The sequence below is a fragment of the Labrus mixtus genome, chromosome 12 (genome assembly GCF_963584025.1).
Source record: "Labrus mixtus chromosome 12, fLabMix1.1, whole genome shotgun sequence".
NCBI lineage: Eukaryota > Metazoa > Chordata > Actinopteri > Labriformes > Labridae > Labrus > Labrus mixtus.
The window spans coordinates 22,865,297-23,008,726 of record NC_083623.1 but is presented as its reverse complement, the minus strand read 5'-3'; the positions used below and the strand labels follow the sequence as shown (position 1 = coordinate 23,008,726).

General features: G+C 39.6%; 11 protein-coding genes across 13 annotated transcripts; 6 read left to right on the top strand and 5 right to left on the bottom strand.

Moving 5' to 3' along the window:
• Window positions 1-6,830: 6,830 nt before the first annotated feature.
• On the top strand, window positions 6,831-18,031 carry LOC132985304 (uncharacterized protein C14orf132-like). The gene is made up of 2 exons (XM_061052629.1): window positions 6,831-7,028; window positions 16,532-18,031. The coding sequence occupies exons 1-2, from the start codon at window positions 7,002-7,004 to the stop codon at window positions 16,760-16,762; spliced, it is 258 nt and encodes an 85-aa protein (XP_060908612.1). The 5' UTR covers window positions 6,831-7,001; the 3' UTR covers window positions 16,763-18,031.
• Window positions 18,032-28,196: 10,165 nt separating this feature from the next.
• On the top strand, window positions 28,197-30,566 carry si:dkey-63b1.1 (B2 bradykinin receptor). Its single transcript, XM_061052628.1, has 2 exons — window positions 28,197-28,451; window positions 29,265-30,566. Exon 2 carries the CDS (start codon window positions 29,271-29,273, stop codon window positions 30,363-30,365), a length of 1,095 nt encoding a protein of 364 aa, XP_060908611.1. The 5' UTR covers window positions 28,197-28,451; window positions 29,265-29,270; the 3' UTR covers window positions 30,366-30,566.
• Window positions 30,567-31,747: 1,181 nt separating this feature from the next.
• Window positions 31,748-74,725, top strand: LOC132985302 (zinc finger protein 501-like). Of its 3 annotated transcripts, XM_061052626.1 has the most exons (4): window positions 31,748-32,047; window positions 35,233-35,436; window positions 60,386-61,156; window positions 61,388-61,646. In XM_061052626.1, the coding sequence occupies exons 1-4, from the start codon at window positions 31,894-31,896 to the stop codon at window positions 61,636-61,638; spliced, it is 1,380 nt and encodes a 459-aa protein (XP_060908609.1). In that variant the 5' UTR covers window positions 31,748-31,893; the 3' UTR covers window positions 61,639-61,646. The 3 variants fall into 3 exon arrangements, with proteins under 3 accessions (XP_060908609.1, XP_060908610.1, XP_060908608.1); XM_061052627.1 differs by lacking the exons at window positions 60,386-61,156; window positions 61,388-61,646 and adding an exon at window positions 72,849-74,725 and having other exon boundaries at window positions 35,233-36,270; XM_061052625.1 differs by lacking the exons at window positions 60,386-61,156; window positions 61,388-61,646 and having other exon boundaries at window positions 35,233-38,251.
• On the top strand, window positions 39,226-52,103 carry LOC132985300 (zinc finger protein 420-like). The gene is made up of 2 exons (XM_061052622.1): window positions 39,226-39,641; window positions 47,178-52,103. The coding sequence occupies exons 1-2, from the start codon at window positions 39,488-39,490 to the stop codon at window positions 50,027-50,029; spliced, it is 3,006 nt and encodes a 1,001-aa protein (XP_060908605.1). The 5' UTR covers window positions 39,226-39,487; the 3' UTR covers window positions 50,030-52,103.
• LOC132985301 (zinc finger protein 678-like) lies at window positions 65,156-74,310 on the top strand. The gene is made up of 2 exons (XM_061052624.1): window positions 65,156-65,403; window positions 70,057-74,310. Exons 1-2 carry the CDS (start codon window positions 65,250-65,252, stop codon window positions 72,621-72,623), a joined length of 2,721 nt encoding a protein of 906 aa, XP_060908607.1. The 5' UTR covers window positions 65,156-65,249; the 3' UTR covers window positions 72,624-74,310.
• Window positions 74,726-80,446: 5,721 nt separating the features above from the next.
• adgrf3b (adhesion G protein-coupled receptor F3b) lies at window positions 80,447-104,334 on the top strand. Its single transcript, XM_061052753.1, has 17 exons — window positions 80,447-80,557; window positions 82,191-82,267; window positions 83,296-83,532; window positions 87,010-87,162; window positions 87,251-87,312; window positions 88,456-88,514; window positions 89,726-89,850; window positions 91,883-92,113; window positions 93,428-93,658; window positions 95,005-95,139; window positions 95,304-95,503; window positions 97,842-98,030; window positions 99,412-100,719; window positions 101,208-101,249; window positions 102,036-102,065; window positions 102,150-102,226; window positions 103,289-104,334. Exons 1-16 carry the CDS (start codon window positions 80,538-80,540, stop codon window positions 102,216-102,218), a joined length of 3,168 nt encoding a protein of 1,055 aa, XP_060908736.1. The 5' UTR covers window positions 80,447-80,537; the 3' UTR covers window positions 102,219-102,226; window positions 103,289-104,334.
• Window positions 104,320-114,180, bottom strand: mep1a.2 (meprin A, alpha (PABA peptide hydrolase), tandem duplicate 2). The gene is made up of 14 exons (XM_061052633.1): window positions 114,032-114,180; window positions 113,923-113,947; window positions 113,784-113,837; window positions 113,651-113,688; window positions 113,499-113,574; window positions 113,301-113,418; window positions 112,924-113,099; window positions 112,238-112,459; window positions 110,779-110,925; window positions 109,411-109,626; window positions 108,749-109,195; window positions 106,483-106,656; window positions 106,185-106,389; window positions 104,320-104,880 (listed from the first exon to the last, which is right to left on the bottom strand). The coding sequence occupies exons 1-14, from the start codon at window positions 114,092-114,094 to the stop codon at window positions 104,730-104,732; spliced, it is 2,112 nt and encodes a 703-aa protein (XP_060908616.1). The 5' UTR covers window positions 114,095-114,180; the 3' UTR covers window positions 104,320-104,729.
• Window positions 114,181-115,462: 1,282 nt separating this feature from the next.
• Window positions 115,463-121,697, bottom strand: mep1a.1 (meprin A, alpha (PABA peptide hydrolase), tandem duplicate 1; the record flags this gene model as incomplete). Its single annotated transcript, XM_061052634.1, has 14 exons — window positions 115,463-115,677; window positions 115,774-115,860; window positions 115,967-116,140; window positions 117,006-117,470; window positions 118,279-118,494; window positions 118,613-118,759; window positions 118,915-119,136; window positions 119,331-119,506; window positions 120,622-120,739; window positions 120,903-120,978; window positions 121,213-121,253; window positions 121,364-121,408; window positions 121,493-121,517; window positions 121,608-121,697. Coding segments are annotated over 13 exons (1,845 nt in total), but the record flags the coding sequence as incomplete, so codon positions are not given.
• A 2,329-nt stretch (window positions 121,698-124,026) lies between these two features.
• Window positions 124,027-126,469, bottom strand: LOC132985310 (protein FAM177A1). Its single transcript, XM_061052637.1, has 6 exons — window positions 126,102-126,469; window positions 125,901-125,969; window positions 125,586-125,699; window positions 124,865-124,919; window positions 124,666-124,760; window positions 124,027-124,503 (listed from the first exon to the last, which is right to left on the bottom strand). Exons 2-6 carry the CDS (start codon window positions 125,919-125,921, stop codon window positions 124,321-124,323), a joined length of 468 nt encoding a protein of 155 aa, XP_060908620.1. The 5' UTR covers window positions 125,922-125,969; window positions 126,102-126,469; the 3' UTR covers window positions 124,027-124,320.
• Window positions 126,470-127,213: 744 nt separating this feature from the next.
• brox (BRO1 domain and CAAX motif containing) lies at window positions 127,214-138,583 on the bottom strand. The gene is made up of 13 exons (XM_061052636.1): window positions 138,469-138,583; window positions 137,576-137,677; window positions 137,273-137,379; window positions 136,665-136,761; window positions 135,091-135,186; window positions 134,906-134,978; window positions 133,427-133,532; window positions 132,976-133,065; window positions 131,459-131,544; window positions 131,257-131,338; window positions 130,124-130,274; window positions 129,243-129,402; window positions 127,214-129,154 (listed from the first exon to the last, which is right to left on the bottom strand). Exons 2-13 carry the CDS (start codon window positions 137,674-137,676, stop codon window positions 129,071-129,073), a joined length of 1,233 nt encoding a protein of 410 aa, XP_060908619.1. The 5' UTR covers window position 137,677; window positions 138,469-138,583; the 3' UTR covers window positions 127,214-129,070.
• Window positions 138,584-139,727: 1,144 nt separating this feature from the next.
• Window positions 139,728-142,886, bottom strand: si:ch73-91k6.2 (alpha-1,6-mannosyl-glycoprotein 2-beta-N-acetylglucosaminyltransferase). Its single transcript, XM_061052621.1, has 2 exons — window positions 142,738-142,886; window positions 139,728-142,616 (listed from the first exon to the last, which is right to left on the bottom strand). Exon 2 carries the CDS (start codon window positions 142,416-142,418, stop codon window positions 141,159-141,161), a length of 1,260 nt encoding a protein of 419 aa, XP_060908604.1. The 5' UTR covers window positions 142,419-142,616; window positions 142,738-142,886; the 3' UTR covers window positions 139,728-141,158.
• Between the last annotated feature and the right edge of the window lie 544 nt (window positions 142,887-143,430).

The window sequence follows — 143,430 nt, the reverse complement described above, 5'->3', positions numbered from 1 at the left end:
TCAAACATCATCTATGGCCAAATTTCAGAATTGGTCTGTGGCGGGACTTGAACCAGTGACCCTCCGATTCCCAACCCAAGTCCGTACAGACTGAGCTACTGCCACCCAGAGACAGTTTGCAAAACAAATGGAACGCTCTGAAAAAAAACACTGGCCCCTGCGCTTTTTCTCTGGGCAGCTGCAAACGCTCTCTCCTCATTGGTAACGATTGAAAAACGATGCTGGCACTCCGAAAAAGCGCTAGGTGGACACACTTTCTGTCGGGATGTCATGTGGCGTTCCAGATGTTCTTGATTCCACACATCTGGTGGGCTTTAGGAGTTGCACTGCTGCAGGAGGAAAGTCTAAAAACGTATGGACATCTTTATGTATTTCTCATGTGTCTGGGTCAATAATGCTGCTGATTGAGAAGTGAAGGGCAATAAATTCCCAAAATGAGTTTGGGTAGGTGAGTGCTAATTAGCTTACATTAGCTAGTTTACATTTGCTAAAGATAGTGTCAACTGTCAGTCAGTGTTCTGGGGCAGTAATGTTAGTTAAAGGCAGTAATATTTCGATCAAGTTAAAGGCTTTATATGTGATTTTTTGATCCAGCAGATGTCGCCCTTGAGCACCAGCATGAAACCAAAACAACTTGCGCTGCATTGTTGTGTTAGCATGCTAATGCTAGCGATCTTTAATTAGCTCGTATCTTCAAACTGCATGTAAATTTACCTGAAATGAGCGTGATCTGAACGCTTACATGACATTCAATTAAGCAGTGAGTACAGTATGTTATTCTTCTTTTCTCTAGTCCCTCAATTAAACAACTTTTATACATGAGGGGAGGAGTCTGCCGGCCGTCCCGACGATGTAAACAAAGTGAAGCTACGGCTAGGAAAGCTCGGAAAGCATTACAGACAGTGGGACTCGGGTGTTACACCCATTGTAGACAGTCATGACTCACAGAGTTATTTTCAGAGGATATACTTGATTTCTATTACATTAAAGTGTGAAGAATCGCATATAAAGCCTTTAACAAAATATTTGAAGTCAGGATTAGGAGAAGTCTGTTCTGTTGTTCCCTCACAGGAATCTCCTCTGCGTTTTCTTTCTCTGACCACATTCTACTTGTCTCCTCGTCGGTTAGTGCAGTGAAGATACCGTCCAGAGCAGATATTATAGACTCAAGGAATGAATTGAAGACTGCACGTCTCAGTCCACTGGATGATTGACGGTGTATCACTGATGTATAGAACATGATCTCACCCACGGCTCGGGCACAACAGAGAGAAATGTTTTATGTGCGTTTCTCCCTGAGACTGCTGTCTGCTTCTTAATACTCTCCATGTGATTTATTGCTCCTTCACCCGCGCCACACGTCTTTTAATGGCAAACTTTTACATAACAATAACCAGCTAAGGGGGAGCGTGATGACAGCGAGGAGGAGGAGGAGAAAGAAGGGGATAAACACTAGTCTAAGTCAGGGCTGCTGATCCAATTTGGATGCAAATGCACGGAGACGTTTTCCTGCTCGGGTCGTCCATTTATACTGCTTTATGCAAATCTAACAATTAGGCTGCTTATCCCGACAGGAAGAGCGGTTCTGAAACAACAGAAGATAATGGATCCTATCAGAGGAAGGTCTCACAGGGGACAGGGGAATTCAGATGAAGCTACCTCAATCCCCGGAAATGATGAGGTTTATAAATCAGTGTGTGGAGGCGTGATTGAGACAAAACCAAGAATACAAAGCCCTCGAAAAGATCTGTCTTTGTGTTTGTGTTTAACTTGATGACTCATAAACATGTATATATACTGTATGCATAAAAAAACGGAAAATATAGCATTATATGTTTGTGTAAGATTTTGTTAAATCCTCATCCACGGTTGCACTGGAAATCTGGTCTCACTGTCCGTGCAGCGGATCAACTCTCTCTCTCTGTTTCTCTCCCTCTCTCGTCCTTTTTGTACACTGTAGCCAAATTTTACTGAATAGGTTTAAAAACACAGCGCACTGTCTTGTGCTTTTTTTTTTCAAGGCGGGAATGTTTGTGTCTGTCACTGATTGTCGCAGCGTTGATGTTAAAGAAAGAATGTGCAACTTTTTGTTCTAGTGGATGTTGCCCTTGAGCACCAGCATGAAAACAAAAACAAACAGTTTTTTGGTGACACCAGGGGCCCGTTTCTGAAAGAAGGTTCAACAAACCCTCAGTCTAACCCTGAGCTCTAAGTTGATTTACTCTCAGATGGGAAACTCTGAGTTTTTGGTTCCAGATCAGCAGATTTCAATTAGTTATATCAACTCTGAGTAGGTCCACTCGGTGTTCAGCGCGTGCACTACAACGATAAAAAGCCAACATGAATGGAGCCCCGATTCTACGATTCACCATGGCAACAGGTGACAAAAAAGAGATCCTCCCACTTTAACCATTTCGAAATATAGCATATCTTCATGCGGACATATGGCGAATATGAACAGGTTTTAAGAAGGAAAAAAAGGAACACTGCTGCAGCGGTAAAGGAGAGAGAAGTGGTGTAAGAGAAAACAGCTGCTCGCGTCAGCACGTACAGTCTATTAATTTAATATTTAATCATAATTATAATATTGAAGGTCAAAACTGGTGGAATGGTAGGCTATTAAACCTATACAATTTATTTTCATTAAGATGCAACCCAGCAGAAGAAAAGCGACTTTAAAACAGCTCAAAATGAAATATAAGAACATAATAGGCTCATATAGATTTATAGTTAACTTCATTTAGAATCTATTTGAATGTGCATTAACTTTATCCCCAACAATATGATTCACACACATAGGCTAAATGTCCTCTCACCTTTATCCCGTTTAGTTTATTAATTAATTAGGCCTAAATGAACATCTCCTGACGTTAATGTAGGCTCTAATTCCCTGCGGAGTAATGCAGTCCCTTCATACGAGGCTCGACTAAAAGATGCCATGTTCGATAAAATAGTTTGTTTTTATACGCTGTAGTAGCCTAATGCCTCCCTAACATGTCATATTAAAACAACCTGAATTGTTATTCAGACAGCAAGTGAATCTTCACTAACACAGCGTGAATGAAAGAATGAGGAAAGGAAACAACGTTTCTGGCTCTGAAAGAGGGAGGAGACCGAGAGAAACTCGGGCTTCATTGAAGAAAAACTGCTCCCGACCAGGTTAGGTTCACAGACTCAGTTACCATAGTAACTGACTCAGAGGTAAAGTTACCTCTCCCTCTGAAACGGGCTGGAGTTACCCCTCTTTCTCGGGTTTGAGTGACCTCCTCTTCACTCAAAAGGATAACCCAGAGTTTCCCTCATTTCAGGGTTAACTGACTCAGAGTTTACACAAAACCTTCTTTCAGAAACGGGTTCCTGCACTATTCTGAAAACCTCCGCTCTCCTCCAGCGACAGACCTCCAACCCCTCTCCACTCGAGTTTGCATGAAGGACTTATCAATTAGAACGCATCATAATTAAGCACCATTAAGTGGCGGAAAAAAATGTGCTTGACTCAAGCTGCAGTAGCCTGTGTCCTGCATTGTTGTGTTAGCAGGCTAATGTTAACGCTCTTTAGTTAACTTATAGCTTCATATTGCACATAAATTTACACAGAATGACCGTGATTTAAAGACACTTAAACGATGAAATAATACTAATATAGCCACCTTGGCTCAAATTAGTTACTCTACTTTAGCAAACATTTCCATTTCTTATAAAGCTCTTTCAGCCTGAAATATCCTCCAGAAAGAGCTCAAATAAGGCACTCTAATATCTCTTAACAAACTAAACAGTGTCATAAACATGTTGTTTTGTCAAAAAATGAATTTAATGGGGCGCTGGTGGCGCAGTGGTTAGGGCCTGCGCCCCATGTATGGAGGCTGTGGTCGGGTTGAAATCCGACCTGTGGCTCCTTTCCCGCATGTCATTCCCTACTCTCTCTCTCTCTCTCTCTCTCCCTGATTTGGCTTCCACCTTGTCCAGGACACTCTGGGAGCAGAGATTTTTAATGTCACTGGGGCTTCCTGGTAAAATAAAGTTTATAAATAAAATAAGGTAAGGTGGTCATAGCTGTCCACACTGGCTCGATTTTCTACTCGATGATATCTTGCAGCACTAACAGAAGTAGGAGGAAAACAAATAAGTGAGGGGCAGTATCGTAATCGGGGATATCAAGTAGCTTGAAGACACATCAGCAAGAAAAGATCCATCAAATGTGACAGCGGTGTCTGCAGGATCGAGCTCTGACAGCTCATCACAGATTATTCCTCAGAGACGGCAGCCTGGTTCTGACGTCTGCTGGCTGCAGCAGGTTTGGAGCTCCACTCAGGAAAACACACATCACACGGCAGGATGTAGGGAAATTGCCAAGGAATGTCCGAATGGTTCTTCTCTGTGATTGTGAATTGTTTTTTTTAGTGATTTTTTAATTTTCTATTTTAATATTTCCATGTACCATCTACCAAGCCCTGTTTCAACCATGCGGTATACGGTTCGGTACGGTTCGGTATGCATTTATTTCACTGTTCAAAGTTGGGAATGGTAACAAAATAAACTGATCTGTACCGTCCTACTTTTTTGCTACCCTTCTGTTGGGGTGCCAAGTGTACCAATCCGACCCTAAAGGGTGGAGCTAGACACACTGCAGTCCGTTGATTGGTCGTAAGAATCTCCACTTCCTGTGTGACTGCAGTTATAAAGGATAAACCACCACAAATCATGCCATGTTTAAATATTCTATGGATTTTGAGAGAGTAATTTCAAAGCTGTTGTGTTTTTTTATGAAAAAGAAAATGTCAACTGGGAGTCATGACAGTCCATATTTTCACAAACAGAACTCAGGAGTCTGCCATACTTGTTGTAGCTGTTGACTGTAAGCGTAATGCACATGTGCAAAATGTTGCCAATTTCAGAGGAACTGATTATTTCCATATTACAATGATGAGACGGTGTTGTTTTCAGAAGCGTTTTCAGGAACACAAAACTCTGTTGTCCAACCGCCAAAATTTGATAAAAGCCTAATTCTGACTTTCAATTTCTGTTATTTTCTGTCTGGTCTTTTGTGAAGCACTTTAAGCTACATGTTTTCATGTATGAAAGGTGCTTATAAATAAAGCTTAGTTGAGTTGAGACTGGGTAAAATTAAACAAAAAAACAAGTCTTGATTAATTGCATCTCCTAACCTCTGGTCATATATTCATGCATTAGTTGGTGTGTGTGTGTGCAGATATGTGTGTGTCCCATCAGTGTGTAGACGTTTAAAGCTGCGTGGGATTCTGAAAATAGGCTGCTGTACATTAAAGATTTACCCGTTCAACAAACGATCATTCATCACACTGACTCTTGTACGTTTAACAGCAGCTGGTCTGAGAGCGTCTGAACACAGAGGACTTAATGGATTATCTCTGTATGTGAAATACATGCCCTTATTACAATACAGCACATATGATCCCCAGCACTGGTCTGCTTCAATATGCATGACAGATATGGATCATTAGAAGAAAATCCAATTACACAGCCATAACTATGCTGTCTAAATGACTAAAGCATTTCTCTATTCATTTACATGACTATTAACAATCCTTTACTCACTTTATTACCCTCTTGTTGTTGTTTATTTGTCATGAACGAAGGGGGACATTTAAAACAGGCTGCACTCTGTCACCAGAATGACACTCAGGTTTGTTGTTGAGCTAGTTTACACATAAAAGAACTCAGTCTGTAAGTCTTTAGAAAAACACAGAAAATACATTTACTCAAAAGTTCCTGGTTAGGACAAAGCGTTCAAGCAGTTAGAAGTCATTTGGTTCTTTCTAATGAAGATCAAAAAATTTAATCCCATCAAGGAAACGACCATCAACTTCAAATCTTTATCTGAGAGGACATACTTTCTGTAATGTACGTTAAGTAAGTGAGTCATTTTCTAGAGAACTAAACTTATCACTGAAAAACTAGCGTTGTTATCCTGTGATAACTAGAAAGATAAGTCTAGATCTCAAGAAAACAACAAAAATGTACAATTTGTAAAAGTACAAATGGATGTACAAGCCACTAAGGGCTTCGGTAGATTTACCACTTACCACTTTAATATGGTGGCCTTGGAGGTCAGCTGCACAATTTTTTTTTAATGATTGCAAAAAACATTTCACCATAGACCAAAAACATTTCCCTTACCGCAAAAAAATTCCACTTCTGCAAATAATGTTTTACCGTCTGCAACAAATATTTCAGACTCCAGAAAGGCTAACTAAAGCTTACAACTTTTACACTGTAAAATGTTTTTTTGCTCAAGTTAAACGTTTATTTGCCTTAAGTGAAATGTTTCATACAATATTATTTACAGTGTTTTGAAATGTATCTGCATTTCATTAAATATTTCGGCATTTCTTAAAATGTTTAAAATTATATTTGTACAGTTGACCTTCAGGGCCACCGTATTTTTACAAGCAATCCAGGCCAGATTGTTGCTTTTAATATATTTAAATAAAATGTTTAGCTGGAATTATCAGCAGACTTGTAATGGGCTTAATGAGACTTTTTTTTTTTTTGACTGGAAATGAGACAAATACACTTTGTCTGATTTGAGTTTTTTCTGTTTACAGCGAATCTAAAAATGTTAATGTTTAGATTCTCTCGATTAAAAGCTTTGATATTACCCTCTGCAGTTAAGTTGTTTTTTTTCTGCACAGGAAGCTGGTGTAAAGCTATATAAAGATAAACTACGCACTATAAAAATGTTGAATTAAAATGATCCTCTCTCCTGGTACTCTGTGGGCTGTCACGCCCCCTCATCCACACACCCCTCCCTCCCGTCTCTCCGGTGAACGTTCCTGTCTCTCCCCCCACACACACACAAACACTGTCACACTCTGTCTTCATGTTGTTCCACATGTTGAAGACGATGCATCGTGTCACCTCCGGCCGGAGCTTCTCTCCTCCTCAGCGGAAGTAGGACGACTGTCGACGCTGTTTCAGGAGGACCAGACGCCGGATTACTGTCATCAACATCCCCAGCCACCATGGACCTCTCCTTCATGGCAGCGCAGGTAAATCCCCACCTTCATATGTGATATTTATTTGTACCTGTAAAGAGAATCGAAACCCAATACACAGGAAAAGTGCAAGACTTTATAAAGTCGTTAAAATAATTTGTAGCACTACATTTTTAATTTATATTGAGCTCAGTTTACTGTCTCCACACTGTCCGACAAGTTTACATTTCAACTCCATCCTGAGCTGAACGGAGGTCTCTTTTTATTTAATTAAGCAGCTATAATTAAACACGACGTGCCTCATTCATGTCTGAGCTGCACTACCTTCTAGTTAATGTTGTCATAAGAAATGTACATCCCAAACAAAATACCCTTTTTAAATTTGACGCATGACTTAAAATTACGTCATTTTTATCACTAGTTTTGTTGTAATGACCACTTGCTGCTTTGGTGATATGTATTCATTGCATGGCTCTGGGTTTGTGATTGGACATAATTGAGCACAAATGAATTAAAGAATTTTGAGTCATGTAGCCATAAGTGAAAAATAATTTTAAAAAGTAAAAGATCAGGTCTTTATCGAGGGGCTGTCTTCATTAAAAGGCTTCAAGGTTAAAGAGATGCTCAGCTTACCTTCTGCAGTTGAAATTAAAGGCAGAATGGGATACATTTTACGTATAAATACAGCATCAAGTATATCCTGTGTAAATGTCTCTCTGAGTAATGACTACCTAAAATAAGTGAGAAGCGTGAGTCCGTCAGCTGTATTTGTGTCACAGCCGTGTTAACATCATGTTTACATGGACGGGACGGCCTTGTGTATAAAGCTGTTTTAGTTAAAGACTAGAGAAAAGAAGAATAACATACTCACTGTTAATTTGGATTTCACGTAAGTGTCTTTAAATCAGGGTCATTCTGTGTCAATTTATGTTCAATATGAAGCTACATGAGTTAAAGTGTAACACGACAATGCAGGACACAGGCAATTGTAGCTCGAGCAAAGCGTGCGTTCTAATTCATAACTCCTTTGTGGGAATGCGAGTGGAGAGGGGTTGGAGGTGTGTTGCTGGAGGAGAGCAGAGGCTTCAGAATAGTGGAGGTGTGGCCAAACAGCAGTTTGTTTTGGTTTCATGCTGGTGCTCAAGGTGGACATCTACTGGATCAAAAAGTCGCACATTCTTCCATTAAGCTAAGATTTAGTCTGCATTTATCTGCTATCATGCCAGACATGAGCCGTCTCTACGTGTGCACTCCTGAAAATGTGTATAGAATTTCAGGAGGACGGACCCAAATATTCTCCTGATCTGGTTGTTCACACATGCACCTCAAAGCGCGTGACTCATATGGGATGGGGCCGGGGATCTCAGGCAAGACATGCCGTAAGGGAAACACGTGGAAGTGGCAGACCAAACAGCAATTACGAATATTTTCCTTCTCATCAATGCTATTTGTAGTTGGACAGAATCCCAATATCAACGAACGAGCAGAGAAGATGTAGAGAACAGAAAATGTGCATAGAGTTGGTACTGATCACGTGCAGATAGTCTAGGGTCGTGCACCGATCGCATGGAATAAACCTCACCACCCCCTTTCGTCTCAAGCTAGGTGAATTCTCCTGATTATATCCTGCTGTGTTCACACATGCAGCTCACCCCTAAAACTTCTGGAGTTTTATGCAAGTGTGAAAGCACAAATTGTTATGCAGGGGTGGAGCTAGCAGCGCTCCCGTTTAAAATGCAGGGCAGAAGAAGCCTGTCTGTATATATTCAATGTAAACTGTGATCACTTCACTCATTCATAGTTTTTTTTTCATGTGATGTCGCACACTTCAGGCTTCCTGCTGCTGCACACTGCGGAGAAGTTATCAGTCTCCGTGTCTACTGTCTACCTACTTGTTGAAAACATTCCGTTGTTCATGTGACGCACAAGGAGAAAAGCCCGGGTTGTTGCTTCCAAAGAATTTAATCACAGAAAGAAAACGCATAGAGAAGATTTGTGATGAAAGCTGTTAGACGCTCGGCTGTTCCTGTGAGGGAACAACAGAACAGACCTCTCCTCATCCTGACATCAAATATGGTGTTATCTTGATCAAAATATTTCTTTCTTAAACTGACATCACGGGCTGACAGTGGCAGCTTTCAATGATTCTGATGCATCAGGTAACGTTAACTGGCTAATTTTTTAAAATCAAATTAGCACTCGCCTATGCTTTGATGATGAACTTCTTGCCCTTCACTTCCCAAACTGCAGCATTATTGAACCAGACACATAAAAAAATACATAGATGTCTGTACTTTTATAGCCTTTCATCCTGCAGCGGTGTAAGGGGAAGGATTCTCCTCTAACTTTGAGTAAACACCAATGAAGGGAAGTTCTGGGGAGGACTTTGCTGTTTTTAGAGAATTAAATAGTGTCAGTGTGCTGTATAAGACTCACAAGTGCCCAAAACTCTCAGTTTCTGTGGTTACCAGGTGACGTAAACGTGAAGAGATGGAATATTAAAAGGAGTGTTCAATGATGGACACCACACTCTGAAACTCCTTTTGCCTTCCTTGCCTTTCACATGACTGAAAGCTATGAATATGCAGGATGACCTTCCTGTCATTGACGTGATAACTGCTGACCTTTGCTGCTTGTTGTGTTTTTATTGGTTGGTTTGTTGTTTTAAAAGTCTGATCTCCATACTGGATAACGCTGATGTTCTAAAGTTGGTAGTTTGCAGTCTGGAAGTAGCAACAGTAGAAAACCCAACATGAATAGGGTTTTCTTATTTGCTCATTATTAGGCTTTGTTAATAATATAACATATTTGCTTTACCATAATGTTTTTGCTCACAGCTGTTTTTAATTGTTTGTGGTTTGTTTTTGTTACTTTCACAATTCCTTGGTTTTCTTTTTACAAAGCACTCGAGTTTAACTTAAAGTAACGGCCGTTTAGGTTGTTTTTGATTTTATTCTTTGTGACAAAAATCCTCTGCAGCCAGCTAGAATAACTCATCCATCTCCCCTGATCTCAGGTTCCTGGTGCTGCTGCTGTATGACCCTCTGAGATTTGTATTCATTGCAGGACTCTGGGTTTGTTGTGTTGTAAAATAATTGACCACAAATTAGTTGAAGAATATGCATCATGTAAGTGTGCAATATCAGCAGCAGCACAATAAGAGTTTGACCTGGAGACCGTCTTCATTACAGGGCTTCAAGGTTAAAGAGGAGGCTCCGTTAATAACGCTATCTTCTGCCAGTTATTTCTCTGCAAACACTTTTATTAATGATAGCCCTGTGACCAATCTCCTCACATTAAGCAGGCTGAAGTGACATGCAGGTCTCACCTTAAGAGCTGAGCAGGAAAATAAACTAGATACAGAGTCATAGAATATATTTTTCAGGGTTACATTGCAGGCATTACAGCCTGTCCCACTCCTGCAGGCAGGCGTAAACAGTCTGTGTTACCTTTTTCACACGTGCACATATCTCCAAAAAAAGATGCATTTTAAAACGCAAGCATCTTAATTTATCCAGATTTTTTTCCAGACAGGCCCTTAGTAAAATTCCCAGTAGAAGTCTGGGGGTGAGCCGATGTGCGATCATTGTGCACATTACAAAGCAGCTTCATACTCTTTTCTGATCGCCGGCATTTTCGCTTAAAAATCAGTACATCAGACCAATCACACCTACTATTTCTGTCTTCAGGTGTTTGGAGCATATGCGAAAGAGAAAGTCAGGAAGATATCAGCACCTGGTTGTACTGACATTGTTTAGAAATGTTCTAAAAAAGATGTGAAAAGTGCTGAAAGTGCTCTGCTGCTTTTACACCTGACGAGCAGGCCCCAAATAAATTGCCTGATAATTGATAAACAATATTCTTTAGATAAATACAATAATGATACTATTAAAGCAACTATCAGTAACTTTTCCACCTCAAAATAGACGTTCAACCTCGAGCTAATAGAACAGCAACTTTCAACAAACAGAAAGGTGTCTGTCTCGTGTCCACAGAGCGCCCTGGTCGCTTGTTTTCAGCACTATGTAACTTAAGCAGCGAGCTGAGGTCATCTCATGGGAATTGCGTACGGATTTACATGAGAGTCAGGATTGTTTCTGGTTTTTCTATCCAGGGAAGACTAGTTAATTTAACTTACCTGGTTCGTGTTTCCACCTTGCTTCTTCTCCCACTGGATATGTGGGAAAGAGAGAAGCCAATATTTTACGTCTTACAAGCTCTATTGGCTGAAAACAAACAATGCCTGTCACCACCTAAAGTATATAATATCTCATTCTGTGGAAACACAATGACTCAGTAGCTGATTTGTTAGCTATTAGCCATGGGGATAGACTATGGCTCTGATAATAAGCCTTTGCCAACCCCCCAAAAACAGGATGGCAGTGGCAGAAAAGCTATGCCTCATTAGGCCGTGTCTTCAAAATGGCGGCTGATGAATCCATTTGTGAGCTCGGAGTGGTTCTGTCCTCTATAAATATACTTAATGTGTGCAGCTCTTACTGTGTGTTGTGTCTGACACTGAAGAGCGTTGGAAAAACACTACCTGAAGAGTGCTTTCTTCAATTTTTTAAATACTTTAAATCACTGGGTCTGTTTGTTATGCAGAGGAGGAGATCTTTGGCATAAAAAACAGGAATTCCTCATAAGGAACATTAACTTCCTGTAAATCTGACGTGAGATAAAAAAACATAAAACTCCCTTTTGTATAAGCTTTGAGGTATTCCCACTCTTGTCACTGTCTCTCTCTCTGCCCACAAGCCTGCAGCTCTGACAGGCTGGACGTGGTCTTGTCAGTATTTATGGGTTTCGGCCTCTGTTCATACATGAGCTGTAACCCAACTGTGTCTGAGCGCTGTTAAGAACACAATCTATCCTCCCCTAAGCCCATTGTGAGCAGGGAACAGAGGCTGAGATGTGAGGCGGCAATTACAAGGCGCTGTCAGAGCTGCTGAAGCTGACGGTCCTCCAGCAGTGTGTTTGTGCTGGGTGTTTAATGATAGTTTGTGGAAGGATTTTGTCCTCAGTTCTTCTCCAGCCGAGACAAAATGAGCTCTAATCTCCAGCAAAATTGCTCTTTGAAATAAATGTTTTGTGATGAGATCAGACAGAGGATGAATGCTTTGATATTTTTCAGATGCTTTGGTTGCTATGGCCTTGATTACTATCCTCTATTGTAGCGTGTGCTTTATCTGTATTATCATGTTTTTAAAGGCTTCCCCAGTTTTTTATTACATTTGCTTTGTTTTTTTCTTTTAATCACTTGGAAGGTTTTTTGGCACTTTCTCTGCAGCGTCGTGCCTTCTTGGCACAACGATTTATCAAAGACACTTCATACATTTCAATTACATCCTTTAATAATTGAATTTGTTTCCACCAAGTTTAATGTACCCAGACCACAGTTTACATCCAGATGAGACCAAACATTTGTGCAAAAAGTGCAATAACAGATCATGTTCCCAACAATGATATTGTGTATCATCATTCAGCAGCACGAAAGCAACCACCTTTTTTTCTTCTTCTTCAGATCACTCCATCTTGTCTGATCACCAATGCATCAGGTTAAAAACTTGTAAGAAAGGTGCAGGTGTCATCACTGTCACTGTTCTTTAGGCTGCCAATCACATTGTGCCAGCGTCTGCACTTTTTTTAAAGGACATTGTTAATTTGCAGTTGGCTACTGAACTGTAAGTTTTTCCGGTTTTGCTTTTGTGTGTTTTTGACAAATAAATGATATTTCTTCATCTGTAATTGAGTCCATAACAATAAGGTCTCTTACTTTCTGTTTGTTTATGATCTTTATTCACAAACTGTTTGGTATCTCTCCTGGAGTATTTTGAAAGTGTATGAAGCCTCTATCATGCTGGTAGTATAGCGCCAAGTCGGACTGCCCTACATTCAGTTTTTCCAAACAAATAAAAAAATCAGGTGGGCCTGATCTCAGAGATCTATCAACACCTGCTGACTATCTGACTCTCTTACAGATCCATTTCCTCATGTGTGGGCCCCGCAGGCGACACGCATAGGAACAAATAAACAACACAGTGCACTCAAACCCCCCCCCCCCCCCCATGACCATCATCCAACACCAGACTAATTTGTTGCCCATAGCAACATCATCATATGGGACATCTGCTCAGTTAAAGGCTCTCAGAGCCCATATGTATGAGACCATCAAGAGACAGACAGAGAGCTTTTTTTAGCACTGAGGATGTCTGTAATTTCCTGCAATTTCCCAGTATGGAGAAGTCATTCCATTATTTTTCTTTTACACTTTTCAAATAATCTTTAGCATTCAACTTTGTCACACAGAAAGAGAAGACAGGTTGTGTGCTTCACAGTACAGGGTATGGTAAAATGAACGAGTCGTTTTATCGTTTTAGTTTACTCTATCGATATGTGATTTACAAGGACAACTACGCTAAGGACTTAAAAGAATGCTATTGGATCAGACAAGTATGGCCCAAGAGCTTAAATGCATCTGTAATCAAATCCACACATGACTGACTGCAAAGCCCAATGTTCATATTGTTATATGTTCATATAAATTAACAGGCAGGTTTAACCATCACTGAGACGTTACCACATATACAAATTCTTACCGTTATTTCTCTTTTTGGAAAATCATAAAATATGTTTTTAATTCACTTGCATTCCTCTGTCTGGCTCTCTCTCGCTGACACTTAACCGCAATACATTTTACGTCACTCACTCACTCAGTGCTGTAGCTAACCATTGACCATCCGATCATGCACGCTCAAGCACACAAACACAGAGACCTGACAGAGATGTACACTCATTTCGACCGGCTGTTATGTTACATAGACTTGTGTTATATCCAGGGCTATAATCAAAATATTGTCTTGAGCCCCGGTAAAACAAACTGGCGATGCGGCCGCATGCTAGTTGAGATAGATTTGGAAGGCTCCTAACTTACAGAGAATACCTTGAAGATCGACAAAGAAAGAGACAACTTCCTGGTGTAAGATGTATTTATTTATTTACATGTAAATATATTTAACTGAGACCTAACTTGGGTTAGATGACTTTCTGTACCCGGTAAAACTGGTAAACGCGAGATATCGACGACTCAGATAACGGTACAGCCTAACGTTGTGTCTCAATCTGTATTATATCTGCAGGGATGCACATTGCACACTCTGCTGTTTGATTGTTGCTTTCCCATCAGCCGTGGAACAGATCATGATATGTACTTGCTGGGCAATAGTCTAACATCAAAATGGGCTGAAGGCTGCTGTGTGAACTAGTGCTAGCAAAGTTACATACTGCAGTTAACAGGCAATCAGGCCATGTTGTTTACATGAGAGACGCCATTCTCCCCGTTTAAAGTTATTGTGCTGTTAGATCAACTTTAAAACAACTATTTTAAGTTTTTTTTTTTTTTGCTTTAAAGGGGGGTCAACCACTAAGTCAAATCTAGGACACAAGGAGATACTTTTTTCTTTAGTGATTAAAAGGTACAAACATTTTTAAACACTCCAGTAAGTGTCTTCAGTCAGCAGCTATGAAATGAATGCTCTGGCTTCAAAGTAATCCTTGGTAGGAAATGCTTGTTTGTTTTTGGAACTGACAGGCTCCTCTGTTTCGGCCTGTGTTCACTGAGGGACTGAGATGAATAATTTAGACTGACTTTAAGGTTTAATAGTGTGGCAGTGACCGGTGTGTGTTCATGAATCGTAATGGCCCTCATTGAAACTCATTTAATGCTGCTGATGAAAGAAACAAGCGACTGAATGAAAATGGAAGTGCTCTGAAGTCTTCAAGGTGACAATAAGCAAACAGCACTGAGGCTCTTTCATGAACGAGTCAGGAGCTTTCTTCACTTTTAGAACATGAAGTTTCAACGTGTGGCACATTTCAAATCTATGATGAAAACTGTAATAAAAGCTCAGTTAAAAAGATGAAGGAAAGATAAGATGCTGAATGTAAATATTAAAAAAAACATTTAACTACTCATGGATTACTACATACAAATAAACAGCTGACACAGAATAGAAGATTATCAATCAATGATAATTTAATTATGTCTTTATTTTTAAACTCAAAAATCATTGAGAGCATCGCCCTCATTTACAATGACGTCGAGCATGATAAACAATGAAAAATAACAAACATACATATGTACACGTACATATATAAGTATATGCATATACTGTATACATACACACATATATATCCACATCGTAGATAAACAAAATCAGTTAAAAACCAACAAAGAGATAATAAGAAGTCAATTAAAACATGTGCAATCAGAAGTAAAGGAGTTAATAATTAAAGATCTAAATGGCCATAAGAGACCAGTGCATTGATTTTTAAAGTGCTTTGTAGCAAATTCCAAGCTGATGGTGCAAAAAAGCCAAAAGCAGATCTTCCAAGCTCAGAATGAGCTCTAGGAACCTGCAGTGTAAGCCAGTCATTTGATTGTGTAAAATGCACTCCAGAAGACCCGACTAACATGGATGAAATGTAAGGAGGCAGCATCCCAATCAGCAATCATAAGTTTCACCTCACAGAGAGAGAGGACCAACCAACATTTTTATACAGGATGCAGTGATGGGTGCTGTAAGCATCACCTGTAATAAATCTAATAGCAGAATGGAAAACTGCATCAAGTGGTTTTAAAGTTGCTGCCCAAGCGTTCCTGTACAATGTGTCACCATAATCTAACACGGATAAAAAAGTTGCGTCAACCAGAGTTTTTCTGCAGTGCAGGGGAAAGCAGGATTTATTCCGGTAAAATAATTAAAATTAAAATAATTATGTGATAGCAGGTCACTTAAATGCTTGTAAAACATCAAGGTTTGTCATCATAAAAGGGAATAAGAAAAGGATAATGTATAGTGAGCAGGATGTTATCACTGAATGGAACCCTAACAGGAAGCTATACATTACATCGCTTATCACACTGCTGCTTTGGAAATTATTTTATGGATTTAAAAAGTGATTAATGGCTTCCGCTGAACAAATAGAGTGCGAGTACTTAAACCATGATGAATGACCATTTTAGCACATCCGGTTACACTTTCACAAAGTTTGTCTGTGACATTTAAACATCATCCCGCAGAACATGGAAACTCATATATGGTTGGAAGCTTAATCCAAAAACCTATGGTAAAAACCCATAGGCTTTTTGTCGATGGAACAGGCGGGATGCTGACTTCCGGGTTGGCCTACAAAAATAAGTCATCCGAGCAGTACTCTGTCGTCCCCTGAAAACCCTAGTTACAGCTGTTATAGTCACAGTTAACTCTATAGCCTTATCATATAAGCTAACCTTGCTGTTATTACTTACATTACAAAGAACATTTACACCAATGGAGGGAAGAGGAACTATTTTTGATTGTCAGCTTCATTTTTCTGCAGATGTTTTTAGAGATAAATAAATCATCACCCCTTTTTGTATTTTTACTTCAGAGCAGACATTTTGTATTATATACGTATATGACTAACAATCATTAACCAATCTGTTGAAGAATTTAAGTTCTTATGGGAACAGTGGTGGTTTAAACTGCTTTGTCCTTTGTTTTTTGTCCCCATAGATCCCGATGATGACTGGTGCCTTCATGGACTCATCTCACCACGATGACTACAGCACCGACCACTCTTTGTTCAACTCGTCTGCCAGCGTCCACGCAGCCTCCATGGCAGCTCACAGCCAGCCAGAGGAACCCCAGCCCATGTCCAGGGACGCCATCTGGCTCTGGATCGCCATCACTGCCACCATTGGAAACATAGTGGTTGTGGGCGTAGTGTACGCCTTCACATTCTGAGTGTAACTGCTCTGAGGCGAGCGTTTGAATGAGCGTGGGCTGTAGCTTCTGAACGGCAATGAGCTGTTGAATGCAGTCTCTGCTGAACAGATGACTCATCAAATGGAGCTTCCTCACTTCGGTTAAATTACCCTGCAGTCATCAAAGCACTCAAGTCATAATGAACTGCCAGGGTAGCGTGGAGAGTGGAAAAAGTTTATACCGAATCTATCTCAGAGGAAATAGAGGCACCAACGGCAGACATAATGTACAAATGTCTATTTTCCTCTGAGTTTATGTTTTTCTCCCTGTAATGGTCTATATTTACATGTACAAAATGTTAGTGTGTGGCTTCTTGCAAGAACAGGGTTGTGTGTGTGTGTGTGTGTGTGTGTGTGTGTGTGTGTGTGTGTGTGTGTTCTCAACTACCTATCAAACAGTGGACCTCAGCGTTGTTTCACACTCATTAACGGGGACCATCAAGCCAACAGGGGACATTTGGAGGTTCCATCATTACAAGCACACAGGGGAGGTCCACACTTTGAATCGTGCTTAAAAATATATTAAAAACACTGGTGATGTTTAAAACACAGGTGGGGGACCAGTCCCACTTGGTCAGTTTAAAATGAATGTCTTCTGTTGGTACCGTAGGAAAGTACGTGTGTGTTTGTCTTACTAATAACGTTCTGAAACAGTGTTCAGCGGATAGGGAAAAGAGTAGAGAGGCCTTTATGTTTGTATTCTTCCATCTGAAAAGTTTTTATTCTGAAACCACCGATTGAAACCCAAGTTTTACTTTTGTAAAACTTTTGTAAAAATTTTGAAATGTGTTTTGTGTTTAACTGTTGGCGTTGTTTACATCTCTGTTGTAAATTATTAGAAGAAGAATTTTCTCATCTTTATTGTACAGTAGTCAAGGCTTAACCCTCATTGCCCATTAAAACCAGCCTTCACTGCGTTTATTAAAGAAATACACTATATATTTCTTCAGTTGTGGTGATTTCACAGACCTTGTTAAAAAGGAATATTTGATGAAATTAAGCAAAGCTCTCCAATTGAATTATTCATTGAGCCCTTGATGAAAAGCATAGGGATTGAAAATATAAAAAGGTGTATATGTAGGAGTGAACCAACAGCCTCCACTCTTGTATGGGCCATACTTAACCTTAATTTGTTCCTTTTTTTAACAATCGTGGCTGTTAATTGCTTTGCCTTTGAATAGTCAACAGTTTTTGAATCCGAAGTCGTTTTCTGATAATTTCATAAACTGTCAGTTATCAGTCTGTCATACTAAGAAAAGTAACAGTCTTGTTAAACTTCAGTAATATCATAGTATATTCATATAGCTGCTATATATTTGTACATTTCTTTGTGCAATTTAAAGACCAACATGCATACACTTCTAATTCTGAAATTGATATTTAACTTATTTATTTACTTGTTTATTTATCTGATTAAACATGCAAATGAAAACCGTCTTGATTGTATCTTTACCCCCGTCTCTCTCCTCCAAAATCTGTGTTTGCTCTGCAGATAAACTGCTTCCTAAGCTGAATAAGCTGTAATGGGCTGTGGGTTTAAAGTTGCCTGTTGCCATAGCAATGCATCTCCCCGCTCTCATACTCATTTCCCCACAGCGGCACACCTGCTTTATGTCTCATCGCCACATCGTCTACAAACCACAACACACACACACACACACACTCAGCTAATGACACCAGAACACACAGAGGGAATTTAAGGAGGAATCCTAAAAGAGGACATAATATGTGCATGTAAGCTCCAGTTATGAAGATCAAAATTTAAAGGAAATGTGTAAAGAATGGGGCTGAAATAAACATAGTAATAGTGTTCCCGTTTGCTTACAAAGATAAGTTAACTCCTGCTAAATCTTTTCAGCTTGTTCTATTTATTTAAAGCATTAGACACTTTTAAAGAGAATTTAAAGAGAGCAAAGAGGCAAACATGTTGCCATGAAGCAAGGTCAAGCCTCCAGGATAATTATTTGAAAATTATTATCAACTGTAAGCCCCAACTCCAGTCCGTTTGATCATAGGCTAAAAGTTTTTTGGGTTTGTGTTTCTGGCAAAATTATGTAAATGCAAATATTTTGGTTAAAAAATACATAACCCAAAGACTGATGTTGCAGAATTAGGCCCAAGATCTTGGTTCATTTCAATACATCCCAAAAAAAGACACACAAAACAGAAGACAAGAAAATGTTAAAAACAGAATAACATAAACCTACTTGTTGTTTATTTATTTCAATTTGAGCCTAAAATGTCTCTAAATTTTACTTTGAGCTATTTTCAGCTCCTTAAATCAAGAATTTGTATAAGGATCAGAACTAGGAATTTTCTACTATCTATCAGCCTTTTTACACAACTCGTCAAGGCAGGAATGTAACGTCACATCTGAAGTGAAAAACATACATTGGCCTAAAGATGGGCTTAGGTTGTTTCATCACTGAGTCACTAGTGGAGGCAGAGCTATAAAAGAGAGAGGCAGAGGAGAAACAGAAAGACAAAGGCTTTGCCTTCCTTTGGTCTTACCTGTCTGAACTGCCTCCAGAAGTTCCCGTGGCAGTTCTCCACTGCCCGCCTCTTGGCCATCTCCCTCTGTGGCCCTGTCTCTCCAGTCCTTTGAGCCGCTCCATCTGCTGGTGAACCCATGAGCGGCTCCACCCGGCAGACAAAGTCCACCACCTGAGGTCTGATGTGATTAAAACAAAGAAGTTTGTGATCTCACTTTCAGAGGGACGTCATTAAATATCTTCACACAATATCTATCAATGATTTAATGATCATAAGGACTTATGAAACACTCTCAATTGGATTTTGATGCCTCTTTATGACATACATAAAAGCATGAGGTACAAGACTGATTGTTTCTCTAAAGTTATTTTTCTTATTTACTGAAGACTGAAGACTCACGGTTTGCAGAGCATCACTAAGTTTACCCTCCTGTTACCTACAAATTTACTAACATCTTTTATCCTTGGGGTCAATTTGACCACAGCAATTTAAACCTCCAGAAAATGATTATAATTAAACTATATGTTTGTTTGGTGACTACCTAAACAGCCCTTTAAATAAAACAACCAAAGATTATAGGGGGGTTAAGAGTCATGCAGGTGGAGATGTTTATTTAAAGAATACAATATAGACAACACGTGCAAGACACAATCAGTAAAGAGACATTTTACTTGGTGCACGAATCACTAAATTCCACACAAAGTTGTAGTTGCTGATTTCATTCTCTGTCTTGTATCGAGACATGCCTCCCTCTGGCCTTAACAGAACCTCTAACCTGTTTCCATGTGTCTCCATCCATCACTGAAACTAGCTGTCCCTTTGCAGCGATGGCTATCTCTCTCTGAGGTCTCATGATTCATGCGAACACTGAGGATTGTCCAGACAGTCTGATAGCTTTGATAAATATTCTCCCTGCAGAGCACACAGCAAAGCAGACAGCAGACACTCCATTAGGTGTGATGCTGAGCAGAGAGGAGAATAGAATGTCTGTGTTTCCTGATGCAGCATGGCCGAGCACAGACAGTGCAGTCTGAAATCAATTAATTAGTCCATCATTATCTGCTCGCTCTGTAACTCCTAATCCTGTTCATTGTCCCAAACACACAGTTTAATGGCCTAATAATAGTAATAATAATAACAATTTGTGTAGTAAACAATGCAGTGCAATACTGTGAAACCAAATGTCTTAATCATGCTGTTTAGTTTATATCTTCACTTCTAGATTATTAGGTATAATTGAAAAGTAAGTGTTGATCATACTTTTTTTTTTGTTTAATTTGGGCCCGAGCACCAACCTCGGAGTGAGGACCCTATTGAACTTCAGGGAATTCTTATTCTTCTTCCCTTTCTTCCTTTTCTACCAGAACAAACCTGAAAACTTATCAGAATGTGCACGTGATGATGCAGCAGTTCATTAATTAAGCTAATTATCTTATAGAAGAGTGTTTTATTACACATCATTTTATTACATGTTATGTGGCAGATGGTTGATGGTTTTTACTAAAGGTGTTTTAGTCCATTCATCTTGGTAACTTTGTGAATGTACCATTTAAATCTGTCTACCATCTAAGAGTAACTTTTCTAGGTGTGAGTAGCTGTAACAATATCTATGTAAAACATGTCATAGCAGCAGTTATATTTGGATTGGATCCAACTGTCTGTTGTAAGCAAAGGTTTGCTAAACCTGAAAAGTATATGTCTGACATTTACGAGTCAAGCTGCTGTCTTCTTTCTTGCCTTATAGAGATATATCCAAGTGGACAAGAATTTGTAGGATGTACCTTCTAGCAGAATATAAGCAAGTCTGATAACATAGAAACGTTGTCAGTACTTTGTCAGTCCATGATTGTTAATGATTGTGTTTTATTGCACTGTTGTCTGATTAAACAGTAAAATAATCCACAGTCTGTTTTGCAATTTCATCACTGAATTTATACAGCAGAAACAACCGCCACCTAACAATATGTAAAACCGAAACAATATTAAGATTTCCTGATCTTTTTTTTTTTTTCAAACTGTGCACTCTTACCAAGGTGGACACCACAAAGGTTGAGTGCAGGCCTATATTTGATTTCCATGTTTGATTGTCCTATGTATTTGTATATGTAGAAATAAAAAATGTTGATCACAAAAAAAAGATTTCCTGATCATGGTATCTTTATCAGCACCGCAAGATTGAAGTGTCCCCAAGCTCTCCTTCAGAAGGGACACGCTAAATGCAGAGCAGCTGGAGAGTTTGAAGAGCAGCTGTCTTGAGCTGTCCTCTGAACATACGATACAGTGCAGGAGGAGACAATTCAAGCCCTGCAGAGAAAGTTGGAGCACCTCCAAATGCAAGAGGAGAACTAAAGATTGAGGGCTGATGATGGAGCAGGAGATGAAGGTCCTACGGAAAGAGGCTATGCTTAAGGGCTTACAGAACCACCTGCAAGAACATACCAGTAAGTGTCTTGAGCTGTCCTCCAAACTAACAGCAAAAGAGGAGGCCGCTGGAGGAGAAAAATGGAAGTGCTCCGAAATTAAATGTGGCACCAGTTGTTGAGGGATGGCAGCCTGGATATAGAACTGAAGAAAGTCAGGCAACAATCATGCGACCTGGAGGAGATCTCTCTGTGGAGGAAGCTCAAGAAGTCCTCACTTCAACATACCTCTGATCAATTCAAGCAGCGGAAGAAGCCCATGCTGCAGATGTGACAGATGTTACATAAATAAATACCAGCTCGAAAACAAAAAGATTTTTGGATCAGTGCCTATCCCACATGAGGGCCAGACATGAGGAATAAACAATGAGAGGAAAACGATGTATTGTCATCATGCACTTTGAGGAATAAGGCAAAATGTTTAGAATAAAGTGGAAATGTCAAGAACAAATTTTAAATTTCATGTAATTGTATTTCAACTTAATTTTCAAAATGTTGACTTTATTTCCGACATTTCAACTTTATTAATTAAAAGTATTCAGAACTCCTGACTGAGTCAAAGTAACCGATATTGTGAAAAGTCCAAGTGTTTTTGTTGTTCTCTGAAACTGATGATTTTTTTGTTTTTTCATTGAAAATGAAAGTTCAACATTTTTACAAAGAGTTGCGTAAAAATACTAATTTATGTGAAACTTAAATATAAACAAAAATAAAATAAAACTAGTTTATCGGAAGAAATCTACCCTTAAAATATAGTTTTTATGAAAAGTAACATTGAAGGGCTTTTGACTCTGTGGAAGACATTGTTAGAGTCTTGTCCATGCTGTGGCTGGACGTGTGTAAATGAGTAAAACATTGCAGCCATGGTAGCTGTGTGATTCCTGTCAGAGGTGTGTAAAGAGGAGGCTGTGGTTTCCAGAAACAGTGAATGTGCTGAAAGAGGCGTTCCTCCTTATCTAACAGCAGGAAGTCCTTATATGGTTGCAGGGAAAGTATACACAGAGCAACTACATCATGACGCAGAGAAAAGGGGAGGGGAGAGAGAACTCTGGGTCTGCAGTGAACTATCTTACATAATGTGATCCGGAAAAGTTCAAATTTGGAAGGATCTCACTTTTTTTACTCAGCAGATGTGATGACAGCTCCTTCTGCACTGCTGCTTTCTTATTTTGTATATTAAAGCTTTTGAAAGTTTGTGAACTCAGAATCTGTTTATACTCAGGAGTTACATGATCCAAGGCAGTTCCATGCCACATGGAGGGGAGAGGGAGGTGTTAATGATGCACTTAAAAGAAGTCCAGCTATTTTTAAACCTGGGCCTTGTTTTTTACCCTGGTGGTTTATTTTAGGGTCTTAATGACTAAATGGGCTGTAAAGGACGCAGGCAAAAGCACAAATCTAGGGGTGACCACATCACATATCGTCGAATTCTCAATGGTTCGTTTGTGAGAGCCTCAGTCGACTGCCAGCCTCCTAACCGAGCACAAGGATATTTCTCATCCAGCTATATGGGGTTGTTTAATGTCTAATTTACATAAACCTGCCTGTTTTCTAATTCTTGGATCAAAGGCTATCTTGGTATAAATATCAGAATCAGGTTTTATTGCCAAGTACATTTACACATACAAGGAATTTGACATGGTGTATTGGTGCTAAACAATTAACAAGGAAATAAAGCAGAACTAGCAACAACTTAAATAATACAGTATAAGAAGCTATTACAATATATAAAATAGAATTAAAAAATTTAAAACATAAAATAAAAAGAACTAGGGCTGGGAAACGATTAAAAGCTTTAATCGCGTTAATCACATGAGTTCCTGTGATTAATCACGATTAATCGCATTGTTATACGCAAAATCCAATAATGAATTCAAAAGTAGTGTATAGCGCACTTTTATTGTAAATGTACTTCTCAACTTAAACAATGTAATCAAAGCAAATAAATACAAAACTAAAGCGTATTGCATTGGTTGCAGTCTGGACGCAGAGTGGTGTGGGTCTCCTCTCTGCTCTCTGACTGCAGCTGGGTCTGCTGCGCGAGGCTACACTGACAGCCTGTGAGTGCTTTTGGAAGGGGGAGGGGCTTACGGCAGCACCTGCTGCTCGTTGAGGACAGTAACTGCAGAGCAATACGTGCTTTCACGTTAGTTTCTTACACCAAAAAAGTCTCCAATAACACCAGAAAAAGTCGCTAGATTTGTCACTAGTAGCTGTTGACAAAGAAAGTCGCCAAGGGGGTTTGGAAAGTCGCCAGATTTAGCGAGAAAGTCGCCAAGTTGGCAACACTGTTTCCTCTTTCCTGTGAGCACCGCAGCAGTAAGCAACATACTAGGCTCACTCACGATGGAATTTTATAAAATAAAAGCCAGTGAGCAACAGACTTTTACAATAAGAAAATAAATAATAAAAACTGCGTTAATGCGAGATAAAATAATTGTCGGCGATAATTAATTAATGAGCGAAAATAACGCGTTAACGTGCCCAGCCCTAAAAAAAACACAAAATGTACCAAAGTTGGAATGTAGGAGCTGTGCAGTCGACAATGAGAAAAACTCTTACAGTGTATATAAATCTGCTCACAGAGTGCATGTAAAGAAAATACATTTTATGTTATTTATATCACCTTGTTAATACTTGTAATGCAGTTCTGAAAACCGCTCATACTTTAAATCAATGTCCTTAGTGCTAAGTATTGATTGAAGCAGCATAATCATGTTTAGAGAATTTCATTGGCTACAAGAAATGTCAGTCAGATTGATACTCTAAGTTTCTGACAAAATTACACAAAGGATTCCTAGATTATTGAGAATGTAACCAGGCTCTGCCATTACTCCTCTTTTTCACTTTTATTTTGAACTATAATGATGTAACATTGAAGTCATGTTTTATGATTATACTTTGTTGTTGAAGCACAGAAGGTACAGTGTGAAAATAGCGGACGCTATTAATCTTAGGGTGTTGGGGAAAAATCAATTTGTGTCAGAAATCGCAATTATTAATTTAAGATTCTGAATCGATTTAAAACATCCATAAATAGATTTTTATTTCAAACAATCTTTCTTCCGCCAGTTTGAGCACACCAAACTCTCTGCTGGCCCTTTCTTCTCTGCACCATCTCATCTTCTGACAAAGAAAAACAAAGCAAGATCCAACATCTGTTTGAAAAGACCTTCCCCCTACAGCACACACATACATAAAGGCTTTAGATGTATGATGAATATTAAGCTGCTGCGGAATCAATATGAATGTCTTAAGGCGTAATAACGACATCCTGCCACTGTTACTTTCTTCCTCCCATGCAGGCAACAATCCTGTCTGGAAGTAGTAATGTGAAAGGGGAAAAAGTTAGAGTAAGATTGGAAAGAAAGGCTCTGCTTGTAACGCGCTGGCTTGTAAAGGTGACCAAGCTAACGTCTAAACACGGCACACACAGCTGGGACCAAGAGCTGATTCTGTTTTTGTTCCATTGTTTTTTCAACGTCTTGTAGTTTCCCACCCGATGCAGGTCCGCAACTTTGTTTGAATTGGCGCGCAATCAACCATCAGCCAACCACAAAGGTCAGATCCTTCAAAGGCTGGGGAAAGAAAGACGCATTTGAAGGAGCCTTCAAAATGAGACAATTTCCAACGGGCCACTGTGACGCTATTGGTCTTGAAATGCACCTTTGTAGGATGCAGCCCGTAAATCAGGACACAGTGTGTGACTTTAAATATCCCGAGACACCATGTGCTGTGTTTCTCTCAGCGTACAGTCTGACCCTGCCGTGCTTCATCGTACAGCAGGTATGATGCTGAGACAGAGAGGTGGTCTGGTCCGCCCAGATAATCAGGTTGAGGAGCAGAAACATTCCTCCGGTAATGATCAGAGAAGACATAAAACAGACGTGTTGTAATTCTGCTTCTGCTTCATAATGTGTCGTCAGCAGTGAGTCAGAGAGTAGAGTAAGATAACACAAGGGCTGCTCACACGTCTGTAAAATAAAGCAGACAACTGGGCATGAATGTTCTACTCTAATAATATAATGTCTGAAATCATTGTTATCATTATTGTATGCATCATTTTTGTTGTTTTTAAACCAGTGCAAAGACTATTAGCTTATGTGCATGGGGCACACAACATAACCGCTAGGCCATCCGGCACCACTTTGTTTGTTTGTTTTAAAGTAGCAATATGTAACTCTGACAGGTAGCATTTAAGAAGGGTACTGGGGTTCAAATTCAAAACATTGGAGGGAGCTGTCTCACCCCGCCCCCTCCTATCGAGAGTCAAGACACACGCAACTGAAGTTTCAGTGTTTAGCTACCTCCAAGTCGGTCTTGAAACCTTCTGCGTTCTAACCTCTCTCCATTTGTCAAGAGAATCTCCAATATTTATCGTAGTTTCAGAGGCTTTTTAGATCCAGTAGAGTCAGTTATATCTGAACCAGTTCGCTTGCCCACTTCCATCGGCAAACCAAGCTGGGTCCTAAATCGCCAGATGGTGCCTTAAAACCGCCTATCTTCTCTGGTCAAAACTAGGACATATCAGCCAGCACTTCAGCATAGCATGTTTCCTTAATGTCTGATGATATAGTAAGGTCATTTTAAGATTTAATTCAGTAGATATCTTTTCCTATAAACTTAGCCCTGACAAACCGACAGGTCAAGGAAGCAGAACACCAGAAAGTCGTGTGTCCCATGGGGTAAAATAATTCATTTTGTCAATGTATTCTGGTGGTTTGAAGAGTGATCCTGTTAGTTAGTGTGTATGCATGCTGGAATATTTGTATTTGCATTAGCCATGTGCAATAAAAACCTTCATGTTACCATCGGTAAAACAAAAGTCAAAGTTCAGTCTGCCTGTGGTTTTGTTTTATGTGTTGTCTCTGTGTGGGACTCCCTGGGGATCATTGCACAAAACTGCTACAGGAAATGACTGTGGATCATTAAGCATTTACATCCCCCCTCATGTGCACAGACAGACCTGTTCATTTTCAAATATTAGATGTGCATGAAAAATGACGTCATCCCTGATAGGAGAGTAAACAGAGTCTGTTTCTGCTGTAGATTATTTTTCCCATGTCCCCTGAATATCACTTTGTTTGTAAAAGTGAAGATCGTATTCTTTAAACCTTCATACAGTAATAGTATTGCTCCTTATTTTAGTTTAATCAGGATAATATTGTAATTGTTATGTAAACTGTTTTAAAATAATGTTTGAAGGTAGTTTGCATTAAGTACCTAAACCTTATTTTAAAACAAATATTAAAATCTGAGGAAAACGAAGCCAGTTCATTGTTCGTGATAATTATTGGACTTAAATCCATTAAATATGACTTCATGGGTCACATAACACACCATATTACTGTGTGCTTACATTACACATTGAACACTAAAGGACACTGTTCTTTGGTACAAACCTTCTTGGCCATAAACCTGATTCTGATATTGACAGGTATAAAACAAAAAACATTCTCTACACTAGAATCAGAGGTTTATTATGTACTTACATGGCACACTTTTATTTGTTTTTCCAAACATTTTAAGATACTGCCCCTCACAAAATAAATGATTTGTATCAAACAGTTATTGTACATTTAATTTGTTTTAAATGACCTTTATTTATCAAATATCATCCAGAAAAAAACAGCGGCTGCATTCAAAACGCGTTTCCTTAACTGTAGGATGTTTCTAATGTTTAGCCACATAATGCCCATAAACAACTGAATGTCTCAAAGATTTGTAAGAGGTTAAAAGGTGGGTGGTGTAATATTCCTGCTGCAGACCTGATACATACAACAGGTTCCTCTTCTTACAGACGTGGAACAGAACTGTAAATATCTGAACTTACTGGGAAAAGACAAGAATGTCTGAATAGGGACTTCCTGGCTCTGACCATGACAGTCCGAGTCTTTGTTTTATTTTTCTGCTGCGGTTCTTAGCTTCAAGTGTTATTCTGTGAGCATACTTAGTGAGACAGTTTATTTCTGAGCGTGTCTACTCACACTTTCAGTGTTTTTTTTCAGCTAAACTGAGGCCTTCTATGGTGTCCACTGCTGTCTGAGGTCAGGAAAGAGAGCCCAGCCCTAAAAAATATTTGTTGTAACTGTGTTCTTTTTTTGCTTATATCTTGTAATAAGATGTTTGTCTGAAGAAGTCAGATGGGTGTGGCTTATATAAAGTTTAATGAGATGTTTTGACCAAGAATTAGGCATAGAACTTTCAAAGATTTTTGTTTTTGCAGTGATTCAAACGCACAGTATCAAGTGTGGAAATCAGTGATTCAGAGGAGGAAAATGAATTCATACCAGGAATTCCCAATTTTTTTCAATCCAATGTGTCTTCTTGTTGGATTTCTTTGAACCTGTTTCTCTGCCAGGAAATGTTTTCTCCCAGCACACGTAATCCATTTAAATGCTGCTCTGTTTCAAACATCTGGCAGCTAACACAAAACCCCACCATTCTTTAGTTTAGATTTTAGCATAGTTGTGTCTGAATCGACATCCAGAGCTCTGTTTAGTCGCTGACTCAGGGACGAAGAGTTACACTGCTGGACAGTGAATATCATTTTTTCGAGCGTGCTCAGTATATGTGGGAGGAATCAGATGGAAGGTATGAGTGACGACACAGTGATGATCTCTGGGTCTGCACGTATAAAAGTGAGCGCTCTCCCCCAGTGCTCGCTGTAGCTGCGGAGACATCACCATGACGGTTATCTGCTGGGAGCGAACATGAAGAACATCTGGAATCGAAGAGCAGAGCAGCACTGAAAAGGTGAGAGCTTTGAAAGATTGAAAATAAAGTTTATCTCTGAGCAGTTTCTGACCTTTTATCATTGCCAGGATCTTAGGAATACAAGGACAATTTACATCTGCTGTGGACGTGTTTACATTTCTCAATGAAGTATAGTCAATCTACAGAGTGTAGCGTGGTACTGTAAGAACATTTCAGGTGTTGGAGTCGAGAAAAAACGAATGAGTAGAAAAAAAAAGAGTTAAGTTCACACCACTTATTGCCAAAGATGTGTAGAGACAGGATGGATGTCTGCAGAGCCAGTCTGGGATGGGATCGGTTTCTCCTGAATAATGAGTCATTTTCTTATTTCAACATGATTCACAATATCGAGTACTGAATGCATTATGCAAGAGCATCACTCAGTGAGAATGTTTGCTGGGAAAATGTATAAAAGTCTGTGTCTGTTGATCACTTCGTTTGACACCTACCCCACGGCTGAGGTTTCAGGCCTTAAAAATCACTATTCTGAAATTAAAATTCAGTTTTGTTGCCGATGGTCTCATTTGCTTTTGTTGCTCATGAAGAGTATTAAGTTAATTATGTTTCATCACCAGCTATAAACTCCTCACAGGAGCTTTAAATCACCAGAGTCAGACAAGTCCTGAACAGCCAAAGGATGTTACCAATGTTCCAATACTGAAACATTGCAAACAATATCAGTGCATTCCAGACAGTATGCAGGAGTTTCCCTGCAACTTTTTAAAATGAAAAACAAGCAAATTGTTTGATTTTTTACTAATATTGTATCGAAGTTTAAACTCTGGTAACGTGAGAACCTTATGTCATCCACAGCTTCTCATGATGTTGAATGCATCCGACTGGCTGGTCCCAAGCGTGGACCCTGAGCTGGACCCCTGCAGTAACTACACGGCGGCCTGGCTGTGGCTGTCCTCCCTGCAGCCTACCTACATGGCTCTGATCAGCGTGGTGGGGTTTGTGGGCAATGGCCTGGTTCTCTGCGTGTTCTGCCTGCAAAGGAAACCCTGCAGCGTGGCCGACGTGTACTTGGGGAACCTTGCGGCGGCTGACCTGGTCATGATGTCCTGCCTCCCCTTCTGGGCTGTCACCATCGCTCGTGGCTACCAGTGGGAGTTTGGCGAGGTCCTCTGTAAGTTTGTCAACGTGGCGATCTCCATGAACTACATTTGCAGCGTTCTCTTCCTCGTGTTGGTCTGCGTGGACCGATACTTGGCTATGGTGAAGCCAATGAGCTGCAGCCGTCTGAGGAGAGTCTCCTGGGCCAAGCGTATCTGTGTGGGGATCTGGAGTCTGGGCTTCCTCTTGACTCTCCCCACAATGCTCTTTCGCACAGTAACATTTGTGGAAGATGCAAATGTGCACGCCTGCATTCTGGACTACCCCCACCCTGCATGGAGGCTGCATCACAACATCACCAGGAACCTGCTGGGCTTCCTCATACCCGTACTGGTGGTGACTTACTGCACTCGTCACATTGTGGCGGCCCTGAGCAACCGCGGAGCAGGAGTACTCCCCAGGGTCAGGGCGGAGAGGAAGGCCACAGACCTGGTGCTGGCCGTGTGGGTCGTCTTCCTCTTGTGCTGGACGCCTCACCAGGTGATGCGATTTCTTGACACGATCGATTACTTCCAGTTGACCCCTGGATGTCTCTGGGGTCACATCCTGGACATTGGCATACAGCTGTCCACGTACCTTGCGTACAGCAACAGTGCTATTAACCCCTTCCTGTTTGTAATCGTCGGGAAGCAATTCAGGAGACGAGCAGGAGAGGTGTTTGGAAAAACTTTGAATCCCTGGTCAAAAGAATCCACCTATCTGACTGTGAGCTTCGCCTCAGTGAACAGGCTGAATGAAAAACAGCGAATCAGTATTGAAACACTCGACAAATCTGTGCTGAGACAAACTTTATCTTGACATAGAACTGTGGGGACTCTGTGGAAACTGTGATTCAAACTTTAAACTGTGATTATTTAATGAGAGGTCTAGAATAGTTTCTTCCTGCAGTGATAAACTCTAAAGCCTCCAGAAAAACAAAATGCAAAAGACATCATCCGACTGTGAAATTCAAGATTCGATGAACATGATATTAAAAGTAAAAGATTACTGTCAATCCGAGGTAAACATGTTATTGTTTCTTTAAAAGTCCCGATGTTGCACTCACACTGCACACTTGATGTCATATACACAGAAAGATGGCGGCACGGTCAGATGCAGCGGCCCAGCGCTCCATTGTTTTTCTGATGTGATTTTAATGTTTGTCTTTACTTTATAATTTTTACTCTCTGTCTGTATGTGCTGCCTCTGACAAGAACTGCTGAAACTTTTTTTGTTGTTTTTATAGCAATGACAATAAAGATCTGTCTATTCCATTAAAGTCTGTGAAGGTTCAGGCTTCATTGTAAAAAAAACAGAAAGAAAAAGGTTTTTGATATGAATATTAGATGATTATTTGGTGATGACTAATGAAATATGGAATATAACTCTAATCAAAACAATAAAATAGAGTGTATCCCTCCCGGTCTAAATCACTAACAATTCATCTATTGGTATGATAATAGCTTATTTTCATGATCAGTTAATAATGCAAATTATTAAAGTCTAAGAGAGTCCGAGTGTGTCAGTGAACACGTTTTACATTAATGTCAATATGCTGAAATATTTGAACAGGTAGTCCTTCTCTTCCAAATTCCCAAGTGTTATTTCCTCAAGTTTTATAGAGGTAGAAAATAAAAACTGTAGTCTTGATTCAAATCCAGAGGGAGGTGGTAATGCAGCTTCTTCGATGTGAACCAACTCTGACATGCACTTAAGTCATGCAAGCAGGGAGTGAAGAGTAAGACTGTTGTTTCACTCACTCACTACCCTTCAATCAGGTGAGTCTGTTTGATTGCTGAGCTGTGAAATATAGGATCAGGACCAAGAGGATTTGGAATGGGTCAGAGCAATGATTGATTTACTTGAGATACATCCTGGTTTGAGAGAGCTCTACCTACTGGTTATTAACTTCAGAAACCCTTACAGATGTTAAAGTAATCATCAGCTGTCCAACGCTTCATGCATTTTTATCTTGTGTGCACAATATAATTATCTGTACCTAAGCGCACAAGATATGAACGTGAGTGCACAATACATTTTTTATTTTTTACTTTTCGGGATTTAGGGACTATTTCCAACCTATCGGCAGAGCTTTCATCAAATGTCTTCACTCAACTGACCTGTGCCTAAAATTATGAGCGAGACCACAAACTTAACCTGCAGAGGGCAGCATTCCACTTCTCAGTGTACAGGCTGCCGGAATTATATTAGTAGAAGAAGAAGACTAGGCTACAGTACGTTATAATGTGTGGCTGTGCTAACAGTGGGGTAGAATAGTGTTGGAAAAATGGTCAGCGTTTAGTTGAGTTCTCTCTCTCAAAACTCAAGTCTCTTGGATGTGTGTAAGATGTCCGGGTTTCAGGATGTTACAGATTCATCAGGACGACGGCTGAGAGACCTGTCAGGACAAACATCAACATGTGGATACGAAGAGGAGATCCACCACCAAAGAAAACTGCTGGATGTGATTTTAACACCTGAAATCAAGCTGCAGAGAACAGGTTAGGTTTTCTTTCTACTGCTGGAAACGTGTTTGCTGTTCATGTTTCAGGGAGCCGAGCCTTTAACTAACCTACATAGACACACACAGCTCAGTGTTAGCCACAAGCTAGCTGCTGCTGCTAAGTCATATCTGATGGAGTTTCACAATATCAATGAAGTTAGTACCTTCACTTTTACAGATTTGATGGAATAATAGTTACTGGACGGTAACTATTTTCGATTCCAATGTCATTATTGATTCTGCTTATCGTTCAAAATCTTTATCGAGTCCCTTATTGATTCAGTAAAACTGTAACAGGTTCTCTGTGTCAACAACACACATTTTATTGTGGGTCTCTGCACACTGAACAACACAGGTATCTTCTCTGTAGCTGTTAATCTATCTCCTGTACCAAATCAGTAATTCTTGTGAAAAAAAAAGAAGCAAGAACCGATTATGTCTCCAGCATTAGAGAACTCCCTATGAGATGGAGTGGATGATGCCTGAAGAGCTGATAGCAGGGGCAGTAGTGTCCCTTTCCTGTCATCACATGAGAGCAGGGTTAGCTGATGCAGAGATTGGAGGTAGACCAAAGTACAACTGGACCTCAAGCTCCACTGTCTCCCTGATGGACTGGCTGGTCTGCTGCTGCATTTGCAGGTGTAATCTCAAGTGAAATGGACCTCAACTAAACATTCATTTCATATCTTAATCCAATGCCATGCACATGATACGTTTAGAATTTACTGCAAAATGTTTGTTTTTCCGTTTGTGACAGTGATTTGATATGATCATCACGATTCACAATGATCTGAGTTTACATCTTCCACCTCCCTCTTTTTTTCCTCTTCTTCATCAAACTGTGGCCGACACTGTGTCTCCTCTTGCTCTGATGGTTTAAGAAGTGACTGACCTTAAGTTTGAGTCATATCTAAATGAGGAGTGGAAAAGTTGTATTATAAAAATGATCAAAACCATGATGAAAATCTGTAATTTGATTTGTGATCCGTAATGCTCTGTATGTTACCTGATAACAAACAGCTGCACATGAGGAACAACCTGCCGTCTGTTAAAAACATACAGATCATTTCTACTGGCAAAATGCTTTCATGTTAAATAGTTTATTCATTATTTGTTTTTACTGATAATCTGATAATGAACTCTGTATTTTATAAACACTGAGACTTTATGATGCTTCAGGAACACTAAAAGTAAATGTATTAGGTTATTAAACTCCACTAATGTTGATAAGTTTCATTGAAGCCAAACTCGCCGAAGGGTCCAAACAATGAGTGATGAGTGATAATCCATAATGTGTCTGTCAGTCCAAAGTCTTTTTAGGAAGGATGCACTCATGTTTCCTCGATCATGGCTCCTCAGAGTTGTTTCCTCGCTTTTCTGTGCTCATGTAAGAGACTTGAAACGTCCTTCAACATGGCGGCACTTAGCGACTTTTGGTTCAAGCGCGGAGTGAGGAAACAAAAGTTACGAGACATGAGAAGCACCCCAAGATGCTGCAGCGCAGACCTCCCCAACCGACTGCCGCCTGAAAATGGCAGTTGAAGCCAAAACCCCTAATTGCATGTGCCATGAGACCCAAGGGAAGGGTGTAAACCATAGCTTGATCACTTCTGCAAATGGCATCACAGATCCTGTGTAACTGGACTGAGCAAACAATGGGACCCTGTTGCCTGTACTAAATAATATCGACAGGTGGTCTTTCTCGAGTTTGTGGTTTGGTCCATGTAACAGCTATGAGGTGGAGGGAGTAATCACCCTCAACCTAAATGAGGAAGCCATGACCTTGTGTCAAAGGACATATAAGGTTATAAGAACCTTCATCCCCATCCTCATTGACAGAGGAAACAGAAGGACCTCAGAAGTCACAGAGGTCCCCAGCCCTCTGCAGACGTCTTGATCCAAATCTGCCTGTTACAAGGGTTTCAAAGGGGAACCCGTAAGGCCAACGAACGCCTACAGGTCTTCCTGATTAGCCATTGAGCCAATGACAAGTGGACCACTTGCCCTGTGGACACTAGTAAGGAAATGTTTTATCAGCAGGTAGCTGAAAGGTACAGTAGAGCATACTGGTCAGGCTTGGATGTCGCAGTAAAGGTCCCAGGGTCCAGAGACCACTACTGGCATCAACCCAGGTCGGTCACTCACTCCCCTTAAACTGCCAGACGATGAGGCTCTGCCAAGATCTGGCATGACTAAATGGCGCCCCCTGCTTGTGTCAGCGTCAACAGCAGGTCAGGGATCAGTCCATTATTGAGTAAAAGACACCCGCGCCATGTCAGAGAATCAACTGGCTCTGACTGCAAAACAATGGTTGAAAGTCATGGTGCTCTTACCCTTACCCTCTTACGCCACCATGAGCTTGGGGGAGGGGCTCTAAAGACAAATGCGAGGTCACATTGGTGAGTGAAAGCATCCACCTCCAATGGGAATGCATCAATCACTCTCAGGGAAAGCCAAAGGGGGTAAGCTGTATTCTCCCTTCTCCTAAAAAAGGTTGGTCAATGGCAATCTTGTTCAGGCTATGGGTCCTCACATCCCATTTCCTGATAAGGCACACTGCTCCATTCTGTTGTCTGACCTGACCTTCACAAACTTGCAGTGGCTGATGTAATACAAATACCAAATGAAGCCTGCGGAGAAGAGCAGACGACGTGTCCAGTAATGTCCCCGTCCATTTTGTCGCTGATGGTGGGTGGGCGCAGCACACAGTTGCATGCTATGTGTAAGAACTAGAACTTAAAGATAACTAGAGTATTCAGTATAACTTTCGCTTTGGAGCATTCAGCTCTAGGCTGGGGTCTCATTTATAAATGTGTGAGCTCAAAACAGGGCCTCAAACTGGGGTAAGCCACGTCCCCAGAAAAGTCAAAGATATATAAAAACATACCAGATGGTAAAATGTGGCCATGGGTAAATGAACTTTGACCCAGGGGAAAATGGCAACGCAATTTCCACTTGAAATGCCATATAGAAAGAAAAACATGGTAGTCTATCGGCCAAACACTGGCATCGATATTCTGTGCATCCCTCAGAATAATAATTATTACTTCCATTCTCTACAAGACTTTTGTCTGTTGATTTGTGGTTCATCTGTGGAGACAACATTTTTGTCTTTCTTAATTGTTCAACAAGTTTTCAAATTTGCTTAAACATATAATAGTTGTTTTTTACTGTTTCCTGCAGATGCCCATCAACTGTTGGTGAGTAAAGAAGAGCTTCCCCTTGAGCAGCAGAAATGGGGCCCCAGTCTGGACCAGGAGGACACTAAGCCCCCACAAATTAAAGTGGAACAAGAGGGACTGTGGAGCAGTGAGGAGGGGGAGCAGCCTCAAGGACTCAAGGGGGCGTATGCCAGCGAGTTCCCCTTCACTGCTGTCTTTGTGAAGAGTGAAGATGATGAAATGAAACCTCAGTCCTCTGAACTGATGGAAACAGGAGCTGATGGAGGAGCCTGGGGAGGAGCAGAACCAGCCAGCCAGTCAGATCCAGAGAGCCATATACAACCAGAGACTGAGGTCAAGATTAAAGACTCGTCTGAAGCTGAGACTGAAGATAGTGATGATTGGGAGGAGACAACAGAAAATCAGTCAGGTTTAAAAACTGTAGAGAACATTAACATTAAGAGACTGGATATTGATAAGAAATCACATACCTGCTCTGAGTGTCATAAAACATTCAAAACAAGGCAGGAACTGACCAGACATATTAGGACTCACACAGGAGAGAGACCCTTCAGCTGCTTATTTTGTAGTAAAAGATTTACCCAGCAAGGAAGTCTAACCACACACATCTTAATTCACACGGGGGAGAGACCCTTTAGCTGCTCTGAGTGCAGCAAAACATTTAAAACTAAACAGTTCTTGACAACACACAGAAGACTTCACACAGGAGAGAAACCATTCAGCTGCTCTGTTTGTAGTCAAAGATTTAATATAAAGGGAAATCTTACCAATCACATGAGAATTCACACCGGAGAGAGACCCTTCAGCTGCTCTGACTGTGGTAAAAGATTTAACCGAAAAGGAAGTCTGGCCACACACATGTTTGTTCACACATCAGATAAACCCTTCAGCTGCTCTTTTTGCAGTAAACGATTTAGCCAAAAGTCTGGCTTTAATCTCCACATGGCACATCACAGAGGGGAGAGACCTTATGGCTGCAGTGTTTGTGACCAAAGATTCTTTTGGCCTTGTCAGTTAAAAAGACACAAGTGTGGGGTGGGTCAGGCTTCAGAGAATGGAGAGGCAGAAACAGGAACTGATGGAGAGGACTGTGGAGGAGCAGAACCTGCCAGGAACTCAGGTCCAGAGAGACATTTACAACCAGGGACTGAAGGCAAAACTGAAAATGATACTTGTGATTTGAAAGAGGCAAGAGAACGTCAGTTTAGTTTAAACTCAAACAAAAAGAAAAAGAAACCAACTATTGACAAGAAATTGCATTGTTGCTCTAAGTGTGACAAAACATTCAAAAGGAAATGGGATCTGACCAGACACATTAGAATTCACACAGGAGAGAAACCCTTTAGCTGCTCTGTTTGCAGCAAAAGATTTAACCAAACGGGGCACCTGACCGAACACATGAGTATCCACGCAGAAGAGAAACCTTTCAGTTGCTCTATGTGTAAAAAAATATTTTCCCAAAGGTGTAATCTGATACATCACATGGCAATACACAGAGGGGAGAAACGTGTCCGCTGCTCAGACTGTGGAAAAAGATTTAACCATAAAGGACATCCACCTGCTCAAACGATTACAGGAGAGAAAGCCTTGAGCTGCTCGAAGTGTGTAAAAAAGATTTGAGAAAAGGGACATCTGACCTTGTGACACATGTTAGTGTGCACTGCAGAGAAACTGATTGGTTGCTCCTGCAGTGCATCACACACATGGCACGTTACAGAGTGGAGGAAGTCTTCCTCCGGGCTGTTTGTGACCAAATGTTTGCTTGGTCTTCTCAATCAAATGGACACAACTGTGCAGGCTTTAGGTCTTCATCAAAACCAAATTTGAAGAGAAAAGGAGCTGGAGCTGGTGGAGAGGACTGTGGAGGAATCGAACCAGCCTGTAACTCGGATGAGGAGAAAAGGCTCTTCTGAAGCTGAGACTGAAGGATTGGAAGGAGAACAGGGTACACCAATCAGGTTTAAACTCTGTGAAAAAATATTGAAAAGATACTGAAGACAGATCAGAAATCACACGGCTGCTTTGACAATATAAAACAAGACCGGACCGGACTCACATTAGACTTCACATGGTGACGATGTTTGTAAGGAGACCAGAGAGCATCAGTGAGGTTTAAACTCTGGCAAATGATGAAGTTGCTGTTAGTGATATTAGTGTTACATTGGTCTGAAAACAGTCAGCTGCCCTAAATAGCAATACTGTCAGTACTGTCAGTATTTACACAAGAGGCGGTGTTTGTGTCATTTACACTACTTCAAAATAGAGATACTCCGTTAATATTTTTCCTTCCTGATGCCCGATACATGATTGGTAACGAAAACTATGAACTTTCACAGACATAGTTTCATGGTTGGGTCCACTCAAGTTTTCAGAAACTTTTATCATAGAGGTCTCTTGATATGTTTAAGAAGTTCTATAAGACCACCACAGATTATTTATGTTACTAAAGGTATATTTGTTGTGAAACTTTAAATACTAAGTAACTTAGGGCACACTAACACCAGGCAAAGTAAAATACTTTACTGACTTTTTTGGCTTATTTTGAGTTTTCTTCAGATACAGCCAGCACACTCCGGGATTTCTCGATAATAGAAGGCTGTCCATGTTGTGTACCCGTTCTTGTTGTGCTCGTGAATGAACTGCCAGGGCCAAGAAAGTGTACTGTTGAGTGAGCACGGATTGTAGCACTCACTCTAGTCAAAGGAACTGGACTTCAGGGTTGAAGCGTGCTTTGGCACGGTATGGACTGCCTAGCGTGAGTGCATCCTTAGATTCTTTTTATGTTCTAAACAGAATTAAGCAGGGGCACAAGGCTCTGTCTGCTCTAAGGTTGTCAGAATTAGATTTGCAGCTATTAACTCAAATAATGATAACACTGTCACTGAATGGATCAGATAAAACTCGTTAAAGAAAACTGTAAACAGTTGGTTTACATTTAACTCTAAAATGTGTCTTTACTCAGTCAACCACAATTAAAAGTCAAGTGATCATGAAATCAAATAAAATGTATGTTGATTATTTACTGGCCTGGCTTGTGTATTTGTGTGCTGCATGAACCATTGTCTCATTGCACTGACACTGACACTGTCTGATGGCGATGTCACCTGTCCCTATGTATCTTTTATTTTTATTATAGGTAAACATTTAGTTCAGACGAATTTAAATTAAAATCACCCAAAACCAGAATTTCAGAAGTACTGAACGGAGAAAACATTTCTGTTAATTGATTGACTGCATTTTTTTACATTCATTTTTTACATGAGATTTGAATTTTTAGAGCAACACATTCAAATGAGTGAGGTCTAGAGACAGTATTTAAAACAGTAGCAGATATAAAGTCCTTTACATAACCACGCCACCCCCTCGTCCCTCTCTGTCTTTTCTGTACAAGTCGTAATTATTTATTGCAACTTCAGAATCATGGGTTCTCTGTTTAAGCCACGTTTCTGACAGCACAAGGATATCTGGGTCAGTTTGTGATAAAAGAGTTTTCAGGTGGTCTAATGTAAACTGAGTGCAAAGACTCCTAATATTTAAATGCGTAAAACCTAGGCTGGTTCATGACTTAAAAAGTCTGTGGGTTAAATAAAACTAGTGTGCCCTCCCCAAATTGTAGGAGGGCACACTAGCAGATGGCAATGGCTTTGGTTTAATTAGAACTAAATTATCATGGTTACAAAAACTTGTGCTGGGGAGGAGCTGGCGGTGCTTCCGGACACTGGTGATAAGTACAGGGATGTTAAATACTGGAGCAGAGAGTAGTGATTAGGGCTCACTGAGAATCTAAATCCTGTCTAGTTTTAGTAGAAGTGGCTTCAAACACCAATAGATGGAGCTAGAGAGCCTTCTGGACGATGTCAGTGGTAAAGAGAGAGAGTTCCGGTCAGGATCCTGTATAGTGTCCAGGTGTGCCGCAGGGTTCATTTGTCATGTGCATCTGCCTTGACGATTTGTGTGGATGCCATCTCTATCAAAAAAAAAAAGATGACACAAGGTTGGCAGGCAGAATTTAAAGTATATGTAAATGACATGGTGCTACACATTCTTGGTCAATAGGTGGCGGTATGCACATTTAAGTTGTTTGCGATCCGCCACAAAACAGAAGGAAGAAGAAGAAGGCCCTCTCCCTCGGCTCTGCCACTGTTAGCTTGTGTGGCTGTGCTAAATGTGCAGGTGATCAGGGTAATGTTAGCAACGACGTCTGGTGAAGAGTGTTTCGTGGAGTTTTCCTTCTTGGACACCTGGATGTGTGTAAGATGTCCGGGTTTCAGGATGTTACAGATTCATCAGGACGACGGCTGAGAGACCTGTCAGGACAAACATCAACATGTGGATACGAAGAGGAGATCCACCGCCAAAGAAAACTGCTGGATGTGATTTTAACACCTGAAATCAAGCTGCAGAGAACAGGTTAGGTTTTCTTTCTACTGCTGGAAACGTGTTTGCTGTTCATGTTTCAGGGAGCCGAGCCTTTAGCTAACCTTCATAGACACAGCTCATTGTTAGCCACAAGCTAGCTGCTGCTGCTAAGACAATCAGATGTAGCTTCACATTAGGAAAATCAGTGCTAAAACAACAAGTTTGATACAGATTTGGGATCAGATGATTGAAATTATTTTAATCAGAATCTTAATAAACCTTTCCCATGAAATGTGTTTTAATCTGCTTGTTAAAAATTTTGAGAGTATGCAAGTAATTATTCACAAAAAACCACCAGTGTTACTTGCTGCAGGACGCTCATGTTGCTGTGTGATTTAATCTGTGTTTTCTTCATCACATTTTAAATCTGAGCAGTTTCATATGAAACAAAAAAAACTCATGAGTGATTTCTGATTGCTTAATCAAAGACTTAAACCTAAGTCACAAACCGTACAGAGCAGCCAAACACCAAATAGATGAGATCACAACAACGAGATGATTTCAGTGCTTATATTGCAACGAAGGTTTTCTAATGTAAAATAATTTTTTTAGTAGATACACAGTTGAATTTCATTTCATTTCAATTTTTCTGTACACTCTTCAGATGTATTAAACTTTTTTACGTCAGGGTGTTATTAATAGGTTACCAAGACTTGTTGCTCTGCACCGGGTCACACAGAGAGGAAGAGAGGGCTTGTTTCTAAAGCAGCCCGTAAAATGTAACAATGATGACTAGAGGTGGGAAGAAGAATCAATTGATGTAAAAATCCAGATTTTTATCTTCTGAGATTTTAAATAGATTCATATTCCAAACATCTTTTTTTTTTGGCTAATCAGAAACTCCCTGCTAAGTGCTATAGCTAGCTCTTTAACTCAGTAGAATGTCAAATGGAGCAACAAGAAATTCAGCCAATCTCACAGATGACTGGAGTAGATCCTGAAGTATGTACTAATTCAAAAATAGACTTTGAATCCATGGATGCAGAATCGTTCAGAATCAAAAATAGATTCTCAATCAAATCGTGAGACACTGAAAGATAAAAATCTTTGTGGAGTAAAATGCACTTCTCTTTCTTCTTCTCCTCAATTGTGTTGCTTATATTTATCGAACACTGACATCTCCTCTCTGCTGAGCGCTCCGGTGTCCCACTCTCACACTGAGGGGAGGGGGTGACACACGGGCAGGACTCTCTCATGTTCATCATGATTGTAGCGGAGGTGAGGGCTTTTTAAGAAGTGGGGAAAGAGGGTCTAAACTTGTGAGTCTACATTTTTTTTTTTTTTATCAGAATCAACAATGTAAAAAAGAAGCCTGCTGTTATTAATGGAGTAGTCGGCACACGGAAAATCTGCTAAGAGGCTGACAGGAAAAAGTCGAGGTAAAGTTGGGAGTGAAATATTCAGCTGTTTGCGTTCGCACATTCACCCTGGGAAGTTTTCAGGAGTGAAAGTGTTGTGCAAGTGTGAAAGTAACATAACAGGCCTACATGCCTGAGGTTGGATGTAAACACCCACCAAGTGAGGAAAATCTCCTGCAGTGAGTGGAAAGGTTTACAGTTTATGAAGAGAGTCTCTAATTTAGGACTGCATGACTTCTTCAGCACTGTGACACCTATACACTAACCTTCATACACGTAGAAGGAGGCTCCAGATCCCCTCGTCTTCCCTCAAAGCTCCTTTGTGCAGCCCCCTTAGTAAAGCTAGGAGCCCAGTAGGTGTAGTGATCTGTCAGGTATGTAGTATTTACTGAGCCAGGTTTCCAGTTAAACCCAGGGCAGTGAATCTGCAGAAGTCCATATTATTCCTGTTGAGGAGAAGCAGTTTGTCCATCTTGTTCACCAAAGAGAGGACATCGGCCTTGTGGATGGACAGGAGTACAGTCTACAATCCACACTGCCTCAGTTTAACGAGTGCTGCTGCTCGCTTCCTCCACATACAGAGCTGTCACCCCTCCAAAGAAAAACTCTCCGTAAACACTTAAATTAAAGCAGAAGATAAAGTTTCACCAGAGGACAGTCTGGTGCTCAAAAGTTCCTGTCCGGTAAATGCAACCAGACAAGTTAGCAAAACAAATGGTGTTTGCTGTTTTGCAGCGTTTCCACTGGATGTATTTTAGAAACTTAAAATAAATAAATAAACCTAAACAATCTATTTGTATTCATACATTTAGTTGAAGACTGAACCAAAGCAACCAGTTACCACATTTAAACACACCTCTGACAGATGCTGACCTGTTCTTGTGTTTACATTTTTGAAAGAAGTCAACTCTGGTGATATTAATACAGTGAAGTCTGTCTTACAGACTTGGACTCTGTGCGCCCTCTGCTGGACATTTTCAGGTTCCTAACATGTTGAATATTTGGACGGTTGATTGGAGAATAATCAGAGACGCTCCGATGTATCAGTTGGACATCAGTATTGGCCGATACTTTGGATGTAACGATAATGGTCCTAATGAGTTTAGCCGATTTCATGCCGATCAGACTCACACACATGAGCCGTTACATGCCCTGCGCACAGCGACACAAAACAAACGGACTAGCCTATGACTTTGCAGGAAATATTACAGATTAATATAGATAATTAACGGATATGATAAAAAAAACTTGTTGCAACCGCGTTCACTGAGGCAGAGAGAGACAGAGGCAGACAGGTGAGAGTCTGTTAGTGATCATTTCTTCAGGTGTGGGAGAATTCAGCTGAACAGAGTGAAGCAGTAAACGTCTCTATTTCTATCATTTGATTCATTAATGAGAGAGATTCAAAACCTAAAGGGATAAAGCTTTTAAATAATGACTGTTTGAAACTTTCTAGAATTTTAAAATTAAATGCAGAGAATTCAGTTAATATTGAATTTGTTTTACTTTACATATAGAAACTGCCACCATATAAATTAGGGCATACACATAAAGGAAAATACAGGAAATAAGGGGTTTGATTTGAGTGAGAATGAGAGATGGTCATGTGACCTGTTGCAGTTTCAAAGATTTGTTTTGTAACAAACCGTTCCTTAACAGTGAGTGTTTTATCATGAACAAAAAAATTAATTTAAATCCAAGAACATTTTCAGAAATTGTCCGCTTTTGCAGTCCATAATAGAGATTTAAAGACAGAAAATCGGTATCGGCCAAAATCTGCAGGTCAGAACAGGTAAAAATCACAAATAGGAATCTGCCAGAAAAATTGCAATTGGTGCATCTCTATGTAGCGATACACTTTTCTCACGATATGATGCGTATCATGAATAATGTCTGTAAGATTTTAGATTTTTGATTCACTTTATACGGGCACTACACGGTGATAATAGGTTGTATTGGTTAAATTGTCGGGTGATATATTCAGGTTATCCTGGGTCGCTGGTAAACAGTGCTCTTATACACAATATAGCAGTAGGAAATATATCAAGTCAAATAGAAATATGACTAAAGTAAGAGGCTTCATTTAAATCTGGACTTCTATAAACTGTCACCAAGTACTTTGGAATCGAGGTAGACTTATTAATGTGTGGTCGTTTAATTTCTGCAGAGCATGAGTGTGTCTATGTGTGTTTCTCTGTCCTGATCATTGTCTCTGCCCGTTTGTTCCTGCCCAGGGCGAGTCTTTGTCTTTGACCCAATCCCTCTGACTGACGCACATCCTTTAGGGAGGTAGATCGTCGGTGGGCGAGCTAATGGGAGCGAGCATTGCAGCGCTCTGAGCATGTCTTAACAGAAACAGTCCATTTGTGCTTTAACATATGCGCTATCAGAGTAGTTCACAACTACAGCACTATCCTCTTCATAGATCATAGATCCTCGCTTTTTCTGCCTTTTTTAAAAGTTTTTTTTCGTCTAAATAGGAAATGTTTTACAGCTATGATATCAGACAGTAGAAACAGCGTCAGTGGTCAGCATCATTTGATGTCCACTGACAGGAATGACCTTTCTGTAGTGCATTGTGTTGGAATCAAGGGGGAAATACCTCTGACTCCTCACTAGCACCATTACCCCATCCATTTGATTTACCGGAGACCTCAGGTTGACCGTGGTTAGATAAAGTAGGGGAGATAACTCCTCTTCACAAGTCTCTGTTGTCTCTCCCAAGCTTTCTTCCTTTGCAACCTTTTTCCTCCTCTACATCTGCTGGGTGTCCTTCTCCATAGTTATTTACAAACATGGCTGTAACTAGCTATGAGGACAGCAAAGAATATTACCAATCAATGTATAAAGCGCTAGATGGCTTTTACTTTGAAAATACTTTACAGAAACGCTACACAGTCACAGACCCGCTACACTGCCTCTGTTTTTCTCGCTGTGCTTAACAAGCACCCACCGCCTTCTTGTGGAAGAGAGAGAGAGATGTCCACTGTTATGACTCGTTGAATGAATCCTTTTCAGTTTATGTTATTCTAATCTCCCCACAGTAGGCTCACGTGTTGTGATACAGGACAAAGTGAAACGGGAGGATTGATGTTATTCACGTAGCACCCGGAGGTTCAGTTAGGAAAAATATAAAGCTTCTCTCTCTCTCTCTCTCTCTCTCTCTCTGCCAAGTGCGATAGTCGTCAAACTGTCCTGACCCCTCTTAAAACAAAAAACATCAACCTAGAAAAACTATAACAATAAGATCAATGTGTGGCCATGTTTCAGAGAAATTTCATTTAATTTGATTACATTCTGGATCATCATATGTTGGTTTTTCATTTTCATATTGTGTCTCATTCTTACAAGAGCATCAACAAAAGAAAATAACGTCATACTAAATGATATGCCAGCTTAACATATAGGCTACTTGTAAAAATAAACTTTGCAGGGCTGAAATGGTGCAGAAACAACTGTCCAGGCCACATGTTTATAAAAGTATTCAATGAATGCATTCATTATTGTGTAAAATACACAAAAAGGACAAAATTAGAATCATAAAGTTAATCAAAGAAGGCCTTCATTGTTGTTTCATCTATTTTTGGCTGTGCATATAGATTTTTGCAGAAACTTTCAAATGACTGATGTCTGTGTTTTAATTTGCAGTGAATTGAGTTTGTTTTGGGATTCTTTATTTTCTAAACTGTTCCACTTGTTTTTTGTTCATTTGTTAGCAAGTAGTTTCATTGATTGTCCTCATAGTGTCTTTGTTTCAAAAAGATCAGTTTTCTTTTTGAGTAGATTTCATGTAACTCTTTATTTCTCTTGTCAATTTCTATTTAAATTATGAGGTTTCATGAGTTTTCATGTGTAATCTCCACATTTTTAAATTCTTTGTAGGTGAACCACGTTTTCTTTTCTTTTCTTTTTCAGATTGGAACAGTAACCTATAATCTTCCCTCTCAGAACAGCTTTGCATGCGTCCAAAAGTATCAGAGGGGACACTTCCCCATTATCGTTTTCTTCAAGATAACTTGTAATATCCTCCCTTATATATCTCATTTGATTTAAGCCCCTGTGTTTAACCTCCAAAAAGTGTTCTTTTTTTCAGCATTAAGTACTTTATTAAGTCATTAAGTCAATAAATCTGAAATAAGTAAATAAAAAAATTTCCATACAGATCCTGGAGGAGCATAGACATTCATAAAGTAACTGGAGCCCCCTGCAGGTATCCCCTGATCAGTACAAATCTACTGTCAGTATCCTTCTTCTGAAAAGTGCATTGAAAGTTGAGATTGTTAGAAATCCATGTAGCTAGCCTCTCTGAGAGGCTTTACAGCAGGAGGAAGAATACAGGTTATATCTCCATCTGTTACGTTTGTCATGTTCCAGGTTTGTTAAATGAGTCTCCTGGAGGAGAGCTACGTCTACACCTTCCCTTTTTAACTCAGCCATTACTTTGCTCCTCTTAATTGGATTTCCCAGAACATTTACATTATAAGTGATTCTTTTAATTGACTTGATACTTTCATTGAATATATGCACAAGTATGTTTATAACCTCCATACAATTTTATCACCCCATGTGCCACATGGCACAGTAGCATAACAGATCAAAACGAAATAACAATAATAACAATATGTAGCTACAATTACAAAAATAAGAACAATGTAGAAACAGGGAACTTTGACTTCCAACATGAAGGCCTCTATTGTGGCCGTGTAGTGAGAGTCTAGAGGGAAAGTCTCTTCCTCCTGACAATGAAAGAGGGCCCTCTTCAGCTTTTAAGCTGATGTGTAGGTCCAGAACATTTGTCCATTATGTCCAACTAAAAGTGTCCCAACCCCTATGCAAACTTTCCTATTCCTTTGATATTATATTCTAATAATCTTGGTAACATGTATGGGGAGTGGGTTTTATAATATAATATAACTTAAAACACGTACCTCATCTTTGATGAAGAGAAAAGGAGATATATTACATCTTTGTAGGCTGTATTTATGTCATAGTGACAGTTTGACCACGAGGGATCATGACGGGGTTCAGGCGGGGGGTTTGGGGCCAAGAGCCTGGTGCGCTCTTTCCACATTTAACACTGCGGAAGCTGGGAACTCTAAGCCTTTTATTAGCTAATCTTCCACGAAAGATACCATTGAAATTGCTCCTTCTTCCACTCACTCCATATATTCTGATATTGTCACACAGCATGCGCCCCTCCAAATCGGTCAGTTTGGCTCCTGTTTTTATCTGAAGCTTTACCAGCTCCTACAGCACACCCTCAGGGACTGGATTTGGGTCTCGGCTGCGTTTAGTTGCTGACTTGAGTCCTTTCTGAATTTTCTCACTTCTTTCAAGATTAGGCTTAAGTTAACTCTTCCAGTCTGCTCCTGCTGCATGTTGTCCTCCACGTTAGCATTATTAGCTTGTGGCACCTGACCGTCATGCTCTATACTTAGAACAAAACTCTATTTTCCCGTTACAGGCATTTACCTATCCCCCGTTTAATCAACTTTTGATTTAGCTCGTCTTCGAGGTACTTTGAGTAAATTTGGGCAACTTTTAATTAATAATGCCAGGCACTTGTCGCTCTACGCTGCCATCGTGATGCCAGCCAGACCGTAAATCTGTACCGATTTTTAATTGTAGTGTGAGGTCCCATTACATCCCTTGTCAGTACTTGTCCTGTTTACAGACATAGGCCTTACAAATAATGCTCCATGCACTGATGTGAGTAGCTGATGTGTATCTGTTTGGCGGGTTCCGGTGACTTTTCAAGTGGAGAATCAAGGCTCATTTAAAACACAGACAAAAATAATTATGAAGTAAAACAGTGGTATCTGAATAATCTATTGGCTAAATTGTTACTTTGAATATTTGTATCAACCTTGATTTTAACATTCGGTGCCTCCCCAAGAATAATGACACCTCCTCCACTCCTTTGCAAAACTGCTAAATGTTGATCAATGGTTAATTTCTTCCATGTAATTGAAAAAAACTGTTGATCCTTCTTTAGCTGGTGGAAGTATGGAAGGAAATGTAATCATTGTTATCACTATACAAAGATTAATTGGTACACATGAGATTCATATTGGCATTCAACCCATTTTTGAGATTGTCATTAAAGTACACCTAAACATTGAGTGGCGGATTTAACATCTGTTTGATTTTTGTTTACTATTTCCTGCAGATGCCCAGCAGCTATTGGTTAGTAAAGAAGAGCTTCCCCCTGAGCAGCCGGAGTGGAACCCCAGTCTGGACCAGGAGGACACTAAGCCACCACAAATTAAAGAGGAACAGGAGGAACTGTGGAGCAGTAGAGAGGGAGAGCAGCTTCAAGGACTGGAGCAGGTTGATACCGCTGATTTCCCCTTTAACCTTGTCATTGTAAAGAGTGAAGATGATGAAGAGAAACCTCAGTCCTCACAGCTTCACCAGAGACAAACTGAACACATGGAAACAGGAGCTGATGGAGAGGACTGTGGAGGAGCAGAACCAGATAGGTACTCGGATGCAGAAAGACATTTACCCCCAGAGACTGAGGTCGAGACTGAAGTCTCTTCTGAACCTGAGACTGATGACAGTTGTGATTGGAAGGAGACCAGAGAACATCAGTCTGGTCTAAACTCAGTGGAAACCATTAAGAAAAAGAGACCAAAGACTGATAAAAAATCACATAGCTACTCTGAGCACTCTAAAACATTAAAAAATATAAAGTGTCTTACCGGACACACAGGAATTTACACAGGAGAGAAACCATTCAGCTGCTCCGATTGTGGTAAAATGTTTAATCAGAAATGGAATCTGACCCAACACATGTTTGTACACACAGGAGAGAAACCCTTCAGCTGCTCTGTTTGTCGTAAACAATTTAACCAAAAGTCTAATTTGACACATCACATGGCACGTCACTCTGAAAAGAAACTGTACAGCTGCAGTGTTTGTGAAAGAGGATTCTGTTGGCCCTATGAGTTGAAAAGACACAAGTGTGTTGGAAGTCAGGCATCAGTGTTTCATCAAAACCAAACTGATGAGAAAAGAGTTGAAGAAACAGGAGCAGATGGAGAGGACTGTGGAAGATCAGAACAAGCCCCGGACTCAGATAATCCAGAGAGACATTTACAACCAGAGACTGAGATCAAGACTGATGACTCTTCTGAAGCTGAGACTGAAGACGACGTTGATGATTGGAAGACTAGAGAAAAAAACTTGGGTATAGATGGTGTAAAAATCATTACAAATAAGAGACTCAAGATTGATAAGAAATCAAATAGCTGCTCTGACTGTGGTAAAACATTAAAAAATATACATGATCTTGCCCAACACATGATAATCCACAAAGAACAGAAACTATTGGGCTGCTCTGTTTGTAGTAAAAAATTTCACCGAAGATGGCAACTGACTGAACACATGTTGGTTCACACAAAAGAGAAACCTTTCAGCTGCTCTGTTTGCAGTAGAAGATTTAACCATAAGTCAACTCTGAAACTTCACATGGCACGTCACACAGGAGTGAAACCAATCAGCTGCAGTTTTTGCGACCAAAGATTCTTTTGGCCCTCTCAGTTAAAAAAACACAATTGTGTTGGGGGCGAAAATTGGAAGGCAACCAGGGAACATCAATCAAGTTTAAACTCTGAAGAAACCATAAAGGATCATAGATCAAGGAGTGATCAGAAATCCCATGACTGCTCTGAGTGTACTAAGACATTCAGAAAAAGATGTGATCTGACTAGACACATGAGAATTCACAGAGGAGAGAAACCCTTCAGTTGCTCTGACTGTGGTAGAAAATTTAACCAAAAAGGAAATCTAACCACACATATGCAACTTCACACAGGAGAGAAACCTTTCAGCTGCTCCTTTTGCAGTAAAAGATTCAACCAAAAAGAAAGCCTGCTCAGACATATGTTAGTTCACACAGGGGAGAAACCGTTCAGCTGCTCTGATTGTGGTGAAAGTTTTCGCCTCAAAGTAAGTCTGGCCCAACACATGTTTGTTCACACGGGAGAGAAACCCTTCTGCTGCTCTGAATGCGGTAAAGGATTTATGCGAAAGTCTAATCTGACAATTCACATGGCACAGCACACAGGCGAGAAACCCTTCTGCTGCTCTGAGTGTGGTAAGAGATTTAAACATAAAACTAGTCAAAAGATTCACATGGCACATCACAGAGGAGAGAAACCCTTTGGCTGCTCTGTTTGTGACCAAAGATTCTCTTGGCCCAAACAGTTAAAAAGACACAAATGTGTTGGAGGTCAGGTTTCACAGCTTCATTCAGACCAAACTGAGGGGATAGAAAGGGAAGAAACAGGAGCTGATGGAGAGGACTGTGGAATAGCAGAACCAGCCGGGAGCACAGTTCCAGAGAAACATTTACAAACAGTGATTCAGGTCAAGATTGAAGACTCTTATGAACCTGAGACTCAAGACAGAGAGGAGTATTGGACGGAGAGCAGAGAACATCTGTCAGGTTTATTCCCTGTGGAAAACTTTAAAAATAAGGAACCAGAGAGTGATAAGAAATCGCATTGCTGCTCTGTATGCGGTAAAGCGTTTAAACAGAAAAATAATCTTACCAGACACCTTAGAATTCACACAGGTGATAGACCATTCAGCTGCTCAGTTTGCAATAAAAGATTTTATCACAAACAGCATGTGACGACACACATGTTCATCCACACTGGAGAGAAACCCTTCAGCTGCTCTCTTTGCACTGAAAAATTTTCCCGAAAAGACAGTTTATCTGCACATATGTTTGTCCACTCAGGAGAGAAACCCTTTAGCTGCTCTGTTTGCAGTAAAGGTTTTAACCGAAAGTTTAGTCTAAAAATTCACATGGCATGTCACAGAGGGGAGGAACACTTCAGCTGCTCTTGGTGTGGCACAAGATTCAACGATAAAGTAAATCTGACTAAGCATATGTTAATTCACACTGGAGAGAAACCCGTCAGCCTCTCTGATTGTGGTAACTCAGATCCAGAGACACATTTACAACAAGAGATTGAGGTCAAGACTGAAGACTCTTTTGAAATAGACTGAAGACAGTGATGATGATTGGAAGGTGACGTTCAAACTCTTAGAAATGATGAAGTCCTTGTCAGGGATTGTGAGATGTCTGAGGACATTTCTGGTTAGTGTGGTCATCAAAAAACATTACAATTGACAATGGACTTTACCAGACCCGGTTTGAGAACAGCAGAGACTTACAGTATATGCAGCATCTTTCTCTCTTTGTTAGGGAGGAAAGGCTGCTAACAACAGGGCTTTCAGCTCATACATTTAAAGGCAGTAGAACTCTGTTCTTCTTACCCAGGAAGGCAAGCAAATAAAACTTTTACATCAGGAGGACTGATGCATGTGAGTCTGATCTGCCTGTGTTTGGACATTAAGAAATACTCATCAATATGTTTTGAAATGTAATCACACACACACATGGACATTATAGTAATGACAGTAAGCAGAAGAAACTGTAGGCAGGCGCTGAAACCCGCTGTAACACTTTCATACAAAGTCTTCATTGCTTAGAGAAATAAATATCACTGCATGAGACACAACAAGAGCTTTTCACTCATTTTGAACATCAACGTTGCTCCAAGAAAGACCTGGGGTCTCATTTATAAAACAGTGCGTAGGATCCATACTAAAAATGTACGTGCACCAAAGACCTGGAAATGGCATGTGCACAAAATACTTAAGATTTATAAAACTGTTCGTACACACACCTTCACGCAATGTTCCCTTTATAATTCACGATCCACCTGGAAATGTGCGCACGTAGATAAACCCCATGTTCCGCCCTCTACACGCCCACATTCAACCATAAACGGTCAATGCAAAGCAGCTCGTGAATGAAAATCCAAACAAACCGTGGGGGCAGATCAAAGGTTTTCCAGCGCTGGATCGCGGTGAAACCCGGAAGTTTAGACAAAGAAAATAAATTTTCTGAGCCAGAAATGGAGGAGCTTGTGAATGAAGTGAAGGTTAGAAAGCACTTATAGGTCGTTTGTTTCAGCAGGAGGATCACAAACTGAAGAAAAATCTGAGAATGACACCACGTATTCACGCTGTCCTCCTACAGCGCCAAAACATCCAGCGTTCATCATTACGCACGATCTGCAATATTTATGTTTACGAGACCCACACTGATTTCTTCATATATTGTCAGAGGTCATGTCAGTCAGCAGTCTCCCTCACTCATAATATTATTAATCAAAAGTTTGATCAACAAACAAAAACTTTTAGTTCTTGGCCACATTTTTTCGTGGGAAACTCCGTCTGCTCTGTGACTAATTATGAGGATATATAGGTCAAATCATCGTGTCAGAGATGCCCCGACTTAATGTCCACACTTGAATTATTTACAAAATAAATACATTCAGGTGATGAAGATGTGCTGAGTAACGAGAAGGTGAAATGTGTGAAGCCACTGCCATGTCTCTGTGCGCTCTATGCGTCTTGCAGCTCTTTATTAAAACTAAAAACCACACTTGATGATAAATGCACGATATTCAAAGATATTAATGAAAACTGGTGGCGGCAGTGCTATCGTTTTTGTACTAGTTTAATTCTGATTTCTACATACTTGAAGTTATTGAAAACGGCTCACTACATGTGCGCGGATAAAACGACGTCCGGTTTGAATGATTATATTATGACGTGGATCTGTCAGTAAAGTCTGACATTAAGTGAAATAAAATGTGTAAGAGGCATCAATATAGGTTACATTCTGCAGGTACTCAATGGTTCTAAATGAAACCCCTGGGCTAGACTGGATCACAGCTGTGAGTCTCAATCTTTCTAGTGGACTAGATAGTTACTGTAAGTCCTAGTACATTTAATACAGTCTGTAAATCTCAGCTGTGGAGAATTGTCTCTCCATGGGAAACTTTAATAAAAAAGTTTAGGCTAAGTGTTTCAATGTGTGAGCTCAGTAAAGTTAAAGTTATAGTCAGTTTTGATAGCATGTGAACACATAATATTAATAATACTAACTTTATTTGTATAGCACAAAACAAGGGTATACAAAGTGCTTTGACATATGAACAAAGCATAAGAACACAAACAACAACAAAACACAACAACAACAAAGGAACCCTCGAGTGAGACACCCAACCAACAACAAGAAAAACCGGACCAACACCAGAACCCCAGACATCATCAGAATAACAGCAACTCATAGTAACTCAGGCAACTTAGAGTGAGACCAAGAGGACCGAGGGTGTAAGACGAGATTGAAACATTGAACATCTAACATTGATAATAAACATTGTACTTGTATAATCTGTCTGTAAAACTAATTCTTGAATAAAAACAGTTCCTGAGAACTACACATAATCTCTTTTTTTTCTTCTTCCTTTGATTGTTGATCTTAGGAAACTTTTTTTGTCAGCTTCTGGTTCCACACAGGATAAATCCTTCCTCTCCCTGGGTGAATCATTTTATCAGCATTCTCCCTTGGTCGCTGCGGAGTGGTCTCCTTCTTAAACAAAGTCAATTGAATCTTAGTGTTTTGTTCTTTTAGAGGTCTTAAAAAGATCAGTGGGAGTAAGCAGGTGTCCTTGAGGATTGTTGGGAAGCTGGTACGACTGGGCCTCTCGGAGAAGAGATAACTTCTCTGTTGCTAAGTAACGTGACATACTGTATGTTTTCTGTATTGTGCTTAAACACTGACACTTTTCTTTGGGAGCTCCTCTCTCACAGCTCTGTGTTGTGTGAGATTCTGTGCACTGCTTGAGTAAAGAGATGCTGACTTCAAAATCTTCATTGGAGTATGGTGTTGTTTTTTCACCCACAACAGGGCTCAAACAATAAACACAACTTACATTAAAAACACAGTGCAGTACAGACATTAAAAGAGGACTATTAAAAAAAGAGCTTCTAAAAAGGGGGGGGGGTCTATTTGACTTTGTTCAGAATGGTTATTGCAGAGTGAATGAAGGATTTTTTTGTAGATGTTTTTCCGGGCAGAGGGACTTTGTAGCGTCTGCCTGATAGCAGTAAATAGAAGGAGAGGTGGAGGGGTGAGAGGGTTGGCTCTCCTGATCACAGAGCGGTTATACAGATCAGAGAGGGTAGTTTGTGGGGAACCGATGAGTTTGCTGGCCTGATTAACTATTTTTTTTTAATTATTTATCCTTTATTTTAGCAGGGAGGACCCACTGAGACCAAGGTCTCTTTTCCAGGGGTGCCCTGCAGCAATACAAAAATAGAAACAGCACAAATATAAACATATTAACAGTTAACAATAATAGCATCTAGACACTGAAACACATATTCACACATGTAAACCATGTCCATTTAAACTATGCGGGAGAGTTTGGTTTTGTGTTTGGTGGTGAGGGAGTTTTACCAGGATGAAATGTTAAAAGTGAGGGTGGCAGTAGCTCAGTCTATATGGACTTGGGTTGAGAATCAGGGGGTCACCGGTTCAAGTCCCGGCACGGACCAAGTCCAGAAATTGGTCTGGTAGCTGGAGAGGTACCATTCCACTTCCTTGAGCAAGGCACCAAACCCCAAAACTACTCTGGAGCGCTTGCTGTGGGCAACCTTCACTCTGAGACCTCTCCATTCATGCATGTCCATAGGATCTTGTTTGTGCATGTGTGTGTATTTCGCCCTATGATTATGTAGCATGTTCATTAATCAGAGAGTAAAACTGAATTTCCCCTTGCGGGATTAATAAAGGATAAATTATATTATATTATGAATGTGTTTGCTGACATGAAAAGTCCTCAGTTTCCTCATCAGGTGGAGTCTCTGTTGTGCTTTTTTGTACACAGAGTCAGCATGCTGTGAAAACGAAAGACAGATATTTAGAAGAAAAAACCTGCTCTACAAGCTGACCCTGGATTGTGAGCGGTTGGAAGAGAGGTGATGGTGATTTTCCTCTGCCCCCCACAGCACAACTCCTTAGTCTTTGTGATGTTGAGCTCCAGTGAGTCTTCCCCAATTGTCTGGACCAGGTTGTTGACTGCCTGCTGGTATTGAGTCAAGGCAGTGGTGTCGGTCAGTTGCGCAACCAGGGCCATGTCATCTGCATATTTGAAAAAGTGTCATTCCTTCACTGCTGCAGGAGATGTTGTTTGTGTAAACCGAGAAGCGAATGGGAGATAAAACACAACCCTGGTGTTTAAAACCAATTTACTGGAATTAAAACCATTTAAAAACACCTGTTGTGGTCTTTCATGTAAAAAACGTTTAATCCATAAAACCAGTGTGGGGTGGACATGAAGGTCCCACAGGCGGTGCAACAGAGTGTCTGTGTGTACAGTATTAAAAGCAGAGAAGAAATCCATGAATAAAATCCTAGTGTGGGGATGTGCAGAGTCCAGGGGTTTGGTGACAGTGTCTAAAAGTGTGAGACTTCCTCACTCCACGTTCTGCTTTATAGGCAAATTGTAAGGGATCAAGTTTGTTCGACACCATTTTAGACAGATGGTCACACACTACTCTCTCCATACATTTACACAGCACAGAGGTCAGGGCCACCGGTCTGTAGTCCTCAAGGTCCCTAGCATGTGTCTTTTAGGGGATCGGGATTATGGTGGATTCCTTCCACAAAGTTGTTTTTTAAGACCTTAACAGTTTTACAACACTGAATATTGTATACATTAGATTCTCTGTAGATTCTCAGCAGACGTTATGCTCCAGGCTGCCTCAAATGAAGACCATTTCAACCCAGACCAGCTCTGCTCAGAGCCTGACCGTCTTTATCCAAACCAACCCTACACCTGATCCACCTGAAGCACACCACCCTTACTCAACAGTCTCCATCCTCCATAAACAGCCCTTAGCCTAACCTTCCACCACAGGGCTCCGTCCTCCTTTGAGTCTGAACCACAGAACTCAGATCCTCCACTGAGCCCTCACCTGCTCAGAGAAGCAGTAGGGCAGAAATCATCCTCCTCATTGAATCTGACAGGAACATTTCTGGATGAGCAGTCTCTGTTCCAGAGACACAGGGTGGAGAAGATCTGGTGTCCAAACACTACAAAAAAGCCCTGTAGATGCTGACAGTGTGAGGCTGACAGTGTGAGGGTGAGCTGGGATCACCCAATCATTTTATCATCACCACCACCAACGACCGAGGAGGTCACGTCAGGAGAGATTGGTAGACCAACTCAGGACAGTGATCAAAAAAGCCTCCTTTACTTTCCCAATCAGCAGGATCTTTATTTGCACCCTGCTGCAGAGAAGAGAACCACACCAGCATCACCAGGGACTGTGCACTGAAGCCCAACATGTTCCTGTCCCACCACCAGACACTACACCTGGGCTGCTTGTAAGACCACGTACAGCACACCTGTACCAGTCCCCACCCTGGCCCAGACCCTAAAGGACATCAGAATCAGCTTTATTGACCAGGTATGCTTACACACACAAGGAATTTAACTTTGGTGAACTGTGCTCTCTTATGCACAAGTATAACATTAAATATCAACAATAAACACGATAAGAAAAGACTAAATCAGAAACAGTGCGGTGGTGAGTAGTGCAAATGAAGCTGAAGTAACATGGTGATAAAAAAAATGCAGTTATGTGACAGATGGGTTCATTTACCTGAGGTAGAGTATTCAGTATTTACATTAAAAGTGTATGTAGATTAATCATTTTAATTTAATAATATATAGGCCTACATACGTATACATTCACAGTGACGGTATGTTTCAGAGTTATTTCACAGCGACAGATCTGACACTGTGATTGTTTAGCATGTTTTTTAACGTGGTCCTAATCCTCCGTCGTACACACGGGGGCGGAAGGTGCGGAATGGCAACTTTTTTTTTATGCTGATCGCCTTCAAAAGCCAACGAAGGAGAATTGCCAGCCAGCAGTTTCTGGAAAAGCACAGTGACCATGTGCGTCAGTGCTATCCACCGTGGTAGGTTATCAGAGTAAAGTAAGACAAGACGGCAGTTTGAGTTTTTCTTCTGTCACTCTTGGATGTGTGTAAGATGTCCGGGTTTCAAGACCTTAAAGAGTTATTCAGACGGCGGCTGATCGCTGCTGTTACCAGAGACCTGTCGGGACAAACAACATGTGGGTACGAAGAGGAGATCCAGTACCAAAGAAAACTGCGGAGTGTGATGTTGACACCTGAAATCAAGCTGCAGAGAACAGGTAGAGTAGTGACTCATTTTTATCAAACCCAATATTGTTTAGAAAAGTCACGTGAGGCATGAATGTGGAAGCTTTCGGGCGCGTGCTTAGCTCGAAGAAATGAACACAGTCCATTGATGTTGTGATTTGGATATTTCAATCCATTCATTTTTAAACACTTCTTATCAGTAAAGGACAATATGACGAACCACTAAAACAAACAAATCCGCTTTGGATGCGTTAACTCCGACAGGCTGACACGGTAGAAAAACGGTTTGCCTCCATTCAATCACCTGTCCCACCTCACCTGGGGCCTCATCATGTATAAACGGTGCGTGCGCACTAAAATGTTGACTACGCTGTGTTTCACACACACGTCGGGATGTATAAAAATCAGCGTGACGTGAGAATGTGCGGACCATCCCGCAAACTCTTAGTTCAGTTTGTTTAACTCGCCAGATGAGCCATAATACATTTGCCACTCAATTTACTGAACTATTTTCATGAAGTGGGGTAAATTCAAACATATTTTTTATAGTTTGAGCAACAAAAACACATCTAAACGAACAGATGTCACGCCTTAACCACTGTGCCAAAACCAAAATCGCTATTTTTGAGACATGGGAGATGTTAACACACATCAGGGACTGGACAGTTACCGAGGCGCACAGATGTTCATGACACAAAGGAAACGAGGCGCACTCCCACCTCCTGTGCAAGCATGTAGCGCGCTGCGCTGGCACCGGAACCTAACAGAGCCAAACGCAGCTGTATAGCACCATTAGGATACAGAGAATGTGAAACAATGCCGGATGTTGTTGAGGCAAACATATCTCCTCATTATTTAACAAGGTCATTTAATGTGTCACTTATTCCACCAGGATATATTCGCTGCATATATCTTTCCTCATATTTACAATCAGTCTCTGTGATTCCAGCACAGCGTTAGAGAGCACGCGACCTGACTGGCGCCCCTCTGCATGTTGAAGCCCGGGGTGCAGTGGATTCGTGCGCCTCCGGGAGCGCACGGTCAGCTGCTTTGGAGACGCTGGCCTCAGGTCTAGCGTCTGATCCTCGAGAAAAGAACACCTAATAAAATGTGTTTTGTGTCCTCCACCTCAGTCACAAGCACCTTAATTTCACAGTCAGCGAAATCCCTCTGTTTACATCGTTATTTGGCCCATAGTTTGCAGCATGTGGCGTATTTATAGTAATTTGCATTATTAATGGGAGGAGACAAGGCGGGCCAAATGTGCCACAAAGCAGCTGCGCTCAGTTTCACGTTAATTGGGATGGAAGGAAAGGTGCGCACTGTTTTATACATGTAGACATTTCTGTACTTAAGTATGCCGTCTTTCAGTATGGAAGCTGCGCAGTCTTTTATACATGAGGCCCCTGGAGCCTTGTTTTAACCACAGCATCCGCCCAGGCTACACCAGTAGAGGGCCAACACACACAACCGTGAGGAGAAATACCATGACACAAAACAACCACATCATTTGGCTCCAACAGGTAGAGTTTGTGTCTACTGCTGGAAACTGTTTCCTGCTCATGTTTCATGGACCAGAGTCTTTAGCTAACCTTCATTTACGCACATATCTCAGTGTTAGCCGCAGCTAGCTGCTGCGAAGTCATTGAGTTTACTGAACTGAAAGTAACTTTGGTTGCTGATGTGGGATGATTATATCTGATGGAGCTTCACATTATCAGTGAAAATCAGTTATGACAATACATTTAACTTTACAGATTTAATGAACTTTAACATAACTAGAGTATTAGGTTTTAACCTTAAGTTTAGTCATAAAGCAGCATTCATACAAAAAGTAATTCAAAGACTTAAAAACAGCATGAAAATAAATAATGATACTAAGTTAAAACAAGATATTTAAGTACAAAATATTTCTAACCAAGAATAATACTAAATAAATGAAAAAGAGGCCCCCTTCTTTGTATCATATGTGATAGGAGAGTTTCTGAGACCTCTATCTTATCAACATGACCAAGACTTTCCTTAAAAACCTGTCAGGTATATGACCTGATACATGCATTCTGCCCTCTAGTGGATTATCATTTCACTGCAGGCAGTGTAAGGGCTTTTTTTTTACCTTTTCAAAATGGCCGCTGTCATGAAATCATCCACACACTTTTAACAGGAAAATCTTTTTGCAAATTTTCAAGAAGTTACGGTAAGAATAATATTTATATTGTTATATATATAATAATTTATTATTTATATTATAGTTAAATCGTGTTAAAAGTGTGCAGGTATATAAGGTGCTTTAACCCTGAACAGTTATGTCACATGTTTTGTAATGTAATCTACATTATGCCTACCACAATACCAACACACATTATTTTGATGATTTAATTAATGACTGAAATACCATCTTACAATATATTTTGGGAATTTTCACAATAACAATTCCACTGAAATCATTGCTAAAAACGCTCGATGTATCAAATTCGATACAAAAAAAACCCAAAATTATATGGCAAAAAATAAATAAATGGGATTTTGTTACAAGGTTTAATAAACATCTCAGTTTTAAAATATTTGAATTTTCGGTCTATTTTTTTTTTAAATGTGTCAGGCTTTACAGGGTTCATCATTATATTGTCATTAAGATAGATATTATAATGTGCTGTTTATCCATAATCCGTAAAATCAAACTCGCCTAAATGATGTGTTCTATCCAAACCATGTCAGGTTGCCTGTATAACAATGAATAGTCATACTCCGGCTGGACGTGTTGTTTATTTTAGAGCAACATGATACAACAGCGGCATGACTCCTAGTTATAGAATGGACATATCCCAAGTCCTGACATTCAATGTGTGGCTCTACTACAGAAGTCACAGATGGCCAAAATACACATCTCCTCACCTCTTAGAATGAAGTTAACACAGAGGAATACTTTTTTCACCATTTATAACATTCAAAATGTCAAGCAATATTCATGACTATTAAACAAATAACTCACCCCTTCATTTAAACACTTTCCCTTTTTAGGTGTAATGGTCTTACCTATGTCTTATTTTGTATATATAACTCTTAACTTAGGGTCGAGGAGGGACTCTTCTCTTTACTCCGCCCTGCTGATTTGGGTTGGTCACTGATCCCCTTAGGGGGGATAAAGGGGAAAGCTTCCTGGGGCCCAGTCGCAATAAACATGGTCCATCCTAATGTTAAAGATATAATATGTAGATTCTGCCACCAGGGGGCTCTCAATCAATACTACAATAACAAAAGGTGACATAAGCTTGTATATCTTTGCCGATGTGAAACGCCAAAATCTGTTATGTCTTTCCACCGGGGCCCTGTCTTGTCACATGGGGTACCATGGGAAAAGGACTCCGCTAATGTTACCTGCTTTTTAGCGGGGGTTTTAGGACTGTTTCTGTCTTCTGCTTACTGGGCCACACACTTCTCCCACTCGGCTGCATGTCTCTGTTTGATGCTGGAACAAAATTTGTCGTGCTCGGACGCTGCAAAATCAAACCACTTCCAGACGGTACATCTAAAGACATTTACATTGACGTAGTATGAAACCCATAAGGCTTTGTCCAACACTGTGGCCATGATATTTTATTGTTTTCCATGAAAAAGGAAATACTTCTTTGAGAACCTTGAAATACTTGTACAGTCACCAAAACTGAGCATGAGCCAGGTGGAGATAATACATGATTGATAAGGTCCTTGTTGGTGGATGTGGATAATGGTGCCACCTTAAGGTTAGAAGATTTGAGATATTGTGTGTTGGTTATAAATGGATGGTTATAAATTGGTGCAGAAAAAATAATCAGAATGCAAGGGAAAAAAAAGGTTTGATGCTTAACATTTACTGGAGACCCCAGGAGACAACAAGTAACTATTTAATGCCGTTCACAAACAGGTTGTTGCTGAAGAAAAAGAAGTGCTTTGATTAAGTCACATGGCAATTAAATTGTTCGATGGGGATTTCCTCCTTTTTGTCCTTCTCTGATCACATACCTGATGAAGATAACGTTTCTATTGTCCTTAAGTATTAAGATTTGCATTAACATTCATGATGGTTTTCTTAAACATCTGTTTAATTTTTGTTTTGACTGTGTCCTGCAGACATCCAGCAGCTATTGGTTAGTGAAGAAAAGCTTCCCCCTGAGCAGCATGAGTGGAACCCCAGTCTGGACCAAGAGGACGCTAAGCCCCCACAAATTAAAAAAGAACAGGAGGAACTGTGGAGCAGTCGATCGGGAGAGCAGCTTCAAGGACTGGAGGAGGCTGATACCACCAAGTTCCCCTTCACCCCTGTCGAGGTGAAGATGAAGAGACACCTCAGTCCTCACAGTGTAATCAGAGAGGTTTACAACCAGAGACCGAGATAAAGACTGAAGACTCTTCTGAACCACAAGCTGATACAAGTGATTCTTGGAAAGAGAGTCGAGAACATCAGTCAGACTCAAACACTGAGGAAAAAATAAAAAAGAGACTGACGACTGACAAGAAATCATATAGGTGCTCTGAGTGTGGTAAAATATTCAAAAAGAAACAGGATTTGATCCAACACATTATAATGCACAAAGTTGAGAAACCCTTCAGCTGCTCTGAGTGTGGTAAACCTTTCAAGCACAAAGGGCATATGACAGCACACATGAGAGTTCACACTGGAGAGAAACCATTCAGCTGCTCCGTGTGTGGTAAATCATTTAAAACTAAACCAGATGTTGGCAGACACATGAGAATTCACACAGGAGAGAAACCCTTCAGCTGCTCTGTTTGCAATAAACGATTTAACCGCAGAGATACTGTATTGAAACATGTGTTGGTTCACACAGGAGAGAAACCATTCAGCTGCTCAAAGTGCAGTAGAAGATTTACTCAAAAAGTTCATCTGATTTCTCACATGGCAATTCACACAGGAGAGAAACCCTTCAGTTGCTCTGAGTGCAGCAAAAGATTTAGTCATGGGCATAAGCTGGCACGTCACATGGCACATCACCATGGCGAGAAACCCTACAGCTGCTCTATTTGCTGTAAAATGTTTATCGATGAGTCTTCACTGAACATGCACATGGTACGTCACAGTGGTGAGAAATGCTTCAGCTGCTCTTTTTGCTGTAAACAATTTTTCACAAAAAGCCATGTAACCAGACACATGTCGGTTAATCAAGAGAAACCCTTCAGCTGCTCTATATGTTGTAAAACATTTAGCCAACAGTCTTTACTGACACGTCATATGGAGCGTCATGAATGCTTTGAGTGTGGTAAAACATTCAAATTAAAAAATGATCTCTTCCAACACATGAGAATACACACAGGAGAGAAACCCTTTAGCTGCTCTTTTTGCTGTAAAATATTTAACCACAAAGGACATCTGAACCAACACTTAAGAATTCACACTGAGAAACCTTTCAGCTGCTCTGAGTGCAATAAAAGATTTAGAGGAAAGTCAGACCTGACACGTCACATGGCTAAGCACACAGTGGAGAAACTCTACAACTGCTCTCTGTGTAACCAAATATTTAGTTTGTCTAGCCAGTTAAAAAAACACACAAAAAAGTGTGTTTGAGGTCCGGCTTCAGAAACTGAGGAGAAAAGAGAGGCAAAAACAGAAGCTGACGAGGAGGAGGAGGAGAACAAGCCAGGAAGTCTGATCCAGAGAGATATATACAAGCAGAGACTGAGGTCAAGACAGAAGATTCTTCTGAACTAGAGACTTTAAGTTCTAAGAAAGCGTTTAGATAGGTAGTAAAGAAACAACACCTATTGCTTATACTTTACAAGCTTAGACTAATTTAGTGTTTGTTAGACCCATGGGATTGTTTGATATTGTCACACAATCATCATGACAAAAGTTTTTTCTTTGGTATCAGACCATTGACTGGGGTACTTGATGATACTGAATGTTTTTGTTTATTATCGATAAATTAGTTTTCATGTTTTGTAAGTCAACTCAATTGTCATAGCTTTTTACTTATCCAGTCAACATTAAAGAATGCAAAAGGACTAAATGATACTTTGACAATTTGTCTAGCTGATGTTATTGTTTTGTAATACTTGATATTATTTCTGATACAGTAATAATAAAATAGAAGACACAAATGTATTTTAAGTGTCATGGAGATTTTGTAACGTTGTCTTCTGGCTGCAGGATGCTTATAATGCCTGACCCAAGAAATAATGGACAGAAAATTCAAATTTTTTGAATCTGAAGTCTTAATTTGGCCCTTTAACAAAATGCTAAAATAATTTGCATATATGTTTTTTTGTTTGTATCATATTTGATACATCGGGCATTACACAAGAACTTTACTCCTTGGCCATCTGTAACATCTGAATCATTATCTTCTCAAACAGCTGCCTTTTTCAATCATTTTATTTTATTTTGCAATGTGGTCCTCAGGCAGTAGATGAAACTCAGGCAATAACAATTACAAAACACCCTTTTTCTTGACTGTCTGTAACATCTGCATCTTTTATTTTTTATTAACTGCAACCTTTTTTCTATCTCTTTTCCTTTTATTATGCCAAGTGGTAAGTGAGACTGTCCTCTATGTTGCTCAAATTGCTATCGAATTGCCATCTAAAACATAGGTTTATCAATTAGCTCTTTAAGATCTAATGGGGCCTGCACATTAAGAGCTTTATAGTTCAGTGAGCAAGGGGTAAGGCAACTCATTCTGTCAAATAATGTGAATAATTCGGGTAGGTAAATAAGCGCAATCTGTCAGGTTGGGTAGCTCATTCTGAAAGGCAGTGTAGCTCACACTGTTGGAGGTAGCTCAGTTTATCGGGTTGAAAAGTAAGGGATCTCAGTTTGTCGGGGGGAGACCTCATTCTTTCAGGAAAACTGGCACAATATGTCGGATAAGGTCGCTCATTCTGTGAAAAGTAGCTAATTGTTTTGCAGTTGAGGTAGCTCATTCATACAGGAAAGTTAGCACAACTTGTCTGGTAAGGTGGTTCTTTCTGCTAGTTAACTTAGCACAATCTGTCAGGTTGTATAGCTCATCCTATTATTATTATTATTAGTATTATTATTATTATTTTTCCATCTCTCTATCTTGTTCCCCAGCAACATTTGATGTCATAATAGTGTGTACCATTCCTCACTTTTATTCCAATCTCATACTCACAGACTCACACACTGCACGCCTGTCGTTGTAAAGTCTGTAAGGGTTCAGTGTTTAGGCTTTAGGGTGGAAATCTGGGATTTAAAAAAGGTGCTTGAAAAGAAATATTGTTATTAAGAAGAACATTCATGTATGTGTGTCACATTCAAGTTTTTTTTTTTTGGGCCTTAAAATAAAATAAGTTACTCCAAAATGCCAGTACAACAAAAATATAACAGTCTGCTACAGTATAATATAAGTATTTTCTATTAATGATCAGTTATTTTTTACTGTTAAAGTGAGAAAATCATTTTAATATTCATGCCAGTATATGCTGTAATATTTAAAAAGGAACTGTATTATAGTATCATTACGCTACTTACCCTTCATGTTATGTGACCTGGTGTCATCAAATCCATCTTAGATATTAATACTCACTGCAGACATTGAGACACACCTCATCATGTAATGTTATTGTGCTTATTTTCTTTTTTTATTCATCTTTATTATTGATAATAATTCATGTTTTTTCCTTATACCTTTCAAGTTTAAGACAGCGTTATTTTTTTTGAAAGTAGCATTCCCTCATTGCTCCTTATTATTAATCTAAGATTCTTTGATCAAACAAAGTCACTTAAGCTGAAGGTATTGAGGAAAAAAATATTCCTTTTTAATGATAAATATAAATACAAACAATAGAAAAAGCACAATTGGGTCATATCATGAAGTCTGTTGATTCTTGTAGTGAGTAAAGAGGACACTGCACACATGAAATGAAAGTTAACTTAATATAACAACTGCAGACAGGTTTGTCCCCATGAAACACTTATTTATTGATGGTCCCTCACTCAGCCTGATGGTTAAGGGGCGAGTGACTGGAGTTGAGGTAACCATCTTTCTCCTAACTTCTCTCAGAGAGACCAAGTTAGGAAGCGCTGCTCCAGCGTGAGTGTCTGTAAAAAATTTAAAACAAATTCACCGCAATGGAAGGATGGTCCTTCACTTCCAAATTACCAAGAGCTATTTCTTCAAGTTTCAAAAGAAGTTGAATTTAAAATTGTAGTTCAACTTTAGAACCAGAGGGAGGTGTTAATGCAACTATTGAATGAATGAATGAATGAACGTTTTTTTTTTCATGTCAGGTCAATTATATGACCCATCTCACATGGAACTATTCTGATACACTGGCTGAGAGACCGGCACCCTTGGGGTGCAGGGGAGTGAAGAAGCTGAAAGCAGAAAGAGCAATAAACAGGAAGAATGAAGATATAGAAGTGTGGTATGGATAGCTGAGTGCAAGAGTTTCAGACAGCAAATAATGACGACAAGATGTGGCAAAAAAGAGGGAAGTCACGGCAGGTTTTTTTTTTCAATACAGCCAAAAATTAAATATACATCAAGTGTAAGAATGGACAGGGGGGACAGTGGTAATCACTAGGCTGAGACTGGGTCACTATTCACTAAATCCTTGGCTGGCAATGGTTGGTAAGCATCGTGATGGAAAATACACCTGTGGAGAGGCAGAGAGAGTGAATCAAGCTTTGACAGCATGCACTAACTATCACACATAGAGAGAGAGAGAGAGAGAGAGAGAGAGAGAGAGAGAGAGAGAGAGAGAGAGAGAGAGAGAGAGAGATTCTCATGACATATTATTGACATATGGAGGGCAGCAATACGTCTAGGCTGCGTCTAGTCTACCGGAAATATAAAAGAAGAAGAAGCAAGAAATATAAAAAGCAGATAGAAAGGATAAAGAGGAGCTGAGAAAATGTGGTGTTGCATGTATTGAATATTGAAACTTGACTAGTTAAGATCATTTCAATTATTTAATTAATATTATTGTTATTTTTTTCCTGATAGTAATATAATATAATAATGTAATGTGTATTCTGGTCCACACTCCAGCACAGTAGGTGGCGGTAAAGCACCTTAAAAGCTGCCGCCAGTCATTAAACTAAAAGAAGAAGACAGCATGTGTGTCTGTGCTAATGTGCTACCTATGTAATGTTAGAAACGACGTCAGGGTTTAGTTCACCCTTTCTTCTGTCACTCTTGGATTGTGTGTAAGATGTCCGGGTTTCAGGATCTCAAAGATTTATTCAGACGACGGCTGAGAGACCTGTCAGGACAAACATCAACATGTGGATACGAAGAGGAGATCCACCGCCAAAGAAAACTGCTGGATGTGATTTTAACACCTGAAATCAAGCTGCAGAGAACAGGTTAGGTTTTCTTTCTACTGCTGGAAACGTGTTTGCTGTTCATGTTTCAGGGAGCCGAGCCTTTAGCTAACCTTCATAGACACACGCAGCTCAGTGTTAGCCACAAGCTAGCTGCTGCTGCTAAGACAATCAGATGGTTTACTCGACTTACAGATTCTTTGGTGGCTGTTGTGGAATAATAATATAACTGATGAAGACGATGGTGATATTTAGGATGGTCTTGATGCTGATTAGAACTCAGCAGTCGATGTTGTTGTTGATGACGATCTATGTCAGGGAGGGGCAACTTTGGTCACAGCAAGGGCCACATTCATTTAACTCTCACTGCCAGAGGGCCAAACTGTAGGATACAAAAACGATTACAGTAAATTATGTCTCAAATTTAACTCGACATATACCAGTGATCAAATATTATTATGGACATATTTCTGGTCTTCATGATTTCATGGCAGATTTTGTCATGTTTTCTTCATGTTTCCAATTAGTTGATATGTAAAAATTGACCTGAGGGCCACGTTGAGAGTTGATGGGGGCCGCCAGTTGCCCACCCCTGATCTATAGGATACATTTTAATTATTAAAAAAAAGTGTGTTGCCTCTGGCCACTTCCTGTCAGCACCTGTGTGTCCGATCCCATTTAAAGCTGTTTGTTTGCATTAAGTCTACTGAAGTTGTTTCCTCCTCTCTACATCCTTGCTTGTGTAGTATTTACTCTCTAATGTACCTCCCTTTGGATGAAAGCGTCGGCTACATGCTACCGTTATTGCCCAATTCAATTATGGTTATTTATTATATTATCAATAAAAAGGGCTGACATCCTTCAGTCGGTTGGTCGATGAGCTCTCGTCTGATCATAATATCATATCATTCAAAGGGAAGATGAGCTTAATCCATTGGGCCTCAATGCAGTGATGGGAGGGAGACCTGATGGTTTTATCTTTGATATCATTTAAATATAGTTTACTCCTATCTTTCTGTTTAATTCATCATGTAGTTTAACAGACAGAAAGTCAAAACGGCCTTCATGACTGTGTGGAGTGTCTGCTTGTGGATGAGACTAAAGACGGGGAGGCACATAAAGCATAATACACTATGCAGTATACACTATCAGTGTTTCCTAGACACTTGGGAGGGACGCCTATATTGACGGCCGCCCAACTATATTGCATACCTTTTTTTTATCCATAAAGAGAGAGAGAGAGAAGTCTACTGGTATGTCCCGTACGTCCCCAGTCTTCATGCACTGATTGAGAGTCCAACCTGTAATGTTAAAACAGAAGCTTGTTATGTATTAGATTTAATACAACTTTCTTAAAAAATGACTTTCCATACACAAGCTACACTTTATCCTCAATTGGGTATACAGCACTTTCCTGCAGCATCTGGTACAAGCATTGTTGATGATGTTCTTGACCTGCAGCCAACACCTAAAGAGCTACGTTCAACATTTTAGGCTGACTGGTATAAGACACGCTCCTCCTAGACAAAATAAAAGCTGCTTTGGAACGGGAAATCCTTCCACTGTCAGAAAATGTGAACTATCCTAGGCTCATTAATTCAACATATTTTTGTGCATGTCACGCTTGCACAGAGCTCTCTTATCTGAATCCAGATGATTCTTTATTGGTGCATGTTGGGGTGTGTTGTGACTGCGGGGAGCGCAGCAGCAGAGAGATGGGTCTAAGCAGCGGGCTGTGCAGATCGATTTGTCTAAAAGTCGTAGTACAGTTGTTGTTTTCCCAGTTCTACTTTACTCTATTCCCCCAGTTTTTTTGTTGTTGTTTTGTTTTGTTTTCATTTATTTTTTTCTCTCTGTGTGCCTGTAAAATTGTCCTCCCCATTTTGTCCTTTGTGTCACTGTTTGTTTTGTTATTTCACAAATAAAAGGGAAAAAAAAAAAAAAGTCGTAATACTGGAAAGTTCAAACAGGCAACACTATGAGGATCACAGAATAGCGTTTCAGGCCGGCACTGTCATGATGCACAGTTGCAAAGTGTGCTGCTGCAGTGGCGTCTTTAGGCGTTTTCACATTTACACTCCTGAAAATATGTAGATCATTTCATGATGACTGCTCCGGATGTTCTCCTGACCTGGCTGTTCACACATGCATTGCACAGCTAGAGACTAGTCCTGTCAGACAGGAGGGTGCGCAGGTGGTCTCCTGAGGTAAGAACGTTGATGTGAAATCCAGCAGAGTTTTTTTTATTTTTTTATTTTAACATCAGTGATGTGTACTTATAAAGTCCGGGCTATGATATAATCCAAATTCTTTACATTCAGGTTTTAAAAAAGCATTCAGACAATATGATCGCAACAATAAAGCATGTCACATTTCTTAAAGGACACATCTCTCGGTCATCATAAACATTACGACCTGCAGTTTTATTTCAACACGTGTGCAATATGGTGCATTTATCATCAAGTGGGATTTGGAGTTTTAATAAGGATGACTGGGCTGCAAGATGCACAGAGACACAGCGGTGGGTTAACACATTTTGTATTCTCGTTACTCAGCACTTCATCATTATTTTGTAAATAATAAGAAGACACGATCATTAGGTCTATATATCCTATCAATCGGTCACAGAAGAGACCTAGTTTGCCATGATAGAATGTAGCCAAGAGTGAGGGAGACTGCTGACTGATGTGAGCACTCTGACAAACCTGTAAACATTTAAACCTTGCAGATACAGTACACTCATGTTTAAAGATGAACAGTGGATGTTTTGGCACTGTAGGAGGACAGCGTTAATGCAGCAGCAACGTGGTGTCATTCTGTGATTTTTCTTATGTTTGTGACCCACCTGCTGCAGTAAACTACCGATATGTCCATTCTAACCTTCATTTCATTCACAAACTCCCCCATTTATGAGTCAGAAAGTTTATTTTATTTTTCTAACTTCCGGTTTTCACCATGATCCAGCGCTGAAAACCTTTGCCATCAAAGTTTGACAGTTTGCCGCGGCCATGCCCCTTTTGAGCTAGAATCATGGTTTGCTCAACTTTAGATGTTTAACATGTCTAGAACACACTGACCAAATTTGGCGGGGATCTGGGAAGTGTGTTGAAATAGGTAGCCTGTGAAATGCGAAATTGGGCCATGATTTAAAAATTCTAAAAATGATGGTGGACTTCCTGTTGAATTTGACAATGGGTGCAAGAAGATTTTTATGTAGGTCTTGACATGTTTCATATACATACGAAATGTCGTGCATGTGGGTGAAAAAACCTCTGTCGGTTCAAGTTCATGGGAAGGCGCGAAAAGACATCAAAGTTTGACGTTACACCCTTGCCACGCCCTTTCATGTAGAATCTTGTAGATCACAAGCTGATATCTTCAACATGTCTAGAATACACTGACCAGATTTGGCGATGAACGGCCTTGGAAAAGTTTGTTCAAATAGGTAGCCTGTGAAACGCAAAATCGGGCCATTATGTTGACGTTCAAAAAATGATGACAAACTTCCTGTTGGGTTGCAATGGGTGCAAGCGGATTTAATGTAGGTCCTGACATGCTTAATATGCATAAAAAATGTTCGTGCATTTAGGTGAAAAAAACCTCTATGGGGAGGCCTTTTTGAAAATCTCAAGGAGGCCACACTGAGCCATTTAGCCACGCCCACTCACTTCACCCTTATGAAACGTTTCACTTTTCCACTGGTATGACGTGTATGAATCACGGATGTGTTCAGGGCGGGCTTCGTGTCATGGACGAATCTTGTGATGATAATTGCACACTATAAAGTAGAGTTATAAGAATTTACTTTTTTTGGGCGCGATGCCAAAAACGTCATCAAACTTTGACATCACGCCACGGCCACGCCCTACGGTGAGACCTCATGATTCGCATAAATTTGAATCTCCAGCTTGTCTTCTATCAGCTGATACCAAACTGGAATTGATCAGATGAAGGTCCTCGGGCAAGTGCTTTCAAATAGGTACCCTGTAAACGCTGAAAATTACACCTTTTTTGACATTGAAAGAAATCATAGCAGACTTCCTGTTGACATTTCACGATGACTTTGTGACATTTTTGTAGGTCTTGGCATGCTTAACATGTAAAAAAATGTATGTTGGCAAAAAAAACAATTCCGAAAAAATCAAAAGGGGCGCCTACTTTTTGTCGGCTGTTTCAAATAAAGTAACGAGTGCTTTTAAATGTCAGTAACTCTAACGGCGTTCAAATATGGAAAGTAACTAACTCGTTACTAATTACTGCAAATAGTAGTGGTGTTACAGTAACAGCTAGTCCCAACACTGCATAAGAGTAACTTATAATTTCATACAGCTGCATTTTACATTGTTTACAGAGAGAAATAAAGCTTAACCATGAGCAGATCAATTATTCTTACCTTCTCTAGCGCGGTCTAAGAGAAGCACAACACTGACGTCACATACACAGCAGCCTCTTAAAGTGACAGTACAGGTGGTCACAGTTCAGCTTCAGTGAGCCACAAAACACATATTAAACACAAGTTATTCAATGATTATCAGGATTTGGTGAAGTTCCATAAAAACAAGGATATGATTGTAACCTTGTTACACAAGCATTGCATCCTGACATTAAACAAACCCTGAAGATCAAGATTTCCGTTAACATTTACTGGTGTTTTTCTGAAACAGGTCTTTAATTTTTGTTTACTGTGTCCTGCAGATGCCCAGCAGCTGTTGGTTACTAAAGAAGAGCTTCCCCTTGAGCAGCAGAAATTTAGCCCCAGTCTGGACCAGGAGGACACTAAGCCCCCACAAATTAAAGAGGAACAAGAGGAACTGTGGAGCAGTAGAGAGGGAGAGCAGCTTCAAGGACTGGATGAGGCTGATACCACCATGTTGCCCTTCACTGCTGTCGATGTGAAGAGTGAAGATGATGAAGAGAAACCTCAGTCCTCACAGCTTCACCAGAGACAAACTGAACAGATGGAAACAGGAGCTGATGGAGAGGACTGTGGAGGAGCTGAACCAGATCCGAGGTATTTGGATCCAGACAGACATTTACGCCCAGACACTGAGGTCAAGACTGAAGTCTCTTGTGAACCAGAAACGGATGTCAGTAATGATTGGAAGGAGACAAGAGAACATCAGTCAGGTTTAACATTTGTGGAAAACACAACAAATCAAAGACCGAAGACTGATAAGAAATCACATAGCTGCTCTGTGTGTGGTAAAATATTCCACTATAAACAGCATCTGACAGATCATATTAGAATTCACACAGGAGAGAAACCCTTCAGATGCTCTGTTTGCAGTGAAAGATTTAACCGGAAGTTTAATCTGACACGCCACACAAAAATTCATAGAGGGGAAAAAAAATCTTGCTGCCCTGTGTGCGGTAAAAGTTTTAAGGTGAAAGGATATGTGAACCAACACATGAGAATTCACAGAGGAGAGAAACCTTACAGCTGCTCTGTTTGTGACGAAAGATTCTTTTGGCGAAATCAGTTAATAAGACACAAGTGTGTTGAAGGCAATGTTTCAGAGCCTCACCAAAACCAAACTGAGGAGAAAAGGGATACCGAAACAGGAGCTGATAGAGAGGACTTTGGAGGAGCAGAACCAGATAGGAACTCACATCCAGAGAGACCTTTACAACCAGAGACTCAGGTCAAGACTAAAGACTCTTCTGAACGAAAAACGGATGTCAGTAATGAATGGAAAGAGACCAGAGAACATCAGTCAGGTTTAACATTTGTGGAAAACACAACAAATAAGGGACCAAAGACTGAAAAGAAATCCCATAGCTGCTCTGTGTGTGGTAAAACATTCCACTATAAACAGCATCTGACAGATCACATTAGAATTCACACAGGAGAGAAACCCTTCAGATGCTCTGTTTGCAGTAAAAGCTTTAACCGAAAGTTTAATCTGACGCGTCACATGACAATTCACAGAGGTGGAAAAAAGTCTTGCTGCCCTGTGTGCGGTAAAAGTTTTAAGGAGAATGGATATGTGAAACAGCACATGAGAATTCACAGAGGAGAGAAACCATTCAGCTGCTCTGTTTGTAACCAAAGATTCTTTTGGCGAAATCAATTAAAAAGACACAAGTGTGTTGAAGGCAATGTTTCAGAGCCTCACCAAACTGAGGAGAAAAGAAAGACTAAAACAGGCGCTGATGTAGGGGAATGCGGAGGAGTTGATTGGAAGGAGACCAGAGAACATCAGTCAGGTTTGAAGACAGTAGGAAACACTCAAAATAAGAGCCTGGATATTAATAAAAAATCCCATAGCTGCTCTGAGTGTCACAAAACATTCAAAAAAAGACACGATTTGACCAGACACATGAGAGTTCACACCGGAGAGAAACCATTCAGCTGCTCTAAGTGTGATAAATCATTTAAAACTAAACCAGATCTTAGCAGACACGTGAGAATTCACAAAGGGGAGGAACCCTTCAGCTGCTCCATTTGTGGCAAAGGATTTAACCAAGCAGTGCATCTGACCTCACACATGTTGGTTCACAGGGGAAAAAAACCCATCAGCTATGTTACCAGTAAGAAATTTAACAAAAAGTATAATCTGACCGGTCACATGACAATTCAAGGAGGTATTAAAAACTGTAGCTGTCCTGATTGTGGTGGAATTTGTAATGAGAAAGAATGTTTGTCAAAACACATGAGTCTACACAGAGGGGAGAAACCGTACAGTTACTCTGTTCGTGACCATAGATCTTTTAGACTTGATCAGTTAAAAAAACACAAGTCTGTTGGAGGTCATGCTTCAGTGCCTCCTCAAAACCAAACTGAGGAGAAAAGAGAGAAAGAAACAGGAGCTGATGGAGAGGACTGTGGAGGAGCAGAATACGCCAGATACTCAGATCCAGAGAGACATTTACAACCAGAGATGGAGGTGAAGACTGAAGACGCTTCTGAAGCTGAGACTGATAACAGTGATGATTGGAAGGACACCAGAGAACATCAGTCAGGTTTGAAGACAGTAGGAAACATTCAAAATAAGAGACTGAATGTTGATAAAAAATCCCATAGCTGTTCTGGGTGTCATAAAACATTCAAAAAAAGATACGATCTAAACAGACACATGAGAGTTCACACCGGAGAGAAACCATTCAGCTGCTCCGTGTGTGGTAAATCATTTAAAACTAAACCAGATGTTGGCAGACACATGAGAATTCACACTGGAGAGAAACCCTTCAGCTGCTCTGTTTGTGATGAAAGATTTAACCGGAAATATATTCTGATAAAACATGAGTTGGTTCACACATGAGAGACACCTTAGAGTGTGGTAAGTCATTTCACCAAGTAGTGCATCTCAGCTCTCACATGTTAGTTCACACCGGAGAGAACCCATCAGCTGCTCTGAACGTGGAAAAAGATTTACCACCAAATTTTATCTACCACGTCACAGAGGGAGCAGACCCTTTATGTGCTCTATTTGTGACCGAAGATTCTCTTTGTACAACCAGTTTAAAAACACACAAGTGTGTTGGAGGTCAGGCTTCAGAGCTTCATCAAAACCAAACTGAGGAGAAACGAGAGGCAGAAACAGGAATTGATGGAGAGGACTGTTGAGGAGCAGAATCAGCCAGGAACTCAGATCCAGAGAGACCTTTACGACAAAAAACTAAGACTCTTTGAAAGCAGATAGTAAGGACATTGTTGGTTGATCGGAGGCCAGAGAATATCAGTTTAAACTCTGTGGAAAGCACATCAAATAAGGGACCAAAGACAAAACACGTTAGAATTCACGCAGGAGAGAGACCCTTCAGATGCTCTGTTTGCATTAAGAGATTTAACAAGAAGTCTTATCTGACACATCACATGACACAGAGAGATTGTGGTAGACGTTTGTAGCGTGTATGATTCAGAAATTAGAAAATTTCTGTGATTGAACGAATGGATAAGCATCAGTTGAAGACCAAATCCCCAAAACCCTTTTTAAAAGATAGTTGCCCAAATTGAACCTTTGAACCTTTTAAAGAGCTTTCCTTCTCTTCCCCCATGCCAGGATTGACTTCAGTCTTAAGTGTGACACAATGACACATCCAGCCCAGAACATTTTGGTTCTACAGCATGCTAGCGTGAGATCCTTTGAGTTGATAGGACACTAACTTCCCCTGTTGGACTGACCACAGGGAAGTAAAGCCAAGTTATTTAAGACCCTGTAGAGACTGGTTCCATCTCATAACAGTTTGAAAGACATATAAATTACACTCACCCAACTCAGACACCGGAGATATCAGCACCTCCAACAACAAAAAACCCTGGCATCATTCACATTCCTTTAAAGACAGGGTAGGTACATTTTGAAAACTAGCATGATTTAAAAAGTAGCATTCCCTCAGTGCTCAGTCTACAACCACCCCCTCCCCTCTGTACTCCCTTAAAAGCCACGCCCCTCACTTACATGTAAGAGCTCAGTTACTCCAGAAGTGGACGTCAGCTCATCACTTGCATTGTGTCGAAACTACATCGTCTCATGTCTCATTCAGCTGTAAGTAAACAATAAACTTTATCATAACTCACAGTATAAACTCTGTCATCGTTGACGCGCTTTGAGTGTGGGCTAGTGCACGTAAGGGGTAAAGAACGAGCAGGGAGACGTGATTGGCTCATCAAATTGGTACCTCTGTCTGCCACGAGGTATCAATTTAAATCCTGCCACAGATGATGGATTTTCTTCGTTCCTTTTTCAGAGCACATGAGTTGTTAATTTCTGATAGGACTTAAAGACAATTTCAATCAAAATCTTAAAAAGTGTTTCTGGAGAAATGACCAACCATGCCTTTAAGCCAGATAGAGTTTTAAAGGAAGTCCAAAAGACACTTCAAGATGTGCTGGTTCAAATCAGCATTTCCTGCAAAGAGACTGTAAATGGTTATTAATAATTAATTCAACTTAATTTGAATTCTCCCGTTGAGATGTGATGCTGGGTAGAAACCACTCAGAGATACCCTCTGAAGAGAAACAAAAATAAAGTTTGATGTAAAACATTTGCACACCTGCATTGTTTGTAACAATAGGTGAGTCTGGGATACAATCCTTACAACAGAAGTTTTCTATTCTATGCATTCCATCCTGATAACAGTTGTGATATCAAGTCTTGAATATTGGTTGAAACAAGGTTCATAAAAATCCTGTGATGGAAAAGCACTGATGACTGTATTTTGCATGTTATGACAAACGTTACACTCTCCACTATCACAGCACTGCTGTTTGAAGTTGTCTCTCAATAATTATCCTGACACCAGCTATTTGTTTTTGTTATTATTTATAATTACTTTCTATCTTTGTATCAGATGTGTCATATTGTGTTTCATGAATGCAGTTAACATGAAACAATAAAAAAAAGAACTAAATAATGCTTTGACAATGTGTACAGCTGGTCTCAATTATTTTGTAGAAGTTGGTATTATTTCTGATACGACAACAAATAGAAAACGTGTGTCTACATCCTCAGCACAAAGTCAGACACATTCCCGTTTCTTCTTGGCCTTCGCCAGGGTAGCCTCTTGTCTGTTTGTTATTTCCATTGACGGGATCCCAAGGCGCAGCCGGTGGTGAGGAGGATTTCCACTTTGGGGGCCTCAAAATCCAATTTCCCGCTTTTTTACCGATGATGTGGTTTTGATCGCTTTCTCATGATGGGTCTCCCAGCAGGCATTTAGGAGGTTTGAAGCCAAGTACGATGCGGCTGGGATGAGTTTCAAGTCCAAGGCCATGGTTCTCTGCTGGAAAACAGTGGTTTGACCTCTCTGGGAGTGAGTCCTTGCCCCAGGTATCTCAGGGTCTGACGGATTGGCTTAGTGTGGGAAGTAATGCAGGCGTTGTACCGAACGGTTGTGGTGAAAAGGGAGCTGAGCCTGAAGGTAAAGCTCTCGATTTACTGGTCGATCTTCCTTCCAACCCTCACCTATGGTCATGAGCTATAGGTAGTGACCGAAGGAATAAGATAGGGAATGAGTTCTTAGTAATAGGGTGTGGAGCTCAGATCAAAAGGATCCATTTGAGGTGGTTTGGGCATCTGATTAGGAGGCCTCCTTTGGAGGTTTTCCGGGCATGCCGAACTGAGAGGAGACCCCATGCTAGACCCAGAGTTCACTGGAAGAAATATATATTTCTCGTCTGGCCTGGGAACGCTTCAAAATCCGCCAGGAGGAAATGTAAAACGTGGCTGCTGAGAGGGAAGTCAGACTCGACCTGCTTTGCCTGCTGTCACCGCCACCACTCTTGGTCAGGCGGAAGAAAATGGATGGATGGATAGTTGCTGAGTCGATCTGGGACATTGCTGGTGTACTAGTTGTTGGGCCCCTTTCTATAGATTTTGCTAAAGCAGAGACATGTGCTGTCAAAGTGTAGCTGTGCGGTTCGCTCAAGCTTGTGTTTGAAGATTCTGGCTTGAGCTCCAGCTTGAGGCTGCACTGCATGTTGTTTCCCTTGTAAATTGCAAATCATCGTTAAAAGTGTCGTAAAAAACAATCATCTTAACAATCCGTGTAAGGTTAAAAATATGGAAAAGATGTAAGAGTTAAAACTCTTCAAAAACGAGTTACAATAGATCTTTATTGTCATTGCAATCAAACAACGAAAAACAGTTTAGCAGCTCTTGTCAGTGGCATCACATATAGACAGACGGGGAAAATAATGATGTAGACAAACATTTTACTGCCTGTGGAAAGAAACTTTCAGTCTGCTTGTGTTTGTTTCTGGTTAAAACTCATAAGGTAAATGGATATCTAGCTATCAAGAGTTTTTAATCTGTGATCTACCTGTAGAGTCTTTTGAGAAAAAATGCTTTTGATTGATTAGTCATGCCTGCCGTGGCTGGAAGGGGGAGCTCTCGGCCACGGTGCATCACTCTCCATGAAGCTGCCAGAGAGGAAGCATCGTGTCTGAGTGACGTTATTCATACAGTATGACCCTTGTATGGGATACAATATGAGAAAGAGCCATACTTGAAGTTTTAATAACATAAATAAAACATTAATATAATAATTTTGAAAGCTTTATTTTGTGAATGTATTTCGAATTACAACACCAGTTTATACACACTAGTAGAAATGTTTGTTGTATGGTATGTTTGTCAAATGTATCGTATTCGTCAAACTGTAGAAACTGCTCGTGTCATGTCACAGGAAATGTTTTGTAGCCTTTCTTAGGTCACTAAAAAATGAAAAAAAAAATATAGGTTTGAAGATACAATTTAAATTGTAAGAGGTGGGGAAGAGAGGGGATGACATGTAACAAAGGGCCAGATGGTAGAGGCTCTAAATACCAGATGAGCTACTAAGACCTAGTTTGATATTTAAAGATGAGGCTTTGTTTTTCCAACAAAATGTCCATGAAGTACATGCAAAATGGCTCTTGTTTACTTTGCTAATCAAATCACTTAGAGAAGTCGTGGCTGTCTGATACAGATCAGTGAACTTGTTTACTTGAGGAGTGGGATCACCATGACAATTGACTTTGGCAGGCCCTTCAGTCAATGCAATTAAACAAAGGGGGTACCATCAGAGAGCAAAACCAAACTATTGTATCAAATATGCACCGCTGTTGCTACAAGCATACTAAGAAAAAGAGAGAAATCCTTTGAAAATCACGCAGACTTTTCACTTTAAAAGATATCGGTGTGGTTCAGTGACTGTCTTTAGAGTATACTTTACAAAAGCATACAAACATAAGAGCCCCCTCAAACGTCTACCCATCCTTCATGCTTGTTCTGGAATGATTTAACCATCATATGGCAGCGTATGTGTGTGCATCAACAACAAAGGTAATTAGATTCTTTATTTATTCTTTATTCTTTAAATTTGAGTTTATACTGAGAATATGTACAGATGTGTAGCATAAAATTGGGAGTGGTGCTTGGAATGCATAACAAATAAGTGTATCCAAATCCTTTCAAACATTTCAAAGTCACGTTAATCTAGAAACTCTGAACCTCTGGTAGTGTCTAAGTGGATGCATGACTGTGTCATCCCACAGCTATACCAGCACACATCTGAAACATTAGTTTCACTAGAGACCCACTTTTTAATATTGGCAATGGTTGAAGGGAATAACTCGCCTCTTAATGGTTTGACAGAACCTAGCTCATGATGAACAGACATTAAAGTTTGACATAGTAGTTTATACTGTCCTATAATGAACAGTATTTTAGGTCCTAAAATATGGTGGCCCTAATAAGGTGAGGTCAGACTCACAGCTAGAGCTTTGCTATCTTGAGTTTGCAGAAATCGACCGCTCAAAAGACCATCTAAGACCTGGTGTCAAGTCTAAGTCCATGTTGAAGTAGCCAATATGTTCCTGCTGTTTACAGGGCAAATTTGTAAAATGTACATACATAGTGTGGTACATAATAAACATCCACTCATTGCACACACAGGGAAAGCATGGCGGCACTCCTCAGAGCATTTGCTTATAAATGGCCTGTGTCCATTAATGGCTTCGTTGGCACTGGCTGAGCTCACAACCTGAATTTGAGAGCGCTTCTTATCTGTGCTTACTGTTGGTAGGTAACCAAAAGTTGGCTTTTGGCACTTATGATTCCCTTGAGTAGTGAAAGTAAAGTCAGTTTTAAATAGTTCCTGCCTTAACTAATATTTATATTTTGCCTAATATTTGTTTTAGTTTAAATCAATTTCACAAATAGAATGTTAAAACAATGTATAGGCATCGTTTCCTGGCATCAGCCTTGGCCTTAGATGTTACCCCTCAAAAAGATGAGTCAGATTAGTTTTAGTTTCTCCTCCCTCATTTTTGTTGACAAAGTTGATATCAAAAGTCCCACCCCTTGTTGATTTTTGTTGGTCAGTGAGGGAGAAGTGACATTGACCAGCTTAGTGGTGTATCTATAGTTCAACCATACTCTCAGCCATACTCGACTGAGTGTAGCGACAAAGATCAGCTGACACAGACGATGTCTGCGCTTATAGGAGGCTCAGTCCTGATAACACTGAATTGCATTGTTTTAGGATAGAAAATGGGCGCAGCCAGCACAAAAAAACTTAAAACAAAAACGTTTTTGACAATCTATTTTACTTTATTTCGTTAGTTTTGGTGAACACTTATTACCTTGGTGACTTCTTAATGTACCGTTACAGGTTACAAATAACGGCTTTAGTCTCAAAATTAGCGCCCAATAATTAGTTGACTGCCTCATCTAGTCATGTTGTTGTTTTTGGAGCCAGAAGTGACGATGTTTCTTCATCGACACTGAATGTTAACCATCCAATTTGAAATTAAATGTCGTAACAGATCGAAAGATCACCTATGCAAGTATTTATTACAGAATTTCCTTCTTAGAAATAAACCATTTTATTAGACGGTTTAAAAACGGACAAAACATGAACAAATGCTGTCCTACAGCTTTTACAAGTCAGTGTTGCTTGCAAACTAACACATGCAAATACCCAACATGTGTTTGTTTTCCAAGCTAAATTGAAGGGATCATATGAAAAGCAGATATAAACATTTGATGATTACTCTGTTTGCGCTTCAGGTGAAATAGAAGACAAGGAGCCTATTCCAATGTTACATGTACTAAATGACTTCCCAGTCCGGCCTGATCCTGCCCTGCCTGAATTGGCTGTAGGACTTTGGCTGATTCATTTAAATAAGCAATGACAAAAGCAGATACGCTGTTTTCAGAGGGTTTGTTTTGTTACACCTTAAGGTCAAGTTTGTTTCCCTTTTGGTCTCAGAAACGACTTTAACCCCTGAGACTTAAAAGTTATTTGTTATCTGTCATGGTGAAATTCAACAGCTACACATTTTTAAATCTTGCTTAGTTTCTCATGAAGTATTTAATGTTCTAGTTGTGTTTCACATGTTCTTAGATGACTGTACTTTGATGATTAGGAATGCAGTTATCAATCCAGAGATTGAGGATGGCATATTTGATACCACCTCTGTCAGTACTAGTCTGGCCTCAACTGTTGAGGACATTTTGACGTATACTCACAGTCAGGATAGTCTGTCCTTGACCTGTAGCTGCAGGAAAGACTATTTGGTGGACCCTCTTATGCTCTTAATTCATGAGGAACAAGACTGTAAAGCCAGACGCAAAGCACAGGTTCAGCAACAAAACCAAAATGTATTTGAAATATATTACTCAGTAAGTCATTTAATATAATCTTTTAATCTTATGTTGTAGAGGTCAAATTGAAATGTGTTCAATATCACTGCATGGAGACAGAGTTTAATTAACTTCCAGCTGCACTGGAAAACTCTGAAGGTTCATCCTTAGCCATACGAGACATGTTCATCTTTATTTATAAACTGATGACGTGATTATCCAATGAAATGATTATGAATATATCCATATTTGCACTTCTGGACTTTAGGTGGGATATTGCCGTCATAAAAAATAAGGTTAGGAGATTAGATTAACTGTAATGATGATGCCTATTTTCTCTTTAAAGATGTTTTGTTAGCGTGATAGGCCTTGGTTAAATATTTTGGTGCTGATTGTTTACCTCATTCAGAAGGTCAGGAGTTTGTTCCCCTGCTCCTGCGGCTACATGTGACTGTTTCTTGTATCTTGGGACAGCAACAAGTTGCTCCTGCTGCTACATGCTATAGGACATGTGAATGTGTATGAATGGATAAGTAAATACTGATGGTCACTAGTGAATGGCTGTGAATGGACAGGTGTGACCTGTGATGTAAAAATTGCCTTGAGTAGACAGAAGATTAGAAAAGTGCTTTACAAGCTGAAGTCCATTTATTTAGTCCCATATTCAAAATCTTAAAAGTCCGTTAAGAAGGGAAGAATTGGACTCTTTCTATAATTAAGAATCATGTATCATACTAATACTAAAATAATTCTAATTCAAAAACTTTGGTTAAAAGTTTTTTTTTTTCTTCAGCTCTCAAGCTCTCTCTATGACTCCCTCTCTTCTATTCCCGAAGGAGAATGCCTGATTTGGTAGACAAATATGCATGGAAAGCTTGAAACCTCTGTGCATATGTTGACAGTCCAGCTGGCAGGGAGCTATGCAATCCATGCAAATGATCTTTGACACACACACACACGCACACACACACCCTCCTCAATACTTCCACCCTGTCTAGCTTTGATCTAAAAGATGTGCTTAATATGTACCTGACAGGTGGTGTAGTCGGACTTCTGTATGCTGATTGCAGTGAGGCTATAGGTTAGTCATTTATCTTCTGATTGATGGTCAAAGCGCAGGCAAGGTAAGATGTGTAAATATTCTTAGCTTTATACCAGTATCAGTATCAGTATCATTGTTAAAATGTATTTGATCTGCAGCATATGTTAAGAACATTTGTTAGACTTTCGTTAAATGTTACAACCTCTCCCTTCCTTTAACTCCCTCAATCAATGTAGGACTGAATGGAGATTTCTCTACTTACATGATTCAGTGACTGGCTGCAAAGAATAAGAGTAAGAGAGCACACTATGTATTATGATTTTAATGGTGTGGTGGGTTTTTTTATACACTAATTTGTTCCGTCAGTGTGAAAAGAATTTTCTCTTTCGCTCAAAATGTTCACCTGAAGAAGATCTCTGGTCGAAACGTTGTGATGAATTAAAACTTTTTGTGGCATTTGAGCAAGTGTGCGGGTCTATATCTTCTGCATCAGTCTGCTTATTTTTAACTGCCCTGCACCTACGTGATGTGCGTATAACTACCTCCTTTTTTTCTTTTTGATAAACTCCAAACTTTACGGAGGCATATTTTCTGAATATTCAAATGACGTCGACAAGATAATGCTGAGTGCTGAGTGCACAGTTTAAGAAACTGTCTGAAGGGCAGAAATACATGAACTCTTTAAGTGAATTTATTGAGCTTTTCAATTTTAAAAACATTTTCATATTTGCACGACTGTTAAAGAACAATCGCATAATTGGGCTGCTGTATATTAATGGTAGAGTTGGTCTGTCAACAGGAAGGATGGGGGTTCGATCCCCAGCTCCTGTAGTCAAACGTCAAAGTGTCCTTTGGCACTCCAGTGTGTGAATGTGACCTAAAGCTTTGAGAAGTCAGAGGACTACTATAAAGATACAGAACACACATGCCTTTGGTTGTTGAAGATGCTGGTTGGTCCAGAGCTTTATAACCTCAGTGTAAAAATGACAAAAAAAAGGCAGCCATGCTCTAACTGAACACAGAAATGAGGTGGGTTCATCACATGGAAATTCCTTTGACCACGATATGTTGGCAGTAATATGGCAGGAATGAACAGGGCACTGTTACTAAAAGCAGTAAAATCACAATAAACCACATTCAAAGTGATGCAAACAAGTTAGGGAGTAAAACAAACACGTCATCATACCTTAATATATAACACAGAGCTGCTAATAAATTCATAAAGATCAATCTAGTTGAATTGTTCACGCTAGATTTCAATCAGGGGTGTAATTAATTAAGTTTCTTTCCTTATTGATGATAAATAAAATCACTCCAGGGAAGGCATTATGACAAAAAACATAATTTGAATTGTGTGGAAATGTTTCTAGAATCATGTTGTCGTTGTCTTCTTTGTTTTAAATACCTGCCATGTCACTCCCTTGGAATCAATCATTTATCAAGCTTGAATTAGGCGCATTTACATTTGCTTTGCAGAAGTCAGTGCTGGCTAAATGCAACAGTGTCTCAGTGTGTAAGTTGTGTTTCGGTTCTTTTACGACCCGCGCTTGTGACTTTAAAAAGAAGGGCTGGGTATGATGTGATCAGAATAAGAATCTCCCCAATCTCCCCATGGGGATTAATCAAACATTTGCGATTACCATTATGATTTGTAGTATAAGCCTTTTTTCTTATAATGTAATCATGTAATTTTATTTATCGTTGTTTCCCAACAGAGTAACAATGTATGCCAAGTTATTCATGTGTGTGATTGGAGCTGCGTTTATCGTCCACCAGGTAAAGATGCTTCTCGGTTAAGGGATCTTTAATATTTTATAAGGACGTCTGTCTGTCTCTCTGTCTGTCTCTCTGTCTGTCTGTCTGTCTGTCTGTCTGTCTGTCTGTCCGTCTCTCTCTCTGTCTCTGTATGTGTGTGTGTCTGTCTGTCTGTCTGTCTGTCTGTCTGTCTGTGCGTGTGTGTGTGTGTGTGTGTGTGTGTGTGTGTGTGTGTGTGTGTGTGTGTGTGTGTGTGTCTGTCTGTCTGTGTGTCTATCTGTATGTCTGTCTGTGTGTGTGTGTGTGTGTCTGTGTGTCTGTCTGTCTGTCTGTCTGTCTGTGTGTGTGTGTGTGTGTGTGTGTGTGTGTGTGTGTGTGTGTGTGTGTCTGTCTGTCTGTGTGTGTGTGTGTGTCTGTGTGTCTGTGTGTCTGTCTGTCTGTCTGTCTGTCTGTCTGTCTCTCTGTGTGTGTGTGTGTGTGTGTGTGTGTGTGTGTGTGTGTGTGTGTGTGTGTGTGTGTGTGTGTGTGTCTGTGTCTGTGTCTGTGTCTGTGTCTGTGTCTGTGTCTGTGTGTCTGTGTGTCTGTGTGTCTGTGTCTGTGTCTGTGTCTGTGTGTCTGTGTGTCTGTGTGTCTGTCTGTGACAGAGGGACTAATTCTGTCATTTGCCTGTTTTTTTGTTATTACAGGTGCTTGCAGCAGGTGAGTTCCCTGGATACATGTCATGAGGGGGCAGATTGGGAAAGGACTGTAGGATACAACAGTCACAAATGTCGTATTCACTCCATAGAAACCAGAGCTGTGGACTTGGATTAAGTCACACTTAAGTTTCACACAAATGTGACTTCGACATGCCCTTCAAGTCTCGGGACTCGACTCAGACTCATGTACTTAAATATTTTTAATCAATGAAACTTGCTTGGAAGTACTGCATTGGCTTCACTTTGCCTATAAATATATATATATTGTTACTATTAATTAAAACCATAGGAGCCTTGAATAGGACTTGCTGCCACCCTCAAAGACTTGAGACTCAATTTGGACTTGTGATTAAAAGACTTGTGACATGATTTGGACTTATGATTTGGACTTCCCAGTGCTCATCTCAGAAAGTCACTCTCAGAAATACAAATATGTCGTATCTCGTTGTAGAAGAAGTCTACATTGCTGAATTGATGGTGGAGAGCAATGTCACAGTGGAAGCCCAGACCGTGCTGTCCGCCTTGGATCAGATAACTGAACTCCAAGTGACTGATGGGAACGGAAATCGCGCAGTGACCATGCAACACAATGAGCTGGTAGCAGGTATTGTGCTTTACCCTTTCTAATGTGGCTATCATTTCATATATATTTTTTAAGGCATAGAGGGGATATGGATCCTGATGGTGGGCCCAAAAAAAAAAAAAAGCTCAGCGTGTAAACCGAAGATATTACCACATGTAATACAAAGTGTTTGTAGTTGATCAGCATGTCTCCCCAGCCCATATACTGTAAAGTTCATGTTGAAAATACATGTTTTTCTGTTATTTACCTGATTTCACTAGAGCTTCACGTTTTGCTGCCATCTGTTAGTACATACTGTTCCGTCACATTTTCTCAAGAATATTAACTGATATCTTTTGTTGACTTACATGGCTGTGATGTGACTGAAACCTTTGAAAAGCCTGCCATACCCTTTGGGCTGGTAGATATTGAGCCTTATTCAAGCCATATTCACGCCCCTGTGACGTCTCGCCTTTAATAGGAATGTCATGACCTTTGTTACGCCATCAGAGGTAGTAAAGCCCAAGGCTTACATGGGCTAGACCGAATCAGCAGAGCTAGCAGGGAAAAGCAGCGCTGTGTGTGTGTGTGTGTGTGTGTGTGTGTGTGTGTGTGTGTGTGTGTGTGTGTGTGTGTGTGTGTGTGTGTGTGTGTGTGTGTGTGTGTGTGTGTGTGTGTGTGTGTGTGTGTGTGTGTGTGTGTGTGTGTGTGTGTTATTCCTCTTTGCTGAATCATTATGAATGTACAAAGACAGGCTAATGATGATGTTGCTTCAGTGGAAACGCACTCTGTAAAAATACTCTGAGTCAAATATTAGGCCGTTATCAAAAGGCCTGTAGTTATCACAGTACAATGTGACGCAATGATGGCGGACCTTTTTTACCTACTTGCATCTACTTTTATGAACATCAATATTCAACACCAACCGACTTCAATTTTTTCCGACCTTAGTGTCGGAAAAAAATATTTTTTAATCTTGTGGTTCAAAGATCTTCTTTATAAAAAAATATTCTCTTCACACTTTGATATGTAATACATTTCAGTCATTAAGCATAAAGAATACCGTATTCACTATTTTAGGAGCATTTAAAGTACAGGTGAATTTTACCTAAGTTTCTTCAGAGATGCAGGAGCGTACACCGATTAGCTTTGTATTAATGGGAGTCTGCAGCAGTAGCAACAGGACGTACAAAAGATCAGGTCTGTTATAATGATAATTTAGTTTTTATCTATCTTATAATGTCATTCTTTTAGATTCCATTAGTCTTTTGCAGAAGTGTTCTGTTGCCTTGGCAGGGGCTCACTGGTCCAGAGGATCATGAAATGGTTTAGGGCAGGTGGATTTATGTTGAAGAAACCAGTAAAAAAGCATATTATAGCCTCATAGAGTGTAATTTCAATCTCTGAGGAAGGCTGATACCAACATTTAACATACATAGATGATTAAAACAAAAACCTTGAAGTTTGTGCATCTACTAACAGTCAAACTTGTATTGAAATTGATCTTCACCGACAGTGAAAAATTTATATTGTCTGACTAACACAAACCAGTGATTTTATTTAAAGTAAGAGTCAAAATGGAAAAATACTAGAAACTGTGGAATACGCTGGCGCTGGTGGCCTAGTGTTTAGGTTGAGCCACATGTACCGAGGCTATAGTCCTCAAGCGGACGGCCTGGGTTCAAGTCTGGCCTGGGTTCAAGTCTGGCCTGGGTTCAAGTCTGGCCTGGGTTCAAGTCCGGCCTGTGGCTTCTTTCCCGCATGTCACTCCCCACTCTCTCTCTCGCTGGTTTCCAACTCTATCCACAGACATTCTATGTGGAATACCCTTAGCATCCCACAAAACGAATATGAGACGCCCAGTGTTAAAGAAGTCTTTGAACATTTATTTTTGAATAAAATTGTCATAAAATGGCTAAAACCATCTGTAATGACTTGAGAAAGTCCTTTTATGTAAAAAAAAATGGTCATATATTCTTTGTGTAGAACAACAATCTGTGTGGTAAAATAAGATGTCAAAAAACTCACTTTACAACATAACTTGATCTACTCAATGGCAGACAATATTTTGAAGCCTATCATGGTGCTTTGTAGTGAATACAGTGGATGTTAGATGTTATAGTGAATGATATAGTGAATGTTGTAGTGGATGGCTGGTGGATGTTTTCACAGAATGAAGCATATCTCTCATGTATCTTCAATGCAACCAAGCTCTTGTTCAAACCAATGTCCTTTGGAGAAGATGGGAGTAGTCTTGGTGGTTGAGCTTGGACTTTTGAAGAGTGTTTTGTTACTGCAGTTTGTTCATGTTTGGCATATGATGTCATTGTTTTCAGAACTGTTCCCAATAAATCAGTTTAGTAATTTTATGAATGAAACACCGAATGTCTAATGTCTGGGCTCGGTTAGTGTGGTCTACAACACTATGTGACATCTCAAATGCTGAGCATGTAATAGTGTTGTGAATGGGTTAACATCAGAGTTGGTTGAAAGCCTGTGAAATGTCAAAAGTATGTCAAATACTTACACTTGTCTAATATTCAGGGGCGTGTCTAGAAGGGTGGCCAGGGGTAGCATTGGCCATCCTTGAAATGTTACTGGCCCCCCCAGGTGCCAGCCCAAAAATCCTAAAATATGATTGGCTATTTGCCTTGTCAGAGACAGGATGTTTGTTACCACAACAATTCTGGCATTTTTTTGCATGTTAATGTAGCATATTATTTTACATTATTTAAATTGTAAATAAATACCCTGCATATTAATTGTATAAGACAGATGCATAACACTGTATTGTAATGAACTATCAAGCTATTTTGTCTGTACTGAAACATTGCCAATAAGTGTATTTACAAGTTAGACAATGTGCAGATGTTCAAAATACATTTTTGATTAGTTTAAATTATGATGTTTTGAATCCTTAAAGTAGGCCAAGAAGGTATATGTTGCCACTCTTGGGTTACATAACAGTAGAGGAGATTGGTGGTGTTAGAAAGCGTAAATAAATAAATTTTTTGTGTATGAGTGTATGGACGTAATACTTAAGGCCACTCCTGTATAAGTCATTGCCTCAGAAAAGTCTGGACGTGCACCTGCAAATATTATATTGGACATCCCTCAAACCAGGACTGTCTGTTTTCTGCTGTGCTCTTCACGGGGGTTTGCAGCAGAGTGGGGCTTAGTCAAATTGTCTAAGTCTATCAAATTTGCCTATCAAATGCGATCAAACCTCAACAACACAGTACTGGTGAAGGAGTCGGAGTTCTTGAGTTTCCTTGTGTTCTCTCTGGAACTAAATAATGAGTTAAGAAGTTGTTATACCTAAGCAATAGATCCATTAATGTTTATTTATAAAGCACTGAATCATAATGAAAGGTATCTTAGTACACTTTAAGAAAATAGCAGGTACACACTATTCTCTGTTTTATACCTGAATGTATCTTTGATTTCTTCAACATTGAGTCATCGTCTAATTATATGGCAATAGTCCAGTTTTTGATGATGTGCTTCTCTTTCATCCAGAGTGCCTGATTTATGGGGATGACATACAATGCAACTGTTCTAAAAACTACATTTGGAGCAATGAGGTTTGCTACACGTACAACTGCTGCAGTGAAGCTACTTGCAATCAAAATGTGTCCTACATCACACCACTCTGTGTCGCCAAAGTCGAAGGTAACTGTATTACTTCATTTTTCACATGAGCAAATGTGCTGTCTGATAACTGAACTAAAACAATTCATAATGTTTACAATCAACACAGTTCACATTAATGGATCTGTTACGCTAAAGGACACCACCTGGGACCCCTCTAAAACTACAATGGTAAATCTTACAATGTCACAAAATCCCAATAAATCCTCTCTCTCTCTCTCTCTCTCTCTCTTGTCTCTCTCTCTCACTCTCTCTCGCTCTTGTCTCTCTCTTGTCTCTCTCTCTCTCTCTCGTCTCTCTCTCTCTCACTCTCTCTCTTGTCTCTCTCTTGTCTCTCGCTCTCTCTCTCTTGTCTCTCTCTCTCTCTTGTCTCTCTCTCTCTCGTCTCTCTCTCTCTCACTCTCTCTCTCGTCTCTCTCTTGTCTCTCGCTCTCTCTCTCTCTTGTCTCTCTCTCTCACTCTCTCTCTCTCTCTCGTCTCTCTCTCACTCTCTCTCTCTTGTCTCTCTCTCTCACTCTCTCTCTCTCTCGTCTCTCGCTCTCTCTCTCTTGTCTCTCTCTCTCTCACTCTCTCTCTCTCTCTCGTCTCTCTCTCTCTCACTCTCTCTCTCTTGTCTCTCGCTCTCTCTCTCTTGTCTCTCTGTCTCTCTCTCTCTCTCTCTTGTCTCTCTCTCTCTCTCTCTCTCTCTCTCTCTTGTATCTCTCTCTCTCTCACTCTCTCTCTCACTCTCTCTCTCTCTCTCTTTCTCGCAATTCAGTTCAATTCAAATGAGCTTTATTCACATGACTGATCAGCCATCCATGTTGCCAAAGCATCAATTAACACATAGTCAAATATATTGTATATATACAATATACAAATATCCTAAAAAACATTAACAATAAGGATCATTTTCAATGTTTTAAATAATGGGAAACATTTAGTGTAGTTCGTCTTCATTTGTGACAACCATGAATATTTTTTGCAGCTTGAACTGTACACAGACTTAGATAGGGCAGCGTCTGAGGATCGGAGAGATGGCTAAACTCAGGGTATATAACATTAATGTGAAAACCTCTCTCAAATCTTTATCTTTGTTACAGTGTAGTAGGAACTGAGATTCTGTCTCGACTTGTCCTTGATGACAGGGTGAACACAGCCTGGACTGTCTGGGTAGCCAGTTCTGCCTGTGACAGCCTGTTTCTATAGCCAGGCTGTGTCCACTCAGTGTGCACATCGGCAACGGTTTCCATAATTTCACATCCTTCCAATAGTTGATATAACCGTTTATTATTTTAAACAATTATATAACTCTTTCTCTCTCTCTCACATAAGCTTGAACACGAGTTTGAAGGACTGAATGGCTTTAAGTTCCTTAATGTGACTGGTCAAAGGTAAGGCACTTTGAATTTAATTTCATATCCTATTCTACATTTCAGGGTTTTTTTTAGTATCAGAAATACTTCAGAACTCTGTGTCGTTTCATCATGTTAACCCTTTAGTGCCCTCTATCCTTTCTTTTTGACAACTATACAATTTTAGAAAGTAGGACGTGTTCGATTCACACACACAATTCATTTTTCTTACAGTTACTATACCATGACAACTCTTGAAAATTCCGATGGGAAAAAAAACCAAAAAGCAATTATGCATCTAAGCGAACATAAAAAAAAAAAAAAACAATAAAAAAGGACTCGATTTTTGAGAGAAAACAACTCATGGAAGTTGAGCTGCTTTTGAGACTAGAATCCAGGTCTCTCAATTCTTGTAAAACTAAATCTTAGAAAAAGATATTAATGTTGTATAACTAAATCCTGCAGAAACAAACAGCCTACATAGTTATGTTAAGGAGTGAAAAGTCCCATCAGATATTAGAGTTATTATCAGCTCATTATGGTATTAAGAATGATGTCTTGGTGCTGAATGTAATAAACAATACATAAAAAATAAAAAAAAAGCTTGCTCTACATGTTTAACAAATTGATTATTCAGGTATCTGCTTAGTAGTGAATATATGATTATTTATTTCATACCAATCAACATCAGACATGTGCCATCATTTGGTATTAAAGAACTGAAATTTGTGAAACCAGCTCTTGAAAAGGAAAGATCCTGCACAAGACTAAGCAATGCTCTGCATCACCATTTTATTAGAACAAATCACAACATTTGGGTCCTGCTAAACCTTTGTCATGTGTGCTGTCTCAAAGGTTCAGAGGGACCGAAATGTTGTGATTTTTTTTCTAATAAATTGGTGACGCTGAGCAAGAGTAGTGTGCAGGATATTTTCTTTTCAGTGTGGCAGTTTTATGTCCGACGCACCTACTTCATGAGATAGTTGGATGTGCGAACACCTCCTTTAAAACATTCAAACAACTCTCACAAACTATGTTCAAACCTTTATTCTGTGAATTAAAAAAAAAAATAAACAAATAAAAAAAAAATACTAATAATAGTAAATACATTTACTCAAACTATGTTGTGTATGTAAACAGTTGACAAATCTTGAGGATCAAAACGTCAGTTCTTATCTCCCTCTTCTTTAATCTAATACAAACTGTTCACCCATCACACTGATCATGATCTTCTACTGATCCTCCTCAAGGTTAAGCAACACCATTGCTGACTTTGAGGCAACTGTAAGTGTCAAATTCCTCACCTCTAAACTGCAAGACATCGTGACTGCGCTGGAAACCAAGCTTGAAGCTGTACTTTTGGTCGACACTTTAGGTCAGTAAAAATATGTTGCTGTGTATTGTCATGCAATTGGATTATGGTAAATGCACTTGAACTTGTAAAGCGCTTTTCTAGTCTTCTGACTTCTCAAATCGATGTTACACCACATGTCACACCTACACATTGACACACTGATGGCGGAGGTTTCTATTTAAAGTGTTCATCAATTTCATTCAATCATTAAATTTTTATTTGTATAGCGTCAACTCATAACAAGTGTTATCTCGAGTGTTTACAAAAAGCAGGTAAAAGACCTTACTCTTTGTTTTTTAATATTACAGGCAGGTAAAAAGAGCATACTCATTGTTATGTTACAAAAGCAGGTAAAATACCTTACTATTATTATTATTGCTATATTACAAAGACCCGGCTTAATCCATCATGAGCACGTTAGCAAAGCAGCAAAAGTTACAGTGGTAAGAAAAAACTGCCTTATTAAAAGGCAGAAATCTTCAGGCCGGATCCCCGGCTCATGACAAAACAGCCTTCACAGGCCTAGACGGGCTTTAAAAAAAAGGGGATAGGGGGAGATGGGATAAGATGCAGTATTAACTAATCCTATTCATACACATTCAAACTTGGGGTTAACTTTGGTTCAGTGTCTTGCCCAAGGGCACATCGGACATGTGGCTGCAGGAGCTAGTGATCGAACCCCCGACTTTCCGGTTGAGAAACGACAGGCAGTTGTGCCTCAGACTGTATTTAAAGACTTTAATTTTGGCTTCAATGTTACAGTGCAATAAATCAACAACACTAGCTATAATCCGTTGAGAGAATGCAGAAAATTCACAATAAGGTGATCTCTATGAACAGATTATATGCGTTTCCTGGGTTCATGCCTATAAACCCCTCTATTTCAGCCCTGATCAGAACAAGGCAAGGCAAGTTTATTCATAAAGCACATTTCAACAACAAGGCAATTCAAAGTGCTTCACACAAGACATCAAAAGCATCATGTTAGAGGAAAGAAAAGAAACATTAAAATAGAACATAAAATGTTTTTTTTTTAAATCACTGGAATTATTAAGTCTGAACATATGTTCAAATAAAAATAATTCAAATGAAATTAATTGAAATAAATAAAGTAAAAATATATAATATAATATAAAAAAAAGAGTTAAAAGTTACAGTGCAGAGTTAAAATTTAAAATCTTGTTAAAATTGTTTAATGAAAGGCAGCTGTGTTTGACCACGCCCCTCTCTGGAAGGGCTTGGGTGGCTTGCTCTGTCTTGACCCATTCCCAATTGTTAACGATGACAGGGCAGACTCAGGCAAAAGAGCACAAAAGTGGAGCAGGCAAAAGATGGAGGGGATGAACTTTTCTCATAACTGGGGGATTTGTAGACAGACTAGGGACACATATTAGTGTTAGAAATACATGGTGAAGTGTAGTTTGCATTATTTGACCTCTAAACGATTCTTGTGTTCTTTTTTAATCACTTTGCTTCATCTACATACAATAAAAAATGCATCAATCAACAAATGTGAATGTAATTGAATTGGTTGACTGTTGCAGCACAGAATAAACCTATTACCCATATTATTTATATTACTTATAATATTTAAGGATATTGCTTAAACTTCGGGGTAAATGTTGTACACTGACTCACTTGCTTAGTTCAGGTACCATATTGTCAAACAGCATTAATAAAAGAGAACATAGTGACTATCCAAACCCAGCCCTTAAGCACTGGCATAGGTGTTAAGAAAGGTCTTGAAATGTTTCCAAGAAAAGCAAAAAGATTTACAATGGTGATAAGATGAAAATGATTATATAAGGCCAGATTGTTCAATGTTGTTGCTGCGATGTGTGTGGAGGGGAGGTTGCTTTTGAAAAGACAGAATTACAAAAACATTGTTGCCATCCCTTTTTTATATAGTTGTAATTTGTCAGAGTATTAACCAATACCTCAAACCATCACCAATGATCAGTCAGTTTGTGATGCTAAAAACCTATACATACTTCTTCTAGCCTTTTCATGATTAAAATTGTTGCAAAATATCAATATTGCCTTCTTCAAACAGGACTGGTCACCATAGAGTCCCCAAATTCGTCTGTGTGCTATAATACCGCACCCACTCTGAAATGCACATTTGAGGAGGAGACAGGTAGTGCTGGCTGGAACATATCCAGGGACAACGAGCGCTTGCAGCTCGACAATGGCATTGTGGTGAAACTGGACACCAACTGTGCCACAGACGAGTACAAGTCTTGTATTGGGATTACACTCCAGGGTGTAACCGGCATCTGGGCAGGCAAGTACAACCTATTCACGATGATTGTTTACACCACCAAAATGAATAAATGACTGGAATAGCTCCTAAAAACACAGGCAGAATTTGAGACAAGAGGCAAGCGTCACCTTGAGGTCGATATGTGCAAGAGCTGTTTGTAGAATTAGCAGCACCCCTGATTTTATCTCAAAGGGATGACAAGTGTTGTTCCTTTTGTCTTAATTGCTAAATTAATTAAGTGAGATCGACCCTCAGAGGGCTGAAGTTACGAGTCACCAATGGTGGTGACCACAGAAGTGTTTAACAGTGTATTGCAAGGAAGCATTTATTGAAATAAAATGCATCCATGGCTGGTTACAGTAATGATCATAAAGCTTGTTCACCTCTAAAATCAGAGAATATGAATACATTAAATACATTGATCTTATAACCAATACTTACTGCAACTCCAACGTATTATTTATATATAAATTAATCAATCTTAATTTGTATAGTGCAGTGGCTGGTAGGGGTCACACACTCTGCAACTACACTCTATAATGTGATGAGGAGTTATTCACTATCTACCCATTAAATAACGGTTAACCAGTAGTTATTTCCTCATTCGCTCCCCAGTAATCTTTCTACCTTATTGTAAAGTGTTATTATAACCTGTGCCTATTTTTACTTTTATCAGGCATAGGCACATTTTATGCCTTGACTTATATATACCTACACTTTCCAGTCATTCTCAGCAGCACTAATCAATTTGAGGGTCTCAGGAAAGAAAGAGGGCTGGAGCAGATCACAGCTTTGTATGGCAATCACATGGCCGACACATATTATAAAATAATTCATCCCCCGTGCAGTTTGTGCTGATCGAGACATGAGCTAATCAGACCCTATTCGTTTGTTTTGTACCAGGCTGTAAACATTTTCATTTCTGCTGTAAAAACAGTCTTTTTTGAATGGGTGTGTATGTGACTTCTGGGGCTTCTGCAGCCAGCCTCAAATGGACTCTGGACTAGGATTATGCACTTCTGCATTGGCTTCTTTTTTCAACACTGGCGGTTACCACTTGATACAAAGACTTGTTTATTCAGCTTAACAGTCAATTATGTGTTCACTACTCCACATCTCATACTTGGGTAGATATTTATATACAGGTCTCAAATCAGAAAATGGTCTTATAGGTACAGTATTGAGTGTAGGACAGTAGCGCACCACAGAGAGGGCATCACTGGCCATTTTCAAAAATGAGGGTAATGCAAATTAGTGTGTACATCTCTTTCAAGTGTGTTCAATTCTCTGACTATTTATAAACTTAGTAACCTGTGAGATAAATGTTTCCTGCAGGCACATATGAGTGTGGATTCACCAGCGGGTCAGTCAGGCACACAGCCAAGAGCAAATTACAGGTGGCACTCCTTCCAGATGAAATCATTCTGAAGGCTGACCCTATAACGGTGGATTGTCCTTCAGAAGACCCTGTAGACATTTCAATCACTGCCACTATCAGAAACAGCATGGAGAACTATATTGTTTCGTGCAGCTCGATGCAAAAACGTCATCCTGACCGTATAAAAGGTAAGAAAGTATCTTTCATATTTCTGTAACACTTTTTGCTTTCGGTTACAGTTTGAAAACTACCTTATTAGAAACATAATTTAAATTAAAATCCTGCCAAATATCTATAAATTCAATCAATAAATCAATGCATCAAAAAAAAAAAAATTCAGCCCCATATCATAAAATGTGTGATATTGGGAATTTTGCATTCTACGCAGTGTGCAGGAGGGGGAATGGAGCAATATGAGGTCTTTAAAGGTCATATATTATCTTAGTTTTCAACTAGTTTAAATAAGTCTATGAAGTTTCTTGTTAAGAATCCACTCTTTTTATCATGACTATAAACCCCTCTGTTACCCTGCTCAGAACAGGCTGTTTGTGTGTCTGTAGCTTTAAATGTAAATGAGCTGTGTCCCCTCTCTGGAAGGGCTTTGGTGGCTTAGGCCACTTTAATTGTTTACAGTGAGAAGGCAGACTCAAAGAGCAGAACAAACACCTAACTGTTGGATTGTCACCCACCTGGGGAAAGGGTTATTGCCCTTTGTGATGTCATGAAGGGAAAATCTCCAAACGGCCTGTTTGAGCACACATTTTCTGATAGCACTCTTTCCTCTTGAGCTGCACTAAGCACAACTTCAGACTGGCTGGGAAGATAGCCTCCGACCCTTCTCATGTCCTATATGAGGAGAATCAGCTCCTGCCCTCTGGGAGGTGTTTCAGGGTGCCTCCATATCACTGCTGAAAAACCTGACCTGTGCTGCACATGGACTGTGAGCACTTTAACTTTTTCATGGACAATCTACGTACATAATATTTATGTCACTCCTGAGCTATGATTTTAATTGTAACTCGTGCTGTTTTCATGTTCGGTCTTTTGAGTGTGATGTGATTTGATTGTGATGCGACGATTTCTGAGCTTGTAATGCAAACGGACAATAAAATGTTATCATATCTTAAAAGTGGAGCAGGCAAAAGACAGAGAAGATGGACTTATCTCATACTTGGGGGGTTTGTTGACAGAATATGGACACATATTAATGTTAGAAAAACATGGTAAAGTTTATTTTGTATCATATGTGACCTTTAATGTGCTGGTCCCTACAGAGATGAAGACCTTTGAGTGCTATTCTAGTATTAATATGTACCCATTATAGATAAGCAAATATAGCAGAGAAACAATCTCCTAGTTCTAATAGTTCAAGTGCTTCAGTGATTTGGAAGTTTTTAGACTTATTAGAGCAGTTAGGTTAATTCAACCTAACCTAGAAGCATGAATGGACTAATTTTTCTGCAATGTTTTGAGACAAGATGTTACTGAAATTAACTGAACTAACACTACAACAAAATTTGCTCTATCTTTACAGGAGATGACCGGTTGTTCTCTTTCACTGCTCGTATCTCTTGCAAAAAAGACGCCGATGAACAATCTGTCACTGTCACTTTTTTAAACTCCAGGAATCAAGCAAAGAAGGCCGAAGTGAAAATCCCAGTAATTTACGGTAACTAATTCATACAGGATTATACATTCTTTCAATTCTAACAAACGTGCCTTATTTTAAACTCAGACTTTAGTTTTAGAAGAAATCATCACTTTGTAAGATTGTCTTTGTTCATTTAATTGCATTGGGTCTTGAATTAATGAATGACTCTCTTTTTCTCTCAGTGGGTTCAGGATCTTGCCCAGACGATTGGCTTGATGGAGATTTCTGGCCAAAGACCCCATATGATGACACAGCCATTAACCGAACATGTCCAGAAGGCACGACTGGCTATAAGTCACGCACTTGTCAAGGCCGTTCCTGGCAGCCTGTGTTTTACTACTGTGTCAACCAAGAGTTAAACAAAATTGTATCGGCTGCAGATGTGAGTTTGCTGTTACACCTCATGACCCTTTAATAATGGTGTACTCAGATTGCTGTGCAAAGGTAACTTATGAAGGTATTATTGGTGCAAAAAAAAAATTTATGCTTCTATGCATGAAATGATTATTATATTATCTTGAGTTGTTAAATATATTACCTTGTTTTGAATTAATGCTTAGAAATTGTCATTTTCAACATCAATGCCGATATGGTCAATACAGACTGTTTGCATATCAATATCCGCTTCATGCAAATACTCCAGAGCGCACAGCCAGCACTTTTCTGCCCGGAAAAAACGCTAGGTGGACACAGGGATAGTCATACCAAACGTTATAAAAAGTACCAGACTATTTGCTTTACAGCATAGAGAGTATGAGTGATGCACGGCTTGAACCTCAAACCGTGACTTAATAAATGTCAAGTGACAAAACAGCGATTGGAAAATAAGTGTTCATTTAGCAGATCTTCCCTCTACTGCGCGCTGGGGGAGAAACAGACCCGCTGGCAGTTTTTTTGCTCCAGCTGCAGGAAACTGCAGGAAAAAATAAAAATAAATAAAAATTGAAAATATATCATACTTCAGGCACTGGTAGTGGGGATGCGGCACATAATTCATGAGTAGCCTATGTTGTATCTTGTGGCTTAGTCCCTCAGTGCCTCATCCTCTGAGCACCACGGGATGGCGACTGTAATATCTCACATCCCATTCACTATATATAGTTCTGTACAAGCGACCAAAGGTGACAGAGCGCATAACGGCGAAAAATGTCACAAAACGAATGAAATAATATCTGCTTATTTATTTTTACTGACACATCATTGCCTTTATTAAATGACACTGCTGTAACATCATCATTGATATGCAAACAGAGTCTGTATTGACCATAGACTGTAGTGTTGACAGACTTGCATGGTCTGAAAGTGACGCCTAGCGGCCATCGCCCGGCTTTGATGTTGAAAATGACAATTTCTAAGCATTAATTCAAAACAAGGTAATATATTTAACAACTCGAGATAATATAATAATCATTTCATGCATAGAAGCATAAATTAAGTCAAAATTTTCACTACTCTAGTCATCTCCCCTCTCAAGCTGAAGTCGGGACAGTTTCTTCCCGAAAAAGGGGGAACTGAAGATGACACACATATACATTTTGTTCATGGCCTGAAAGTATTTATTCAGAAATCAGCGAAAAAGGGTCATCCGTACGGAACATCATTAGTACATCGTTAGAGTATGCAACACGCTTAGTCCACGTAGTTACATCTGTGAGTTACATAAGGCTGCGGCTGACAATAGCCTACTCATGTTCGTGAAAATCTTGTTATTGATTTGGGGATAATAGGATGGCTGGATAGCTAAATAGTATTGTTGTTAAACATACGATCAAATTATATTTACTGTTTGTTAATACTACGCCAAGTTATTGACTTTAAATCTCGCTAAAACGTTAGCTTTCTGGTTTAAAGCTGATGAAAACTCAGAAGAAGAAACAGTGGGGGAACCAATGAAATTCGTTTGGGGAGTGGTCAAGGCAAACTCCCGTCCCCACTAGCTCTACAGATACACAGATGACTTTTGCACCAAATATCTCAGTAAATGTGGAGCATAAGTGATTTGTATACCTGTAGCGGTAGGGGCGGGGCCAACTTGTAATTTGTGACCAGAAAACCAGCATTTGAGACTCGTAGCAGCAGATTCAAGCAGTTGTAGTTATCGATTTGTGTTTGTGCTAGAAAAATATCCAAGAAAAAAAAAGTATTTGTGACAAAGTATTTTACAGGTGTGCAACTCTCATTGCATGACTTCAAATGTTTTGCACCATATTCACTGCAACAACTGTAGCAAAAAGTGAGCGTATGAGTTTCTTAATTTGTGATTCGTAAAATAGGATTTGTGATTTGTAAAATAGAATTTGTGATTCGTAGAATAGGATTTGTGCACCTGCAATGAAGAATTTGAGAAGGTGTAACTGTTGTGTTGTATTTGTGGGAGAGAAAAAAATCTAAAGCATTTTTCTCTGTGACTACAAAAAAAAATTTCACAGGTGCACAGGACTTTTGCACCAATAATACCTTCATAGTAACTCCATCTCCAATATTTATCCCGTTTGTACCACATTTCTATGTCAACAAGCTTATTAGAAACATACAGAGGCTTTTTAGGTTGGGTAGAATCAGTTATATCTGAACCAGTTCGCTTGCCTGCTTCCATCGCTTAAACACCTGCCAATAATGCCGATTTATCTACAATGTATGTGGCATACATTAACAGTAATTATTGTGCTTTCCATACAATCTTACAGATTTATTTATATTTTTATTGGTTTTGTTTCTAGAACTTTCAGAAGGGACTAGGAGCCAGCCAGGAGGAGGCCCTGAATATATTTGCACAGCTGAAGAACAACTCAGCAGGTGGTTACTCAGACTCCACTGAAACCATGGCGAACATTAACGCTTCCATCGACATTCTTGAGAAGATGGCCAGAGCATCAGAGAACGTTGTTTTGAATGAGGAAATCTTTGATGTAAGCTCCTGTTAACTATTATTACCTTTCTAGTATAAGATGTGAAGATTTGATGGCTTCTATAGCGTTGAGGGCTGCCATAGCAGGACACCACTGTAAAAAGTCAGTTTTATCTTGTAATCGATAACTTAATTCAATATAAAGATAGATATACATTTTGACTGTTCTAAATGTGTTTTTAAGCCTTAACTCTACAGATGTGAATGTAACACAGCTTCCTCTCTCCAGAAAGTAAGAAGAAGAAACTCATCTAGATAAATAACTCTAATCACTGTCCTGCGGAACAGCTAAAGATTGTCTCCACACATCACCAAATGGTGTTGCCCTATATGTCAGGGTTGAGCCCCAGTCAGCAAATGTAACCCCATCATTACTATAGTGATGATTATAATGTTCATTGACTGCTTTTACAGACAATCTTATTTAAGGTCACACAAAGGTGGTGTGCACTTGAATTATGTATGGCTACAAATGATGGTGCTTGTGAACAAAACTGAAGCTAAGTTTTAACCAGGACAGGGAGTCTGATGAGGGTGGTCGAGTCAGTCGTCTCTCAACCAGAAGGTCTGGGATTCAATCCCCAGCTCCTGCAACCACATGTTAATGTGTCCTTGGGCAAGACACTTAACCCCGAGTTGATTCTGCTGCTGCATCAGTGGCATGTGAATGGGTAGGTGTGACCTGCAGAATAAAAAGCACTTTGAGTAGTAATGACACTAGAAAAGCGCTACACAAGCCATTAACCATTTATCATGATAGTTGTATTGTTGTTGACATGATATCTAAAAAATGCCAACAGGTATGGGTGTCAGTGTAACCAGCAAAAAAAAAAAGCCTTGATAAACATAAACTGCAGGCTACATTTTTTCTCCACTGTTCTTTGCTAATAATTAAGTATATTGAGATTGGTAAATCCATGCTGTGGCAAGCAAATGGGAAATGGACTTGAGCTTGTACAGCGCTTTTCTAGTCTTCTGAGTTCTGACTACTTAAAGCACTTTAAAATCGCAGGTTACACTTACCCATTCACACTCTGAGCAGAGGCTGCTATGTAAAGTGGCATTCAGTCTTAGCTAACCCCATCCATACACATTAATTCACCGCCAATGAAACAGCGGTAGCAACTTGGGGTTAAGTATCTTGCCCAAGGACACATCGAACATGAGGCTGCAGAAGCTGGGGATTGAACTCCCAATCGCCGGGGTTGAGAGATGACCGACTCTACCCCTGCACCCAAGTCATTGTGTTCAAATATGCAATGAGATGCTCCCACTGTTGAGCTGGACAATGCTTACAGTGAAGAACTATAATCTAAGCTGAAAGAAGCCATGGATTTACTAAATGTACCTTACTAATGATTTGTTTTATTCTTCTATTTCAGGATTTTATTCACGCAGCAAGCAACATGTTGAGCTCAAGCTGGAATGGGGTTAACAATACTATTGTCCATGATATGTCATCGACTTACCTTCAGTCTGTTGAGAATCTGGTGAAGAATATCAGAGCCAACACGAGCGATGGAATCAATAGTGAAAACATACAGCTCAAAATCTGCTCCAGTTCAAACTGTAGTGTGCCTTCTTTTGACGTCAGTCTGAATCTGAACATGTCCAGTGGGAAAGTCAAAACTCTTGCTGTGAAAAATCTAACGGATAAATTGAGAAACAACTTTCGCGAAAGTGAACATTCCAGCCTCTTAGTATCAGCCACACTAGAGAACAACAGTGATTCATCTTTAGAAATAGTACTGGACTTCCCTGCAGAACGGCAGGACCTTACTAAACGTTTATGTGTCTTCTGGAACACCACAGATAAAAACTGGTCAGAGGCTGGATGCACTTTAAAAACAACAAACGATGGGAACCGCACATTCTGCCAGTGCAATCACCTGACTTCATTTTCTGTCCTCATGGCAAAGGGTGATATATCTAGTGACACTCTAGATATCATTACCAATGTGGGCCTGGGTGTGTCCATCTGCTCTTTGCTGATCTTTCTTACCGTTGAGTCTTTGGTGTGGTCGGCTGTAGTCAAGTCAAACCTCTCACTTTTCCGTCACACAGCCCTGGTGAACATTGCTGTGTTTCTCTTGCTTGCTGACTGCTGTTTTCTGGCTTCTAGCTCTCCTAAGAGTCTCAGTGATGACTGGTGCCTAATTTTGACCATCTGTAAACACCTGTTTTTCTTAGCCATGTTCAGCTGGATGCTGTGCATGAGTGTCATGCTTGTTCACCAGCTCATCTTTGTCTTCAGCCCACTGAGGAAAAGAGTCTTTATGTTCCTCTCCAGCATTGTAGGCTATGTTTGCCCAATAGTTATAGTGGGTTGCAGCTATGTCTATAGCAAATACACCAATACGTCCTACTACTCTCGTAAAACATGTTGGCTGGTTTTTAAAAGTCTCTTGGTGGGCTCCATACATGCTTTCCTCCTCCCTGTGGGAACCATTATTTTGGCAAACCTTTTTTCCATGGTGGTCGTCATGATCACTCTGGTGAAGTCCTCTGTCCCTGACAAAAGCAAGGCTGATGACAAGGAGACAGTCAAAAGCATCATTAAAGTCGTCGTTTTTCTAACCCCTGTTTTTGGATTGACATGGATTATTGGATTTGCACAGCTCATGTTGGATGAGAAGGGCCCCTTCTTTCAAGTTGCTATCTACAGCTTCACCATCCTCAATTCCTTCCAGGTACTTTGAATATAATACTTTTTGAAAATGAAGAGTTTCTTGTGGTGTGGAGATCCTTGTTGCTTCTTGAGGCTACCAGTTCAAGACTACATCAGTCACATCCAGCATAAACAATCCAAATCTCAACCCCATCTGACAATTGCAAAGTTGTATTGTAGGCTATAAGTTTGGACAAGAAGAATGCATAGAACAAAATAAGATGACTGAGGGGCTCAGTTGTATGATTGTGTTGTTTGTAATTCAATAAAAGAATTAGAAAGTGGTACATATATTTTAACGTTGATACCATTCTCCTTTAAGAACTAAATTCTGAGCCAGTGCTTTTGCTGCCTTTACCCAAAGAATGTAGTCTTGAACACTGGCCTAAATTAGTTGTTACAAAATAATGTCACTGGACACAAACAGCTAAGGATTATTGTATATAAATGCTTTACAAAAAAGTATATGCATAAGAACAGTTACTATATTTGACATTTCTTCTGTTGCAGGGCCTTTTCCTTCTGCTTACAGGGGTTTTTGCAGAGCAGAAGGTATGTTTGACATTTCACCCCTTAGTTATTAATGAATACGAATCACAGATGAGTTGAAAATATCTAAAATTGCTACTTGTCATTAGCATGGAAATACTCAAAATCTATAAATAGCCTTAAGATAATAAATACACTTAAAGGAGCAATATGTAACTCTGACACCTAGTGTTTAAAATCAATACTGCAGTCCAACTTTCTAAACATTGTAGAGAGCTGTCTCCCCCCGCCCCCTCCTCTCTAGAGTCGATGTGCACACAGGTTGACTAGCTCCAGACACTGAAGCTTCAGTGTTTATCCAGCTCTGCATCAGTCTTGAAACCTTTCTGCGTTCTAACCTCTCTCCATTTTATGAAAGCATTTCTAATATTTATCCTTGTTTGACCACGTTTCTGCTCATGGAGTTTATTAGAAAAATGCAGAGGCTTTTTAAGTCAATTAGAATCAGTTATAGCTCAGCAATCGCTGCAACACCTGTTGGTTTGCCGTTTGCAAACCAAAGAGCGTTCAAAACAGCTGTGTGTGGGGGTCATAAAACCGCCTACTTCTCTGGTCAAAACAAAAACAGAGCATTCAGGACCAGAATTTAAACTTAGAAGGAGGACATACTGACTGCTGCATTGGTGTCAGAGAAGCCAGCACTTCAACATAGTATGTTTCCTTAATGTCTGATGATGTAGTAAGGTCATGTTATGATTCAATTCAGTAGATAACTTACATGTTGCTCCTTTAAGCTAAATGATATTCAGATTAAATATCACAGCAATCTGTCTCTGTTATTTTGAACAGGTCCGAGAGGAAATGTTTAAGCTCATAATGGTGAGTTTAACAACATGGTCTTCCAGGATTACACTGTGAACTGATGAAAACATGCTTCATTACTGTGTTTGCTTCTACCATCAGGCCAAATCAAAAGGAAAAAGTGAGAGCATGAAGAATCTGACTTCCACCACGTACACCAAAGACAAATGAAGACTGAGGTCAGTTTTATCTCATTAACTTTATTTTCTTTACTGTGCTGGGGTTGCTGCAACTGCACCTGTACAGACCTGCTGATGTATAACCCACACATGTGAAGTTACTCTTTCTAATGTTTAGTTTAACGATTGCAAGCTTCCTATATTAGTTCAGTATGCAAACATACTTATTTCTCCAAACAAAGGGCAATGGAGACTGAAGAGCTGTGAGACTTGAGAGTAAATTTATTAAGAGTTAAGAGATTAAGAGTTACAATACCAACACAAAGTAACCTTTACCTTTAAATTGTTTTTCTTAATTTTCCATTGCAATGAATCTTACTGTACATATAAACATGGTAAACCCAATTTAGCAATAATGGAGGGTTAATGTCTGCAGTTTTACTAAATTTCTGGGATATCATATTCTAACCTACAAGAATTTGCCACTATCTCCATAGAGTCAGAGACGTAAAGTGGTCGCCAATTCAAAACACTAGCGATTACATTAGATGATCCTTAGATGTCTTTCTACAGTGCAATTTGTCAGTGATAGTAAACTCATTTAAGTTTGTACATAGTTTAACCTTCTATCAAAGAACTTAATATTATCTAACAGTTGTAGTACTAAAGATTGAGGCAGAGTATCACATTCATCCCATCTGTAAAATAATTCCACCTTTGAGTCATGTGAGTAGTGCCGGACCTGGAAGAAAATTTGGCTCTTTGCATTCTGGCTCAAACCCTTTACAGTCGGTCGATCCGATCATGACAGAACTGTATAACAACCATGTGTCCCATGTTTAAAGGTCTTCCACATTATTCCCCCAAAACATTGCAAATCTGAGAAGTAAGTGTCATCGACATATATAATGTGGGTGTTCAGTCAGTATTCATTGACAGCCTTGTGGTGTTAGGTGACTCTAGAGTTCAAATATCATTACTCAAGTAGACATTTTTTTAAATAAAAGTATTTACAAAAAGAGCAATGCATTGTGGGGCGGTTCAGTATGACCAGAAAATATTTGTGAATTTGTTCAACAAGTCAATGAATGTTCTAAATACTGGGCCATGTTTCCATTTCAGGTTTTGGGACCAAAACAGCATCGTACCTGTGTGCAGCTCCACCTTTTGTTAAATGATAGTGAAGTTTCTTTGTGGATTACACAGGTGAAGATTGGTTGTACTAAGACGTTTGTACTAAGGTAGAATCCTTACCTTTTGACCATATTTATTTATTTGATGGCTGTGACCATTACTGTTATTGATACTAGTAGTAGCTCTTAATCTGTCTCATTAAATCAAATATTGCTCCAAGGAGACGTGAATATTGTTCATGTATACCTTTGAATGCATCCTTGTTTTTTTTTAGGTTTAGCAGATGCTTGTTTTTCCATATTTCTTTTAAGTACCAAAAAATAAAACACAATAATAGGCGGTAGATTGTAAATCCTGATTATATAATATATATATACGTTTTTTTAAATACATTTGGCTAGGTTTGATCATTTTGTTTAAAGTAGGAATGTGCGACACTATACACATAAATACATCAGAAATCCAGTATATCCTCTGTAAATGTCTCGCTGAATCCTGACTGTCTGCAATGAGTGAGAAGCGAGAGTCCTGCTGACTGTGTTTTTTGTTGTACCTGTGTTTTTACATGGACGGATCGACTCCTCTCCTTGCATATATTTGGCTTATTTAGATGAAACGTTAACATTTTTAGAGCACAGTCATTCCATGTCAATTTGCGAGCAATGTGAAGCTACGACTCCGAGCTAACCAAAGAGCGCTAACATTAGCCTGCCAACAAACTGATGCAGGCCAGAGACAATTTGCTGATCAAGCCAAGGAAAATTTTGCCTGCTAATTTCGCTCGACTCCTTTGGGTCGCTGCAGGAGAGTGGAGGCTTAGGTATGGCGGAGGTGTGGGCAAACAGCTTCAGTTTGTTTTGGTTTCATGCTGGTCTTCAAGGGCGACATCTACTGGATCAAAAAAGCCGCACATTCTTCCTTTAAAGGAAAGCGACATGAACCATTACCTGTAATATGTGTGTGACTATGTAGCTAAATAAGTTTTCGTGTAAAACAATATGTATAAATAAAATAAAAGAGAAGAATATATTGTCTTTTATTGTTCATGACTTTGCATGCTTGAGAAATTTCCATCAGAACTATATATGTTTCCTCATAAGATTGAATTATCAATGATGATTTCCTTCAGTGTACAAATGAAAAACAAGCATAGGAAACACATCACAGGGGTCAGGTCTGTTGTGGTCCCAGTCTTCTTTAAATCCTCTTATGCAAGCTTAAGATATTGTTGTTTACTACATTTACTACACTGACTGCTGACAGGTAAACGTTTTCTGATGCATTGTAGAGACTGGTTCATTGAGAGACACATAGATATCTCAGAAGATCATGTCAAAATGAGCCTGTTGGTACATCACTCTCCAGTACAGACACAGTGATTTAAGTGCTTTAAAATGGAGACTAACACATGATTCCACTGAAATGAGCTTCACTGAGCTCTCCTAATGACAGTGAAGATAGCAAGTGTCAGTACAATGGTCCCCGACGCACCACCAATCAGAGCTCCCAAAATGCTTCTGTCTATGTTCGGTTCCTCACAGCTTCGGCCGGTGTAGTAGATGGTCTGTGTTGATGCACACCTAAGAAGCAGAGAACAGAAGTTTTAATGTAAAAAATATGACCTGAAGCTGTAGACTACACACAAATAAAAACACCTAAATATCCTGACTGCCTTGTAAGAGGGCAATAAACCTCAACCTCAAAATATGATTAATGTATTTTAGTCATGAATTAATTTGACATATTTTAGGTGGTAAACTTCCTCCTCTGGCTTTACTTAAAGCAGGGTACAGTCTACAAGATAATCATGACAATTCTGGGCCCTATTCCCCCCTGCGGACCCATGTTAACCAATTTCGGATTATCTGACTGTTCCAAATATTATCTTGCTAGATGTTCCTGCGGAGTAATGTGTGTTCAGAGTGATTTTACCCTCCCCGATCTGTTCAAATTAACAGTGGCCACTGTGGTTTGAAATTGTAGATATTTAACATATTATATTCACAGATCAGAAATCCCATTGTGAGGAGGGGAACGCCGAGGAAGGCTGAGCACGCACTCTGGGGCTGTCATGTTGAACAGAACACAAGCCAATAGGAGGGAAGCAAGCTGACGCAGGAAGCACGACAAACACAACCATGGTGACGACAGCAAATAGAAAGCATCAAGTTAGAAGGATGTCAGAATTAGAGGAGCAACTTGTTGATTTGTGGCAACAACACGAGTGTTTATACAACATGTGCTGTAAAACATAAACCACAACCGAACTGACGAGGAAAGGAGTTGGACAGAAATTATTACAGCAATGGATCTACCAGTTAGCTTAACAACTAGCCACATTTCACTTGATCATCACGTTTGTTTACTCTTTGGTCACGTTTGACCTTGTGTTTATTTCAAATTCTTAAGAGAGCAACTATTCTCCTAGCTCTAAGGCTATGCTCTGGAAGGGAATAAGACGGCTTTTCAAAATGTCAAATAAATCATTTACAGGTACTAAAGAATCTACATGTGCATCTATCCACAAAATAGGAATATTCTCGTACCTAACTCAAGCCTAGAGAAGCTAACATTATATTTTACCTTTAGGAAAAACAACAGGATAGCTTTTTCCTTCTTGACCTTTGACTAGCTGAGTCTCTGTTGCTGTGGTTGCTCATCTTAGATACCCTCTGCAGAACACTCATTTGAAACAGTAAACAGGTTGTTTTAACTGGAACTACTTCCATAGGTATTCATATATCAAAAGTTCATGGACACCCATGCAACACTCTTTAGCCAATCATAATTGAGTATTTACCCATATTAAAGTATAAGTAATTCGAATAGTCCCATATATTTTGAAACACTAATCACTTAACACCATAGAAATACAAACACACACCTGCATGAGGCTGCTCCTTCCGTCTCCACGCACAAGCCTCCATTAAAACAAGGGTTGGGATGACATGGGTTGACAGCCCGTGCTTCTCTGCGTATGGGAGCCTCAGGTTTCCTTTCCATCTCGCCAGCTTTCTTCTCGGCTGTGGTGTCCTCACTTGATAAGACTGGTTTGACAGGCACCTCTGTCTTTATCAGGTGGGTCAAATCTAACAAATGAACAGGTGATTGAAAATGTGAAATATATAATAACTTGGTAAGATTTGAATATAAAGAAAAAAAAGGACGCTGATATTTCTCACCAGTAAAGTCAGCAGTGATGATGAGGTCATCGTTTTTAAGGAAGCTCCTCCTTTGCAGATGCTTGTGAGATATGAACGTGCTCCAGCCAAAGTCCTTACCACGATAACACTGACAGCTCTCGTCAAACAGCGCTCCTGAATCAGCTGTCGGTCTGTTCCAGCGGGCATCAGTATCTGAGTGAGAACAGTCAAAATTAAACGTGTTATGCTTTTGTCCAGATATTTTCATATTTTCAACAAATGTCACACATTAGCTGTTTAAACAAGATATCAGTTTACTGTCATGATGTGAAGATAAACAAATCTAAATGAACAGGTTTGATCTAAACGAACAGAGTTTTAGTTTAAGATGATTTTTTTAAAGGTCACATATTATGCAAAATACATTTCCCATGTTCTTCTATAACATGTGTCCCTAGTCTGTCGAAACCCCCCAATTATGAAATAAATCTATCCTCTCCGTCTTTTGCCTGCTCCACTTTTCAGAAAATGTGTGGTCAAACAGGCCGAGATTTTCCCTTCACGACATCACAAAGGGCAGTAACCCCTCCCCCAGGTGGGTGACACCCCCACAGCTAGGTGTTTGTTCTGCCCTCTGAGTCTTCCTTCTCACAAACAATAGCGCTTGGAGCGAGAAAGACCAAGCCACCAAAGCCCTTCCAGAGAGGGGGCGTGGTCAAACAAAGCTCATTTGCATTTAAAGCTACAGAAACAGTCTGTTCTGAGCAGGGCTGAAATAGAGGGGTTTATAGTCATGATCAAATACAGGATCAGAGTGGATTTATAACAAGAAACTTCACACACATGTTTTGGGGAGCTCTGAGACTTACTTAACTGGTTGAAAAGGAAAATAATATGTGACCTTTAATGTGAGTGATAACAGCTATAGAGGACAAATCAAGATTATTCAGAGGTGAACATCACACATAAGCAGAAAACATGATAGTGGAAGAGGGGCTGTGATATAGTGATAATTCTGTTCTGGTAAAATATATTCAACAGTAAGAGGCTTTAATCAAACTTTTATATCTTCAATGGATTCAAATACTTTTTTTAAAGTTTTTTTTGGGGGGGGGTTGCCTTTATTTAGAGGTAGGACAGTGGATAGAGTCAGAAATCAGGGAGAGCGAGAGGGGGGAATTACATACGCTGAAGGGAGCCACAGGTTGGATTTGAACCCAGGCCACCTGCTTGGAGAACTGGAGCCTCTGTACATGTGATGGGCGCACCAATCACTATACTACTTGCTCCCCTGGATTTAATTTTATGTGACACTGAAAGCTTGTAAAAATGAACAAATCCAACCCAAAACACTACACGCTGCAGTCTAGCTTCACTATAAAGTTTTTAGCTAATTTGTTTGTCAGGATAACTTGACTGTTTGAAAGTTTGTGCACTTCCTTTTGGATTAAAAAGTCATTTTTCTGGCAAGGTTGGTAATTTTCGAAAAACCTGTCAAAACAAGTATCATTCCCTCAGTACACCCACCCCATCCCCTCTGTGCTCCCTCGAAGCCACGCCCCTGACTTACATATACTAGCACCGTGGCCCTAGAAGCCGACCTCAGCTCATCGCTTGCATTGTAAAGAAACTTTGTCATCTCATTCAGCGGTAAGTAAACACTAAACTTTATCATAATACATGTGAAAAAAAAAACGTGACTATTTTACTACTCACAACGGCCAATGCACATCACAGTATAAACTGTCATCGGTGACGCACTTTGAGTGTGGACTAGTGTACGAAAGGGGTAGAGAACGAGAAGAAAGACAGGGAGGCGTGATTGGTTCATCAGATTGGTACCTTGTGGCAGACATTGGATGAAGTTTTTACAGGCTTACAACATGCTACAGATGACACATTTTCTTTGACCCTTTTTCAGAGCACATGGGTTATTAATGTCTGTCAGGACCTGAAGACAATGTAAACCAAAATCTTAAAAAGTGTATCTGGAGAAAATTACCAACCCTGCCTTTAATGGCCACACGAAATAATGATTTAGGAGTAAAAATTCTGATTTCAGTCTTGTTGATTTTATGAAACCTGTGATTACTGATAGTGAGGTAAGTGTGTTTCAAGGTTTCTTTCCTGTCTCTTGTTAGATGTGAGAAATGTTTTTGACATGTTGCTGAATTTGTAAGATGTTGATTTCGATACTCTGACTGACGACATCTCAGAAACTGGCCGACAACCAAACATCAACAGTGTTACAATACTGGCCATGACAAACACTTTCATCTCGCTAGTGAAATGCCAGGGTGCTTACCTGTCGTAAAGCTTCTCGTTGAAGACATCCGAAGTTTTGCGTCTGGGTCCTGGTCCATGACTACAAGCGTTGCCTGCATATTTATGGCTGGCCACTGCATCACTGCATCATTTTCTCCACTGCAGAGGTGCATGGTGAGGCCAACATAGTCTGGGTACTCAACCTCTTTACCATTTGGATAAATGCTGATACCGAATGAGTAGCCTTCAGAGTTGTAGAAACACTTGCTCTTAATAGGATTGGCAAGAGGCGTGCTGCCTACAATGCCAGTAAAATTGCGGATTTGCCAGACGGCACCAGGGCAAATGGTTTCCGTTAGAGTGATGTCATCAATAAGGATGGCACCAGTGGAGTCAGATGCTCCTCTGATGCCTTGGAAGATATAACGGAACTTCTCAGTCACCTTGAGAGTCACATGGGCAATTTTCCAGGAAGAATCTCCATCACCTGAAAGAGAACAATGCAGATGATATGGGGGGTTTAAGTACATTTTCAGTCAAATATTAATGTATTTAAAGAGAGAAATATATCCTACCAAATACCAAAGGATGTGTTAAATATTATTCTTACAATGGTGCATTAAATGGATCGGCTGTATAGAGAGGAACATTTACTCTGAACCACATTTAACTCTGCAACGTGTCAAAAATAGAGGCATATACCTGAAATGGTGTGGATCTTTCTGAGACTGTTTACGGCCCCTGTTCCATCATCAGTCCTGATCCATATCACAAGTTTGTCTGAAGCTGACCCAGTCATCTTGTAGAAGAACTGCAGGCACTGCTCGCCCCTCTTTGGGTAGAGGATACGTGACTCCAGCAAGCCACTGCTTCCAGCTGCACCGGAAGACGTGTCAAACCTCATGAAGTAGCCGGAATCTAAAAGACAAGCAATGATCTGTGAACACTTTCAAACTGAATTCAATTGATGACTGGGATTATATCAAACTTAATATCAGCCTTACACCTATTATCATTAATATAAATATTACAGTGAAACTTAGAGCTCCTCAAAGTCAACCTCTATAATTAACAAACTTAGTTGTTACTGCTTTTAATACTCATACTTCTACCATAATTACTGACATTGTAGCTATAAATCTATCTTATTTATTGTTGTTGTTGTTGCTCTGTTTGTCTCTACCCTTCTTCCTGCATCTCCCTCTATCCCACTTATCAAACCCAACACAGTCTCTCAGCAGATGCCTGTTCAACATGACTCTGGTTCTGCTCAAGGTTTCCTCTCCACTGTAACTTTCTAACCCTCTGCACATGCTGTCTGTCCCACAGACACCTCTTAAGACTCGTGGTAATGGTGCATTTGAGGCCATAGCACCAATCCCACAGACCTTTGTCTGTTGAAAGTGCTATATCAATTAAACATACTTGCTTTGCTAAATGTTGATTAGTGCTCATGATGGATTAACATTGGGTCTTTGTAGATAATATAACAATGAGTAAGGTCTTTTATCTGTTTTATTGTGAGAAAACATTTGTTATGAATTGGAGCTATATAATAAAGATTGATTTAAATATTGATTGATTGATTGATTGATTGATTGATTGATTGATTGATTGATTGATTGATTGATTGATTGATTGATTGATTGATTGATTGATTGATTGATGCCCTGTTGCAATAGCTGTAATAGTAGTACAGTATTGTATGAAGAAAAGAGATAGCATCTGTTTCATATAATTTTATTTAGGTCTGTAAGATTGGATCCTATCACTGTGTACCTTCCATCACATCTTAAAAGATGTTTAAAAAAAAGTGACAGAAGACTTTCCACCCCACAACAATTTTTAATGCAAATGTTTTACCTTTTCCTCTGTACACTTCTAGGTTTTTTTTTTTTATAAAAAAATGTGTCTTGAGAATCAGACTACAGGATATCAACAAACTGTTAAACTGCACTGTAAAAATGCTATTTTAATAATAATAGTAGTAATACCTGCATTCAAAATCAGTTGTATTACATGTTGTTGTCGTATAAACCTTTTCAAATATGTAGAGAATCATCTTAGTACCTCTGCAGCGTCCTGCCAGGGTGTGGTCTGCATCAGCTGGACTACTGAGTGTTTGGACCCAGTCCGCGTTATCCTCCTCGTTTTGGATCATTCCACAGATGTTGATGAGCTCAAAGGAGCACTGGTCCAGGAGAGTGTGTGTGTTGGCTGCAAAAAGGACAGTTACAGTCCAAATTAACAAAACGAATAAGACAGAGATGAGCACATGCTTTGATTTCATTTGGAGAATTTTAAGTATCAACTCATTAAAGTGGGATTTTTAATTATCATTTAAATGTCTCTTTAGTGTGACCTTATAACTTTTAAAATGTAAAATATGTTTGTACATGCAGTAAAGATTGGCAATAGTCTACAGTTATGAGTCTGAGCACCCAATGTAAGCTAAGTTAGCATTGCCACTAACTGCTCAGAGTAACGTTACTTTCTGCCAGGGGCGTGTCCAGACATTTTGGACTGGGGTGGCCTGAAGTGTGTTGTGTGTACAAACTCACACAAATATCTATCAATTATTGACCCTTTCTTACTTCACCAATCAGATCTTCTTTTATGCAAGATAATGGCAACATAAGCTTAGTTCTTTAATGACACATAAAGAAGATTTATGTTCAATGTCACAATTTAAAGTACAGCAAGCTCCTGCATGGTCTAACATGCAAAAATACATTCATTGGCAACGTTTTGGTCCTGAAACATTGCCAGTTAGTTCATTGCAAGTCAGACAGAGTGCATTTCTTTCCTATGCACCTGTCTTATGAAATAGATGTTCAACGTTTTTATTTAAAGTTTATCAAAGCTTTTAAAAAATGCAGAAAATTAAAGCCTTTGCAGGTTTTAACGTAAGTCCCACCTCTGACAGGGCAAATAACCAATCACAGTTTAGGATTTTTGGACACGCCCCTGCTTTCTGCTGCTAGACTCCAACCACTTCCATGAGCAAATAGCTAACCTGTCTATCTGCTGATCAATGTAGAGCATGCAGGGAGTTTATTGTGTTATACATACATTTATATGCCCATCCTGCATGGGCTTACATGACACCATGAATTTAAATATGCATAGTAGGTCTATTCATTGTCATGGAACAGAACAGTCATTCCAGGACACGTCTGTCCACCCCAATATTTCAGGTTTTTCCGCCAGTGGGGGATCAATAAGTTTTACTTACCTTATTTTACTTAATTATATTAAGTCATCATATTTTGTATGCAAAAGGAAATATGAATCACTTTGTACTTGATCCAAATCCCACATCTAACAAAGTCTGTTTTCTTCTAGAATATTTTTGAATTGATTATGATTATGTTTCCAAGCTCTGTTTAAGAGCTTGTTTGCTAACTGTGGCTATTAATAAGGTTGAAGAGAGCAGAGTTGTGGACATAGTCTTAAAGATGCACTATGTAGATTTGGTACTGCTGACTAAATGTATGCAGGCGCTACAGGCCCAAAAGGACACACTCACCACAGTCGTACATGCGGTTGAGCCTGGTGATGTCTACAGCGCTAAAGTCCATACGCTGGCCAATCACCTCATTAAAATACGGTATGGTGGTGGTGATTGTTGGTACGCTGTCGTTCTTGTTGAAGGACAGAGGTCTGTAGTGCATGATGGACTCGTAATCATAGGGCGTGTTCATATCAGTGATGAAGTCATCCTCGTACTTATTGAAATTGTGCTCCATCCCTGTGAAGAGTAAGGACATTGTTGTGCAGATATTACACCACCAAAGAATTCTCTTTTTTTGTTGAGACAGATATGGGGCCTTATCTACCATCATGACCATCAAGCTCTTGTATATATCTGTGCATTTGCTAAGTTTGGACATGCTTTAATTTTAAACAGTTTCAATGGCATAGCATGAATAAAAATAACTCCAATGTTGTCAATTATGTTGGTTCATATCATCCCCACTGTCCCTTCCCTGTATTTCCCATCTGTCTTTGGCTGTCCTATCCAGTGCTGTAGTGCAGGGTAAATACAGGAATACAGAGTACACTTGTTTTTCAGTCTCCATAGGGTATACCCACTGGTAAATAATAACTGATTACTTGAATTGCAAAACCAATGCATCATGTAACTTGTTACAAATAAAAAGTGATCAGAGTTAGTACAAAATATGGCTACAAAATAAATCAAGTGTTACTTACCTTCTTCAATCTGGTCCCACCAGATTTTGACATAATCGTCCCTATCAGAGCGAGACTGTTCATGGTAAAAGCCCAGAGCATGGAGGAGCTCATGCTGCACAATACTTTTAGTGTCACACCTGGCTCCAATGGACACATTCTGGCCTTTTTTATCATCTCCCACATACGACCAGCATCTAATTTTTCGGATGAGATGAGAAATGTATTGGATTAAACACTCAACCTATAAGGTGATGTTTGTGAGCTCCGAGAACATTATACCACATCAGCATTTTCTAATCCTTGGTGCTGGATGCCTCCTTCTGATTACATGACAACAATTCCCATAAAGTTGCACAACAGACAGACCCGTTGCCAAGTCCCATGCAGAAACTCACCCAGACAGCTTGGTGAAGGAGATGTAACTGGTCTCACCCTCATAGGGCTTAAAATCCACGCAGGATCTCAAACGGTATTCCTCAAAAGTCTGGAGGATCACACCTTTAGCGTTGAGCTCTAAAACAATATAGAATTATTCCCAAAATGAGCAAATGTTTAAACTATTGGTAAGAAATGTATTGCCCATAGTGTAGTACCTAAAGAATCAGTTAAGATATAAGGAATGGGAAACGTCCATCTTCTTGTTTCATCCAGGATTGCATTTCTGCTCGGCTGTGAAAGTATCAACATGAAAATATGTGTTTCAGTTCCTTACAGACATCTCCACATAGCCTCTCAGTATACTTACATTACCAGCAATGTCACCCTCAAACAAGTGGTTTGAGCCTGAAAATGTTCACATACGTATAATTAATTCAGCTCTAGTCAATAACACATATGATCACAAAGCTGTAACAGTAAAAAGAGCTTTAAAAACAAACCTCTGTTGATCTCTAGGATGTCATCTCTTAGTTCACCAGCATCTGCATTATCGCCTGGAAAATAAATGTAATGTCAGAGCCAATAAGTTAAAAAAACAAACAAGCTTTGTTAGGATCAATAAAATGAATAGAAACAAACCAGAGACTGTCGGAACCGCTTGAACCTAGAACACAAGATCAGAAAGTTAAAACTTCCTCCATGGACAAATTTGTACAGTTACACATTTAACACATACACTGTTTCCCACCTTAAAAAACAAAAAGACTCCAATCAATGCAACAATCTTCCTCCAATGGTCCCTAGAACTCATGTTGTCCTCCTGACAGAAAAGTATGCATGTGTAAACATACACATAAGACAGTTGGAGGGGAACTTTGATCAGGATCGTAGTGTTTAATGAGTAACAGGATTTTCACACGTGCCATCATGTCTTCTTTTATTGCTGAGGCTACATGTTGTCAGGTGTGTTAGCAGGCACATGTGCTGATGAGAGCAGTGTCAACCCTGTGCAGAGGCAACCTAATCAACCGGATTGATATGCTTTGTCCTTAAGTCAACAAAACAAACAGTTACGTTGTTAATGGGTTTGACTTCCACAGCTCTGTAGCTGGCGACAGTTGTAATATAGTCTGCTTCTTCAGAAAACTGTCTTGCAGTACCCTCTATATTCCTATACTTGAGCCGTGAATCCCCAGTCAGACACGTGGCCCCCTGTATGTTGAGTTTGCATGATCTCCGTGTCACATGTCAGCCCTGTGATTGACTGGTGACCAGTCCAGTTCTACCCTGCCTCTTGCCCAATGACAGCTAGGATCGACTCCAACCCTCTACGACCTCGAATGACACAAGTGATACAGATAATGGATGGATGGATTATTAAAACCATAAGAGAGACTTGAATTGGACTTGCAGATAGATTAAAAGTCTTGAAACTTGAATTGGTCTTGCCCCTTAAAGGACCAATATGTAAGATATCTACTGAATGAAATCATAGAATGACCTTACTAAATTATCAGACATTAAGGAAGCTATGTTGAAGTGCTGGTTTCTCAGTCAGCAACACAGCAGTTAGTATATCCTCCTTTTGTTTACCATCCTGAATGGTCTGTATTTGTTTTGACCAGAGAAGTATGCCATTTTACGGCACCTCTACACTACCGTTTTGGACGCCCCTCGGTTCAGATATAACTGATTCTACCGGGCCTAAAAAGCCTCAACATTTTTTTTAATCAGCTCCACGAACAAAAACGTGGTAAAACTTGGATGACTATTGGGGATGCTTTTCTAAAATGGAGAGAGGTTAGAATGCAGAAAGGTTTCAAGCCTAATGCAGAGCTGGCTAAACACTGAAGATTCAGTGTCCACGACATAGCAACCTGTGTGCACATCCATTCTAGAGAGGAGGGGGTGAGGGGAGACAGCTCTCTCCAATGTTTTGAATTTGGACTGCAGCACCAATTTTCAAAACTAGGTGTCAGAGTTACATATTGCTCCTTTAAGACTTGAGACTTGACTTGAACTTCAAAATCAAGACTAATCCGACTTTATTTGCATTCTGACACGGACAAATTAAAATCAAACATGTGTTTAACATTTATAGATCATTTTCTGTTTTCATTGGCATTAAATACACGCCCTTTTGGAGTCACAAAAAGAAAACAAACAAACACAGCAAAGACTTATTTGATAGCTTTTATTAAGACAACAGCTCAATCAGAAATAACTTTGTAATGATTGTTAAAGAAATGGTTTTACTTGTATATCATATAACATGCATATCTCCTGACATTCTTATTCATGTGTTGAGGTTTGATACTGTGTCGAAGCAGTGTAATGTCATCCTCCCTCCATCATCACATGTATTCTTGTCATCCCAGCTGCATGATTGTGCATCTACACATTGTACATGAAAAAAATCACTTTTTATATTATTTTGATCACCAACAAGTTTGATGTAGTTTTCAAAAACGAATGTGTCTAATGTCTTACCTCCGACTCCAGCTGATTAAAACAATCCTGCTTGACTTTATTCCTTTGGTTTAATTGGGACTTCTGTTTTAATTAGTGATGTTATATCTGTGGACAAAAAAAAATATTTACGTATATCTGCATCCTGGCACATTTTTAAAACATCGAACTGGAGAGGAGTGATTGGATCAAAGATGTTCATTCGTTGACATACCGTCAAAGTCAATGAAGATGATGAGGTCGTCGTTCTTGAGATAATCCCGACGATTGAGGTCAAAGTGCTTGACAAAGTTTCTCCAGCCCCATGATTCACCTCTGTAGCAACTACAGGAAGCATCATAGGTCCCCACCTTGGAGGGATTGTCCCAAAAAAACTTTCCATCTGGTGCTGGAAGACACAAAAAAGACAGAGCAACCAAGTGAGGAGGGATCCCATTCCTCATGACCCTGTAGTCTTTAAACACACTGTGTTGCTTAAACTTTTGATGGTTGATGGCTTTTGGCTGCTTCGTCCATCCTTATGTTCAGGAGTGAAATGGAAAATGGTTTTTGGATGGATTTTCATGAGAGTTTGATAACAAAGATCTCTGACGGGGAATGAACCCTGATGACTATCTTTTACTTTGTCCTGCAGCACCATTAGGTGGTTAAGTGTGTGGTTTTGGTTCGAATGCAGGAAGTAATATAGACATTGATTACCTTTTTAGGATAGCTTGTAATAACTGTGTTGATCATTTTTCATATAGCACCATCATTGCGTTACAATAATAAATTTGTTTCAATACTTGACCATATGAGCTAAATCATTACAAAGTAATAACTCAATTTAAAACAAAAGTGTCATGCAAAGGTTAACCTTCTTACATGCTTAGAATGATTCACTTGTTGGTCTTAAACAATAGAAATGTTGTCATTATTCATTATTCATTATTCACTATTCACGACACTGTACTGAAAACATTACCATTGTGAGCTACTAGCATGCCTGCTAATTTAAGGAATATCAAAGTGGACTTTGAAGTGGACTTCCTCTACGATAACAAAGAGCAGCCTTGATCACTGAGCTTACTTTTTAGATATTGTCTTGATGGGTTTGGTTAAAGAGATTCAATGTGGATTTTTTTTTTATTTGGACTATAAATTAAACTTTACTTTCCAGTGTAATATTTTTGCAGTCTATAAGAGTTCTGGCAAACACAATGCCAGAAAACTCACGTTTATGTTTTATTCATTGTTCAGCCTTTTGGACTTACTCATCATCATATCAGTTGTGAGGCTCCGAGCAGTAGACATCCTCAGCGTTATGTCTGGGTTCTGGTCCATTACCACCAATTTCGCCTGCCTGTTCACTGCTGGCCACTGCATCACCACATCATTTTCACCACTGGCCAAGTGGAAGTAAAGCCCGACGTAGTTCCCTGTGTAATCCTTGTAACTCGACAAAGGGATGACGCGGACACCATAACCGTATCCTTCCGGGCTGTAGAAGCGAGGGCTTTCAATAACTGTGTTGACATCAGCTGTTTCCATGATCTTGGAGAAGTTCTGGATCCTCCACACAGCATTAGGACAACGTGTTTCGCTCAAGCTTATGTCGTCGATGTAGATACCGCCCGCTGATGCAGAGGGATTACCACGCACAGCTTGGAAAGCATACCGGAATTTCACTCCTACCTCCATTTGGACATGGCCGATCTTCCATGAGTGGTCTGTATCAGCTGGAGACAAGAAAAAGGGACAAGACGACAAATATTAGTGTTTGCGGCTTTATGATATGACTTAAGAAGGATTGTGAAGCAGTGGGGTGTTACATGAGGGTAATATGTTGCATTCAGATGTTCGATCATTGTTGAAAGTATTTAGTTAATTTAAGCATTGGACTCCTCAGTTCATTCTGCATAACCAGAGAGTTATCCTGCTTTTGGAGCTTTGTTTGCATTGCCTTTCTGTTCATGGCGTGCATGCCACTACTTAGCCATAGCTCCGACATCCTCTGCTTTATAACTGTGGCACATCCTCTGGCTCCAATAAATATGACTGAATATCCAAGAATGAAAATATGAGCCATAATCCCTCTTTGTAGCCAGTATACAAATCCAAAATCCTACAAATAATGACACCTTACTCGGAAAACTGCAAGGGAAAACCTGACTGAAAAACATACAGATAGGATTGAAAAGTGGGGAAACTAACCTTTAACATTAACCCTTAGCTTTCATGTATAGTTTTTAATCTGAATGATACCACTTTCATATCTGTCCATTAAGGAAACACAAAGTCAACAGGCAAGTTGGCTAGCTTGACACTAATACTGGAAGCAAGAAGAAACAGCTAGCTTGGAGAAATCCAAAAGAAATGTGACTATTCCAATCTACTCGCCACTGACTGTGAGTGAATGAGGTAATATACTGTGTAGACAGGAATTGTCTAATTTGGATCTTTTTGATGATGTCTCAAGAAACTACGCTCCAGGTATCTGCTGTGATGTATGGGTCCAATGTAAACATGCACACTCATAATAAATACCATTAAAGGTGTGTATTTTCTTCATTCTACGAACTGTGCCTGTGCCATCATCCATTCTGACCCAAATCACCAGTCTGTCACTCGAGTGTCCAGTCATCTTGTAGAAGAACTGCAGACACTGAAGCTTTCTTTTGGGGTACAGGGTTCGGGATTCCAGCAAAGCGGACTCCTGAGGCTTTCCAGTCATGGTGCTGAAGTACATGAAGAAACCAGCATCTAGAAAGTCGGACAAAATAAGACAAAATGTCACAACACTATAGTCCACTTAGTTTTTGTCTGAACTGAGAATAATTACTTGTTCTAATTTAAAAAAGAGACAACATTCGACTCAGACCTTTGCATCTTCCCAGGAGTGTGTGATCCTCTGACCCAGCAATGCTCTTGGTACGAACCCAGTCAGCATCACTAGGGGAGGCATGGATCATACCGCAGATGCTGGCGAACTCAAAAGCACACTGGTCCAGCAGTGTGAGAGGACCAGCTGGAGAGATGTGGGTGGGGATTCATTGAGTTATGTAAATTCTTAACCCATTTTGTCACCATAACTCTTTAAACGGTATACTTTCTCAATGTCATTCTGCCCATTGTTCACTTTTATCACGAAGATGAAAAGATTAAGATATCACATATACATACAACAGTTGTACATCCGGTTGAGCCTGAGGGTGTCCATCTGACTGAAGTCAAGGTACTGGCCAATAATGTTGTAGAACTCTGGGATTTTTGTGGTGATAGTGGGGACGGATTCGTTCTTATTAAATGAGAAGGGCCTATAATGCATGATGGACTCATAGTCGTATGCTGTGTTTTGATCAGTGATGAAGTCATCGTTGTATTTGTTGAAGTTATGTTGTAATCCTGTGGGGAAATATCATGTTTAGTCTTTTCTGCTACATTAAATAGTCAAAGAGACAATAGATTTCATCATTTCTGGGTTTACCATAACATTCACATCATTAACATCTCAACATTCTGAACAATAAAATATTGGAATTAAAGTCAAACGATTAAAAGTAAAAAAAACAAGTATGGACCAAGGACTGAACACATACCTGGTGTAACCTGATCCAGCCAGATGTCGACATAGTCGTCCCTGTCTGTACGGGACTGTTCATGGTAAAATCCTAGAGCGTGGAGGAGTTCATGTTCAATCACTGCCTTGTGGTCACAGCCTGACCCCAACGACAAAATCTGACCATTTTGCTGGTCACCGACGCTGGAGAAACACCTATGAGAGTAAAAACAGACACACATTGAGGAGGTTATTTTCAGACTCAAATCAATCTATCTTTTAGTTCTAGGAGCCTGACCAACACTCGGTTTTTTCCCATCTTACCAAAAGTATATTATCATTACATTCTTCCTCATTTTCCTATGCACCAGGCTATCTGTTATAAATCTTAAGTTTTAAAGAGACAAGATCCAGCTGTTTTTGAATGCTACCGGTAAAAATACTGGATTTGCAGTTAGTAAATAAGGGTAAGAAAAAAAGAGTCAATTCCAAAGATAACTATAAAAAACATACCAATCAGAAAATGTAACCAAACTCTATGAGAAAACTAGATACTAGAGTTGAGTCGATATGGAGGGGAAATTACTGCTCATTTATGCCTTCCTGTTATACTGTTGACAATTTTGAAAAAAACAAATGGAGTAACTTTTGTTAGCAGAATATTATATTCCTTCTCTTACAAATAAAATGAGTAATTTGGCATAGCCATAACAAAGGGCATTTGCTGACAGCTGCACTTGGCATGGTATGGCTTATTGTGGCCAAGTTGAGCTAATGCTCAGAAATCTGTGTGACTTTTTTACTCTAGTATCTCCATTTAAAAAACTGTTACAACATTTTTAGCATATTAATACCCCTTTACATCTTTGCATACATAAATGTAGACCCAAATACGTTGAATATCTCACATGCAAAGAGTTGGCAGGAATTATGAAGTTCATCATTCTGTTTTTCTCAAATCTGTGAAAATAATATGAAGAATCTCCCCCCTTAAGGTTTGTTCAACTCACTTATCATCAATCTATCCATCTACCCATTCAGCCATTCATCCATCATCCATCTATCATCCATCATCCATCTATCATCCATCCATCATTCATCTACCATCCATCATTCATCTATCATCCATCCATCTACCCATCTATCTAGTCCAGCTGTTCATCCAGCCGACCGTCTGTCTATATTTTGTATTTTTGATTCTTTTCAGCAGACACACATCCATAGGGTCATTTTAATTTCCAGAAATACTCTAACTCTGTAAACTGCTATCAACAGCTATCAACAACAGATTATGCTGAACAAGTAAACTCATGTTATAACTGAAGTTATACCCTCCTCTCTTCTCAAACTTGATGAATGTCTTCTCTCCTTCATAAGGTTTGAAGTCAATACAAGACTTCAGTCGGTACATTTCGAAAGCTTGGTGGACACATCCCTTGGCATTGAGATCTGAGGAATGAAAGAAAAATTCTCAAAATATAATTTGTTTTCATTCAGGTTGTACAAAGTCTTTGATAACATCATTACATGATGTTTAACAAGTGTCTGAGTTTTTCCAAAGATCCACAGGTAGTTGGGTTTTATCTCTGTACTGAATATTGGCCAAACTTACCCAGATCATCACCCAGTATGTATGGGATTGGAAATGTCCATCTGTATGATTTGTCAATCAGGGCATTCCGTCCTTCCTGCAACATAAAAGAGGGGTTTCAAATAACTTTTTAATCACCATAAACTGTGACCTGTAACCCCATCCAAGCTAATAAAAACATGCACTATAACAGCTATCTTGTAATCTGAGATAAGTACAGCCCTGCCCCTGCCGTGACTCAAGATCACAACAACCTGAGGATCCACCACTCAAACATGTGCCACGACTGAGCAATAAATAAGTTCTCAAAGGTAAAAGAAAAAACACTTACAGGAATTAAAATATCCCCTTCAAACAAGTTGGTATCCAAACCTGCAGCACGGGTACCAACAATAGAAAAAGGAAGATTTTTTTCAACAATGTAATTCACTGTTTTAATGTGTACGTTATTGAGCAAGACCAATTGAAACGTTATAGCTCACCCAGGTTTAGCATGGGGTTCTCATCCTCCCCATTCTCATACACCTCTGTAAAACAAATACAGAAACATCTCTGAGACCGTTCACAGCCTTAATAATACTAGTAATACTAGAAATATTAATCGCACATACCATGTACCTTGGGGGAAAGAGGTATCTGAATGAGACAAACCAGAGTAAGTTTCCATGCAGTAGTTATTGTATCACACAGTGCATATTATTAAATAATTAATAAATTAGTACTTACAGCATATGAGGTGGTTATAGCCACCAGTGCAAACAAGAGGAGTACTCTCTTCATCATCAGGCTGAGTGTCACCAGCTGTTGCTGCTTTGTTTATGTTAAGAGACGACCTTTAAGCTGATGAAGTTTATGCTGGTTATAACTGAAGGACTTTGCCTCCACATTGTTACTTATTGGTTAGCTGGTTTATGAAGTGCATGTGCATGTGTAAAAGAGAACTGCATTCTCTACACTATTGGCCCTCGACAATTGATTTGGTCTCATTGCATCCCAAAGTGAGAAATTCAGACATTAAAGTGTAACTTATTTTGAGCCTTTTAAAGGACATGGTAGTATAGCCTACTACTATAGTAGCCTATATTAAATATGGTAGACCAATACCTGTGAAAGCTTATTGTCTGTTTACATTAGTAGTCTGTCAGTTGACTGGTTCATTAATTATTTGAAATGTTTTTTCTTATCTCTGAAAAAAATGAAATCTAGTAGGATTGCTGGAAAGATTGACCTGTCTATATTCTTTTGATTTCTGGCCCTCGTTGAATGTTTTTGTCCTTGCTCCAGGTTTACTGTTTTTCATTTGCCTGATGTATACTTTTGGAAAGACTTTTGGTGGGTCAACAACATCATCACACAAGTTGTCATGTGTCCTTTAGAATCATCACCGAAAAATGGAGACAGCCAAAAGCAGCGGCAGCACTTGAAGAGGAGGTTGAGGCAACGGCAAGAGGGGACGGGCCACCGTCATCAGCAGTGTCCCTAAAGTGTTTTGTTGGTGAGTCAGGCAAGGGAGACTACAAACAGTTCAGCAGTTGTATCCACTACTACTGTCTGTTTACGTGTCCCAATCAATCCTACACCTCTTCTAGTCTTCACCTTAACTGGATCATATACAGAGTCTCGCTACGCCCTCTAGTGGACTAACTGTGTAATTACATTCACAGTATGCAGGACGAACCTGTAACAAGCATAGCTTACTGTGTTTGTAAAAACAACAGAAAGCATTGGTCACACCCAGCTAAAGAGGAAGTGGTACTGTTAAGCATCTGAACAGACTATCAAAGACTGCAAAGACGCTCTTGACAAGCAGTAAGAGTTGTTGTTGAAGTTACAGCTTTAGTTGTTGTTTTGGAAGTAAATATGTTTGACAAAAGTGTTCAGATAATATCTTTTGCTACATTTTAGTGACAGCAGCCGTTTAGAGATTACATCTGCAATGGCGTTATATGTTCCCGTTTGTGTAACCACATTTCGGAAACCCTGATAAGCACATCATGTAAACACACAGTTCACACAAACACACCTCTGTTCTTCCTGCCAGCTCCAACTTTACACACTGCCACCGCCTTCCCCTCATTACACCTCAGTTTCTTATACTATTGGCTACTACCTCCAATGGTGGATCAGGGGTGGCAAGACTCTTCCCACCATTCTTCCTCTGTGCGTTGCACATTGCAGTAGAGGGGCATAATAAATATCCCACCTTGAACTTGTAGTTTGTTCTTGAGTAAATGGACTGCTAATCCATTCTGCGCTGCACTCGTTTTCTCCTTATATATCTGTCATCATTCACCTTTAATATCAGGATACTGTAACAGATCCATGATGTTTTTTCTGTCTGCAGTGTACTTATTTTTTAAAATTGATTTTTCTTGAAGGGGTTTTAATTTAAAACAGAAACAGGCAATGGGAAAAAAAATACAAGGAAAAACTCTAAACATAAATTACTCAGAAGCTATATGTTCCCAAGCCTGCCTGTAAATTGGGTTGGTCTGGTGTACCCACACTCACACATACATACATACACATACTCAAAGTGCACATATATATACATACATACACATGTGCCGTCCATATACATACATTATTATTATCATATTCCCCTTTTCTTTTTTCTTCTTCTATTTTTCTTTTTTTCCCATTAATGACTCAAGGACAGTTGTTCAATCGCAGATCAGAGTCAGTAACGAGTCATATCATAAAAGAGAGAAAAGGGCCCCAGATTATGTCATATTAGCGCACAGTGTCTATGTTGCTGTATATGACTCTTTCCAGTTTCTCTATTTTTCCAAGTGCATTATATCAGTCTTGAGTGGTGGGAGCTGAAGCGTCTTTCCATCTACAGTATATTAGCTTTTTAGCGACTGCAAAAGCTGTAGTCAGCCACTTGCTGTTAGTTTGAAATTTGAGTCTGGAAACACCAAGCACGTAAACTGCAGGGACTGGGTCTATTTGCTTACTTATTATTCCACTTACTTTTTGACATACCTCAAACCAGAAGCTCTTCATTTTTATACAATCCCAGACCATGTGCAGGTAGGTCCCTGTCTCAGATGAACATTTCCAGCAGGTGCCTGACTGTCTGAGGCCAACTCTGTGTAGCTTACTAGGGGTGTCTGCAGTGTACTTAATAAAAGAGTGGGGCTTTTGGCTTAATAATCATGTTTATTTGTCACATGTAATTGAATAAGGTACAATAACAATACAAGGTACAATAATAATTAGATGCAGTGAAAACGTTTACAGATGTTACATCACAATCTTACCTCATGCTTTACTTTTAACTGTCATTGAAATCTTTTAGTTTGTCAGATGGATTTTTTTCTTAGAAAAGTTATTAACTAATACTCTACAGATTGACCCACATACATATTGTCTCATTCATACATTGTACAATTCCTCCTGGATAAACTCAATTAAAACTTTCCTTCCTTCAGTCTTATTCCACATCTGCTTGATAGCTTCTGTTGTGGTGTCCTTCATTTGTTTTCTCATTCTGGGAATCAGCAGGGCATCCTGAATCTCCTGTGGCACCATAATGACTCCCGTCCCGTCCATGAGAGACATGGAGGATCTCTGCATCTTCTTCCATGGGATTGTCCGGGGTCTGGCTTTTCTGAGTCTGAGGGAAATGCAGAGAGCTCATACAAATGAATAACAACCCATAGATCTTAACACTGCGCTGTAAACAAATTTGGCAATTATGTGTTCATGCCCATCCAACAGTTCTCTGTATAAATATGTTTTGAACAGTATGCTTGTCATGTCTTGGCCTTCACGTTACCTTGTGGTTATGATCATGATGATCTATGGCGTATTGGTATTTGGCTGCATTCAGTCCTAGGGCGCCAGCTAGCCTTTCTCCTAGGAAGTCACAAGCTCATTTTGGAAAACAACAACGTTACTCAGTGAGACGCTCTTCATAGCTAAAATGATATGCAGTACTATTCTGTACCCATTTAATTGGTTTTCTCATTACGTACTCATTAGTGAAATCCTCCCAACAAGAATGGCCACCTTCTTGAATGAAAATCTAGCCTGGTGAAAGAAGAGTTTGAAATAAACATGACTGCAACTTATCACAGGATCAGAGAGCTGTCACCCTGAAGAAACTCTAAAACACTAACAAGAGTGTCAGGAATAGTTAATATTTAATAAGCACAGAAAAATACTGTGCATGTAAATCATGCTATCTATTTATTCTAATTGATTTTTTTTAAATTCACCCTTTTTCATTCAAAATATTAAGTAGTGTTAATAAGATATAAAGCAATACGTCTTTAATATGATTATCATAATTATGTCAATACACCATTTACCTCTTTACATATAATACATCTGCAGCCTATTTCTCAGCACTTTTGCATTCTCCAAAATTGTCTCCTTTCTACAAGTTGTTGTTGTATTCATAAAGGCCTATTAATGATTCTTAAATATAGGCCTATTTGTAGGCTAATCATAGATGGTGCAAATAATCGTTTTCAGTTTTTCTTATAGCTTTAGTGCTTAAATATTTGTGTCACTTAGTCTAACGTGTCACTTTGTTTGTCTAGGCCTACATGGGGGTAATGTAAAACAGGAAACAGATTCCTGGTAGGTGTCGGGTGCCCACATAGTAGGCCTACTTGGTGATTAAAACTGATTCTGATCATACTTCAGATTTAAATATCCAGAAAGACATTGCTCATTATTACAGTGTCCCACCCTTTCTGTAGGTTCTTTAAACGGACATCCTTCTGGTGCCTCCTCCTCCTCCTCTTCCTCCTCGCTGTCTTCCTCCTCTATAGTTTCACCACTGGAGAAGTGGATAATCCTCTTCTGAGGACATGACAGAGAGTAGTGATGTCTGAAGGCATGCTGACCGGGTTTTTACATAAACTTCTGTTTGAATGCTCTCTCATTGATCTTACACGTTTTCTTCAAGGTAAATTGATCATGACTACACAAGTTGTCGAAAGTAAAGTTTACTACTGTTCCTGAACACAACGTAAGCTAACGTTACAACATTAACACACTTACTTCCTGGTTGCTGGCGTTCATTCTCCAAACTCAAAGTCTTTGTTTAAATCTCTCAAACTCGCCGCCGTACTGTTTGGGTGAGAAATGTTTTGAAGTATGAGACAGTGGAAAGAGTCGTGCAAAACAAGAAGTGACAGAGCGTTCACTGTGAGAGTCTTAAGGGGCCGGACTTAAGTTCGTCAACGTACACACTTAACACACCTGCTGCAGGTCTATGAAGTAGGATGTGTCCAAGCAGTCAAGACTGTTATATCCTCATTCCTCAGGACCTCCAGATGGCATAGACCTGTTTCCACAGGGTAATAAGTACGAGCTATGACCATTCACATTTATTTGTAACACTGTGGAGGATTACTGCCTACTGTGTCCAGTGGCGTAGCCAGACTTTTATAACTTGGGTGGCAGAACCGAGTCTGACTTCAGCAGGGGTGGCTGGAAGTGTTAGGAATGCATACATGAATGAAAAGCATTTATTTCCCCTTTTTATCTTCACAATAAAGAGGCAACATTAGCATTAGTTATTCTAACCTGGTGGTGTACATTCAGCACCCTCCAACACCTCGAGGAAAATCGCGACCCAAATTTCAGATTTGTTTTCAACCAATCAGATGAAACATTGTGCCATTTTATTACAAAGCATGTGACAGAACAGAGAAATAGAACTAAAAAAATATTTAAAAGGCGCTTCAGATCATTTTTTTTACACACATTTTCTTCCAGGCAAACATTCGGGACCCACTAAAAATGGCTTCCCATGTCCAAAGTCACATTTAAAATACTTTCCAATAAATTGGGCTACAATGAAACGCAAAGGAAGCAGCCCAAAATAATAGATCTGAACAAAAGTCCCGCCTCTGACAAGGAAAACAGCCAACCATAGTTCAGAATTTTGGGGTGGCCAATCAGATTTCAAGGGTGGGCCTGACCACCCCCCTGGTTACGCTCCTGACAGAATAGTGCATGCAAAACATTGTACCTGGCGGATATGATAACTTGAGTGAAATTAAGTTACAGGATTGTACGCTGTGCTGATCTGACACACTTTTAATAAACTGTTGTCTAGGAGAGGATGAAGGACAAGCATTGGTAAATTTTCTGCGATGCTTTTCCAGTGATAGTGATCAATGATTAAACAACATGAATTTCATGTAATCCTACCAAATCACTCTGAGATCCCCGCACATTAGCATGTTCACTTGTTTTACACTTATATTTAGTATGAAACTTGTCTGCTTTTCATCGCAGTAAGCTACGTTTAATACATATCCAGTGGCGTACATGAGTGAGAAGTATGTAATAGGTTTATGCAAGTGTTCAGCAACTTTATTTTATTGAGCAGGCCGACTATTTACAAAATGGGCAACATCTGTGAAGCGACTGGAGCAGCTCTTCAGCAGCAGAACATTCAATCTCAGCCCCCACTGTTCACATATTTCAATCCCTAGAATTTGATTATGCTCATTCCCCATTAACTGTCTTCAAGGAAAGGGATAACACTTCATGTTAATACATTATGTACCAGCAAAACCTCCAATGAATCAGTGGGTTATACAGGATATATCCACTGAAACGCCAAATCAAATCAACACCAAACCTGACTTGAGTTACACAGGACTGTATACTATTGTCTTGTGTTTAGTGTTCAACTACAAATGTGAAGAATGATTAAAATAAATTCAGAAGTACTATCAGATATATATCTCTAAAATAAACAAAAAGAATGATTCAGCCTTATAAACGTGTACATTTTTCTTAAATGAAGAGTATAATTAGAAAAACAATAGCTACATCATGTCATGTACAAAAAAAGAGATACAGTTTAAACTCATGTTTCCTAAATCAAATGCTGACTGTGAACTAGTTAACAAACTAAATGCACCAGCAATGGAGGAACGCAGTATTAGTGTTTTGTCTGTTCACTGTTGATTGGTTTACAACAGGCATGTGCATCCAGTGAGCAAGTTCTTATCAAATCATCATCTTACAGTATTCAGCACGAGGCTGACAAAGGAAAATCAACTCCCTACACTTTTTAATTCTGAATGTGTGCGTCAGTATTCAATGAGGCCCAAAAAAATTCCACATAAATATCCCTTATTTATTTTATAAGAGGATGCATGTTTTGAAGAGCCATATTTCAGGGTTAATGTTTTAATTAATATTTCATGGACAGATTGTCATTGTTTAAGTCATTTTAGAATGACTTCAGAGCACTTAAAGGAAGAATGTGCTGCTTTTTGATCCAATAGATGTCGCCCTTGAGCACCAGCATGAAACTAAAACAAAGTGCTGTTTGGCCACAGCTCAGCCATACTGAAGCCCATCGACACACCTCCAACCTCCCTCACCTCAGTGTGCACAGGAGAGAACTGTCCTTGGCTCGAGCTGCAATTGCCTGTGTCCTGCATTGTGCTGTTAGCGGGCTAATGTTAGCACACTTTAGTTAGCTCGTAGCTGCAGATTGAATGTAAATCTACACAGAATGACCGTGATCTAAAACGCTTAAGTGACATCAAAGGCTATGTTGTTCTTCTTTTCTGTAGTCCTTGACTTAAACAGCTAAACCAGATGCAAACATGGCTCCAAAAACAACAACACAGCCAGCGGGACTCGCCCGCACTCACTCATTGACAGTAATGACTCAGAGATATTTACATAGCAGGCTATATAACCGAGTTCTGTGGTATATATATATACGAGTAAAATGTTGCACATTCTTCCTTTAACTGCAAAATGTAATAAAATAACAGACGCTTCTTTAAGGGGCCACAGTGAACAGGATTGCAATGCCGACTTGTGTACTATTAATAGATCTACTCTCCATATAAAGTCTCCTTAAAACGTCCTTATTTGAAGTCATTACTTTAAGCTAACTTGTAATTACTTACAATAACCTTAAAGAACGTTCCATCCTATAAATGTTATAAGTTTACTTTATGAAAAGCTCTTTAGAGGCTTTTACTGGTTTTGGCATAGATGCAAAGATTATTGTTGTAATACCCAAATACAATACACATATTTCAGCATAAATGTAAAACAGCATGGATTTATATTACAAAAAAGATTGTTTTTTCCTATGGAGCTTTACATGAACATAACAAAATATGGATGTCATCATTACAAGAGACGATGCTGAAGCATGAGGCTTAAAAATGGATGGTGTGGAAGGTTTAGGAGACCACACAGCCTGTGTCCTTCTGAGGCTTCAGATCAGGCTCCTTCACTGGTTTCACCTCCTCCTCCTTTGGTTTGGCCTGGAGTCAGATAAACAATAACACAAGTGTTCATCAGGTCATTGTTTATACAGTAATTTGGACTGTTTTAGGAAATAACTTTTAGTACCTTGTCATTTTTGGCTCCTTTAGTCAGGTCAAAGGTGGCGTAGACCTCAGGAGTGCACTGCTCGCTGAGGGGCGGGAGCTCAAAGAGGATCGGCTCGGCCAGGCCATAACTCGCCTTCAGCTCCAGCTGGGGGGCCTCAGCGGGGACCTTGTGGAAGTATCTGAAGATAAATGTCGAAGAGTAGATGTTTAAGTTTTAGCGATATCACAGACGCTATGTGATGCAGCTAAATCAAAACAAAGATAATCTCAAACAAATATGGTAGAAATGAGAAAGACTAGAAATGCACCATTGACTTTTGTCTAAAGATAAGAGTCCTAAATAAAATATCGGCTTATTCAAAAATAAAGCTGCTCAACCATCACTCATGGGCCTGTCCTCTGCCTGTATTTGAATGTTTTTGTTGACTCAACTCACCTGCTTGTTGTCATTGTCTGGGGGAAACACAACCAGTCCCCACCCAGAAACATCCCGACTCAACCAAAACAAATCGAAACATCAAAATCCAGGCAGAGGACAGGATCTCTGCAGACACAGTCACCACAACATGTATGGGGCCCAGAAGTGATGATTGAGTGGCATTACCTTTGTATAAGTCTATTTTTGTATTTTGTAGGACAAAGCTACTGACTCTATCTTTAATCTGTAAACTCACAGCTTCAAAACGCTGCAGCCGTTCTCAGCCATTGTTCAACCATTGCTGTATGTCTGTATGGAATGTTCTCTCACATCTGAACTTGAGTAAACTCATAAATGAGTCCACTTAAAAATGACGGTGTAGAATACAGATGTTTCAACTTCAGAAGAGCAACGTATGTTCAGAATCTGAGTGTCCATGCGTGCATGTCTTGTGTGTATGTGTAACTCCCAAACGGACTCACATAAAGCCATTTTCTCTCTGGCACTTCTCCAGAGTGTTTCTAATGAGGCCGCCTAGTTTGAGAAAGAACAGCTGCTCCGATGGTTTAGCAGTGGTCCCGGGGCCTTTGGTCTGACGATACTCTTTGCAAAGAGCCTCAGCACGGGAGTAACCTAAACACAGAAGTCTTCATGTTAATACGAAAAGAAATCCAGCCTATTAAAATAAATAATTAAAGGTCCAGAATGTAAGATATCTACTGAATTAAATTCTAAAATCACCTTACTGTATCATCAGACATTAAGGAAACATGCTATGTTTAGATTCTGATCCTGAATGGTCTGCTTTTGTTTGGACAAGAGAAGGTAGGCGGTTTTACGGCACCCTCACACGGCTGTTTTGGACGCCCCTCGGTTTTCCAAACAAACGGCAAACCAACAGGTGTTGCAGCGATGGTTCAGATAGAACTGTTTCTACCCGACCTAAAGGCCTCTGTATTTTTAAAATAAGCTCAAAAATTTGGTAAATATTGGAGTTGCTTTTTTTTTTTTTTTTTTAAATGGAGAGAGGTTAGAACCCAGAAAGTTTTCAAAACCGATGCAGAGCTGGCTAAACACTGAAGCTTCAGTGTACGCGACATGGCAACCTGCGTGCACATCAACTCTAGGGAGGAGGGGACGGGGAGACAGTTCTATTTAATGTTGGATATATGGACTGCAGTACCCATTTTAAACACTAAGTGTCAGAGTTAACATGCTCCTTTACAGGGGTTTGAAATGTACTGCATTGGCCAAATGCCCTGAATGGCTGTGACAGTGACACTCTTTCTTCTTTACCAATTGATGTCAAGCTAAATATTCCACTATAAATCACAGTGTCCCAGTCTTGGGTTCAAGTGGAGCAGAAGATTAAAATATGACAGTTACTGTGTGCATTGCTCCAACACATTTTAAGTTTGTCTCAAGGCTGTCTTGAATAGTTTGGGGATTAAAGTGACTAAACCCTATATAGGAGGAGAACACTGAAAATATGACACTAGATTAAAAACACATACAAATACATCAATCAGGTTTTTGATTGAAAAACATTTCTGGTGCAATAAAAAATGAAATAAATAAAATGTGTTAAAACCCAAGATGAAGAAGAAAAACGTACACTTTTCTGCCTCCTGGAGAGACCGTATTGCTTCTCCACACTTGTCACTCGCCAGCAGTGTCTGTCCATGGTAGCAGTACGCCTAGAAGGAGAATTACAAAAATGAATGAGCTTAACGAGGAGCTTTATTAGTCATTATTGATCCATTGTTGTGTCCTTTTATTCAGTAATGTGAACTGATTAAAGAGATGCATAAACTTACATAGGCCATGTAAAAGTGCTGCTTCAGCTGAAGATACTTCCTCCATTTGCTGCTGCACTCAGGCTCCAAGGTGTTCAGTGTGTGATCTGCAGACAGACATACTGCATCGTCACACCTTCTCATCTATTTATTCATAAGTCTTTGGTAGACAGTAGTAGGCTCTGTTTTGAGGGGCAGACAGGCAAGCTAAGCCCTGTACTCAGTACAAGTTATCACTATATTTAAATGTTTTCATCACTGTAACTCACAGTCAGACAGCCCATTTATGTATTCAGCACAGTCTTTCTTAATGGATGGGTAAAGATGTTCCCCTAACAAGTATCCCACTGGCTTCTTTCGCATTGGGATTACGTAATCATCTATATAAAAAATGTGTGCTGCGTGTGCCAAGTGTTTGCAGGGGTTGTTGATGTTTAAAGTCAGTGTAACATCCACACAGCTGTCTGAGGAAACTGGAATCTAAATGGTGACCAGAGAGGTCATTTTTTAAGAGAAGTATCAAGAGAAGTGAAGTTTGATGTCAGTCTGACTATACCAAAGAAATGTCAACCCAAACAGCTGCTCTGTCAAATATAGTGGAGTTAAATGCAATATAATGTTCATATTAAAGATCACTGAAGATCTACAGTGAAGGGCTCTCTGACAGCAAGGTAACGCCTGATAATACAACGTATTACAAACACATATTTCAGTTATTCAGTGTATGCTAAATTATGTACTGCTGCTTCCACTACTACATTATTTAACTCACCAACCAGCAACCTGCTTATCCTCCATCTACATTTTTTATTTTACATACTCTACATACTTTCCACTCTGTTGCTTCTCACACATATAGGCCTGAATTACACACATGCATTTATTAACAGGGAGCGCACCAAAGCTAGTGGGGGTTTGGTGCTTTGCTAAAGGGCACCTCAGCAGTGCTAAGGAAGTGACCAACTTCCATACACTAACCATACTGTAAAGTCCGCACTGACTTCTATAATGTAGCGTCCACACCTGGACTTGAACCGGCAACCCTCCAGTTCCCAACCCAAGTCCCTACAGACTATTGACTGCCACCACAAATAATATAATGAGTTTTGATAAGTACTTCACTTAAACATGTCTTTAAAAACCTATAAAGTAAATCTGTTAATGAAGTGAAAATGATGGTCATATGAATAAAATGTACACACATGGAAAGCAGCAATAGTTTGAACCCAACCAAGACACATTGAGGACTCACTGGGGTGTGGGCTGCACAAAGCCACCTTCCTTTAAGCAGGGTGTACGTGAATTTTTCATCGGCAACATGGAGAAACCCCCCCCCCCCCCGCTGGTCATTGTTCTGCTTCAATCCTCTACAGATCCTGAAACCCTTTTGGTATAATCATTTCTCCTGGCTTGCTTGAAGTATAACACAGTATTTGATACAAACCTACCTTTATGTTAAGAATGAAAACAACTACTCAAACTGAATGAGCTCTATATTTCTTTAGATACTTCAAAACAAGGTGTGATAAAACACTGACCAGCTTTTTGATAGAAGTTTGCAGTCTCAAAGGAAAGCGCTGCGATGAGGGTGGCGTTGTGCTTCAGTTCGATAGCTCTCGCAATTGTCACTGAAAAAAAAAAACAGAGAGAGATGTGATGCAAATGGATGCAAATGAATAACATTTGGTTGTGTGAATAGTAACGGACAGTATCTGCTGTCACTGCACAGCTTAACCCGGTCAATAAAGACATTGCTTGACTTTTTTAAAGGTACAGGTCCTCATCAGTTATCCTGTGTGTTTTCGGATATCAATATAGATTCAACATTAAAAATAACAATTCAACTTAAGAGGCTTTTTTTATTCTGTTAGTTCATACTGCAATGTAACTATATGAACATAACTGAAGTATTTATTTCACATAATAACAGCTTGTTAAGAATAAGGACATTTTATTTTGGTGCATAGTTCAGGCCTAGAGCTTCTTTACCTTCTTGCGCCTCTGCTTGGCACTGGATGATATATGTGTCAATCACTCTGGTTTCCAAGTCCCGACCCTTTTCAGCGGGGGTGATGAGACGAGGGATGCTGACCTCCTATAGTCAAAATGATAACATTTTGTATGGATTATTATTTAAATAATACATTTGTCCCTTTGTGTTTGAGATATTATATCATCTGAATGAAGACTGTGTGCTGCAGTGAAGTAAGGGAAGGATCGTAAGAATAATCCCTTCGTTACACTGAGTTTATTTTGTGTTAGGGCTGTTAATAAAACGATTTGTTTTTTAAATGCTTTAATCCAATCGTTAATCGCGCTTAATCTTATTTTTTATCCCGTTTGAAATTCAATTGTTTTGCTTTTTTATGTTATTATTTTGTATTTTTGAAGTGACTCAAGCTAAGGGTACTTTACCTCCTGTTTGGATACAACCCTGCTTTTATTTTGAAAGAAAATAAAGGACTTACGAAGTTTACAACATTAACTTAACCACGGAAAAAGGGACTTGATACGGATCCAAGAGTCGAAAACACCAATGAAAAAAACAGGACACTAAAAGAGTGAAATGTTGTGATGTCACAAGTGGTTTTTGACTCATCAAATTAGCTTCTCCTTTTTTTTAAAGGAAAATGAGCCGCTTAGAGGAACAGATGTGTCGTTGTTTCCCTCCAGGCAGTTGGAGTGGATCACCAGCTCAGTCTTAAAAGACGAGTCCCATCCTCTGCATTGTGAGTTTCAGCTCCTTCCCTCTGGAGTGCAGAACAAAGCGCTATAGGAACAGCTTTGTCCCAGCAGCCATATTGGAGAGGATCAAGTCATAGGGTATCTGTGGGAATCATGTTTTCTCTCTTTGCTGCTTGATGTTGTCGTTGTAATTTAATGATGGTCTTGCATGGAGGGACAGAGATAGCAGGCTGGGAAGCTGTTGTCATGCTTCTTAGTGGTTCTTTATTCATTTACTATTCATGTTGGTGTTCTCAGCTCTGTAACTTTTAAAGATCAACTTTTTTATCAATTCTGCGATTGGAACCTGTGCACTTTATGCACCTCCGCACCTTTTGCCCATGTACCGTTCATTTGCACTTTGTATGTTTTATGTATTGTTTGTGTTGTATTAAGTGACTCTCCCTGAAACCTAATTTGCCTACGGGTACAAATAAAGTAACCTGAACCTGAACTTGATGACTACGCTGCTGTCTGTCTGTCTGTGTGTGTGTGTGTGTGTGTGTGTGTGTGTGTGTGTGTGTGTGTGTGTGTGTGTGTGTGTGTGTGTGTGTGTGTGTGTGTGTGTGTGTGTGTGTGTGTGTGTGTGTGTGTGTGTGTGTGTGTGTGTGGGTGGTTTGTATAGATACCATAGAAATATAACAATCAGGATATTGTTGTTTGATACTACGATGAGCTGTGATCACAGGACCCAGACATCCAAGTCTAGCAGCACTATAATAACTTGGTATGTGTGCTACTCACCTTGAGGTATTTGAATATACCCGCAGCAGCTTTAAGGCTCCGGTGAACATCTTTTGCTTCAGTTTCGGAAACGCTATTGAACAGGAAAACATGACAGGGACAAATATTTGATTAAGTAACAAAGCATTGGGCTATAAGTGACTGTTTTCACACAAATAAAATTGAACAAGCCAAAAAACACTTACTTTTCCTTTCCTGCGAGTCTGGAGGCAAACTTTGTGTACCACACGGCTACATTGAAGGCCATGGAGACCAGTTCAAAGATTACATCCTGCTGCGCACTGTGGAAGGAGCATTGAGTTGTATTTACTGGTATAAGCTTGGTAAATTATAAATTCCCTTTTTTTTTTTCTAGTCTTCTGACTACTCAAAGCACTTCTACACCGCAGGTCACAACAACACATTCACACACTGATGGCAGAGGCTGCTAAGTAAAGTGGCAATCAGTATTAACTAATCCCATTCATACACAGTTATACACCGCAGACAAGCAGCAGGAGGAACTTGGGGTTAAGTGTCTTGCACAAGGTCACATCGGATTTGATATTTAGTGTTTAAAATCTTGACGATTACGTCATGAAAGAGTCTGGCAGAAGACGTGTGTGACTTTAATCATGACGGAGACGAGGGAGGACAGTAATAAGTGTAGTAATGGTGACCGGCGGCAGGAGGCGACCTGTACTGTATACTCATAGTTAGAATCTGACCTCCAGCTCTTACTGAAGAATACACAACCCATGTTGTCCATGTCTCCCCAGACATTTATTCACCCAAAACTTTTTTACATTTTGTAAAATGTTTTTTTCCACTCTGCATCATAATTGTAAATTTATCCGCCTGCTCCACTGTTTACGTGAGGTCACGTGAGGTGGTGCGTTCCTCCGTCGGGCACGATAATCTTATGGAAATCCTGTAGTCTGTGAGGTGTCAAGATTTTCATATCTTGTAGTGTGAGTGTGTTTTAGATTATGGAAGAGAATATGTTTTAGGATTCCCCTCATGTGTGAGACCTCATTTTGAAACTCCTGCAGTGTGAGCCAGGCTTCACTTTAAAACTAAGAGGAGCTATAGCTCAACAACAACAGCTGAATACTTGATGGGGACAATAGAAGCAGTAACTAAAGTGGTGCTGTATAAGTTACTAAATGCTTGTCTGAATAAAAAGAAAAAAATCACCTGCATCATGAAGGTATTACAGGAACCTACGGGCCGCAAAGACAAGGGGAGGCAATCAGACACTGGGACCAACGGCTTGGGCAGCACGGTCACCTCGTGTTTTAAAACAACAGTCGATAGATTTTGGTCAGAAGTTCTGAGTGGCTGATTGGTGGGAAAGTAAGTACTGGGGTGTTAGACCATGTTGGGCTCTAAAAGTTAGCACAAGGATTTTAGTTTGTGTGATGTGTGATCTCTTGTTATTTCCTGATAAAAGCTGAGCTGCTGCTGGGTTTTGGACAGTCCGGGTTAAAGGACAGCATTGATGTTAAATGTTTAGATTGCCACGCTTGTCAAGAGTAAGGATAAAAATTATATAGTTGTAGGTTTTTAAAGATTGTAGTCTTCACATCTGTTCATAAATAATCATTCCATATTCATAAATACTTACAGAACAACAAATATGAATGACGTGTTTTTTTAGAGGTGGTTAATGATCTTCTGGAAAGCACAGTTTATGTAAGCCCTCCTTTGCTCTATTACTGTCACCCAAACATTTACCATGCAGCAGTGCAGTATTGGACTTTTGTTGTTTTGTTTTTACCTTGGTGCGTTTCCTTGTAAGGTGTCAGTCCACTTGAAGTTCTGGATGAATCTCATCTTGTTCTCCTGTGTGGTTCCATCCAAAGGTAGGAGAAATCCTAAGGTATCATAAACCAATAATTAAAACAAGAGTAGCAGCTGGTTAGGCACAGGTCAAGAAAAAAAAAAACATTTTCATAACTTAAAATACAATATATGAAATTAATGTTTCCATTTCAATGTCAAGGTAACAAAGGCTACTTTGTAGAATTTGTGGAGACCAAATTGAAAAGAAGAGACCATTCTCATCACATTGCTGATCACGCCCTGTACATTCAAAAGTATTGTTTCCTGATGAAGATCAGTCACACCTCTTACTCACTGAGAATCTTTGGAGTGGAAAATTCAAACACAGGCAATTTCCTTTCTTTGTGTTGTAAAATTGTATTTTAGGACAACACAAGGAAATCCACATAAAGCAACAATACAATGATGTTTGTTATAATGATTGGCTGAACATCATGGTTTGTAATGAGTCATTACAAACCATGAAATGTAGTGTTGCCCGTCTACCCAAACAAAACAGAGCATTTTAGATAGGTTAGCAAAATGTTGAAATGTAAAAAATACCTTGAAGGAGGGAGAAGTATGCATCCGTGGCATTTTTCATCATCTCATGGTTGCAAGTGACATCAGTAAACATCTCCAGCAGCCTCGCCCTTGTTGTCCTTAGGTCACTGAATGTGTCATACAAGAAAATATGTTGGTTGTCGCAGCGTTCGGAGTACTTTTATCCAATACAGCATTGACATCTCAATAGCAAAGAGTTTGCTGTGATCATGACGTAGTTAAGAAACACAGACAATACATGTCTATTGTGTCAAAGCCACGGAGCATTACGTTGTCAGTGTATTAACTGGAGATGTGACATACTTGCATATCTTATTTGCAGCGGGACTTCCTGCCACTCCATAAAAGTTGAAGGACACGGGCGCCGTAGCCTTCAATGGGTTTCTGTGAAACCAATGTGCCATCCTGTGGACAAAGACACACCTGCAGAGGTTAAATAATACAGGACGACAAGAAGATAATGGTTTCTTACGTTCCTTTCAATAACACACGCAATGCTCGTATGTCTTAATTAGAGCTTTGTAATTCTTTAAATTAAGGTCACAATATTCACCATTAACAAGTTGCTTATTATTAGCATTATTGCTGCTTATTATTCATTATAAAGCGCTAATTAGTACCTTATTCTACATGACCATAGTCTATAATAGACTATTAACTAAGAGTTTACAAAATACTGCTCATTGACAGGTTAGGAAGATGTTAAATATGAACATTAATTTATAATCAATAAGCATTAATTAGGAGGGTATTAATGACCCATTAGCTATAGATTATGGTCATGTAGAATACGGTACTAACAAGCGCTTAACGATGACTATAAATAAACTCTGTAAAGGTGAATATTATGACCTTAATTTAAAGATTATATTTATCTATCTTCTGTGTCATCTGCTAACGTCATGTTATCGATACTGTTCAGTCAACATGCTAGTCCTCATAGTTACGTTTTCACGTTGAGAAATCAATACATTTTGCGGCGTGACTTTGGTCTATCTTTGATATTTAATCATTATTTGTTGTTGACAAAAGGACCATTACGTAAGCTACCAATAGCACTAGCAAACGGCTACCGCTGGCTAAAGCTACAAACGTAAATATGAGTTATTAAAGAAAAAGGAAAAGCCGAGTCAGGATATGCGTAAGTATTTTAAACAACGTAACAAACGTGAATTATTACACGTATAGCTGTTTACCTGTCGTCTTGACGCTGTAGATACGGTTTAATAGTCCGTATGGAAAGTCTGACACCGAAGACGACTTACTTCCGGAAATAAACAAGGGAGTAGTGTCTGACCAATGAGAGCAGAGGGATCCGTCACATGACGTGTGTCCTGAAATCTTCTCAGATAACTCTCAGATCAGCAACAATTTTGTTAATACTTTAGTTTGTAAAAAAAAAAAAGGCCTCCACATGGCAGCATATGCATATTGAATGCATTAAACAGCTTTCAGTTCAGGCACTGATGGTCTAGATTTGATGAATTGAGAGAATATCTGGAATCTTCCTTACAAACAGCCTACCTTTTTACTCATAAGTAAAGGAAGTTTCTTTCATGTGTAAACTTTATCAAGAAACGCTGCTGCATCTTTTCTGGCACTGTCCCTACACAGACAGATTTAGAAATATGTATGTTGTTGTATTGTTGATAACATTGATTCTGAATTTTCTTGTTTGTTGTCGTTTCCACAACAACAGTAGTGAAAAACAGAAACAACTGATTATTTTAGATTATAACCATTAAAAAGAAAACTGAGCAAAGCATAAGAACTTGACTTGTGCTCCTTATTTAACATATTTGTTTGAAAACTCCCCCTGACTGTGTTCTTAACCTGTTTATGTTGATGACTGTTTATTTACGGTTTCAATAAGGGAAAAAAAAAAAAAAAAAGTTCAGGCACTGATCTTATAATTGAAGTAGGCCTACGTGGTTTGACTCACTATTTGCCATGGAAACACTTTCAAATTCAGCAGAAAACATTTGGTAGGCCTTTATAGGTCAGAAAATTAAATTCATTGCCCTTCAGCTGATTACCTTGTTATATACTAAAGGATGACTCAACTCTGCTTGGCTATAGAGAGATTTGACACTGTTGTGGGTAAAGACTACCTGTCTTTATGCTGCTACAAAAATCAATTGACACATCCACTTCTATTATCATTGTACACATTGTCCCAATCATGACAAAAATATGATATTAATACAACCTCCAAATGAATTACAGTTATGTAGCCTATGTGTATGAGATAATGATATCATTATAACAGCCATGATTAGATTTAAAAAAAAAAAAAAAACCTCTTCCTTTAAATTTACAACACTACGTGAACAATGAACAGCTATTTAAATTTATTATTATAAGAATAAAATTATAATAGAAAAAATACTTAATTCTCATTAAGTATTCATCTCAAAGAATCCTCAAACAACACACACACAAATATCAGAGAAAGTCATTTCAACAGGCACATCTTTGTGATTCTGGCCTTTATTACCATGCTTTTTAAGTTTGCATTGTGCTTTCCCACATACAATAGAAAATAACTGAGTTCATCACCACATTCATTTTGTATGTCTCTTAACAGGAATCTCCTCAAGGCTCACTAAGTTGCCCCCACATTCTCTTGGGCCACTTTCACCAGCTGCAAGCATGAAGCCAGCGTCGTCAAAAACATTCAACCTGATTGAACAACTAAGATATTATAAAAAAAACATTCAGATCCTTAAAAATGAATGGATATGGACACGACAAAACATATCATGACTCTAAGTCCCCAGCACTGACACATGCAAAGAAGTACTTTGTCAACAACATTGACGACAGCGCACCTTTAAAATATATCTTTTAAACATGAAGGCACAATGGAAGAATAAAGGGGCACTTTTGGTCAACTTTAAGGCAACAATGGCATCAACAATTATTAAATTAATATTAGCAAATAAACATATTTCCCTTTTTTTAAACTTCAAAGGCTACTCAGTCAGTTCTCATTTGGTTGCAATAGGGAAGTGCAGGACCACAACTGACCCTGGTAATCACAGAACTAAGTTCCAAAGGGTCACTTTCTCTATCAGAGAGCAAATACGGTAACAACCCAAAGAAAAACAAAATCATCATATTGTGCCAGCTCTGTTTGCAAACTGGGATCTAAACAGTATTTAAACAACTTGTGTCAGTCGACCACGTCTCAAAAGGCTGCGGACAGAAACCAATGGTTACATTCAATATCATAAATCCCATTTGTGGATTATATTATTTGGACATTAAAGATTACAGGTCATTTCAAATGTTTCAACTGCATCCATATTCATGATTGTCATCACAGTTTGTTACATGTGCCTTTTAGTTTCAGCACTTTTCAATCTACCCCAAAGCAAAATCAACATTTTGTAGCTGAAAGTTTTATACTGGAAATTAAACCCATTATTTCAAAATAAAACATGTTGAACTCAATAATAAAACAACTTATTCTAAGTCATGGAAACCTTTTTGCACATAAATTAGCAAACTATTGTCTGATATATGTCCACTCCCATGACCCCTACTTTAATTTATCTTCACTATGTAATCAATATAATGAAATGTTTGGCTTGAAAGATAATTACAAACCTGGTGACTTGTATTGAACAGCATTGCAAAGCTTTTTTGCATTATACACAGTAACATGTTTCAACATCTTTGGCATCTCTGCAGCTTTGGTGATCAAAAACAAGTTGAAGTGTTTACGTAACATGCTGGGATTTGTTTTGGTCATGTTCCTTGGAAGAACTCACTGAAACATAGTCATAGTGACTGCAGCCTCTGAAACCCCGAAAAGCAGGAAATAAATGGCACATCAGCAGAATACCCATTTCACCCATGTTTCTCAAAGAAAAGTTTCAGCTCAAAGGCGGTTGGCGTAATTATTGCATAGACGATGGTCTCGTACGTCTCCCCATCCTCCGTTCTTCATGTGTGCCTTGTGCTCCACTGTATCCGCACCATCAAGAACAAGGGATTGAGGAAAGAGGCCATGCTTGGCCATTTGAAGGTTCTCGTCAACCCTCTGAGCGGCCCATTCTGGCCTGCAGTTTTCCTTCTGGTGGAGCCCACAGTCCCCTGTGTGAAGGACCCTGGAACCCTGAGCCACAAGCACTTTGAGGGGCTTTGGTATGCAGGTTCCAGAAAGGTGCTGTAGAGTCCAATCCCAATTGTAGTCGTCATAAGTGCAGAATTCATTGTTACAGCCCATTAGTTTGTAGTAAACCTCCTTGGATATGGCCATGCCTATGTTATGCTTAGTGGACATCCACCCTGATGTTAACACCTTATTGGACAGCTTGGTGAAATCAGTGAGGCTATTGTGATTACCCAACGCTAACATGTCACAGTCTGGGCAGCTGTTCTCCCGGAACTCTACCATTGACTTGTAGAAATTGAAAAAGTCAGGCAAGACGTAGTTGTCCTCCTCTAAAAAAATCACAAAGCCATTGTACCCCTGCATCGCATGCACTCGCTCCCACACAAAGTGCAGTTTCCACCACCAGTGGTGTTTGGTTTGAGTGATGAAGGCCTCCCTGTAGTGTCCATAGGAGTCAGGGTGCTCAGCATTCAGACATCCTATTTTGAGAGCTTTGTCCTTGGATATGTCTCGGGGGCAGTCTTGTGGATTCTGCCCAGGAAAATCACTGGGATGCAGCTGCGTGCTGAAGGGGAAATATATTTGCTGTACTTTGCAGAAAGTAATCCCTTGCACAATGGCGTTTATTTGCTCCGTAAAATAGTCATGGCTGAAGATGACGAAGAAGTTGTGGACCTCAGCAGCTTTCTCCAGTGACTTGATGAGCAGACTGAGGTATTCAGGCCTGTTGTGGACCTGCACAACCAACACCAGTTCAGGCTCTGCTGGAAACTTATCTACATTGTAAACACTCTGCTTATAATTCCCAGTGTAAACAAACTGGGTCAACTCTGTCAGCGACTCCAAGTTGAACTTTACGTTCTCACTTGGATGCATCCCCTGCCTTGTCGGTGAGACATGACCTGGTCCACTATTCTCCGTGTCGGAATAAAACAATACACGTGTTGAAACGAGCACAGCCACAACGAAAGAGGAAACAGCCAGCAGGACGAGCACATTCTTCTTGAGCAGCCGAAACCTCATTTTCTCAAAGTGGAAACAGACGTCCTCATTGTAAACTTCTCATCCATTAAGTTTCCTCCGTGAGGTGAAGTTCCCACTTTTGATGCAGGACGTCGCCTCACGCCGTCTTAAAAAAAAAGTCACCAAAAAATAAGTAAAGGTGACAGCCACTTTTGCCGTCGCGTGACTGTCGCTTCCGCCTCCGCCTGTTTCCGCCACCTGTAGAAAAAGCAGCATAAAGTATAAAGTGACATTTAAGCACGCATTAACGACACGTCGTGTGTTTGTTCGGCGTGAAAATATGACGCTAATCAGCGGCGCTTAGCTTCATTTGTCTTACCCCAAAAGTAGGTTTAGTGTGTGAACACGCTCACACCAGGAAGAGGATGATTGGACTATCATATATCTCGGTACAACTTATTGACTGCTGACGTGTACAAAGCAGCCAACGGGGGAGAGAGCGAGCTGCTGCTCAACGAATCATTGTCTTTCATACTTTGTGTAATACGAGAGGGACAAAGCAGGCACACACTGAACTGTGAACTGTGGGAGGATGTGTGTGTGGTTTTATACAAACTTTGCTGCTGTACAATGGAACAAACCGCAGCTTATCATTAAAGTCTATGAAATGTACCATACGATGCCTGATAAATGCATATTTCCTATAGCTTTATTTTTGTCATGATGTAAAGAAAGGGTTTAATGTTTAAGGTCCACATCCACGCTTTCTTAAACTTCAGAGTTAGTGTTTTGTGAAGTAGCTGTTTTTTAAGTTAAGGTTTTTTGTAAAGTGTCTTGAGATAGCAGTTGTTGTGAATTGGCGTTAGACAAATAAATATTGATTAAAGGGAAAGATAGCCTGCTGGACATTATTAAGTAGGCCTACTACAGTGCTGTGGCAAAGTCCCCCACCTGTTCAGGTTTGACAAGTTAAATAGAGTATTTTTTTATATATTAGGGACTCTCAATGCCAACACAATAAAAGGGTGTGGGGGGTGGGGAATCCCTGAAACTAAAAGACTGGAAAAACTGA

Coding starts and splice junctions, on each gene's coding strand:
- LOC132985304 (XM_061052629.1), top strand. CDS start 7,002: ATGGACCTCTCCTTCATGGCAGCGCAG. Junction 7,029..16,531: donor TCTCCTTCATGGCAGCGCAG/GTAAATCCCCAC, acceptor TTGTCCCCATAG/ATCCCGATGATGACTGGTGC.
- si:dkey-63b1.1 (XM_061052628.1), top strand. CDS start 29,271: ATGATGTTGAATGCATCCGACTGGCTGGTCCCAAGCGTGGACCCTGAG.
- LOC132985302 (XM_061052625.1), top strand. CDS start 31,894: ATGTCCGGGTTTCAGGATGTTACAGATTCATCAGGACGACGGCTGAGA. Junction 32,048..35,232: donor AATCAAGCTGCAGAGAACAG/GTTAGGTTTTCT, acceptor TGTTTCCTGCAG/ATGCCCATCAACTGTTGGTG.
- LOC132985300 (XM_061052622.1), top strand. CDS start 39,488: ATGTCCGGGTTTCAGGATGTTACAGATTCATCAGGACGACGGCTGAGA. Junction 39,642..47,177: donor AATCAAGCTGCAGAGAACAG/GTTAGGTTTTCT, acceptor TATTTCCTGCAG/ATGCCCAGCAGCTATTGGTT.
- LOC132985301 (XM_061052624.1), top strand. CDS start 65,250: ATGTCCGGGTTTCAGGATCTCAAAGATTTATTCAGACGACGGCTGAGA. Junction 65,404..70,056: donor AATCAAGCTGCAGAGAACAG/GTTAGGTTTTCT, acceptor TGTGTCCTGCAG/ATGCCCAGCAGCTGTTGGTT.
- adgrf3b (XM_061052753.1), top strand. CDS start 80,538: ATGGTCAAAGCGCAGGCAAG. Junction 87,313..88,455: donor ACCCCTCTAAAACTACAATG/GTAAATCTTACA, acceptor CTCTCACATAAG/CTTGAACACGAGTTTGAAGG. Junction 89,851..91,882: donor ACTTTTGGTCGACACTTTAG/GTCAGTAAAAAT, acceptor TTCTTCAAACAG/GACTGGTCACCATAGAGTCC.
- mep1a.2 (XM_061052633.1), bottom strand. CDS start 114,094: ATGAGTTCTAGGGACCATTGGAGGAAGATTGTTGCATTGATTGGAGTC. Junction 113,948..114,031: donor GAGTCTTTTTGTTTTTTAAG/GTGGGAAACAGT, acceptor CTTGTGTTCTAG/GTTCAAGCGGTTCCGACAGT. Junction 106,657..108,748: donor AACGAGAAGCTTTACGACAG/GTAAGCACCCTG, acceptor GTTCTCACTCAG/ATACTGATGCCCGCTGGAAC.
- LOC132985310 (XM_061052637.1), bottom strand. CDS start 125,921: ATGAACGCCAGCAACCAGGAA. Junction 124,920..125,585: donor TTAAAGAACCTACAGAAAGG/GTGGGACACTGT, acceptor TTCTTTCACCAG/GCTAGATTTTCATTCAAGAA. Junction 124,761..124,864: donor TGGGAGGATTTCACTAATGA/GTACGTAATGAG, acceptor TTCCAAAATGAG/CTTGTGACTTCCTAGGAGAA.
- brox (XM_061052636.1), bottom strand. CDS start 137,676: ATGGCACATTGGTTTCACAGAAACCCATTGAAGGCTACGGCGCCCGTG. Junction 134,979..135,090: donor AGACTCGCAGGAAAGGAAAA/GTAAGTGTTTTT, acceptor CCTGTTCAATAG/CGTTTCCGAAACTGAAGCAA. Junction 129,403..130,123: donor CAGAGAGAAAATGGCTTTAT/GTGAGTCCGTTT, acceptor ATTTATCTTCAG/ATACTTCCACAAGGTCCCCG.
- si:ch73-91k6.2 (XM_061052621.1), bottom strand. CDS start 142,418: ATGAGGTTTCGGCTGCTCAAGAAGAATGTGCTCGTCCTGCTGGCTGTT.